The following is a 144,179-nucleotide window of genomic DNA, read 5'->3' as shown; positions in this document are numbered from 1 at the left end:
AGCTGCTGTGCCATGGGTGGGGACAGATTCAAAGCATCAAGATGGCCAACGTACTCCATTGTTACTGCCTACTCTTGCTACTCTCTGGACTGGGTTGGTACACTTGCCCAAAAAGTTAAAGGATAGTGCTGGTGGAGGCAAAGGCCAGTTTCAACAAGAGCTGCTTGGACTTTAGAGCAGCAAAAGGATTGAGGAGGGAGAAAGAGATTTTCAGAAATTAGGTGTCTTGGTGGAATGGTTCCTGTGCTGGGAGTCCTAGATTAGCAACAGTGGGTTGAGTATAGGGCTGGGGAGTGCCAGGGAAAACAGGGTAACAGCAGGTGTGTTTTTAGGATCTCAGGCATCACTGCAGAGTTTCTTATGGAACAAGGACTCCACACAGTCTTCACAGATGCCTAGCTTCTTACAGGATAGCCTCTAGCTTTTCCAATGTGCATGGAAGAAACACTAGTTTGAATTTGTGATAAATGTATACATGTTATATTATGAATAATTTATACACACACACACACACACACACACACACACACACACACACACACACATTACTTATCTAGCTTTGACAATCTGCAAAAGGACCATATGTTCTCTCTGAGCTTTCAAAGGTGATATGTTGTTAACTATAACTTGAAGACTAGAGGTAGAGATGGAGAGATTGATAAACATAAATACCATATTAAACACGGAATTTAATAAATCATTCTAAGAAAAATAAATCTGAGAGAAGTAAGACTGTTGGGAGAATGGTGTGTATCCCCACTAAAAAGGCCATCGTGTGACTATAGAATGGTGCTATAGAGAAACCTAACCAACTTGCTTCAGGTCATGGTCAACATCCACAGTCATAAATCATATTCATCTGTCAACAGACCCATAATGAAAAGCTGTCATTGTACCTCTGTGGTCCTCCTCCCCCAAATCCATTACATCTGCTCTAGTATGAAAGAAAAAAAAGAGAGAGAGAGACAAATCCAGCAGGGGAACCCTCTTACCCCTAACAGAGTCAGTTACCAGGGCTCCTTAAATCTGTCAAGATCACGGAAAATGGGAAGCCTCTGAACTGTTTAGAGCCAGTACAGCGGCCAAAAAGAGACAACAAATACATTTAACGTGGGACTTTATGGGAAGCACAGGTGGAGAAAGCATGTGGCTCACAACCTGCTTTTCCAGCATTTAGTGAACAGATTCAGGAGGATTGCCAAGAGTTCGAAGCCAACCTGGGCAACAAAGTGAGTTCCAGGCTAGCTTAATCTACAGAATGAGACCCCATCTCAAACCAACCAACCAGTTCTCCCACCACCAAATAAAAAAGCAAGCAAACCATAAGGAAATCTGAATAAACTATTGTCTGCCTTTAGTTAGTATATCAATATTAATTTTTAAATTATAACAAATATACATGACTAATGTACCTTAGGGACATTAGGAACAAGGGATATTAGGTAGACAGTTTATAAAAGCTCTTTGTACTATTTTAGTTTTCTTTAAATATCATATTGTCACTTTAAAAAATATTTTTCTAAATTTTGTAAGATCATATGGCCTATTAGCAGTGAAACATTTCATACAAGTTCCCAATCCCAGGCTGAGAAATATTTACTAGAAAAGGAGTTTTTTCACACACATAAGTTCCCAGAATTGTACTGTTCTCTGTAACAAGAAGAGGGACCGTGCCTTGTGTCTGAATCATAAATGCATTCTGTGTTCCCATAGGTAGGCCACCTGCCAGGGCCGTGGCCATCTTCGAGGTGGACTCTGCATGGCATAAGCTAAGAACTTTCCCCGTATACAGTGACCTATTTTTAAACTCGCACTGAGACCGGGGTTCTTTCTGTAACATCTATAAGGTGTGTGAAAAGATTGGATGATTAACCTCTCTGAAACTCTATTTTCTCTTTTATTTAAAAAAGAAAAAAGAAAAGAAAGGCAACTACCAAACTTTGAAGGGTTGTATAAGAAACGAATATAAATTCAATGTCTGGTACCTAAAAGTTCTCCGCAAACGATGTTTGATAATAAACACAGTTATCTTTCCCAATCAGGAGAAGATAATCCCCTTTGGTCCACAGGAAACATGGCTCACCGCTTTTTTCTGGGCATGTTTCCTAATTTAACTACACGAAGCATCTAGAAGGCATTCTGCCAGCAGCAGCCTCTGGTTTGTATCTAAGCAAGTCTTGGTCATTAAGTAAAAGTCAGGGCATCACCGGCCAAGCAGAGAAAGGCCACGCCACAGGGTACATCTGTGTCCGCCAATGCTCTCTGTTCTTGAAACAAACAAACAAAAACATGAAACAATTAATTAATAAATAATAATACAATAATAACAATAACCCAGGACAGCTGACAGTTAGTGTCAGATCCCAGCCCCAGACTGGGGGAACGGGTGGGAGGGCTCCTTTCTCTTCTTGTTCCTCAGCACCTGTCACGGAGACGGGATGCAGGCTCTGCAGCCGCTTCCTCCTGCCCCCGCCCGGCCCGGCGGACCCTCGGCTCCCGGCAACGCGCCCGCGGCCCACGCGGACTAGAAAGCGCCCATTGAGCGCCTGCAGCTGCCGGTGCCCCCAAACTAAATAAAACCCAGCCTGCAGTTCCAGAGAAGAAGACACTACTGTGTTCTTCCCAGCCCAGTCACGGCTATAAAGCATTAAATGCAAACTGCTGATTGTAAACGCAGCATTTGTTTACACCCCGAATCTTGAATCACAATAGGGTGGCTCTCAGGTTGCCAGGGCCGGCCAGGGCCGGCTTTATCCTGAATGCTGCAGCCTGTTCCCTGACTAGCCACGCAGAAGAGTAAATTGCCTTTGGCTTGCCGTTTTCTTTTTTTTTTCTTTTTCTTTTTTTTTGGGGGGGGGGGGTGGCGGGGGGAGATGTCTGCTCCTGGAGACCTCAGTGGGATTTTGCCCCTGCTAGGGTTGAAGGGGATGCATTGGAGAAGCCTCACTGTTCCTGGATGTGGAAAACGGTCGGGGATTTGTAAGATCTCCCAAAGGAGAAATCCTACATTGGGTGAAATAACGTTGAGCGAATGAATGAAAGGATGCTGGGATCCTCTCAAAGGGCTGCGGGGAAGGGAGAAGGGTGGACGGGAAGTGTGGCCCACTGGCTAAGCTCGCTGATGGACAGCTGCAACATTTATCCATCCTTAGCACCAATCACGGCCATACATCTTTAAAAATCCAGCAGCCAGTCCATCGTGAATTTAAACGATTTTCACTTGGACATATTATCATGAAAAACAAGGCCCTTTACCATCTGCCTTTCCAGGCTACAATGTGTAACACAGCTTTTCTTTTTAGTGTTAAAGGTTTTCAGGTTTGTCATCATGTTAATGCTATTGTTTTCTGGTCAAAAACCGTGTTAGTGAAGTAAATGGGAAAATGTAAACACAAAGCATAATAAAGTTCATGCGGTTAAATTAGGATGTACTTATACTTTTATGCAATTATTTTTCATCTTTATACACAGAAAAGGTTAAAAAGTTAATTTTCCTAAGTGAAACTTCTTTGACTCATGCCCTTCTGGTTTCTGGTGACCAATCCCTGTCCCTTAAAACAGTAATCCATAACGAGTAGAGTTAGGCTTCACACTAGGAACTTCAGAATAGCGTTTGCTTACATCAGATTGGATTTAAAACCTAGAATGAGCTACTCATAGCAACTTCAGGAAATATATCTGCTCTGAAAACACCACTGTCTTCAGAATTACTGCAGAATCATCGCTGGCCTCAGCACAGCGTTGGGAAAGTACTGCTGCGGCAGGGAAATGACCCTCTCACCGGCAGATGTAATCCGAAGGGAAAGGAGACGGAGAACTGGGCACTGTGCAGACGTGAGACAAAGCTGGAAACCAGAGCGCTGGAGATGACTCAGTGCACACTGGCACATGCGCACTGCTGGCACTTTGCACCCGCAGACTTAGTCTTTATTCCATAGTGGAGAGCCTTCGAGTCAAAATGCAGAAGGATGCAGTAAATGAGAATCACAACGGGGCAGATTTCAGAAGGAACATTAACAAAGCTTCAGCAGGAGGACCACGGGCAGTGCATTTGGTGGTGATAGAGCCCCTGTTCCACCTACAGCTGGTACTGGCTGTGAAGGGAGGGAAATGGGAATTTGCCATTTGGGGGGACTCCCTGGGTAAGGGGACTCACTGTCTAATGGGAAGATGGGATGTATACAAGTCATATGAGCACATCACTGGGGCTGCATGAATGGAGGGAATTGAAAGCCTAATGAATGGGAGATCAGCAGACAAGACACACAATTCACAGGAAGAAGATCGGAAGGTCTCTGACCAGAAAGAACATTGAGCTAACGGGGAAGACTGAGCCTTTGCCAACAGAGAGAGAGAGAGAGAGTTTCTACAGCTGGCTTAGAAACACAACTGTAGCTTAAAGGGTCCTTTCTTCATAGCCGAGCTGGGACCAGCACTAACACTGTTAGACGCAGACATGCCTTCCTTTTCTGTCATGGAGAAATTTCCAAAAGATTTGCCGAGGACAAATTTAAGACATTTTCAACGTGGTCCAAATAAGAGTAGATCCACCATATAAAAGAACATGAGTTTGTTACTGAAATGACATCTCTCTCGTTCTCACATGAAGCTTACGTCCACCTTTATTTCAGGCAATCAGGAAATAAGTGTTCCACCGCTCCTCCCAGGAACTGGTTTCAAATCCACAAGGTTTGTGCTTACCTGCCCGCATATACACACATCCCTAGACATTTGCTCACTCACAGGGTGAATACTCCATTCAGACAGCAAAATGCAGACAACACAGGCAAACGTGGCCAGGGTGGAGGCAGATTATTAACTCAATTTTTTGAAAAGCAAACTTAATTTTAATTAAATTTGAAAGCTTACATATTTGCAAAGGTGGTTTGGTATTTAACTCTCAGACTCTTCATCCTAAAGTCATTTGCTTCCTTTTCAAACCTACCCAGTGACTCCTAAGGTCAGGCAGAAATGTAATTCCAGGTCTTCAAACAAAGAAGTCAAAATGAAGAGGCAAACCTAATTATGTTCCCAAGGTAGGACCTTAAACGATCTGAGGTGACTGGAGCCTCGGTCAGCAGACGACAGTCTGTCCAGTCAGCAGCTGTCATTCTTTGTTGTTGCTGTAGTTTAGAGACAGCGTTTCTCTGTGTAGCCCTATCCTGGAAATCAACCAGGCTGGCCTCGAACTCAAAGATCTGCCTATTTCTGCCCCACCATCACTCTAAAAATATTTAAGAATAGTATTGTTAGTCTCAGAAGAGAGGTTAGGGTTCACATCCACTTGAGTTAGAGCCCTTGAATCTTGATGACATTAAATATCTGTGTTAAGATCTAAAAACAAAAGACAAAATGTGTGTATGATGGAAGGGTCACATGCCGCATGATGGAGCACCAGGGTAGGAGGCAGACTGCTCTCGTCTTCAGCAGTTTTCCTCTGATCAGCAGACCAGAATGTGTCTCAGTGTGGTTAGAGAAAAAAAGGACTCAGCATGACTTTTCTTTTTCAAACAGAAACAAATGTCCAGTCATTCAAAAGCACCCAGCAATGTGAAATAGAAAAGTAACTGTGATTTAAGAGCTTTTTTTCGCTCTCTGCTCCTTCCTGTTCTACAGACAGCCGCATCTTCTCATGCAGTGCCAGCCTCATCCCTTAGACAAGATGGTGAAGGTCAGCGTGAACAGATTTGGCCGCATTGGTGCCTGGTTACCAGGGCTGCCTTCTGCTCAGGATCTAGCAAGGTGGAGATTGTCGCCATCAACGACCCCTTCATTGACATCAACTACATGGTCTACATGTTCCAGTATGACTCTACCCATGGCAAATTCAATGGCACAGTCAAGGCTGAGAATGGGAAGCTTGTCATCAATGGGAAGCCCATCACCATCTTCCAGGAGCGGGATCCCGCTAACATCAAATGGGCTGATGCTGGTGCTGAGTATGTTGTGGAATCTACTGGTGTCTTCACCACCATGGAGAAGGCCGGGACCCACTTGAAGGGTGGGGACAAAAGGGTCATCATCTCTGCCCCTTCGGCCGATGCCCCCATGTTTGCGATGAGTGTGAACCATGAGAAATATGACAACTCCCTCAAGATTGTCAGCAATGCATCCTGCACCACCAACTGCTTAGCCCCCCTGGCTAAGGTCATCCATGACAACTTTGGCATCGTGGAAGGGCTCATGACCACAGTTCATGCCATCACTGCCACTCAGAAGACTGTGGATGGCCCCTCTGGAAAGCTGTGGCGTGATGGCCGTGGGGCAGCCCAGAACATTATCCCTGCATCCACCGGTGCTGCCAAAGCTGTGGGCAAGGTCATCCCAGAGCTGAATGGGAAACTCACTGGCATGGCTTTCTGTGTTCCTACCCCTAATGTATCTGTTGTGGATCTGACATGCCGCCTGGAGAAGCCTGCCAAGTATGATGACATCAAGAAGGTGGTGAAGCAGGCAGCTGAGGGCCCACTAAAGGGCATTCTGGGCTACACTGAGGACCAGGTTGTCCCCTGTGACTTCAACAGCAACTCCCACTCTTCCACTTTTGATGCTGGAGCTGGCATTGCTCTCAATGACAACTTTGTGAAGCTCATTTCCTGGTATGACAATGAATACGGCTACAGCAACAGGGTGGTGGACCTCATGGCCTACATGGCCTCTAAGGAGTAAGAAACCCTGGACCACCCACCCCCCAGCAAGGACACTGAGAGCAAGAGAGAGGCCCTCAGTTGCTGAGGAGTCCCCATCCCAACTCGGCCCCCAACACTGAGCATCTCCCTCACGATTTCCATCCCAGACCCCCATAATAATAGGGGCCTAGGGAGCCCTCCCTACTCTCTTGAATACCATCAATAAAGTTCTGCTGCACTCCCCAAAAAAGAGCTTTTTTTTCATTAATAAATTGAATTATTTTCCCTAATACTCATATCTCATACATGCACTTTTCATTTGAAGAAATTTAAACCATGTTTCAAAGTTACATTTTTTAAAGTACAGGAAGTTTTAGAATGTAGCATAATTCTATGTTTGGAAATTTCAGGACAGCTGAATGATTTTTCTATCTATCTGTTTATTGTTTCTGAAGTGGGCTATACTCATTAAAAATCTTGTGATAATGTGGTACCATTGCATCTTTAATTCTTGGTTCTTTTAAGAGTGATATTGACGAAGGCATTGCTATAGGCACTGTTAATACGTAATTAATGCCCCCAAACCAGCAGCTTAGGCCTGTCCTTTCATTTTGCTCCCAGCTTTATGATTGAGAATCCAAGAAGGGCTCCATCAGCAGATCTCTCCCAGGACCTTTCCTACAGGTGCAGTCAGTGGTACCTGGGGCTCCTGCCCCAGATGAGGCATGTACTGGGAGCTCAGAGTCCCTGCTGCTGGCCCATTTGTTGTTGACTCTTACACTAGCATAGTGTTGAAGACCAGTCAGGCTTCCTGTGTGGCAGATGACCCTATCTGGAATATGCAGGGGAGCAAGGCAGGACTTTGACTCTCAGTGGACCCTCTGACGTGGGTACCTCACAGTGGGAGGAGTAAGAGGGTCTTTGAAGGCATGTTTTGAAGCTGTGGTGGGTTTCCCTTTGTTGTGTCTTTTAAGGAGAAAAATTTGGTGCTTAGTTTCTTAAACTACACTACATATCTTCTTCAAGACCCAACCTGTTGGGAGTTCATTTTATGCTCCTAGAACTTAGCACAGGGCTGTTGTGTACCAAGTGCTACAAAACAGAATTAAAGGAATTAAAGGCCTACAGCCAAAAAAAAAAAAAAAAAAAAAAAAAAAAATCCCAGCTATCAAAGCAACCAGTCAGGTTTACTGGGCTGACTATTTTGGTTATCTCTCTAGGATACTAGAGAGATAACCAAAATCCTTTAGGTTGTTTGAGTCTGAGCAATCTGCTAATCCACCTCTCACCCTTTTTTTCCAGTGGCGTGGTTGAGTTTAAGCTGTACAGCCAAGTAGCAAAAACAGGATCATTAGTGCCCAAGGTCTAGTCATTGCTTCTGGTCCATCCCAAAGCATTTTATCAGTTTGAGGGTTTGGCTTTATCGAAACTTAGAGGGACTCCAGTGGTTTAGATCATTCTTATACACAAACACGGGGCAAGACTTCAGCCAATCTGCTGAGTGCATCGGGAGCCTTTCCCTCTCTGACCTTTCTGTCTGTTCTAGGAAGATAAAAGTCCCAGAGGTCTCACCAGGAGGCCTTAGGACTCTACAGTGAACTCTTCACATGCAAGTCTTTAAAAGAAAAACTAACTTTCTGGCCTTTTCCCCCTCACATTTCTCGGTAAAATCTTGTAGTCTATTTGTCTGAGACAAAGCAGAGTCTGAAAGCCTTCCCATGACTTCTCTACAGTCTGTGAGGAAGTAGAGATGTCACAGAGCATTCCAGGAACTTGATTTTAGGGTTGTACTGTGTTTTGGGCAGTGCCAGTCACACCTGTGCATCGCAGAGACAGGCAGACAGACAGACAGACACGCATGCAGGGATGCAAAGAAGCACAACATTGTTATAGAGACTTCCCAGTGGCTAACAGAGGGTCAGAATATTGCTTTCTGGCTTAAGGTTTGTCTAGTTTTCCTGAACAGAAGGCATGTACTTTGTATGTAATTAAGTGATTCATGTTTACAATGCTTAATATTTATCTAAAATACTCTAAGTCCTCATTAGAAGGAAAAAAAGTTATTAACATTTGGCTTCCTAAACTCACCTATGTGCTACAACCCTAAGCTCTTTTCCTCACTAGGGTTCTAGAGAGAAACAGAATTGTGTGTGTGTGTGTGTGTGTGTGTGTGTGTGTGTGTGTGTGTGTGTGTGTGTTCGAGCGAGCATATGCATGCGTGTCGGTTTGTCTGTCTGCTTGTCTCTTTGTCTGTTTGTGTATGTGCACGCACACACAGATGGAAAGAGATTTGTAGTAAGAAATTGGCTAGTTATCATTATGAGAGGCTGACACGGCTTAAAGGAGTGTCTGAGCAGCACACTAGTGCCTCAGGAAAGTGAGGGTCACCAGGCTGGGTCAGAAGCCAGCTGGAGTAGCCCTAAGCAAATGCCAGTAAGACCGCAGATCCAGAGCAACTGGTACTGAAATCAGAGCCTGAAGATAAGAAACAAGGCAAGGCAATGCTTCAGCTCCAGGCAACCCAAGGGCAGGAACCTTCCTTCTCGTCGTACCCAGCCTCCTTGTTCTAGGCTTCTGCAATCTGGTTGAGTCTCACTCATGTCAGAGAGAATGATGTATTACCAAGTCTACTAATTCAAGTATAATTTCATCCACAAATACCCTAAAACTCTAAGTAATGTTTGACTAGGGAAATCTCCTGCAGTTATTTTTGATACAATTAGCCACCACACTTATTGTGATGGGCTCATATACAGTAAAGGACTAATCATATAGAAATCTCAGATAAATCTTCATGATTGTAACAGGAATGTCTCTCTGCTTACTCTTATCTAATATACATGTATAATATATATAATGTTCTTCCTGTTTGCTGGATGCTCACAGCATTTTGACTTAGAACCTGTAGCTAAATGGGTCAGCTCATGTATGTTTGATCTTTACTATCATCTTGAACGCATTTAGAATCATTAGGAGACATATTTGTGGTGTGTCTGTGAGGACGTTCTAAGATATTTAACTGAGGAGGGACGACCCACTCTAATTGTGGAGTGGGCTGAGGTCCCAGACAACACAGCACTCACTCTCTGACTCTGATGCTAGGGCTGGCATTGCCCCATCATGATGACCAACCACGTTGTCAAGCTCAGTTCCTGTGTGATAGGAAATTTGGCTAAAGAAAGAGGACAGAGAGCCTCCTGGTCCACAGAGTCTCTGGGAAGTAAGAAAGCCAGAATCATTCACCCCAAAAAGAATAGAAGAGAGAGGCTCTTCCCTGCCAAGGAGTCTCTCCCTCTCCCTACCCAACTGCCAATGTTCTCTGCTCACAATTTTCATCCTAGATTTTTAGAAGAAGGAGAGGGGCCTATGGAACCCAACTTTGTTGAATAGCATTAATAAATTTCACAACACCCTCCCTTAAAAAGGAAAGTAGATAAAACTTTTCATCTGCGTACTTCATGACTGCAGATAGATACCTTTCTCCCATTCCTCCATTATTGATTTCCTGATCCCAGTGGATTAATGTACCCTTTAACTATGAGCCAGAATAAACCCATCCTTCTGTAGGTTGCCTTTGTCAGGCATTTTGTCACAATACTGAAAAAGAAACTAACACACCTTTATCCCTGTTCAGTGACGATGGGGGTCTGGGGGAGATGTTCTCTGTATTGTGGGCACTCTGTGGCCATCTCAGGAAGAACATTTCTGCAAGCTCTTATCTGTACAACAGACGATGCTAGGTTTGCAGGGAGTAGGGGGATCATAGAGTAAAGATTAAAACAAAGTTTTACAGACTGAAGCATTTTGTTGTCTGTAGTTGGAAAATAAATCATGTGTCCAGTTATGATCTTTCTAAACTTCAGAAATCAGATACAGTCTTTGCCAATTATTGTAATAATTATAGCACATTATAATTTTATATAGCTATATATACAATCTGTTATATATACATATATGCTATGATATATAATTTAATATATACATGTCCTCACATGTGTTAGTAGTGTTAGTATAATCCATATAATCAAATGCATATATTGTGAGGTGGGGACTGTTATGATCTAGAGAATCTAATGTGTACATGGTGAAGTGGGTACTGTTACTGTAATTTATATAATCGAATGCACACCCTGTGATGTGGGGGTTGGTCTATATAATCTGATGTATACACAGTGAGGTAGGAACAGTTATCAACTGCATGATTCAGTTCCAAAGTTGGAGTAGAAGGAACACAGGTAAACTGTTTTGAAGCCACTAAGCAGCACTGCCTACAGACGCGGGAAACTAGGAAGTCTGAGTCCCAGGCTAGCCCCCAAATTAGCTACAGCACCCCTAGAGGGTAAGTTTTCCTTCTGTTATCAAAACAATTCCCTGAATGCTCTGCTACACCCTCGGGGCTGCTGCCTTTGCTGTGCCGTTCAATGGGGTTTCTGGACAAATGTTCCCTTTCTTCTCTTGGCCCTTTAGTAACAGGCCAAGAACCACAGAGGGCAAAGTGGAAGATTAAATCTGATCAATAAGGTTTCTTCCAGCCCACTTGTCATTCCATGCTGGAACCCACAAGTAGCCCACCCTCCTTGTATCTTTACCCTGATATTTGACTGGAATCTTCCTTTCCTGTGGACATCGCTGTTACGTTGGAAACCGACTCTATTTGGGCTTTACCCTGTCCTGCTGAAAACCTGGTTTCCTCTCGGCCATCCTTGTTGAAATGGTGACAAGACTCTTATAGAATCTGAATTCCATACCCAGTGGGACAATCCTTCCCTCGTTTGGTCACTTAAGACTAAGTGAAGTCTCCTGCCCTTCTGACTGGGAGATACAGTGGTAAGGAATGCAGAGTCTCTACCCTAAGAGAGAATAGTCTGAAGGAGAAGAGAAACAGTATTCAAAGAATAATATGTAAATGTAGAGCTCCATGAAAACAAGAACCATCAAGAAAGGGTGTGGCTTGGGACCAGTCCACAAGCTGGAAGTGGAGCTAATCAGAAAAGGCAGGAAGGCAAGCTTGTCTCTAGGGGTTCTACAAGCTTCTCCACACGGGTGGGAAACAGCTGGGCACCCTGGAAGGACAGAGGGATGGTGGGAAAGAGAGGCAGCAGAAACAGTCATGCTTGGTCCTTGGGCCTATTTACCTAGAGCTGTTTGTTCCTCACTCAGGCAGTGTAGATTAGCCTATGAGCAACAGGGTCCCACTCTGTAGCTACTCAATGCAAAGCTCTGCAGGTAAGAGGAAGAGACATACCTTGCAGTTATTTTGAATTTTCGGGGTAAAGCAACAGGTGAGGCTCTTTGGCTTCCTGAAAAACACTCTACAGATACAGGGGACTGTCGAAAGATACGGCGGACAAATTCCAAGATGCCCAGGGTCACACAGAGAAATGCTATCCCTGCAAGGGTCAGGGGTAGGATTGGGGACAGGATCAAAAGCAGCTCAAGAAAGAGTTTGTTAGGCCTTATAGTTCCGGAGGGCTGGAGTCCATTATGGCAGGGGTGGCATGGTATGGTGGCAGGAGCTATGAGCTGATCCCATTCCGTCCAAACACAGGAAGCAGAGAGTGAACAGGAAGTAGGGCGGGGCTATAAACCTGTAAAGCCCGCCCCTAATGCTATGCATCCTTCAGCAAGACTTCAACTTCTAAAGGAACCCTAACCTCCTTCAAGTGCACCCAGGGACCAAGTGTTCAAATATATGAACCTATGGGGGACACTTCTCACACTAGCAATGATGGGAGGACTGGAATAATGACTCTGAGGGAAAGACACCGATGTCTGCTGACGTCATTGCATCATTCTTTGAGATACGAACAAAGATCACAACCAGAGAGAGTTAATTTAGATGGACTTCAATTTTAACAACTGCATTACACTATTTGTTTTATTTTGTGATTATTTCATTTATTTTACTTTATTTTATTTTTGAGACCAGATCTCATACAGGCAGGGATTTCATCTTTGTTCCAGTATACTTCTTTCCTTTTTCTCTTTAGGTTATCAATACATCATTTACAAATCATTGGCACTTATTCACTGAAGCTCAATAGCATCAGGAGAAACAACGGCCACTGATCTCCCAAAGCCTTATCTATGTGTCAGTCCCAGTGGAACAGGAAGGAGAAATCGACACATACTTTTCCCACACATGACCCATTTATTTTCCTAGCATAATTATTTATCTCCATCTTGACATTTAAAGTGACTTATGTCATCTTGTGCCAAATATTAGAAGTCGCACCCTAATGAGCTAAAACCAAGACATCATTCTACTTTAAGGGTATAAAATATTTTACATTGTAAGAGTTAATGTATAGGTGGGGCTGAGCAAAGTCAGTACCTTGAACTGATAGTGTTATAGTTATTTCTCTCCTCACAAATCAGCTTCCAGCACATCTCTCTCTCTCTCTCTCTCTCTCTCTCTCTCTCTCTCTCATATATATATATATATATATATATATATATATATATATATATATATATATATATGTAAAATGTAGCAAGTGACAGAAGCCCAGGGTTCACTAGACTTAAGACATTTAATTTTTTGGGGTACACAAGCCACACCCTTCTCTGGACCAATCAGCTGCACCAGGAACTGTGACCGAGGAAAAATTTATGATAGTTCCATTTGATTCATATACTGTGATAAGTTGTGGCCAAAATCAGTGTTTCCAAGATAGCTCAAGATGCCTGTACTAGGGTTGGAAGAGTAAGATATGAAAAAGAAGCAGTGAAAAGTGGCCAATGCATCCTGCTCTAGTTGGGTTCTTCAGTGTTTTCTAAAAATTCACAAGTAAATGTTTGCTTCTCAGGGCATATGACAGAGGCCTATGACAGTCAAGACCCTTTAGGACATTTTTAGCTCAGGGCCAATGACAGTCAAGGCCTTGTGGGACATCTCCAGGTCACTGGGGGCAGAGACCTTACAGAAGGACCAAGCTCCTCACTCCTCTCTTTTGCTTCCCAAAAAGGGGTGGTTAGTGTTACTGTCATATATGCTCCAGCTGTGATGGATTACTGTAGTTCCATGATGTCATGAATTAAAATTGCCCAAATATGTGTAATTGATTGACTACCTGACAGAAAGTTCACCAATAAAATCCCAACTGAATAAACTAATATGTATGCACAACATGATTTAAATGAAGATACCTCCAGGAATGCTTGTACTTTTACAAAATATATTTTCAGCTTTTAAAAATTATTATTATGGCATCTAATGCTTCCAAAATGTCATATGAATTCCAATAGGGTGGTGTTTACATGACTTGGACTATGGGGTTAGAGCTGAGTCTTTCAACAAAGAAAAATACTCATTCTGAAATTATGCTAATTTATAGCATCATTTGCATTTCTATAGACAGAAAATTATATAACGAACTCTAGCTCTTTCGGTTCTAATTTGATGGAGATGAAGACTCTCTGAAGTCCAGGAAGAAACAGCAGACACTGGGTTCCAGTGCATTTGGGGAAATACAGATGTGTGAGATAAGTCTAGGGATAAGTCTGATAAGTCTGGTGTGGGTCCTGCATTCTTTATGCTCTGAGATAAAATGAGGCCTGTATGTATTATGTGTGATGAGAATAGTCAAAAATAAAAATCTTCTATGGGTTGTTCTATGGACAGCATTAAAAAAAGAACAGCAGGAAATAGTTATGCCAGCGTTTCATCCAGGCTTCCAGGATGTAACTCTAGAAAGGACAGGTGTTATTGACACACACACTACCCAGGGAATTCACAGCTATTAGGAAGGAAAGACCTTGGGTTTCAGGTTTGGGACAAGCAGTCTATTTAACACATCAACCTATTTAACATATCAAAGCAGACCTGGCCTCCAGGTTCTCTCAGAATCAGTCCTTACTTGTTACAGGTATGCTGGCTTATCCTACCCTCTACGCTAAACTTTCCTGCCCAGGCTGGGCTTCCCCTCTCCTAGATGCTCTTTCCCAATATAGCCCAGACATTTTGGTCTCAGGATCTCTCTCTGTGTCACTCTGTCTTCTCTGAATTTCTCCCTGCTTGGGTATGCTTTCCCGGTTCCCAATTCCCTAGTGCTTGGTGATTTCTGTGGCCCTACTCTTTGGGAGATGTGAACCTGTCCAAGAGCTGACCCCAAATAAACCTGACCTTGTTACCTTTCAAATTCTCTCAAAATGTCGTATTTTGTTGGCAGAGAAATTTTATTATCTTGGTGCCAAGTACTCAGATGGTGTTGATCACTCAGCCTGGTGGGCAAAGCCAAGCTAGCCATGTGGAGCCACTTCTCTCTCATAAGACTTCCTCTGCCTGATAGGACTGACTTTTGACTTGGTAAGCCCCTCAACTTGCCCAGCCATTGCCTAAGAAGTACCAATCCCTCTTCTGGGTCCAGGACTCCAGGATCCTCTGCCAAGACACAAGTTCCTGAACAAAGGCAGTCTTTGTTCTGGGGAGCCTTTGAGTTTGAAGATGTTCTTTCTGAGGCTATCACACCCCCATTGTCCTACCCCAGGCTATCTAGCAGGATGCCACTCCGTACTTCTCTAGTCCCTGCTCTATAGCCAATATTCTATGGTTCAAAGTCCTACTAGTAGGGATGGTCATTATCAGCTTCTATGGTTCAAAGTCCTACTAGCAGGGATGGTCATATCAGAAGGCCTCATTGCCTCCAAGGACTTGGATCTCAAACCTTTTATCTGGTGCACTCTGAACACATGCCTGCTCCTGCCCAAGCTGCTGATCTGATGCTCCTACGCTGCTGAGGTATGTACTAATCATCTGTCTGTAAATTTGGTTCTAAATTCCAGAGTCTAGTTCTTAAGTCTGTTTTGCTTCTTCCATGTGGTGCTGGTGCTTGCAGCCTGTCCACGTGGACCATGCCATTGACTTTCTGCAGCCAGCCCGTGCTAAGCTAAGCATGTTCACTCTTCCTTCATGGACACAGATTTTATTACAACAGTTTGGCTTCTTTCAGTGGCCAGAAATTAGCACACCTGATTTCCAAATTCACACTGCCACTGACAAATGACTCACAAATATGTCTTGCTCTGCTTTATGCTCCCAAAACCTTCCAAACCCTTAAAAAAATTTTATCTCTGATTTCTTTTTACACTGCTCTCTCTAAAAGAAAAACAAAACAACAAAAATATACTTTAGGATTTTGCTGTAAACTCTTATCTAAAAGTTTATTTGCTCATTGGGTATGGTTTAAAATCTATATAATTTGCAACAAAATATGGCTTTAAACTTTTAACAAAAGGCTTATAAATAAATTATCTATACATGGTTATCCATATAAGTGATTCAACTCTTGTTTAGTGTATGTGTGCATGTAACTTGGATCCTGCTCTTAATTTAAAAATATAAATAAATTTGCTAGGAAAAGAAACGTTTTTAAATAGCAACTATGTTATCCACATGGCTTACAACCTGCCATGTAATGAATCCTGTCTATTATTGTCTCTCCTTTTGGATTAAGAAAGCAACAAATTCCAAATATATTAAATTGGTATGGATTTTTCTGTGGTTATAATAGAAAATTAAGGTTATATTTGCCACAACATACTGTAGATGAGATTCAACTCTAATTTCAAATATTCTGTATATGATGATGAAGTTATAAGGTTATAAAGGTCTATTTAGATTAACAAAAGCTAATTTAACACATCTGTCTAATTACTTATATTTTTGCTAATTGTCCAGTGCCAAGCTGCTTAAAAAACTGAGATAAGTAGCAACATATGTTTAATGAATAAGGTATATTTAATAATCAAGACCTATCAAGTCTTAGGGTCTGATGAGGTTCACAGTGATGTTTGTCTAGCTTCTTTGTCTTTTAAGCCTTAGCTGTTTGAATAAGCTAAACTATACCAAAACATTTCTATAATATTCATATTCTGTAATGGTGTGTCTGGTCTCCCAAGAAAGTCCTTTTCCCAAGATCAGGTATTTAGACAAAGACCCCCATTTCTTCAGGGGTTTGAAGAAATTTCCTGTTTGCTAAAATGAGAGTCATTCTCCTTATTTCTGGCAGGGAGAACTTTTAGCCTTTCTGTTAACACATAACTTTGGTATCTATTAACCTATCAAGGTCAGTGCTGGTCACAAGGCTCCCTCAGTCCCCTGTTCACAAGCTTTACCCCAGCTCACAGACCCTCTTTCTTCTGGATAGCTTTGGAAATTAGAAATAATTTTTATCTTTCCTTCTTTACCCACAGAAAAAGCTATTTTTGTTTCTTTACTGTGCCCATTTTCAGGATCAGCAAAGTTGTTAGACTTTATGATTAAGTTTTATTGTAAGTCAGGTATGGTGACACATGCCTTTAGTCCCAGCAATCCAGAGGCAGAGGCAGGATAATCTCTGAGTTCAAGACCAGGCTTATCCCACCTACAGAGCACGTTTCCAGAATGTTATCACAGAGAAAACCTATCTTGGAAGAATTAAAATAAATAAGTTTTATTTTGGTACTAAAAGATCTTCAATTCAAAATCATGATATTTAAGGATCAAACCTAACAGGTCTGTAAACTGTTAGTGATAATTAAGAAATACAAGTTAATAGTCACCTTATAAATGATCAAATTCTTTATTATTTTCAGAACTATGTTTGTAGTCATACTAAACTCTAATGTAATTAATTACAGGAATAAACCTAATTTACCCTCCCGTATATGTTTTCACGTGTAAGCCTAGGATGAAAAACTAGAATCAAGCAAAATTTGTCCATTCAAAGAAGCTGTAGATAGATAGATGGTGCTCAAACACATAGAGGTCTATAGAATATGATATGTAAAATGTTTAATAAAAAAATCTTTTTGTGTTAGACATGCTAGCTCCTGTCAGTACCCTCATCTCCTCAAAAGAAGATGGGCATCTGAAACTTGCTTTACATGAGGCAAAACTGGCTACTGGGATGTAAACTTGCCCCAACCACTGACAGCAGACTGTCCAACCGTGGACAAGCAGGACACTGGGAAGTTGATTGTCCCCCACTTTACCTAGATAAAGGTAGGACAGCTCCCCTCCAACAAATTCCTGCTTTACAGAAAAGTCTGCCAGATCTGGGCCTGGTGGCTGAAGATGGATGTCTCACCCACCACAGAGAAACCTTTTGTGACAGACTGCCCAGGTAGTGGTAAGTCTGTTATTTTTATATATGCAGAAGCAGGTTGGTCTGCTCTTCCTGCTTACTCAGGTAACATTTATTCTTCTAAGACCTATGATGTATGTGAAAACTAAACTAGCAAATGATGGATTAGTTTAACTGCAGAAATCCAAAGTTCCAGTTGCTTTGTCTCCATATGTAAAAATCAGGCAACAGGCCTCATTCTCCTATAGCTGGTATTACTAGGTCTAGACACAGTTTACCTCATTACCAGACTCAGAAAACAGGTTCCAAAGTAACATTTTAATATCTTAAGGAACTCTCTTTACAGGAATCAACCACCTGTGTTGTATAAATAAGTGGATAGGAAAAGTGTAAAGTTTATGTAAGGTCTGAGGATATGAAAGCTTCTGGCATGAAGATTTAAGAGAGTGTTTTAGGTCTAAGAAAGTTCTTTAAGGTTGGTAAATGAAAGTTATGTAGTTTTGAGGATGTGGAAGCTTAAATGCTGATACTTGGTTTTACATATATAAAATAAATGAAAAAAATGCTTCAGATTTCTCTTCCTCAGTATGCTACTGTTTGTTTTACTAAGATTTCAAGGTTCAGAGCTTTAACATTAATCAGTGGACTTCTGATAAATGATTAGTCTAATCCTGTTAAAGTAGTCCCATAGTGGTTCCATTATCATAGTCAGAAACTCAATATTTTAAATTTCCTTTGATTGTCATCTAACCCTAGACTTAAAAATGCTTCTTATGGTGAAAAGTCCATATATATCCAGCCTTCTGGATAGAGAAAAGAAGCTCCTCTTTCATGGTTTGTCGTCATACTAAAAATCAGGATAAAATGAGTTTTTGCTCCTCCTACTTCATGGAAGGCTTCTATCTTCCCTGAGCTCACCTTAAAAGAGTGTTCATGCTTTTAACACAAAACCATTTCCCAAGCTTCTGCTATGACACAAGTTGTGACTCTGTGGGTTTCAGTGCAGATTATAAACAATGGAAATGTTAACATGTCTAAAACTTATCTTTTTTTTTTTTTTTAATTTATAAAGGTCCTTGTAAGCTTCTGGAAATAGACTTAGATCTACCTCTCAAGGTCAAATGAACTCCAGATAAATCCTGTATATCAAAGCTTGTTTCCTCACCAGCCTATTCCAGAGGGTGGGATCCCTTTCTCTGGCCTTAAGACCCTCTTTTCTCCAAATACTAAGACCATGAATCTAAAAGTTTCAAATATATATCTAAGAAAAAAATTTCTCGCCAAACTCCTTAACTTTATCTCCTGGTCTTAACATACATTTGTTACAGCAGATTTTTTCCAACCTGTTAAATACTGCAAACCGCTCTAACTTTTTCCTTCAAATCTCTAGCCCCAGATGTTCCTGCAGAGCCTGAATATCAAGTGAAGCAGCCTGCTCTTTTCAGACTTAGCCAACATTCCAGCTTTTCAGGCACCAATACTGATTCCCCAGTGTCAGCAGGAAGTAATCATACATAATTCTGTTACCCTGTATTCATTTTTAATAAAGTAACAGTTAGGAGGTTGGGCTTCAGACCCTAAACAAGTAGCTGAGGTACCTATGTAACATAAAAAACAGACCTGGCCTCCAGGTTCTCCCAGCATTCTTCAGTCCCTACCTGTTACAGGTATGACTTACATATCTTGTCTTCTACCCTGAACTCTCCAGCCCAGGGTCTGGGCTTTCCCTCTCCCAGAGGCTCTTCCCTATATAATTCAGACATTGTGCTCTCTGTCTCTCTGTCTCTGTCTTCCCCCTCCCCGTCTCCAACATTTCTCTCTCCTTGCATGGACTTGCTTTCTCTATCCCTTCCTACCCTCTGTCTCTCTTTCTGCATGTTCCTGCTTTTGGGGACCAGTGAATTCACCCAAGAGCTGCCCACAAACAAACCTGGCCCTTTTAACTTTCTATTAAGCTTGAACTGGCTTAATTTATTGGTGGAGAAAACCTATCAGACACATATATAACCAAAATATATATAATAATCTATCACTATGTGGTCAGTAGGCAACCCACGTTAGCACAGAGAGACAATGAGAGTCCATATAGATTATATAGTCCTGCTAAGGACCTGCTTGGACAAAGCTGTACCTGTTGCCAGCAGAGACTGGCTAGTGTGTCTTCCTTTCGCCTTCCTATATTTATTTTTAACTTCACCCTTCTCCTGCTGGGTGACACTAACATTCCAGGCAGTCTGACTTTCTGAATTGAAAGGGGATGAATTTCTCCTCAAAGGTGTCATGGACAATAACAGATCTGCCCAGATCCTTTCCCACAAGATAACTTAAGAGCAGTTTATTCTCCCTTTTTTATATTAATCTGAATGGTGAGAAATTAGATGATAAATGGTTCTCTGTTATTAACCTGTTGATCTCTATAACAGGAAGCCAGCGGGATGGGTAAGCAGATAAAGCCATTTGCTTTCAGTCCTGATAACCTAAATTTGATCCCTAGACAGAAAGTCACCTCTCACCAATTGTCAATTGACCTCCACATCTGTACAGTGACATATACCCCTTTTCCCCACCCCTACCTACCAACCAACCAATCAATAACTTAAAAATAGAGGAAAAATACTGCCCTCATATACCCCTCTGTCATGCCTAATAAATAAATATATATATAGATAGATAGATAAATAAATAAATAAATAAATAAATACTCATAAGAAATAGGGGAAAAATTGTCCTCATATGTACTTGTACCTTTGCAAGTTGAAAGGGACAGTCTCTATTATTCCATAGCACAGTTTACCACAAGAGTCAATGCCCTTCCTGAAAACAGCCAAATAGCATTAATCTTGTGCTTTGTGAGCCATATGGGTGTGTTTCAGTGGTGTCCACCGAAACAGTTGTGCCACTGTGCTCACTTTTCTGAGGCATCATGAAAGCAGCCGTTAAATTAAGTCAGATGTGGAAGTATAGCTAGGCTAAAGAGCACTTGCTTTGCTTGGGAGTCTGAGCTTGATACCCAGAACTGCAAATAATAAAAAGTAGGTATGGACCAGAGTCCCTCTATGTGTATAGTATGCAGACTCTTGTCTGCAACAAACTGGCTTGAGATCAATGCTTCACTTCTAAATTTTTCTGTAAAATGAAAAGATGTCACTGAAACTCTCTTATAGGACATTTGTAGAAATGAAATGAATTAATATATGCAAATCATTCCCCAGTTCAGGAACATTCTACTTGAGAGTTCAGATACAATCAAAGAACATACTTCAAACTTAACATTAACAATCATGTCACAATCCTCCTTTGACTCTATGACACAGGGCCTTAATAGCCTTTGGCAAAGTACCCTCATAGAAAGTCAAGATGCTTCTGGATTCCTTCCAAGAAAGAATGAGGGAGGAAAAAAAAAAAAAAAAAAAAAAAAAAAACAACTCAGTGAAGTTCTCTCTGCTACTGACTACAAGTTAGGAAGAACACTTATACTTTTACTGTTAGTAACACCAGTTTTCGGCATGATACAAAGCTTGTATCATGAGTGAGGAGGATGTGGGCACGCAGTTTCAATGGGGTCTAATCTGGGTTGTGTGATAGAATTGGGAAAAGTATGTCTACAAACATCCAAAGTCACATGCACGTTTCGGAAGAATGGCTTTGTATTCTCTTTTCCTTTCAAACTCAGTAACTAAAGAAAAGGCAAGGAACCTGCAGTTTCTTTGCCCAAAATTCTGTGGTGCAGGATTTTGTAGCATTCCAGGTCTGGGTCTGGGTAAGTTTTACCTTAGATTATATCGTCATTGCTCCTCGTTTTCTTGTGGTTATAAATCTTGAATTTTGTACACAATTATTAATCCTTTACAGGGGCATTGTTGACTTTTCTTGTGATCATTTATTTGAGTCATAAAGCTCTTCTTCAGTAAGTTGCTGGTGCCTGCGATATTCACTAAGTATTGTCAGGCTCCAAGCTGATCCAGAATGGTACCATAAGGCAAGAGTCCATACATCCAGCCTTGGGGCTAGAATGTACTTCAACTCTTACTGTGGTGCTGGCATGAACCAGCCCTATGACTCAGAGCAGCAAATACCTTTGCAGCAGAGAAACACTTGTCAAAATTTTTTAGGGCCCAGCTTCCTCATCTGAAACACCAAAGTCAAGCTAGCAGCATATTATACAAAGATGGGGGGAAAACTATCTGAAGGCCTCTTAGAACTCTCCCAAAGTTCTTCCCTGATGTGTGCAGATAATAGATTAGTTATTTACAGTCTTAGATGAAAGTGCCCAGATATGGCAGATTAGAATGCAGAATTGAAAGCAAACTGGGTGACACGTGGTGTTGTCCTCAAGTGGGAGGCAAAAGTTCTGTTCTTTCTTGTGCATCCCTGTGTTCGGGGCCTAAAGATGTGACCTCCCTGAGACTGTTATATCATTTTCAACATGAAATTTGTTATGCATTTTTTGCCTATTATCTAAGGCCAGTGAATCAAATCAAATTACTTTTATAAAAGCTTCTTAAGGAACTAAACATTCAAATCTGACATGAAAGCCATCCTAATAGAGATCCCTGCAGACAGAAAGACAAAGTACTGCTTCCAACACTGCAGTAAAGTGATCAGCATCTTAAACATGCTACATGACTGCCAGTCACACCTTCACAACACACTTCATTTACGACTGCTGGGAGAAAATGCTCCTTAGCATCATGTGTTCACCCAATGATGACTTTGAACAAAAAGATCCCAGTGCTGCTGAAGAACTCATGCTGGCAAACCAGTCTCACCTGGCCAGAAGCATTTTCTTAACAAGGCACATCATAGTGGGACCAGAGAAAAGGCTATGGGATTGGCTGGGGGTCATGTGCTTCCTGCATCCTGCATGAGCACTCCGTGGGTACTCCGGACTAGGCTGTGTCAGCACTCCCAACAATTCTGGGGCCCGTCCAATGGAGGGAACAAAGACTGGGGTTTCTTTTAGCAAATTCTCTGAGCTGCGACATTGTCCAACACAGTTTCTTTGATAAAGGGCTCTTTATCTATCTGTGTGACTTTGCTCTTGGTTTTTATGCTGGCAGTGCCAACGAGGACATATTTAAGCAAATCCTTTTACCCTGACAGTTGTAGCAGCACCCTGACAATGTGTGCCAGCACTCCAGGCTTGGGTGTGGAATACAATCAACTCTGGGCTAAATTTCCAATTAGCTGAATCACCAAGGAATGTAATTTATTAGCTCACTTTTAGGTCATGTTCACCCTCCCTGTTTCCTCCTAATGCAAGCTCATTTTCAGATTAAAAAGAGGAGAGAATGCCTTAGAGTTGCTTCTGGAATTCAGCTGGTATGCTTCCTGTGATCTCAGACTGTTGCTTGGGTCAAAATAAGGCCACTCTAGAACACTGGGGAAAAATGACCTCAAAGAAAAGAAATCAATATAGCAATTGATACATAAATAAATAATTCTGGGAGACTGTCTGAATGGTAGTGGGGAAAATCTTGTATCATTAAGTTTGCAATAAGTAATTAAGTTCTAGTCTCTATGAGGTAGAAATAAAATCTAATGCTATGTCAAGCGCAAAATTGTAGGAAAATTGTGCTTTTTGTGGTCTTAATTAAAGGGTTAATTAAAAGGTTTGAATTAAAAGTGTGGTAACTGTGTGCTGTCTAAAAAAAAAAAAAAAGGAAGAGAGGGAACAGGAACATGTTCCTTTTCATCAGACAATCCACAGAATATTGATCCACATTCCACCAGGCATTTGGGAGAATTATTATAATCAGGAGGAAATAGTCTACAAGAGTCTCTACCACCATTTATCCATCAACAGCAACCTTTCAATCCAGCCTGTCGGGGCATACATTTAGTTCAATTTTTTGGGAGTCTGGGGCAAGAGGACTATCGGTTTCGGGCTAGCCTGGGCTACATAGTGAGGCTGTTTTCGAAACAGCAGCAGAAACAGCAATCTTTCTCTGAATTATTCTGTTTCTCAGTTGCCTTAGAATCAGGAAGGGAATAAGGTGAGTAAGGAGGTTTTCAGGCTCCTATGCAGGCTCTGTACTAGATCATATCAAAGAGCACATCACTAATGGTATGAACTTTGTAGACTTGAATATTTATTACAGCAACTTTTTGGAAGACGTTAGAAAACTCCTATTATTTTAAACAAAATCAATTAATCATTGAAACTTCTGGCTGAATGTAGAATGCTTTGAGGAAAGATAGCCCTTTCTTTTTTCTTATATCTTTACCATAGTATACTTGGCATAGCAGACTAAACATATTTGAAAGATAAATTTAATGAATTTTGACAAATACCTGAGGCCAAGAACTCATGATCATAAACCAAATGAACATAATCATCATGCCTCCAAATTTCTGCATGCCTTTGCTTAGCCTTTGGTATCTCTCTATACCTATATCTTCCAAATCAGTAGCCAGTCATTAATCTCAGCTTAGCTTGTTTTAAGTACATTTAACCATTTTATTTTGGATCATTTTTTTCTTTGCAGTATCATACTTTGAAATAGATCAGTTTGTATGTATCAACAGTTTATTTTTTTCTTCTTTCTTCTTTCTCTTCCTCTTTTTGTTCTTCCTCCATTTCCTCCATCTTCTCTTTTTCCTCCTCCTTCTTCTCCTGACAAGTACTATTCCACTATGAGAGGATGGCAACGTTTGTTTACTTGCTCACCTGTTTGTTGCTCCTAGAACTGCAAATAAAACCTGTATGAGCATTTGCAGTTTTTCTTGCGCGCCTGTGCTTTCATTGCTCTGGAACAAACACTTAGGAAGGTACAGTGAGTAGTACTGGCTGCAATGCTTTGAGCTTCCAGTGAGCTGCAGGCATGCAACTGCCCAGGAGCTACCTCGGATCCACAAATGAAAGAGATATTAGCTTGTTTTTAACCTGTCTTGTTGGCTCTGTGGCTGGGCTCTTCTAGGCCTCCCGAGGTTAGCATGCTTTTACCTTTACTCCTAGCTCAACACCTCTAAATCTGTCCTCAGTTTAATTGCATGGTTCTGTTCTGTGTAGATCATTGGTCTTGGTGCACAAGACCCTTTCTGTCTGCCATTCTACGGGCCACTTTCCTTTTCTGCCTACATTTTGGAAGATGCCCCTTATACCTCTGAGTCTGTTCCGTCTATCTCCACCAAGTATCTCCATCTCTCCTTCTCTCTCCCAGCCTGTGGAAACCTCGAAGTCCATCATCTTTCTTTCTGTCCAGCCACTGGCTGCAGGCATGTTTATTGATTGATTAAGAACCAATTGGGGAGAAGGACCTTCAATGTCAATACTCACAGATTCCCAATTAAATCCAAACATCAGAACCAACCACTCCTCTACAGGAGGGGACCAGCTTGATACTACTGTAGATGCACATTTAATTTAAATAACTACTTAACTGTTTCCTTGACTGTCCCATTCCACATCATCTCTGACAATGTAATGGGATGACATTTGTCCCGAATTCTTGCCAATACTTCATATAGTCATGAAGTGATCTTATTTAATCTACTCTAAACTCCCTGATGGGTATGCACACTCTTTACTATCTGCCTAGGTGTTAGAAAGACACACACACATGCACGCGCGTGCGCGCGCACACGCACGCACGCGCACACACACACACACACACACACACACACACACACACACATACACACACACATTCCTCTATTTTAATATTCCTTAACCCTCACAATGGCTGAGAACTTCCAAACCTCTGCACAGCTAACACACCCTGCACTCTGATATTCCTGAATTATTACTTACTAAAACCCATTTTCCATCCTGGCTGCCATGGATCCAGGCTTTCAACCTACATGGACAATGACCCAACTCATACATCTTGGCAGTGACTCTTATCTCTCTGTCCTACGTGACTCAGGCCTCAACCTTCTCCTTGGCAATGGTGTTCTCCTCTTCCCTTGCATTCCTTGCCAGGGAACCACCTCAAAATCAAGCCTCTGTCTCTCTGCCCAGTCATTGGCTGCCACCAACTTTACAATTTCCATCATTCTATTAGGTACATAGATATTATCTTGTCATATATTCCTTTTTCAATCCAACAATCATTTATTGAGAACTTAGAAAATGTAAAATAACATTTCTTTAAAAATTTAGTTCTTAATTTAAAAAAGTTATTGTGTTAAAATGGATACGATAAGATTAAACATCTTTTCTATTGTAAGGGTGTAGTGCAGTAGCATTTGTTATACTTACAGCATTATATAACCATGACCACTGTTTGCTTCAAATGAAAAAATTTGCACCCACCAAACCCTTCCTGCCCCCCTACTCTGAAAACTCTTTCTCTCTACAAATTTTCCTAGTATAGATATCTCATATCAGTGGAACAATGTATTTATTTATTTTTCTTTCACTGGGTGTGATTTTTTAAAAAGTTTATCTATGTTCAGCAAGTTCACTGTAAAGTATTCCTACACACACACACACACACACACACACACACACACACACATACACACACATAGATGTTCTCGCCGTGTAACATGGTAGTATTTAAACATTTGGACAGCTTCCAACTTTGAGTTGTTGTTGGATGCAGCTCATGTGAACATGATGTATACTGTCTGATGAATATTTATGGTCTTAACTTTCACTTCCTTATGGATTTTTATATGTGAGTTGGTTTTTCATTCACATATTCTCTTCGTTAAAGTTTTCTTCAGAAACCCTTTGACCATTTGTGAAAACTATGATCTTTATTATTCAATTTAAAATATTTCCAAAGTATTCTTACCAAGTTTTGTTTTTTATGTTCATATCATTTGAAAAATATTATTTGAATTTTGATGAAGTCCAACATATTTTTTCCTTTCATTCAGTGCAAGTTTGTGTGTGTGTGTGTGTGTGTGTGTGTGTGTGTGTGTCCCTTAATATTTTAGAAAACTTTTCCAAGCCTTTCCAAAACTTCGAGAAGTTCTATTGCTTTAGCTATTAAATGTAAGTTGATCCACTTCAAGTTAATTTTTATGTGGTGAGAGGGAAGATCATGGAAGATTTTTCTCGTACATACCTTCTCACATGTCTCATGCCCAGTGATGGTTCACACCATGTACATACTATTGGTGTGTTCTCCCCTTTGATCTGCCCTCAGATCTGCCTCTGTTTTCTCAGCCTCCCAGCTGTGCTGCCTGAACAGCACTTACAGTGTACTATTCTAACAGTTACAGATATAGTAACCCAGAAGGGCTTCCCAGCTTAGGCTTCTCTCCCTTACTGAGTGGATACAAAAGTACCAAATACTCTACCATTTGATAAAGCTACAAAATTGAGAAAACTTACCTTGTTTTCAAGAAAATGCATAAAATGTGCTAGTTTCACATTGTATTTACTTAGTCAATCTTATAGCTTCAAAGCCTACCTTCTTACTGAAGAGGGTTTTAAGAGAAGATATTGGACAAACTTTAATTGAAATGCTCACTGAATACTTGCTTCTCTCTCATGCCTATGGAGGCAGTCACAAAGCATGACAGCACGGGTCTATGAAGCCCTGTATTCAATTACCACTATTTTATGTGTACCCATGCATGTTCATACCTACACGAACTCTCAAAAGCCAAGGGCTCTAGGGGGAGTGCTATCATCAGAGATCTATGAGCATGCAGTTATGCCCTAATTCACTCTCTAGAATACACTGGGGAGGCTCACTCTTTCAGAATCCGCATGCAATAGTTTGTATAAGCTCATTACAACTAGATGAGACTCATAGGAATACTTAAGCGTCTTGGTCAATAATTTTTCCTCGGTATCCTGTCTAATATGTATTTATCCTAGATACTCAAAATAGTTGTAGATATTGAGGTAAGTGACACACATCTTGGATTTACCCCAAGTACTACTCAACTATTAGGCAAAAAATGGGGGGAAAGAAAAGGATTGGAAAAAAGACTACATGATCCTCAACAGTCCCCAACTCTGAGGCGTCAAGTGCCTACAATGTTCATGAAGAACAGAAGATGTCAGATACTCACGTCTTTGTATTAGCACGAGGATAACCCGAACACCCTCAGCCTAACTTAGTTATTTTAAACCCACAGAGATGACCATAATACTCTTGGCCTGACCTACATTAAAAACAAACAAACAAAAACAAAATAAAAACTCTCTGACTTAGGAAATTTCCTAGAAGCATAGATTTCCAGTTTCTTTTTAAAAGCCAGAAGGTATGGAAAACCTGGGCTTACAGTCTAGGTGGCAACCATCAGTTAACCTCCAGTATCAGCTGTTCTTCATGAAATCAGATGTTTCGACTACTGCTGACATTGCTAAAGACATCTTTCCTACTTGAATTCTCCAAGGTAGTCGGTAAAAGCTGGATTCACCTTGGTATTATGTGAAGAAGCTTAGAAATGACTGGTGTTCTTGGCTCACCTCTAGACATTTTAGAGAATCTACCTTGGGGATATAGAGCAGACCTGGATTTTGGTAAACTCCAGGCAACATTGTTTTATGACTGAGGGCCACTTAGATACGTCATTTACTCTGTATATGCATCACCTGTCAATCTTGCTCAACTGCAGCTTGTGATCCAGGCAGTCTAGGATAGGACCTGGTATTCTGCATTTGTGATGTGATGTCACCTCTGGTGAGGTGATCCTGGATTGTGCAAAAAAGAAAGCTGAGGATTTTATGCAGAATACAAGTGATTCCTCCACAACCTCTTCAGTTCTGGCTTCGACTTTCCTTCATGATAGACTGTAGAAGTAAAAGGAAGGAAGCCCTTCCCTTGCCTCCTAAAGTTGCTTTTGGTGATGGTCTTTCTCCCATCAATAGAAAACAAACTGGAACACTGTGTCTACATGACACATGAGCATTTTATTGGGTGGGTTCCCCAATGTCTAGGAAGGCCGAGGACAATCATCCTTCCCAACCCCCAGCATACAACAAACGGCTCTGAGTGTTCCTAAAACAGCTGTTTTTCCCTTTACACTCTAGTCTGACATCTTTGTTTTAGGAAAGACAGACAAATTTATATTTCCAGTAAATTCCAATAAGATGCTCACAGTACTAATTATCTGAAGGTTTTGTGGAAATGAAAGGTGGGTCCCTTTGCATTATCAAATCATCTTGCTTTATAACAGTTACATTTTTTTGGTTCCAGATAAGATTTTGCTGAAAAAAAAAAAAAGAAGTTATTAAAAAAACACAAGTTTAAGGCTAAGAACTTGTCTGCAAGGGTAAGTACCTGAGTTCAGATCCCTAGCTTTCAAGTGAATGCCATATGAGCATAGGGGCTTGATTGTAAATCTCAGTGCACAACGTGCAGGGGCAGAAAATCTTTGGTGCAAACTGGCTAATTGTACTATGGGATGGGGTGCTTCAGGCTCAGTTGAGAGACCCTGCCTCAATACATAAGGTGGAGAGAGGGAGACTTCATTGTTAAGTACACCATGCACTAACACATGCATACACATGTAAATATGTATACATAGACACACGGGCACCTCCTCCAAGTATGAATATTCATATTGTTCTGCTATTGCTTTTAATTCATAAAATCTATGGAAATACTATAGCAGTGATGTGTGGGAAAGTATGAATTCAATACAAATGAAACAGATTATTTGGTGCCTTTGTATGGAAAAATTATTTTCTTTTCATGTGACCCTCTTTGGACATAGCTGTGTGTTGTGTTCAGTTATAATGAAAAAAAGAAAGTCAAAGAATGTGTAAGTGCATAATCAATTGCTGAAGACCTTTCTACACGAGGAAGTGCAATTGGGAATTTTATGGCTGAATAGAATTCTATGTTGGAGCCCCTTTCCAAGACTCCAGTGAGCACAGAGGGAGGAGAGAGCTAGCCATGTTTGTATTTTCAGCTTCTTCAGAGGAGAGGAAAACATTTGTGAATGTTTTATCACTTTAATTGTCTCAGTTTGGATTGGATTCAAGGACTTCTACCACAGGAAACACATAGTATTGTCATCCTCCAGGGGGTTCTTCATCACAGACTACAAAGAATGTGCCCTGTTATCTTGGTTTCTAATGGCCATGATTAAATACTCTGACTGCAGCAACTTATAGGAGAAAGCGTTTAATAGTTCAGAGCAGTCAAAGCCATAGAAACTTGAACTAGCTGGTCACCTTATACCCTCAATCAGAAAAGAGCAACAAAAAATATATGCATGCATCACACATTTTGCTTTCTCCTTTCCTAAAGAATAGAATTTCCTGCCCAGGGAGTGATTCTACTCATAATTAAGATGGATCTCCCTATACAAATTAACATAATCAATATTTAGAGTGATCCTATAAAGACTAGGCTGGTTTGAACTTGGGACTATGGTCCCAGGTTCAAAGTGTTGGGATTACAGGTGTTTGTCACCACATCCTGAATGGTGGATAAAATTTTTTAAAAGGATGAACTTATTTATTTATTATATATAAGTACATTATAGCTGTCTTCAGACACACCAGAAAAAGGCATTGGGTCCTGTTACAGACGGTTGTGAGCCACCATGTGGTTTCTGGGAATTGAACCCAGGACCTCTGGAAGAGCAGTCAGTGCTCTTAACCACTGAGCTATCTCTCCAGCCCCAGGTTAAATCTTAAATATGATGTGGGTAGCACACTACTTTTGTCTTTAACAGATACCAAGAGTAACAGAAGCTTTAGTACCTGAATAGTATACTGAGAGATCTTTGTTCTGTTCGAATGGGAGTCACCTTTAAACGTGATTGCATTTGCTAAACATAAACTGTGAATTTCATTTTTCCCCTCTACTTCAAAAACTCACAGAATATACTACCACATTTAGAATTTGATAATAGATTAAGTACTTGGTTAAGAAAAAGTAGTATTATTGACAACACTGGGGAATAGCTGAAAAAGGAACTTTTGGGCAAGAAGGGTTGGTTCCTGAACAACAAAATAAATCATATCTTGGGAGCAAAATTTAAAAAGTCCATGAGTTCTTGAACGTTTTTATGAGGAAAAAACATGGGCTGACATTTTATTATGGGAAGGTTGGGCCTATATCACTTTTTTCTTGAGCAGCTTCCGTAGTGGTTTATACTCCAAGGATCTACATTTTTACATTTAAGAAACCATAGACTTCATTTGAGCTTCTCCAGCCTATCGGAAGCATTAGAAGGCGTGGACTGGCTGAATGACCTACATAGGCTCTGGCTTGCAAGGACTGCCAGAGACCATTTGGTGTGCGTCCTCCTTACTGAACTCTCCTTTTCCTCTAGTCCCGCCTTGGTTCCTGGAGGCAGCCGTGCCAGGCATTTGCAGGCGGCTGCAGGCTGCGAGCACTCTTTGCTCCAGCTCACCCTTTCACCCCTCCTTCACCCCGTGAGTGCCACGCCGGGTGGCGCGGTTTTTCTGACCACTAGGGAAGCTGGGCAGGCGAGGCCAAGAATTACAGGGCCTCCCCGCTTTAGCGAGCCATTGCATTAGCATCCTCCTGAACCCAGCCACAGTGCTGACACTCTAGTGGATTCGAAAGAGGCAGGGTCTCGCAGACAGCAAGCAGGGTTCCAGGGAGGCCTGAACTTTCCCACCTTTCCTGATCCCCTTTTGAACTCCTTGCTTCGGGCCGGGAGACGCCCCGCAGCCGAGGCAGCCTTAAGCGCGCGGAGCTAGAGCGCTCCATAGCGGAGGGCGTGCGCTGTCCAGTCGCTCAGGGCACCCCGTGCCGGGGGCGGAGGCGAGGGCAGCGCGGGTGGGGTGGGGGCGGGGTAGGGTCGGCTGCACGGAGCGCAACGCCTGGACCCTGGTAGCCCGCCCAGAGACTGGCAGAGGCGGAGGGCGCGGCTCCGGCGATGGGGGCGGGGCCTCGGACGCTGATTGGTGTGTATCTGGGGGCGGGACGCAGGGGCGGGCTCGGGGTGGGGCTGGCGCCAGACGCTGGAGCTGCGGGCTCCAGGCGAGGAGTTGCAGCAGCTGGAGCCGAGTTGGAGGAAACAGCAGTAACGGCGGTGGTGGCGGCGGCGGCGGCGGCGGCGAGGACGGCTGTGCAGCCAAGGAACCGGGACAGCGAAGCGCCGGCGGGTCGCAGCTGGATCGCAGAAGCCTGTGAGCTTGAGAGGCCGCTGAAGCCCAGGCCAGGCAGAGGAAGGAAGCGAGCCGACCCGGAGGTAGGCGGCGGCGGCGGGTCCCGGTGTGCCCGGGAGGGGGAAGCGGTGCGAACGCGCACGGCCGCTGCTCTTCCTGTCACCGGCAGCCACTTCTGTTGCCGAGCCACTCAAGGGGAAGCAAGCCGGCTGCCAGCCTCTAGTCGCCAGCATCTCTCGGCCACTGGGAAGCCTTCTGGGGCAGTGACCAGTTTGTGTGGTCGCGGCCACCTCCTGCTTTCATTTCCTCCGTGCTACCCCGGGCCGGCTCTGCTTGTCGCCGGGCGCGTTCGGTCCTGGAGTTGCCAGCGGTCACCGGCTTCCCTCCTCCTCCGTCACCTCACCTCACGCTTCCGAGGGTCCCCGATCGCCTTGCAGGTTTCTGAGGCCGGGAGCACGCGAGGAGAGCGCCTGGATAGCTGCCTTTGCGTTAGCACGGTGTACCCTCCAGGCCCGGCAGCCGCAGCCGGGGTCTCCGGCCCGGCTGGGCCTCGGTGGTCCTGGGTGCTCGCCCCCAGCCCCCGCCCTCCGAAGTTTGCCTCCCTCCCCTTCCGGGGTGGGGGAAGTGCGCCTTGGGGCGGCCGGTGGTTAGGGCTCTAGCTCGGCGTCTGGCGCCCGCCGGGCTTGGGCAGGTTGCTGGAGGCATAATGAGTGGGATCCTGGCACCGCCCGGAAATCCAGCTTTTCCTAACGCGGGGCGACCCTGGAGGGACTTGCCCAGCAATAAGCTGCGGGCTGGGGAGGACCGGCCCGCGTGCAAGCCGGAGCTAAAATATCTTGGGGGAATTGTCTGCAAGCCACTTCCTTCCCAAAGGCAGAAACTGCCCGGCAGATCACGAGACAAAGAGAATAGAAACGCTCTGGCCAGGCACGCATGTACAGAAATGCATTTTGGTAACCAGCTTTCGCGCACAATAACGCAAGGGTGTGAGCTGAGTGGCTGTGACATGTTGAACGCTGTGTGCCGGCACTGGATTCAGGGGAATTCTGCTCCCGGCGCTAGTAATACCGGAAAGGTCTCACTTCCACCGTTAATTCTTGAAGGGGCTGCAGGCTCTATTGCTGTACTGGTGTGAATTTATGCTTTATTTAGGGTTTCATGATTTTAGGGCTTAATTTTCCTCCCTTTCTTTTCCTGTCTTTTTCCTCTTTGTCAGACAGTGTAAAATAGGAAAGGATGAAGCAGTTCCGGGTTTTGAGTGTAGCACGAGATTGACATTTCAGTGAGATCAGAGTTTCAAGTTTTAGGTGATAGGATTACTCACAAAGCTGATTGACCGAGCCCATCTTAATATCTCATTAGCTTGTCCATGTTGAGCACTTGCAAGATGGTAGATTATGAGCTAAGGGAGCTTGTAGTAGGCAGATGGGTTTATTTCTGTCACAGAGTAGGTTAGTAGATTTCTGAAGTAAATGTCATTAGGACTTCAGGGGCTTCTGCACAGGTGAGACGCCCATGCATTGATTGTTACTGAGCAGGGAACCAGCACCCCAAGGGCCATTCTCTCTCTCTCTCTCTCTCTCTCTCTTCTCTCTCTCTCTCTCTCTCTCTTTCTTTTTTGACAGTTGCACTCAAGCAGATCATTTTCTTAAGCACAGAAGTTGCTTAAACTTTGGACAACATGTGGTTTTGCTTATTACAAAGAAAATGATCCTGGTTTTTCTTGCACCTCTTTTGGTTCAAAGGCAGGTTTAAATGGAGGAAAGTCCTTGCCATGCAGAGAGGTTCTGTGCAACACCACCGCTGGCTGCCTTCCTCTAAGTGCTAAGGCCCACACTACTTTTCTACAGCAATCTGTCAGTTTTTATGATTTGAAGAAAGTTGGATGGAGCTGATACTGGCTCTCAAACTGTTGTGGGCGTTTGCTTTTGACTTTCATCTTGCACTGGGACCTGTTCCTCGTTGCATAACAGAACTTAGCCACGTGCATATTGTTATCTGCTGTTTTATTTGCATTTTAATGATAGCATTTTGCTTTTTCACATCTGGGATGCACTGTAGTTATGTTTTTAAAAAAGTATTTCACTGCCCACACACTCTATTTATTGTTTTCTTTAGCTCTCTGTGTGTGTGTCTGTCTGTCTTTGGTACATTTCTAGTATAAAGTTAGTTTGGGAAAACTGAGCAATTAAACACATTATAGAAACATGTACTTTGGCTTGCTGACGGTGGGTGGTGTGCATGTATCTTTTGGAAATGTTAATTGCACCTAACCTGAGTGGTGCACCCCTTGTCCTTATTTTCTTTTATTAAATTTATAAATTGTATACAACAGTGGGTTTGGGGACATTTTAATACATGTAGTACCATATTTTGTTCATATTCATTCCCCTGTTAACCTTTTCTTCTCTCTTCCCCTCTCAGGCTAATGTCTTAAAGGCTTTGAATCTTAAGCTCAAGTTTATTCCGCTTACACAGACTTTGTACCCTTAAAAGTATTGGCTATTCCTTCAAACTTTTCCTGAGAACACCATGGAACTTTTAAGTTTGCTATGCTGACTGAAATTTCTTTTCTGCTCCTCTTTCTCCTAAGTAGTTCAAATGAAGTGTTCTTAACGGCATTCACTTTGAGAAGATCATCTACATATTGTTAAAATAGGAACAGTTCTGGTTCAGCTTTTATTGTGTTTGCATTTTTGACTTGCAAAATGTGTTCTATTGGATAAAGAGATAGTAAATGAGTCAACTGGGGAAAATGGTTTTATGGTCAAGTAGTGTATACAAGCTGAGCTAATGTTTGCATGTGAGCTTTTACTTTTAATCTCTCACGAATAAGGTGTACACATGAAGAAGGAATTAGCTCCTGTTAGTCTGTTAGGCATATTAGGTCAAACACAGCACCCCTTGCATGATGTAGGGCTTTGCCAGCTAAGGCAGGAAATGAAGCATCCTGATGAAGCTTTGGAAACCAGAAAGTCACCCGAGAGTTGAAGGGATTATTAGCTGTATGTGGGGGAATGTACTTAGTTTGGAGGCAGTGTCTCATGTAGTTTACACTTGAACTCTTGATGTAGCAGAACTTTGCATTCTTGAGCCCTTCATGTCGATCTATTCTGTCACCAAACTCAACTGTCAGTTTTGTTTTTTTAAGACAGTTGTGACTAACTTTTAAAACACTCATTGCAATTTTTAAAGCCTCCTTTCTAATGAAATCCTTTTTTTGTTTTTTTGTTTTTTTGGTTTTTTTTTGGTTATGGTTTTGCCAATACTCTTATTGAAACCACTTGCCTAAATTACTGGAAATTAAGGCTATTTCTTATACACCAAGCCAAATGAACTGAAGATAGAGTGTTTAAAAACTTATAGCTTGTCTGTTTGACTCATGCTAGTCCCCAATCCCCCAACCCCCTGGTTTTTGGAGAAATGTGCAATAAGTGTAGTACCAGCTTACTTGTTCTGCCTCCTTTGCAAACCGTAAAGTAAATCAAATATATACCCGTAAGCACCTGTAAGTCAAAATAGTTCTCTGGTTAATGATCACCTGGGAGAGAATTGAAGTCATAGGAGCAGGCCTGGCCCAAGGGTCAGGAGGCTCCGCCAGTGGGTGTTGAGTAGTTACAGGCGAGGTGTCTGGCCAGTGGTTCAGCCTTTGCCCCTTGCTTTCCTCCTGGAATGAGTCAGTGGTCCTGACAACTGGGCTTGTCCCAGGAAGATCCAGCTGCCTTCATTTTCTGGGGGCATTGCATGACTGTTCAGTTTTTCCTCTTTGAGGGCAGCATGAAACCCAAGTACACAGCTTCCTGACTCCCACCTTGTGCCCTGCCACCAGGCACATTTCTCTACCCCTCCCACACATCCCCTGAACCACCTTCCACCTTGGGTCTGGAGAGAGAGATACTTGGGCTAACTTCATAGGCAGGCTCTATCTGACTCTATTTACAGCAGAGTTTTATTTTAGGTAGCTTCAGGCTTCTTTTAGAACTGCTTGCAGCATTGAAAAGCAGCAAGAGAAAATTCCTGGCAGGCACCTGTCTCTGTTTTAAATCTGCATTGTGCAAATGGCAGTGATATTTGTGCTGACAGAGCCAGCGGTCCATTGTTACCAGGTGGTATATGAATGCTGTAACTGCAGTTCACTGTCTTAGCGTTGCTTGTTTTCTCATCTGCAAAATGGGGCAGAGAATTACTCTAGAGCACTTGTAAGGGTTCACAGCAAACTCCAAGAACTGTGCCTGGCACACAGAGCACTGAGTCAGGGTTAATTGTACAAAGTTTGTACTGAGAAGCTTGGTGCTGTGGAGCTCTGTGCTTTTGTTAGTGTAATTGCCTTTAATCCTCATAATGACCTAGTAAGGGTTAGATCTGCTTCCATTGACCTCACATGGTGATAGAGGGAGGAAGTTCCAGCAACTCAACTTGCCCATGGTTACATATCTTGGCATGGGCCAAGGCAGTTGCTGTTAGCTGCAGCTCACAATTCGTCCTTCCTGCCATGAATTTAAAAGACTACCATTGCTTTCTCATAAAGAAGAAGCACTTTAGGGCATCTCCCTCAGTTCACACCGTTTCCCATGGCCCCCTTTCAATCCCTCTGCACTATTGTCTTGCAGGAGGACAGGCACACCTCTTCTGGGTGGTGGGGATCTCTTCCTTAGCTAATAAACTATGGTTTAATTCCTCGCACTCTCCTTCATGACCATCTCAGTCTAGTATGATTGCTGGGGGTGAGCTGCAGTAGCTCTCTTCACTCCTCTTCTTGGTGTGCTCAGGGACACCCAGTGTTGTAACTGCTTCGGAGTCCTGTCTCTTTACTGTGTCACCTGGGTGTGTACTAACTACACCTATAGGGCTTGCAGGCAAGAATTACAGCCTCCACACCCTACTTACCCACACTGGCTACCCAGCCTGAAGTGTGGCAGCAGGCAGCACACTCAGCCTGACGTTTAGAAATGAATTGAGAGTAGATGCCTGTAACATTGGGCCCATGCTTACTAGGATCAGTTTCATAGTCCATGACCTCCGGGATTTTGAAAGGTAGACAGATTTTTTTCTTCAAGTAACAGTTCTTGTTTGCAGAAGACTATAAGTTGAGTAGGATGTTTGTGCAGGACTCTGAGCTTGCACATTGGACGGGGAAGGATTGCATGTGGTGGTGTAGGGTACCCACCCAGAGTCCTTTTTGTCTTAACTATAGACACTTGCTAATGCTGCCCACTGTCACACTAATCTCTCTCATCATGGAGTGGCAATGCAAAGTAGAGAAATATCATCTTGATTTTTTTTTTAAATGGGATTTGAAGATAATCATTATTTCTGCTTCCCAATCAGGCCTCCCACACCCTGTCCTTTGTAAAAGTGAATAGAGTAAGTCAGCAAAACCGGAGCGCCTTTCAGAGAGTTTGTTTGGTTCTTTCTCACCATGCCTGCAGGTTTGAAGGTTAAGAAGAACCTATTTCTGAGCCATTGCACGTTAAGCAGCCATGTGTTTCTATTTGTCAAGCATCAGAAACAATTTTCTTTGAGTAAATGAGAATTTCTCAGTATGTTAACCAGGGAAAGAAAATTTACTTTCAGTGAGTGAGCCTGTAGTCAGCTATGAAAAAGGTTTGAAAACTGGAGCAAAATAATTTCTCCTAAGGAAATTATGGACAGTTGCGTATAACCTTATATAAAAATAAGTTTATAAATTCTTGACAGAATTCCATTATGTTTTGGGGAGCAGCATACCATATTCTATTAGCTTAGAGGTTATATCATAAAATTGCCTGGGTTATCTGAAAGTAATAGTATGTCGGTGATGACATGTCTAATAACTTTTACTCTGTGAATCTGGGTGGAAATAGTTCACCAGGCAGGCAGGTGTTTGTATCTGAAGAGATTGGAAGGTGTAATTTAATGAAAGGGCAAACATCTGTTCTGTCAAAACTCCAAATTGACTTCAGGAGGGTCACACGGGCACTTCCACATTCTTCAGGCTGCTGGGTGTTCTGTAGTCCTGGGGACATTTTGGGGAAGAGCTTGCCAGTCCTCTAGATGTGTCAGTCCTTGTGACTCTGGATAGATGCTTCACTTATCTTTCCAGGGAGGAGCTAAGTTGTTAGGAATTGTGCAATCTGAGGCCCAGGAGAGTGACATGGGCAGAGAGACCAAGAGGGATACAGGTGGCAGAGCTAAGTTTGTAGGACACAGAAGGGCAGGATTTCAGAAGCTCAGGATCCTTTTATTGGACTTTATGGACTTCTTGGGCAAGGTTGCATTTTAAGGAACTGCTCTGGAGAAGCACTTTTGCATGGTTTAGGTGCTGGGTCGTGCTCTTGGCAGGTGCACTCCCCAGTTAACCTGCCCAGGTGTGTGGGAACCAGACCCACTCATCTGTGTGGCTGCTGTGAAGGCAGGTCCACAACATTCTCATGGGGGACCAGCCAGAGTAGGCAGGACACTGCATTGTTGATACTGCTGCTGTGGGTAAGCTGCCCCCTGGACATGTAAGCCCAAGAAGTCCAGAAGAAAGTTATGGTGGTGTTAAAAGTGACTGGAACTGAATTTAGATTCTACCTCAGGTGCTCAGTGTAGTCATGCTGGAGATACTTGGCTTTGTTCTCTTGTCAAGTGAGAATATCTGTAGTTCCCTGGTTATCTTGGGTTGATGGAGACACAGCTCCCAGTCACGTGATAGCTGTGATAACAGTCTCATTTAAATGGGCATGACAGGCAAGAGAAAGTGTGCAGGGTGCAGTAAGAGAGGAGGGCTTGCCTCCTCTGTCCAGCCAAGGTCTCCCTAAGCCTTGTCACCACATGATCAAGTTCTTACCCAAATAAATGACTTGTCTGCGCTCTCTCAATTTCAACTGCTTGTCACCAACACTGAGTCATTGTTCCCTCACCTTCACTGCTAACCTTAACCGTCTGCATTGATCTTCCTGGCCATGTCTGGGGCATCTGAGAAGACAGGCATGCTCTCTTTGCAATCCCTGAGAGATCTGGGCTTTCTTTATGAGACCCAGAGTCTCATAGAGGTCTTAAGACTTCTGATAGTGGCAGTGGCAGAAGCAGAGCATTTGCAGAAGCCTCTTGATTCTCTAGGGTGGGGATCATTTTCTCCAGGATCTAGACTCCTACAGTTATCAGACTCCTCCCAAGTTTCACCCCCTGTGCTTACTTAGCCCCAGGCCATTCAATAGGATCTCAGGTTTAGAAAGCCCTTAAAAGGCACGGAGCAGGTTCTGTGTAGCCCGTGTGGAACATGCCTGGCTCTATTGTTTTGCTGTGTGCTGGGGTTTGTTACTTGGTTGCTGGGGGCTGGACGCATTGCATTTCCTGTTCTACTGAGAATCCCACCAAACTAGTCCTCTGGGTGGTTGAGATTGAGGAAGTGCTAGGCACCAGCTGGCAGAAAGATATCTTCTACCCAGGCTACTGATTTAGGACTTTCCCCTCCCCAAAAGACACCATTGCCAGGAAAAGCTAACAAAAATCTCAGGGCAGATTTGAAGGAATTAAATTATTCTTAGGCATATTGCCTGGTTTCCAAGCATTTAGGGATATGTAAATTTTCATGTTCTTTGGAGTTCTGTGTCTCTTTTGTACAGAGCACATTAGTACAAAAAAATGAGATTTGCTAGTTCTACATTTTGCGTGAATTTATGCAATGAGTATTTAATTTGATTCTGGATCTTTCAAAGTAGAGGCCTTCTTCAAACGTAATATAGCTTATTTTTCTCATCTGCTCCACTGGCTGCATTAATTTTTTTCTCTGATGCCTGAAATGCAAAGTAGAGTACTATCCCAGATTAATATTTCTGCTACACAAATATCTCCAGTGTTTGTTTTTACTTCCTTTGAATATCAGCCCTCTTTAGAGTGTTATTGTATAATGGTAAGAGGCTTTAGCCATGTGAAGCTGAAATCTTTACACTTCTGAATGCCAACATAACAATTAATCTGTGATTAGATTTTGCTTCTTAAGATGCCTACCCTGAAGAGTGCCTGAAATACTCAGCCTCTGAAGTGTTTCACTCCGTAGACTTAGAAAAGCCCCCTTGACTCGGCACCTTGAGATTGTGTGGCTGCTTCTTTGATTTGTTTACTGTACGGTTGATGAACTGAAACCTTCAGCTTGAATTTAGTCTCTACAGTAAAGGTAACATTGAGAGATAAAGTGGAGGGCAGTTGGATCTCTACTTCATGCTGTCCTGTTAGCCATCCATGATGACTCCCAAGTTTTTAACTTTGGCTCATCAATTGCTCTGCCCTCAGTTTGCTTTGGCAATAAAAAAGAAAACAGTTTTCATTACCCTGGACTCCACCAAACCTGTTTTACATAGTACTTCCGTAGCAGTAAGCATGGCTACTTCCTTTCGTTTCTTAACTCAAGAAATGAAGTCTAGTTACCATCCTCGTTTACTGGCCTGCAAGTCTGGGATCTCAGAAGGACATTGAAGGCTCCTGGATGAGCAGAGGCCTGAAGGATCAGGCCTTAGTTCGTTCTCCCATGGGTCCCCTGTGCTTACCTGATCTTGCTTAGTCCTCTTTCTAGGGTTTACTTTGTATCTAAGCCTTGACTTTACTTCTCAGATTAACTGAACCACAGTGTGTTTGTATGTGTGGATCTCTACCTTCCCCACTCACTGTCTCTCTCTTTCTGTGTGTGTTGAGTACACACTCGTGTGTTTTTCTTATCTCACTGTAATCAGTCCAACTTTATTACCAAACCTCAGGTTTACTCCTGACTTCACCCAGAGGTTTTGGTCCATCACTAGCAGCCCTGCAGTGGATGCTTGCCTCTCCAGAGCCCATCAGGCCTTTTGGCTTTCCTTTGCCTAATATTGGTATGGAATTCTCAGCAACACAGGATCAAGCACTTCCTCCGGAAAGCATTTTTCACCTTTCACACCTTCTCCCTTCCTACTGCACTATTTAAGTATGTGCCTTTATGGTCCTGCCCCTGCCTCTCTAGTCTCTGTCCTCACCTTTCTCAGGAGCTCTTACCCCCATTCTCTCCCTGTGCCCATTTCTTCTGGGCACTGAGTTCAGACTGGGATCCCTTGAGTGCAGCTTCTCCACAGTGCTCGTGCTCACACTTGGGGGCTTCCATTTCCTGTTGGTGTGCATTTCAGGTGGCCTTCTTGTCTTCCCACCCCAGGTTCACTGGTCCCTCTTTGTTTTATGCTTCTTTGTATAATATGGCATTTGCTTGGTACTGTCTGTACCCAGGATCATACGACACATTGCATTCTGTCTGCAGATTCCTGCAGGTTGATGTCTCTTTCTCACTTGGCATTTTGTGCCAGTTTATGTTACAGCGTCTACCTAATGTTTTGGTTCCTCCTGTACTAGTCTTATCTCCAGAACATTGCCACATGCTAGCACTTTGACCCCTATCCCGCCTAGCATTCTTAGAAGTCAGGGATGGTCTTCCTAATTATGGTTTTGTATACCGTGTCAAGCACACCGGCCTGTGTGTCATCTGCCAAGTTGATTAAGTACTTGTTAAGTGGGGGTAGAAATTCAAATCCACACAGATGGCTAAGTGTGACGTTCATTCATAAGCCCTGTTTTTGCTTTCCTAGGTGAAGCCGAGAGTGGAGTGTGGAGTGTGGCAGTAAAATCGGATGACAGATGGACAATGTGACAAGAACGTCAGAGAGGATTGAGCCTCGCTGTGAGAGTCGGCCCGGAGTCATGGTGTTGACAAGTTGCTGAGAAGGACACGTGGGAGGACAGTGTCTTCAGTCACACCATTGATGGAGGACAGATGGACAGCCGGATGGCCAGTCACCTCTCTTAAACCTTTGGATAGTGGTCCCTTTTGCTCTGCTGGACACCTGTTAGGGATTTTAGCCTATTCTCTGAATTCACTTTCCCTGAAAACGTAAACGCAGACTGCAGTGTGCAAGCCGGACCCTCTGTGGCAGGGCAGCAGAGCTGCAGACATGACCGCAGAGGGCTACCAGTACAGAGCTCTGTATGACTACAAGAAGGAGAGAGAGGAAGACATCGACCTACACTTGGGGGACATTCTGACTGTGAACAAAGGCTCCTTAGTGGCACTTGGATTCAGTGATGGCCAGGAAGCCCGGCCTGAAGATATTGGCTGGTTAAGTGGCTACAATGAAACCACCGGGGAGAGGGGAGACTTTCCAGGAACTTACGTTGAATACATTGGAAGGAAAAGAATTTCACCTCCCACTCCCAAGCCACGGCCCCCTCGCCCTCTTCCTGTAGCACCAGGTTCTTCAAAAACTGAAGCAGACACTGAGCAACAAGGTCAGTGTGAGGAGTAGTTGGTTACTTCATGACCTTTTGATTTCATATTATACTTTTTAATTGGTGAGATCGTAGTCATCTTTGAGCTAGGATGCTTAAGCTTGGGCTGAAGTCATCTCGGCAAGTTGACCTGAACTAGTATATAGCGTATAAAAATTTGGTCAGTCATTTCATGGCTAGACGTTTGCTTATGTGTGGTTGGGCGTTTGTATAAATTGGGAGATGCTGTCTGAGACCCTGTTTTGTGAGTATCATTAAGCACTCTTACTGCAGGGGCCACTGAATTAACACATATGGACAATTCTTATAACTGTTCTTACTTTGGGAAAGCAAAGAGTAGGGCTAATATAAGCATATGTAATGTCAATGTGGTTTGTATGGAAAAATATAGAGTCTTAAAGTGACCACAGAACTCAGCAGAGAAGAAACCATTGTTTTTCTAACCCAGAATCAGCCTCTTGGTTTCCTCTCTAGGCTTGGAGTTAGCATAAAAGGAAAGGGGTTTTTGTTCCCACCAGGGCAGCACGGTACCATTGTGGCAGCAATGCCTGTAGTCTGCCTGGTCTTTGAGCAGAAACTCGGAATCACTGGGCACTTCTCTTAAATAGAAATCACCTCTATCCAAAATCCTCATGATAGCCCACGCTTGGGCTGGAGCACAGCTGTTTCTTGGTAGATTTCTTCTACTGAGTTTCTTACTGTGGACAGTTTTATGTTCAGCTTTCCTGTCTTCTGTTCTGTAGGACACTGTTTCTCACTAGTAAATCTTGGGCTGTACAGGGGTTTCTGGAAGAAATCCTGATAACACAGGGTCAGGCTTTCACAGATGGAGGAGCGGCAAGAAATAAAGAGGCGGATTTCAAGGGTGAGAGCTGCCTTTTAGCACTAGGAGGACTGCGAATGTAGTGTCTGAGTTAAAACAGACCTGAGATACCCCAGAAGGGATACTTGGAGAACTTTATATTATATTTAATCATAACAAATAATGTAGTTCTTAAAACTATACTAAGATAAAAAGCACTTTTTTGCATACAAATCAAAAAGCTTTGAATGTGTGCTTGTGTTGTGGGAATGAACACTAAGTACTGTGTTTCTCTCGTATTACGTTTTACCGGACTGAAGACAAACAATTCATTCTTTTCGTTATCAAATATCAGGTTTTCTGACCTGACTTCTCTCTTTTTGTTGTTGTCGTTGTTTTGAAAGATTTACTGATTTTTATTTTATGTTTGCGTGTGTGCCTGGCTGTGTATATATGCACCTATGCCTGCAGGTGCCTGTAGATGTCAGTAGGGAGCATCAGGTCCCCGGAACCGGAATTATGTGAAGTGAGTTACCATGTGGGTGTTGGGTACTGCAGACTGGTCTTCTGGAAAAGCATCAAGAACTGTTCATTGTGGAATCTTTCTCTCTCTCTGGTCTCCAGCAGTTTCTGCTGCTGCTTCTCTTCCTCCTCGTCCTTCTTCTTCGTTAAACTTAGAAACAGTTAAATAGGTTCACTTAAGAAGAAAAATTACTTCATTGCACCCAAAATATAAAGGCTTGCAGAACCATAAAAAAATAGCTCAGTTGAATTAGAGATGATTTATAAGGTGGGTTTGAGGGTGCCAGGTAATAATTACTGACAAAAAGGCTTTGTGAAGTAGTTTCTAAACAGAATTGCTTGTGATAGCTGCCGTCAGATGTAAGTTTACTCAGCTGTCATTCCCAGGCGAGGGGTGTGACTAAGGGGCACAGGACTGTCTTTTTGGTAAGGTGCTGCATGTACTTCATTTCTTTCTCTTTTCAGCAGTGAGGTTTTTAACAGCCTTCTCATTCTTCTTTTTGATTCATGGGGAAAAATGAAAAGATTCAGTAGGATTTAAGAAGAGACCCATGATAATGTGGAAATATTGGAAAGAAAAGGGCCTGAATATAAATGAGAGATTTGAAATAACTGAAAGGTTGGGGAAATGGTGGAGGGAGGGGGTTACCTGGAGGACATTGTACTTGACATTCATTAGATACTTCAGAAGCATTAGCCTCATATTCTCATTTAAATATGATTCATGTGACTTGTGAGGTCAGCAGTCCCATGTAGGCACAGAGGCAGCTTTCTTTTTCCCAAGTAAATACTCATTTCCAAAGCCCTTACAGTGGAAAGCTGTGTGGTGGCAAGATTTTCCTCTCTTCTCCACCTAGGTGATAATTTCTTCACTCCTGTCTTATTTCTCTGGACTCCCTCTATTGAACATGTATTTTTTTTCAGTTCTTTGGTTTTCTTCTTTTTATCCATAAAGCTACTCTTCAAACCCTAAGAGCTGTGTATTCTCTCTTCTGGGTACCTGGACACTAGACACCCTGTTGATGGGCAGTGATGTAGGCAGAGGAGCCTTGGACCAGTGTGCATGCTAGCCTATTTTCCTTTTTCCGGTTGATTCTCCTTAACCCCAAGCATTACTGTTTTCTTTCTCATGTTTGACAGGAAGTTTTAAACTCCTGGGCTCAAGTCCCCCTCCCTCTTCTTCGTCCCTGGTTCCTGTGAACTACAGTTCCCAGAGGCCACTCTGTTTCAAAGGAAAGTGTTATTCAATTCTGGTCCAAAGTAACTTTTCTGAGCAGTTCCTCCTTATGCAATGGAATCTACCTTTTTCTTTCTAAGTACTGCGTATGTTTTGAAGACTATGATGTATAGTTATGAGGTTGAAGAAACTAGCATTTGAATGGGGACAAAACCGACTCTGTTGTGTAGCTAGGCCAGTGAGTGCCAAGTACATAGTAAATGTCAAACAACAAAAAGCCACAGTGCAACCTATGTGAACCTCTGGTTAAGCAACTCCTCTCAGGAATTGTTCTACCAATACATTTGGCATGCAGTTGTCTAGTGCACTCTGGCCTGTGCACTGAAGAGGTTTATTTCATGAGCTCTGTATGTCACATGTGGGTGCACAGGCTGAATGGTTTGGCCTGCTTCTGGCCACCATGCCTTATTTGCTCTTTGCTTCATTCAGCTGTGAGGCACCTTTGAGGCACCTGTGGCTTTGTCATTTAACGTTGCTTGCTGGGCCTCCAGAAGGTTTTCTTCTGCCGCAGCCCTTGGCACAGACAGATGGTCTGCTGCTGGGCAAGTGGGTGGGGCTGATAGGGAGTAGAAGGTGTGTCCTATCATCAGGTGCCTGGGGCACAGATTTTATATAATGTGCCTGCTTACCTCTTTACTCCTCTTTATGGCTTTCTCTTTACATGAGGGCAACAGTGTTCAAAATGAGGCTTCCTGTTTTATTTCATGTTTTTGTAACCTGGTGTCCAATTTGAGCATCTTTGGAGACAGCTTTTTCTTTGTTTTGTTAGACTGTGCAAGGTATACCTTCCACACTGAGGTGTGCATTGGTGATTTAGACCCTCTGCCTTAGCTGTTGGGTATAGACATTCTGACCTACACACAACCTTCCTTTGCTGGGCATGTCCTATTTCCTCCCCTATACAAGGAAATTAACCACTGTAAGTGAGGATTTGGGGATGAAGATGTCTGTGGGGCTGCTTTTAGCACATACTTTTAACACATACTTTTCAATCCTCCCGTTGAAGTTCAGCTTTAGCTGTCTATTTAATCTCGTGAGCTTCTGACCAAGAGAGTTTGTAAAGCAGTAAAATCTGCCAACTTGAGGGGCCACTTGGGCCCCCAACTTTACACAAACCTCAGGCATGCCTCATTCACCTATGACCCCAAGGACTCCTGACAGCTGGTTCCAGCTGGTTTTATGTGTAAAATAAAACACAGACATTGGCTCGAACTGTTTTACATTTTGATCACAATCCCTTCTAAGCATAAAAAGAAAAGAGCCTGCATTTTGTGTTTGTTTTCATGGTCTCCCCAGACATATTATCTTTACATTTTTCACTCTAGCTTTTGAGTGTCCCTTGGTGCTTGTTAATCCTTGTCTAGAAAGTGAGGCTGCACTAAATCACATAATCGGCTGCACCACACAGAGGTCACAGAAGCTAGAGAGACCTGATCCCAAATTACAAACCTTGGTGGGGTGCCCTGGTCTCAGTGCACGACTCTCTGCAGGAGACAGTAGACCTAGAGGCATTCGTGTTTGTGGGAATTGTGTCCGAGAATATGCCTTTTCTTACGACTCTCCACCTCCTCCGCCTCCTCTCCTCCTTTCAAGCGAAGCATTGCCAGGAAGCTGGAGGACGGCTGCAGGCATCTGACTTTGGGTTGTGTGGCATTCACCTGTTCTGCATTCTGTAACTATGGTGGTCTATGGAGAAAGTAGCACAAGGTGCAGGACCCTTGATGGGAAGGTTCTTGAGCCTCTGTTCTCTGCTTCTACGTAGCCAGAAAAAGCTTGAATGTTTGCCTTTCTGTGTTTTCCTAGGAAACAAAATATATTTCTGAAAGATGATTAGTGTAATTGATTAATCACAGTTGTTGTTATTTTAGTGGTCATAGTGACAGTACTATATTGAGACTCAAACCCAGTACCTTTGCATGTGAGGCAAATACTAGGCACCCAGCCCACATATGTAGTTTTTTTGTTGTTGTTGTTTGGTGTTTGAGTTACAATTTCACCATGCAACTGGCTGGCCTGGAACTCACTAAATAGACCAGGCTGGCCTTGAAGTTACAGGGATCTGCCTTTCTCTGCCATTGGAGTGCCAAGGTTTGAAAAAGCATCACCATGCCTGTGTATAAATGTGATTTGTAATTTTGATAAAAGGAGATGACCCTAACCACTTCTTTTGCTATCATAGAATGTATTACTTTTAAATTATTAGACATTGCAATATACCCTCCCTTCCACATATAGACAATATTCTCATCACTAAATTCTCGATTTGTTAAGTTATTTTTCTTGTTAGTTTAAAATGTAATCATGTTCCTTCCAGAAACGTTTGCAAGGAAAAGCATCCTGGAGAACAATTTGTATATCCTTATCATTTGTAAGAGAAAATCCAGAAGAAGAAAAAGGAGTTTTGCTTCTCTTCTGAAGGAACTAGTTAGGAACTGACTGGCAGAACCCTCTGGAGTCAAGGCTGCCCTGGGCATTCTCAGCCTGGGGAAGAGACACACCTTCTTCTCACAGGGAAAGACCAGAGCTTCTTTACAGAGTCAGTGGCTGAGGCAGGCCGTTTAGATTCCTTGTTTTCCTTTCTTTCTGAATTTATTTCTATCTTTTTATTATAGATACAGTTCTGTGGGTAAGTGCCACAAATTTCCCTGTAGGTGGAGTTACAGATGGCTGGGAACTGCCTGATGTGGGTCCTGGGAACTGAACTCTGGTCCTGAAAGAGCAGTACATGTGCTTAATCATTGAGTCGTTTCTCTAGCTCCACATTTTATTTTTCCCTTAGGTAAAGTGCAGTAACCCTGGCTGGTGCTTGGCTACCTGAGGTCAGTGGAGATCTGAAAATATTTCTATACAACTAGACAATTGAGTAAGAGGCAGTGACTGTATTTCCGTGTTTTTCTTTCTTTTTTTTACTACAGTATATTGTGATTAATTCTAGTTGTGTATTTTATACACTATGCTCCTATGGCAGATGTGTATGTATAGGAAGAACATGGTATATATAGAGAATGGTACTATTTGTGTATGTAGGTGCCTACTAAGGTTCTCAGAACTACAATATTCCTTCATATTCTGTGTTAAAATTTTGGGCATAGTATTTGAGAGGGGTGTTGGGGTGTGTGTGTGTGTGTGTGTGTGTGTGTGTGTGTGTGAAGCCGGTCCACTTCCCTTCAAATGAGTTATTTAAGCCAAACTCTCATGTTTTCTTCAGTAATGATTGAATTGATGTTATTTTCCTAAGTTTTCTTTGTCATAAAGATAAAACTCCATGGACTATAACTTCAGTTTAGTTGTCACTATAGTCTTTGATAAGCTTGATGTCCAGTCTGGTTTCTAGGTGGATGTATGTATCTTTGTCCAAAAGGGATTAGTAAACATGTGTTTAGTACATTTGAGAAAATAAACATTAGAAAATTCGAAAGTCAATAATAACACATGGCACCTTACATCTGCTAAGTTGTATCCCAAAAGGAGAAAATTTCGTACCTGTGGCAAATTTGCATGCTAAGTATGTCATATCATTTGCATATGAAAGTAAATGTTAGCTGTGCAGCTGGCTATTGTTTATAGGCATACGTGTATTTTTTTGTTGCTGACAGATTGCTATAGGAAAAGATGTAAAATGGACAGATGCCCAATATGGAGGTGAGGTGAGGTCACTTGGTGTGATAGCTGGACATAGGGACAACAATGCTTCATAGGCTGTACTGAATGTACTCATGTCTTTGTTTAATTTATAGCATTTAATATTAAAGCAATCTGCAGGATTTTAATAAAACAAATCTAAATAGAGACCAACAAAATGAAGAAAAAAAATGCTTTTATTCCAGTAACTAGGATCCAATTGCCCTCTATTTAACAAAATAGTATCAGAATACTTTATAAAGGTTTTTTGTTGTTGTTTTTCTGTTTAGCCCTGGCTGTCCTGGAACTCACTTTGTCAACTTGGAACTCACTTTGTTGACTAGGCTAGCCTTGAACTCAGAAATCTTTCTGCCTCTGCCTCCAGAGTGCTGGGATTAAAGGAATGAGCTACCACTTATGAAGTATTTCTGTTTATCATTATTTACCTATAAAGTATCTTTACTTACCTTCTTCTACCACAGTGGCAGTATAAACATTGCTTAGGAACAATCTTGTAACTAAAAGTCAAATACCCCGTACATTGTTAAAACGCAACTTTGTATTGGAAAGAGAAACAAGTGGCAGATCATTTTTTGGAATACTTTCTCTTTACTCTTTCTGGATTAGAGATAGCTGTTGGCAGTGTCCTTGTATTCATCCATTTTACCTGTTCTCAGCTCCTGGCATGCATTACGTAAAGCTTAGGTCATTCTGTCCTGTCACAGTTTGATGAATATTGAAGTTAGTGTAGAAGGTTATCTGTAATCTGTTGATCAACTTTGATATCCAGGAAGGAGTATCAGCTTGCTTGAAATATCAATTCTTTCTGATATGCTATTTTGGTCAGAAACTGCGTTACCTCCCCACATATTCCGTACCCACATTAATACTGGCTCACACTAATTGTAAAATGGACAGTTCAATATTGGCTCTTCTGAGAGGAGGCTCTGTTTTTGTTTCAACCTCTGAATTTCTACTGCTAGGAACAGTTGGAAAATTTAACTCTCCTACCCTCCAAGGATGAGTTTTTCCACTAATATCCTATAGCACTACCCTGATTTCCTGGATGTGGAGTTTATGTGGAGGACTGACTGACTAGGATAACTGGGAAGAGATGCTCACAGACACTCATCAGAATATCTATTAGGAAGTTTTTTTTTTGCGATTTTAAGAACCATTGCTAATGAAGGGTCCAATTGGTACCTTTTTTCCAATCTGTATGATAACGGATCTTAAGACATAGTTCACGGTATAACAATTGGGCACTTGGCAGTTGCTGACCTCTGCGTTGCCTCATGACTCTTAAGTTTTATGTGATGGTGCCCGTGGAATGCCATCTCATCCTGCGCAGCCTCTGCATTCTTCCTTGTCCTTAGGGATTTCATGGATATTCGAATTACAGTCTCCAGGACCAATAAAGGATGATAGTCATAATGTGTTCGTTTGAATTTTGAAGTTTTGCTTATTCAGGACTTCACATCTGTAGAAGAGATAGCACATGTTCATATTAGGCAGGGCAGTTCTTAAGTCACTTCCTGTCTTTTATGGTCATTATCTTGGTTGAGCTTTCTGCTCAACAGAAAAACACCTAATACTGGTCCCAGCAAAAAGAAGCTGTCTTACTTGTTTTGATAAAATACAATTTTTAAAATTATGTAAAGGTGTCAAGAAGGTACTGTTTTGTGATGTTACCTATTATCATGAGGTGTGAACCTTTAAACTGTTGTGACTGCATTTCATGCTGCTGCCCTTAATTTTGCCACAGTTTTTAAACATGAGTTTTTCTTCTGTGTTTTGGTGCTGGGATTTGAGCTGAGAGTCTTGTGGACACTAGGCAGACACTCCGCACTGTGCTCCACCCCAGCCTTCATGTGTGTTTGAATTAAACTTGAGAAAACTGCTTCACTAAACAAGCCATTTGAACTTTCTCTCTCGCTCATTTCTATCCTGAATATAGCCATATAGTTGGGTATTTGTGTCGCTTAAATTTGGTATTTATGACTGCTTATAATTGTTAAATATAACATTTAAAAACTTTGTGTTTGTATATTATGTACAATTTTAAAGTATTCTCAATCAATAACAAACTTTACTAGGTTATTTTTAAGGTAGCTCAAAAAGGAATATTTTTGAGAGAAATGTATTTAAAGTGCCCAGAACACTAATTTTACATAATTTCAAGAAACGAGGTGGGACAAATATGTCTAGAATAAATGATTATGGTTCCATACTTTCTCATACATGGATTCACTGAACATCTTTAGTTTTAAGTTAAACCTTGAAATTCTGTAGACATAAGTAACTACCAGCCTCCTGCTGGGCATCTTACAACCATTTCCCATCAGCTGCTCACTCATCCTTTCAAAGATAGGTTCTTAGAACCATTTTGAGATACAGCATAAGCTGGTATCTGGAAAGAAGGAGGACTCCATCTTAAGGAGCTTTGGCTGAGTCATGTTGAGCATGGTGGCAGCTACAGCATGGATCGTGACTTGCTATCCGCAGCTGAAGTCTTCACATTAGTCATTCCATTCACCCAGTTGCAATCAATGATATATGATTCCTCTCTGACCAGTACATCAAAGGGCTGACTTACAAAGAGAAGGATGGGGCTTCAAAAGGAAGACCATGTTTTGGGTATATGCCTATGTATTCTCCCCCTCCCCCCATCCCAGGACATTTGTACCCTGGTCCGATAGTCCAAAGCTATACAGTTTTATAAACATACCCCACACCCCCCCTCTGATATTTTGATATGCTGCTTCACAAACCTCTGAGTTTCAGGTTTTCATATTTCAGACTCATAGCCTTTTCATTAGAATGATGTACACATGGAGAGACCATGGCTCCAGCCACATATGTAGCAGAGGATGGCATTGTCTGGCATTAATAGGAGAAGCCCTTGGTCCTGTGAAGGCTCATTTCCCCAGTGTAAGGGAATGCCAGGGTGGTGAGGTGGGGGTAGGTGGGTGGGAGGGGGAACATCCTCATAGAAGCAGGGAGAGGGGTGGGGGAACCAGGTGGGGGAACCAGGAAAGAGGATAACATTTGAAAAGTAAATACATAAAATATCCAATAAGAAATAAAGAATCAAACACAGGCTGGGCCTGCCCTGCTTCAAAGCCAAAATTCTGAGGATATCCAGTCTAAGAGCTGTGTGTTTTGGCATGTGAGGACCAGCTGCTTGGAGTCTGGACCTACAAGAACTCTCATGTTGACTCAAATGAATCCGGAGCCTTGTTCCCTGGATTATGTCAAGGTTAGCAGTAAATGCTGCTTTAGAGAACTGAGTAAATCTCTGTGAATGTCAAACTCCATTTCTCAGTAGAGTTGGCCACTGCCAAGTTTGTAATGTATACTTTGTGTTCTTTTCCCTTACCTCCAAGAACAGGAGGGTGGATGGAGGGCTTGCATTGGGCACAGGTGGATTTCATTTCTAGGGACGTACCATGACAATGTGACACTACTGGTGAAATCTCTGGGGCACTGGGAAGACTTCTTGAATACTTTAATTTTTACTTCTTTTCTCCTTCAATTGAAAAAAAAAAAAGTAAAACGTTCCCTGAGTTCATAAGGTGTCCTAAGCAGTGGCTCTCCCTTGCTTTTTGAGAGCCTCCAAGAGGACCTACCTCTCTGCCTACCACAGTTATAAGAGGCAAGAACAAAAACACATTCTTGATGATTCTAGGAAATCATTAATTGGAAAGCCTGCCTGTGATCTCAGTGGACACAGTTTTAAAAACATAACAGGTTTGACCTCTTTAAAGTAGCCAGGTAGCTCCATGACCTTTTCTCCAACCCTTTCTTCAGTGGGAGGTAATAATTCAGAATATAGCCAAGAGCCATGTGTGGGGGTTCAAACCTGTTATCCCAGTGCTCCGGAGAAAAGGTTAATGTATCCAAGTTCAAGGCTAACCTAGGTGACCTGATGAGATCCTGTCTGAGAAACAAAGAAGCAAACAAAAGTTTTCTATCTTGAGCTGGGAGGGGCACACAGTGGGTGGAGTCTGTACAGGAGCAGAGTGTGAGAGGTGCCTCTGAAAGATACTAACTAGCCAAGTGGTGTTTCGTGCATTCTAGGCTATTAGTCATTGAGGGCTTTAGACAGCCAGACTAATATCAGGAAAGGATTTTTTTTCCCGCTTTCGGGTTGACAAAATGAAGAAAGGAGAACCAGTTTGGGCATTGCCTGGGGACTTTTAGTTTCACTCTGTCATCTGACTTTAGCTGGCTTGGACAGAGAGCAGCTGGGTGACTACAGGCTGAAGAGATGGGGATGGAGTGGGATGAATGGGGAGTTCTTAAAGAAACTGAATGTGCGAGTGGTAGCTAGCAAAAAGGAAAACTGTTGTGTTAAAAGTGAGATCTGTACTGAGTGGGATACAAGCAAAAAGAACTTGTAGAATTCAGAGAAAAAGACTAAGTGAAAATGGGCAGGGGAAATATTCAGGGATGTGGTGAGAACTTCAAGTGTCTGTGAACAGGAGCTCATTTCAAGTAACATAGTGACGCGGCTGGAAAGGCTTCAGGACTGTGCGCAGATCTGAACCTGCTCTCCACCATTCCCACCTGATGTCACTGTAAAGCCACCTCTAGATATGTTTTAGAAAAAAAATTAGATTATAAGAATAATATTAAAGCTCTTTGCCAAAATACATAGCAAGGTATTTACCAAGCAACAAAACCACCCACCGTCTCCAGCAGTCAGCGTTGAAAGCTGTTAAGTTTCACCCCAGTTTTGAGAAGAAATGATGGGGACCAGGGTGATGGGCTACCTCCTTATGCTTTATGTTGGCTGCATTTACTCAGGAACAGTAGAGAACCTGTCATGCCACTTGGGGGTGGGGCTCAGAAGTTCCATTTTCAGCCTTAAGTTTACAACTAGAGCATATGTTAAAAGTAATTTTGATTAAGGGTTAATCTTTAGACACATACATCTAGGAATTTGCATCTTCCAAATTTCTAGAACTACAGTGATATAATAAAAGTATATCTGTATATGGAAAATGCTGACTCTGCATAAAAAAATTAAAGATATATATCTTTGCATGTTGCATACATTTCAGGTTCTCTGTTAACACCTATTTATGTGTTAGCTGCTTACTTTTGATGGTAACTCTTATGACGGTGAATTTATCCATATACCTATTGTAAAGCCAAAGTGTAGCTAAATCCCTGAGTTTCACAGCTAGTAGGAAGGTTGCGATTTGACCTCACAGTGCTTTCCAGCAGATATAGCAGACTAACAAGAGCCAGTAGATAATCATGTTATACTGTGTGACCCATCCTCTCCTGTTCAGCCAGGGTGTATCCTGGAGCCAAAGACAGTTACACCCCTCCCCACACACTTTCCAGTGACCTATGGTCTGCCAAGACAAAAGGAGCTAAACAAAAATGGATGTTTCCTGTATCAGGAAATAGACTCAAGAAAAACTAATGTATGAAGCAGACATGAGTGTCATTTTTCCTTACATCAAAAGAATGCCAGGTCAGCGCGCTAGGAAGAGGTGGTTGATTTTAAAGTTGATTCTCTCTGCATGTTGGAGCCTACTGTTGTTTGGTGTGTGTGTGTGTGTGTGTGTGTGTGTGTGTGTGTGTGAGAGAGAGAGAGAGAGAAAGAGAGAGAGAGAGAGAGAGAGAGAGAGAGAGAGAGAGAGAGAGAGAGAGAGAGATTTGGAGGCCAGAGGACAAGGTCAGGTGACATTCTAGGAAGGCCATCTATCTCCACTGAGGTCTCTCAGTGGCCTGGAAGTATAACATTTAGGCTAGGCTGGCTAGTCAGTAAGTCCCAGGGACCTTCCTATCTCTGCCTCCCCAGGACTGGGATTACAGGTGTGAGCCACCTTGACCAACATTTTTATGTGAATTCTGGGGATCAAACTCATGTCTTTATCTTTAAAAGGACAGCACTGTAGTGACTGAGTCCTTTCCCCTTAGTTAAACCTGTGCATCTTATAAGACTGATGAATATATTAACTGTTAAATTAATCTCTACTTGACTTATGGTTCTCAGTGTTCTATATCACACATATAAACAAACTTGTGTTTCTATACAAATTATTATGTAATTATACATTATGTATATAAAACTATATTTACATAACTAGATCTGATAGTACAGCATATAAGGTCATAGGAAAAACTTTGTTGGGTTAACTATTCAATTATGCCTTTCTATATGGAACTGCCTGCTGTTTCAAGCAGGCTGAGACTTGCTACTTCACTAGTCTTCTTGTTGGGAGTTTTATGGACAGTTATGCTGTAACTGTCACTTGTGGTCTAATCTTCCCAGTAAGGGAAACTTGAGCAATGTTGTCAGCTTTTCTGAGTAGAGGAAGGTTAAACATACTGGTGCAGAGACTTCAGAATTGTTTAGCTTAAACTGCCATTCTTTTCAGACCACATCTTTCCAGGCCCTCTGTGGCTGGAGTCAGCTAGCTTTGGCTCTCTTGAAGGAAAAGTTTCACCGATTGCAACAAATGTTTACTCTTCTTTTCTTTGCCAGATCTGGGGTCTGCACACCAGATATGAGACCTGGTTGCTGAGCAGTTTGGTCAAATAGTTGACCTGTCATCAGTCTGTATAATTATATAATTGCTTTTGGCTGATTCCAAGTTAATTCTAAAACCTAGATAATACATTTGGGTTATTTTGTTGTTGTTGTTTTGAGACAGGGTTTCTCTATGTAGTCTTGGCTGTCCTGGAACTCACTCTGTAGACCAAGGCTAGTTTCAGTCTCTTAGAGATCATCCTGCCCTAGCCCCTGCCCGACTCTGACTCTAGAATGCTAGAATTAAAGGTGTGCACCACCACTGCCTAACTATCGTGTATGTATATATTATACACACTTCTTTTAAACTGGGAAAACAATCTTTCCGCTCTCCCTTTCTGTCCCCCTTTCCACACTTCTCATCTGGCTCCTTCCTTCCCTCCCTTTCTTCTGCCTGTCCTGTGCTTGGAGAGTCCACTGGGAGACATTGGTGCCTTTCACATGTCTCATAAGGGGATAGGTGAGTTTCACAACCATCTTTCAAAGGTGCTATTAGTTCATTATTAGTTTTGGAACTTGGATTTGAAATCCTTAATAGCCACCACAGTCTAAAAGAACATTTGTGCTTTATCTGATCAGTTAGGGGAAAATTCAGTTTTATAAAAAAAGAACAGTTCTGAGCTTTTGGGTCAGGGTGTGAATATTTTCCATGTGACTTTAAGTTGGGTCTTGCTCAGACTTGGGTTCACATCTTGGGCATAATTTGCAAAGGCGGAATTTGTAGGTGTCGGATGATTTTCTGAAGGCATGCAGATGGATGGATGCATGTTCCATCCTTTTGAAGGATTCAGGCGTCAGGCTCACTGTCACACTTCTGAGGTAGGAAGTGCACCGAGCCCAGGCTTGCCTACAAAGCCAACAGAGAGCTGAGCATTTCCCACTGTGGAAAGTCCTTCCCGAGTTTGTCACCATTGGACTCGGCCCTTATGTCTATCCAGGGGAAGCCTGTGGTTTGGCAGAGAAAACTGGATTTAAGTGGGAATAAAATTTGCTGACCCCTGACTCAGAGGGTCACATCTTTTCATTTATATTTCACATGACTCATCATAAATTACAGTGCTTATAGATAGAGGAAGAATCCTTCCTCCTTCCTCCCTCTCCAGACACCACATACTGGAAAATGTAAGTTTTTTTACAGAAAGGTTTCGGCTACTTCATAACCATTCCCCTCCCCCCTTTTTCCTCCTCCTCCTCTTTTTTTTTTTTTTTCCTTTTGGTAAACTAAACAAAATGTCAGTCTCTGATGTGACTTGCTTCCTGCCAGAATTCCCACTGGTGTACTGTCACAGTTTCCACAAAAGACCCAAGATGAAGGAGGGAGACCCATTTTGAACCCTGTGCTTCTGTGTTATGGGAAAACTGCATTTCTGCCTCAGGATGTGGAGAACTGTTAAGTTCTAAACCTCAGTAACCTACTGGGCTCTAACTGCTGAAAGAGAATGTTAAGGGAAGATTTGTTCTGCTGCTGTAATCGGACATATAAAACTTTGCAAGGTTTTATTGTTCATTTCCTGTTTAAGAAACAGAAATTCACCCTGTCCTATGAACTCCCAGAAGATGAGAAGATTTTCCTCAGAGAAAATGCAGCTCTGGAAAGAGCCCTCCATAAAGGTCATAACCTACAAAATTCTTAAAGGGAAGTTTCAGTGAGAAGAGGGCAGGCAGGGTTAGGAAGCCCTGAGTGCTGCAGACTGTGACTGGTGTGTAAGCCCTTGCTCTCTGGAGCTACAGCCTTCATGGGACCTGTAACACACATCTGCAGAAATCTCAGGGGCAAATTAAAAAAAAAAGCAACATGAAGTTGGAGGACATATAGTAGAGACCAGGAAAGGGAAGGGATAGTGGAGTGGACTTGATCAATGTGTATGCATGCATAATAATTAAATTATTAAAACTAGATTTCAGTTTCCAGCATAGGGCAGCAACAGCCCAGCCCAGTAGGAGTTGATACCAGTATCTTTTCCAAATGACTGCTGGAGAAAAGTGTAAGCCATTGTCAAAAGGTTGTGGAAGACAGTTCAGCACGCTGTCTACCAAAAATTCCTCTCATAGCAGGCCTAGCCCCAGCCTGTCACATAAAGCAGGTACTGAATTGACCTGGGATCAGATCCAGGTCATCTTTGGCACTCAGGGTGGACAGTCTGCCAATTGCTGCACAATCATGTGGACCCAAGTGACAAAGAACTACTTAATTGAAAGTATATAAAATGGCACCTTAGCTGGGTAGTGGTGGGGCACACCCTTAATAATGCCAGCACTCTGGAGGCAGAAGCAGGTGAATCTCTGAGTTTGAGGCCAGCCTGTTCTATAGAGTGAGTTCCAGGACATCCAGAACCACACAGAGAAACCCTGTCTCAACCCCACCCCCCACCCCTGCCTTCAAATAAATGGCTTCCTAGGCTTCATGGACAATTGAGTAACTCTAACTTCCTTTCTGTAGCCATGATCACTTGTGGCTTCTCTAGAGTCAAACAGTAAGAATTTTGGTCTCTTACATTGAAAAGATTAAACAACTGTAGTTTAAATTAAACCATTAATTTGGAGTTTTCTGTGACTACATTCATTATATTCCCTGTTGGTATTAAGTTCCTATGGCTTTGACAGATACACAAAAGTGACAATATGTGTTTATCAAGGGAAAATAAAAATTCTGCTAGGCTAAATAATGTGTAGTGGTCTTAGTTTTCTGTTTATGTTAAAACCTTTTAAAATTGAAATGATTTAACTTGGTTTTCTTTTTCTGGTTACCTAAAAGAAGAAAAAACAGAAGCATGAAGCAATTGAGTGTATTTACATGGAGACAGGACTGAGTGATGGAAAATTTTTTTTCTTTCAGTAGGATTTAGCAGAAAGCATGTGTCAAAAGTCTCTTACCTAAATGGGTCATAATTAAAGACGTTGGGGCTTATTTATTTTAATTAAAAATATTAAGCTCAACTCAGTGGGCTCCATGGAAATTTTTTTTTCTAATTGCACATTTTATTTTATGTCAAGTAATAAATTAAATTTTTGTGGGTACAAAAAAGACTTTTAGCTTCAACCACAATCATAACTCATGCTAAATATATTAATGTTGTGCTGATTAGGTAACTGACTGCTCTCGGATAGCTAAACTGGTGAGACCTATTGTTGGTGGTGGGCTTTTTTTTGGTTTTGTTTTTTTTTTGTTTTGTTTTGTTTTTTTTTTTTTTTTAGTTTTCCAGTAATAGTGACAAAGCAATCTGTGTGTTCTGGGGAGTTGTACTTGTTTGAATTGTTCAGATCAATCCAAATGACTAGAACTAGAGGTAAAGAGCCATGTGTATACTGTGTTTTCTTTAAAATTCTGCCAGATGCTATTGCATTGTCTCTCCCATGGGTTTTATAGAGTTTCTGAGAAATCCAAAGTGGCAACTTTCTTATCCTCTTACACAAAGGGGCAGAGTGGCAGAGGGAACTTACTCACGGTTCATGTTAGGATTAAACCAGGCCACCAAGTTGCTCGCTTCTGGTTGACTCTCAGACTTAGCTGTTGTCTGTAGTATGAAGGACCACACCTCAGCATCCTCTGTGTATAACATGGAACAAACCTTGTTACCCATCTCGTTTTCTAGCCAAGATGAATCTGTAGAACAAAGCAATGTAGGGTTCTCGAGAACATTGGCCAGTCCCCATTAACTTTTACAGTTCTTTATTATAGTAAAAGCGAACACATCCAGCAGTAGTAATAGTTTTCTGGGACATTTGGGAATTTGTACAAATATATTTTAGTTAAAAAAAGACAGGCTGGTTGGGTTTTGCATTACTTATTAGTGTGGGTCCTTGAGGTTGGGTGGAAAGCACATAGGATGAATTTGTAGGGCTGTCAGTGTGGCCATTGCACTTTGGTCCCATGTCCCCCCTCCTGTTGGTCTCGCTTACATGGTGAACTTGTGAATAAGCCAGGCATTAACTTTCAGGGGCATCCTTGGCCAAGAGTCCGTCTTAGTCACTAAAGATGGTAATGTACATAACCTTGGCTTTCTCATGTGAAATAGGATCGATGACCAGGGATGAGCCATGAGGGAGCTCTCGCTGTCACACCTCCAGTCCCAGAGGACCCGAGGATTTAAAGTCCATTGCTTTATGATAATGCTCAAAACAGAAGGGCACACTGAACACAAACACACACAAAATGTGACTCACACTTTAGTGATATGTTTGAACCCTACAAAAATGGAAGGGATTGCAATTGCCTGGCCACAGGAAATAAAGGCCAGGGGCCAATTTAAACAGCCGAAAAGTGCACAAAGCAGTTGTTCCTGGAAGATAGTGAGTGGTTCGTTCCTCTCTTTGTGGGTGTTCGAGGAAGAAATGAAGTTAAATGACAGCAGAATAACCATGGTGGTTAGACCAGCTGCCTCTTCGAGAACATTCCCTGACCTGAGTCTCCCCTTGTCTGTGCAAAATGTGTTTTCTCCACAGCTATGTGCATGCTTTCCCAGACACAGGCACCATGAAATTGGTTTCGGTTAACATAAAGTTTTCATTTAACATGAGCATAAAGTCTTTTTCTATAGTCCTAGGTGACTAGACTAATACTTCACACACACACACACACACCAAGCTTGACCTTTAAACTCATGACCATCCTCCTGCCTCAGCTTCTCTAGTTGTAGCACTATAGGTATATGCAGTCAGGCCCAGCCAGCTATTTGTGCCAGTTAAGTGTGAAGCATTCCCGGGGCCACGGATCTGTTAGGCAGAGTTTTGTAGGCTTCATATTAATCCTTCAGAGGGCACAGGACTGGCCAAGCTATGTCCAGAAATGCAGTTCTCTTCTGCTTTCTCTGTTTAGTGTATTTCTTTTTTGAGGAAAACCTTCATTTTTTAGAACTCCATTTTTCTTTACAAAGTCAAAATTGTAATAGCAAAATAACAAAACTATTTTGTTTTCTTGTTCATTAATTCATTATGAAATAGCTCATTAGTTTTAAAAAAGTGCAGGGCTTTGGTAAGAGGGAGGAAATGCCTGCCTGCTCTAAATCTGACTCTCTTCCCTGATAGAGGTTGCCATCTATTGGTCTAGTGAGGAATAAATGTAAAGTTTGGCCCATACGCCAGGTGGTGTGACATCACAGCAAGGTCCTTTTCTCCTTTCCGCAAAGCTCTGGTAACATCTATGAAAGTGCATGATTCATTGGGAGCCTAAAGCTTAGGGCTTTGACTGATCATAGCTGGTCTCTGTAAGTCATGATAGGTATTTAAGGAGAAGTGGCTACATAGCTTTTTAAATGCATATTTCTTGAGACCACCAGAATTCCATTTTAATGGAATATTAAATGGAGTTTTAATTAGACAAATTGATTGCTGATTTTGTAACTCTGTGGTTGGTTTAGGCTTTCTTTCATTGCAGCCTCTGGAATCTGGTATTTCCTACCCAGCTGACATGAGACAGGCTCTGTTGAATGGGCAACTAGTGACTCTTGATGCTGGAATCTGGTTCATTGGCCATGTGTACTACTTAGAGGTTTAAGTAGTGGCATCTCTCCAGAGTTATATAATGTCATAAAGTGCATTTGACAAAAAAGGGGAGGGGGCTTTGTTGGAAAATTGTCAAGTGATCAAAAACAGGGAAGAGTTTCTTTGCTATTGGTTGAAGATACATACATACATACACACATGCATACACACATACACACACATGCATACACACATACACACACACACACACATGCAATGACTAGGACAGCTTGAACTTAGAAAGTACCCATATAACAGTTTTATTATTAATAATACCCCACTTTAAATCAGCTTCTCATTCCTAGTATCTAAAAATACCTTAAAATTTGAAAGCTAAATTATATACACATGAGTGCTTTACTTGTATGTCCTGCCCCCTGTGGGGTGTGTGTGTGTGTGTGTGTGTGTGTGTGTGTGTGTGTGTGTGTGTGTGTGTTGGGTAGTATCCTAACTATGAATAAGGCTCATATTTTACCTTGTGGCTTTATTTCTTCCTAACATGCCTGCTCATATTTGGAATATGAAGCTTTTTAAATGCCATATACTACCCAAATAATCATTTGATGCCCTGGATTTGGGTATTTGACATTCAGTTAATTAATTCATGTGCCTTCCACTGTGAAGTTGACAGCTAAAGAAGGAGGCGGTACAAGAGAAACCAGGAAACCCATATGTTATTTGCTCCCATTTTTACATAGTACACCTATATATGTGTGAAGCAAATATATAAACTGTTACAAAGCAACATGTTGATGAGCCGAGATGAGCAGAGCTCAGTGGAAGCCAGAAGCCTGCAGAGGAATAATAGTTGGAGGAGACATGGAGAAAGCAAGAGGTTTTGCAGGAAGTGGAGCGTGTTTATAGTGTCTGCTGCAGGTCAATGTTGGGCTCACCCTGAGTGGCTTAGTGTGTTATGAAAAGAGGCGAGAAGAAAAAGGGGAGCATCTTGGAATTTGCCAAGAAATTCAAGGCACGGGCCTCTCCTGTAGGTAAGCTGAAATGCATTGTTGAGGTCAGGCTGTGTAATTTCCTTCTGCCCATTTACCAGTAATGATACCTTTTTTTTTTTTCTTCTATTTGTGTCCCTTCCTTTAGGAAAAGGAATTTATGCTTACTTGTTATTTAAAATTCAAAGTCATTTTCCTGTGCCAATTGCTTTTGTTCCTAGCATTTAAGAATTGAGTTAGGTCCATGTGAAGTTTTCAGTCCCTCTTTCAAGTCTCCATTTTCCTATTATCTGATATGTCTTCCTTTTTAAAATGTTATCTCCTCTCATCCATCAGATCTGTATTATGGTACCCCTTCTTGGTCTTTCTCTTTTGGATTCATAAATGCAGATAAAGTGGGCTTTAAAATCCTACCTGGATAGATTATCTGCTCTAGCACAAAGTGGCCCTGCCGTAAAATCCAGAATTGAATCATACTCTACGGATCGCTTTAAGTTCAGTTTCACTTTCAAATATACTGGACAATATGAATTGTTGGACATCGTCATAACTAAACTGTTTCTCTAGACAACATATGTTAATCTAGCGAGCCTTTCCAGGAATCCCGTTGCAACTGGTACACTGCACTAATGGGCTGCCATTATAAATTATTTACCCTCCTATAAAGCTGCATTTTAATAGGTGTTTATAGGGCATCACTTACCAAGTATTTCAAGGGCTCTTTGAATGAAAACTGCCAGGGAAGGATGGGCAATACTAGCATTTTTCTCACAGTTATAAACATTTCCATATAAAAGAGAATTGATGGACTATTGGTGAGGGAACAAATACTTAAAATGACAATGCTCCATCTCCTGCTGTTAATTTTCCCTTGTTCCCAAGATAACTGAGTAGAATTCCCTGGGCACTTCTCTTCACAGTCTTGTGTGTTATGTGCTCATTCTGGTCCCGGCCTGGACACCTTGATCAAAGCTCATAACTTAATGGAGGGAAGCAGACTGCATGCCATCCCACCAGGCACGTGGTGTCCCTTTGAATTGGAGCTGGGTTGGAGGCATCTGTGTTTGAAGTTGGTATGTCTTCCTTAGTCTACCACTTATTCCTACCAGTGGCTCACTTTTCTTTCTAAGCCTAGACTACTGGTGTTTGATTCTTCCAGTTAGCTGGGACAAAAAGCATCTAGACCTCAGTCATAGGCTCCATGGGACACAGTGGAGACCCATGCATTGCTGTCTTGTCATTGCTGCTGCCTCTTTTCTGCCTCTTGTGTTTGGCCAGCTTTGTCAGCTGCTTGCCTGTGATGAAGGTGGCAGGGGAGAAGACTTGACTATTTCTGTTGGTAACATACTAATATGTAAAATGGAAACTTCCCTAAGTGTGTAGATTTCTATATTCATTTGCTAGAATTTATGTTACCCACAATGTCATTGGTGTGCCCATTGGCAGTCATTAGTACAGTTATTGAAAGAGACTTTGGTGTCCTAGTCTGGAACCCTAACCTTCAGATATATGACATGTCTAGGGGAAACATATGTTTTGGATCTTAAACACACAATGAGCTTACAAATGAGCTTAGGAAATAGTATCCACATGTAGACTGGAGACTTCCCGTGGTGACAATCAGCCTGAGGAGAGAGCTTGCTTCGGGAACATGACTGTGTTCCTCTCTCCGAGTCCCATTCCTAAGAATAGCATCCAGGAGGGTGAATGAGCAACCCTGGAATCTTAGGATTTTTTATGAGATTTCAAAGTTGGGTTTATGAACATGATTCTCTTGAAAGAAGCTGACTTTGTGTCCTCCCAAGACTGTGCACAAACTACATTAATCTGTGCTTCATTCATACTAACAAGAGAAAAGGGAAGGTCAGCATTAAAGACTCCCCTCTGAAACCATCTGCCTCTGCTGGGTCACTGCTCTCCTGTTGTAGGAGTTCTTTAGTTTGTATTTGTTTGTATCTTAAGATTTTGATTACATAGTTTTTCTCTTCCCCTCTATACCCTCCTGTGTTCTTTCAAATGTCTTCTTTTCCTTTCATTGCTGGTGTGTGTGTGTGTGTGTGTGTGTGTGTGTGTGTGTGTGTGTGTGTGTAAGTGTGTGTATAAATATATAAATACGACCTGTTTAGTCTGTATAATATTACTTATAGGGCTGATCATTTGGTATTGGATAACCACTTTGTGTTCTTCCCTGGGGAAGCCAGTTTCTTGTAAACTCAGCATTTCTTGGTTTCCTGTGGTTTTGTTTTGTTTTTGTTTTTGTTTTGTTGTTGTTGTTCTTTATAATTGAGGTCTTAGGAGCTTTCCCCCTTCTGTATGAGACAGTATCTCCTAAATATGTCAGTAACGACAGCCATGAAGTCTCACCAACATGATTCCCTAAATAGAATCTGAACAAGGATGTACCAATAGGCACTGTTGGGTTTTGTTTTGACAGGATTTTGCTGCGTACCCCAGGCTGGCCTTGGATTTGAGATTGTCCAGTTGGTGCCTCCTGAGTGCTGGGATTATAGACTCTGTCACCAAGCCCACTTGTTATCTCTGCACCAACTATATTTGTGAGATACAGAGACTATGCTGACAATTGTTGCCTTTGTTAGTATGGAAGTAAAAATACTGGGGTGGAACTCCCAGCACTTAGAAGACAGAAGCAGGAGGATTTTGAGGCCCACCTACTCTACACAATGAGTTAGGGCTAACCTGAACTATAAAAGAGTTTCTAAAGTTGGGTATCATAGTGTGAATTTGTAGGCTTAGCACTCATGAAGACATAGCAAGGAAGATAGTCAAGACTTCAAGGGCCAACTGGGATACAAATGGAGACCTAACTTCAAAAAACAAAAAAAGGAAAGAGAGAAGAAAAAGAAACTAGAATAGATTTTGAAATAGCAGTGTTATAGTATATGAGTGACATTGTACTTTGGATAAAAATTTACAGAATGCTTCTGACACTCGTCTGCTGTGCCCAAGGCCACTTGGGTTCTCTGCTCAGTTGGTATTAGCACCGTTCTGAAAACCCATTGATTTTCCACAGTATCTGGTTGTATTTAGGCAACCATTTTTTTCTACTGAGTATGTCTCTTATGGCCCATGGTCCTTTAAGTTATCACTTACTAGGCAGTACTGAGGACTCTGAGTCAGTCTTGGTGCACTGGAATCCCTACTGTTTGGGGGATTGAGACCAGAGGATCACAAGTTTAATACCTGCTTGGGCTACTGAGCAAGTCTGAGACCCAGTCTGAAAATAAACAAAAAAATGAAGGAACAGTAACTGACATTAGCTTAGGGTTTCTATTGTTGTGCTAAAGACCACGACCAAAAGCAAGGGTGATGAAAGGATTTATTCTAGGGATGCTAGAGCAAGAACTCAAGGCAGCAACCTGGAGGCAGGAGCTGATTCTTAGGCAGTAGAATTGCTGCTTATTGGATTGCTATTCATGGCCTGCTCAACCCACTTTGTTATAAAACCCAGGACCACCAGCCCAAAGGAGTTACTGCCCACAGTGAGCTAGGTCTTCTCTTAGCAATCATCAGTCAAAAACTGTAGCACAGGCTTGCTCACAGGCCAATTTAGTGGGGGCATTTTCTTAACTGAGGTCTCTTCTTTCAAAACTAGCTAATTGCAATAAAACTGCCAGCACAGTGGTAGAGTGCTTGCCTAACAAGAAGGAAGCTCTGGGTTTAATCCTAGTACCACAGAAAACAAGAAAAAGTGGAGGTTCTGGGTACTGTAAGCCATTCTTGGGTCAAGTTGCTTGTGGGTGGGGGCAGCATTGAGTTCTTATGGATGAATCAGCCACTGAGTCCTGACACTGGACCCAGCTGCAGAGGGTAGGAAGCAGCTTTGTGCACTGTCACAACTTCTGCCCTTTCCTTCAGATTTCCCAGACTACTATTCGTTCTTTCTCATTTTAGACATTCCGTGGTTTAAAAGTCTTTCTAGATGCACAGAGAAAGGCACACAGTTGACTGTGTCTGGAGACAGGGAAAAAGGGAAACGTCTCTGGAGCTGTGACCCTGGTTTGGAGTTTGTGGGGCCTTGGTTGTGGTCGAGAGTGACTCACCTGCACATATTCCGCTGGCATCTTGTGGTCCGGGGTGGGTAGTATAACCTCAGTTTTATCAGCAGCACTGAGGACGATCTCGATCCAATCCTTTAGTGATATGCGAAGTATTGATCTAAGGTGTCCATCTGCCAAGTCTCTGCTGAAGGAGCAGTGTGGTTAGAAGCCCTGTGAAATGAGAAAGTTTGCCCCTTCTCTGCTGTTAAGTCAAGGGCTGTATTCTAGACCCTCTGGGTCACACGTCTCCTGACTGTGGATCAGCCGAATGATAGGCTCAACTTCAGGCCGAGTTGAGCTTGCATCTGATGACAAGGACCTCCATGTGTCTTTAATTATCCTGTTGCTCTGGGAGATGCTGTTTAAGTTGGCAAATGTCCTTACTGAAAGCAAAGCTTGTCACTCTTGAGATTACTAATCCCCCTTCCGCTACTCCCCAAAGGGTCTGATGCCAAGGAAAGGGGAGAAATGTGTAGCTTTGAAAAGTGTGGTGAAAAGATGGTGGTGCCCACAAGGGCCTGGAAGAACTGGTCATATCTGTCATTGGAGTGGTGTGGGGGCTTGTGCAGAGGTCTCTGTACCTTGCCTATGGCAAATGCATGCAGGCCTCCACCGCCCCAGGAGGCCGTCTGAGACCCTGGGGCCCTGAGGAGCTGCTTCCCTGAGGGTAGGAGGACCGCGTGGGAGGCTCCTAGGAAGAGCAGTGGGTACTGGTTCCTTGTACTCACAGACCTCTAGGGACCGCAGAGTTCCTGGTGTTCTGTGGCTCTTCCTACCTTGAACCTTGGGCAGGGCAGGGTTGTTTACCAGCATTTTGTGTATGAGAATCTGGATTTGATTAGGATGTAACAAGATGATTTAATACTGAAAAACAAAGTGTGATGAAGCTACCAAGTTTATCAGAAAAAGTAGGGTAAGGTGTGGTTTCAGTACAAATCGGGTACAGTATGACAATATCTCAATAGCAAACTTCAGAGGTGTGTGTGTGTGTGTGTGTGTGTGTGTGTGTGTGATGTTTGCATGTGTGTGGCATGTGCTGCCTAAATTTAAAACTCCCAGAAATTGTTTAGAAGCTCTAGTTTCTTTTGGTCTTTAGTTTCATACTTTGATAGTAAATTTCAAGAAACTTACTGAAAAAATCAGACTGAGATTTGTGATTTCTAGGTCAGAGGTGCCCAGTCTTTCTTTGCAGAGAGCAACCCCCCCCCCCCCATTTTTTTTTAAACCAAAACTTCCTCTGGGGCCTTGGGGCCTGGCCTGTTGGGAAAAAGACCAAGTAACTCTTTAACTCTGCTCACTGAGCAGCTTTAGTAATAAAACCTCACTGCCATCCAGTGGCGGTTGGCTACACAGCAGAGGATCTGACAACTTTACCCTCTCTTCCTCCCAAGGCCTTTCTGTTCACCTCTGCTGCTCAGTTTTCTATTTTTGTTTCATATGGTAGGTACATTATTTTCTGTCTCCCCAGTGGTAGGAATTGAACCCATGAACCTAATCCATCTTGACTAATACCCTGCCACTGAGATAATGTCTCAGCCCCTGCAAGTGGTATTTGACAAGAAAATCTGACTGGGGTTTAAGGGATCGAGAGTAACTGTAAGTCTGTTTACCTTGCCCATCTTCCTGTGAGTAGTGTTTGCTTTCTGACCACCTACCCACCTCTCCCAACTAGTTGTAAAGTGCTCATTTTCTCCTTGCATGTTTCTGTTGCTTTGGCTTAAAGATTACTGCTCAGTGGTGTGTCTGCTTGCCACACTTCCTTTAACACTAGCTTCCCATCTCCCTTTGAATTTGGACTTTGAGCTGTGGTTGACCAATATCCTAGCGTGGTTCATGACACTTTGCCTGCATTTCAGTAAAGGGTTATGTGTCCCATAGGATCCAAGTTGGGCTCAGAGAAGGAGCCAACTAGAAAATGGAATTATTTTGCCTTGTGAAAAGTTCCAGCCTTTTAAAACTGGGCTCCAAGAAATTAAAAAAAAAAAAAAAAAAGAAAGAAAGAAAGAAAGAAAAAATATTCTAGGGAAGAAATGGGGTTTGTGAGTACTTGGCTAAAAAGTTTAGGAAAGGAAAGACCATTTCCTCTGGCCTCAGGAGCACATTCAATGTGAAATATGACTGTTTTTAAAAGAGCCCAGTTTAAATTTATTTTGGGGATATTTATTTGCCTTGAAAAATAAATGGATCCAGTGCTTATAAAAAATGTTCAGAATACTATTTAAAATAAAGTGATATTTTGCTAAGTTAGGCAAGGTGCTCCCAGCATATGCTATTAATTAAAGCAGCTGGTCTTTTAGCTGTGTTTTGTAAGTACATACCGTGAGCAGAGCTGTTGGAATCTGGTACACATGCTTGGCTTGCTTTACTGGACTTCTTCATGGTAACTGGAACACATACATCTGGCCTACCTCAGTAGGTTCATAGTCATGAGTCTCTCTCTCAACACTTGATCGAGCAGGTGGGACATTTCCTCTGCAGAAAGAGTGGCTGAAACAGAAACTTCTAAGCCCGCCTGTGGCCACTCTAGGAAAGTGGCCTTCAGTAACTTCATGGATCATGACATTAGGTTTCACACTTTTATAAATTTCCTGTAGATTTTATTGTGTGTGGTGTATCTGTGTGTGTGTGTTTCATGCGTAAGCACATATTCATGTGTGTGTTGAGGCCAGAAGTCAGTGCCAAGTGTCTTTCTCAGTCACCTTCTGCACACACACACACACACACACACACACACACACACACACTAATCTTTATAATATTTATATGATATATAACAACATATAATATAGATAATAGTATATAATATAATATTAATATAAAACATTAATATATAGTGTTTAAGTGTTGCCCAAGTATATTTATATGTACTATATGCATTCCTGGTACCTGTGGAGGCCAGAAGAGGATATTTGACCCCCAAGAACTGGAGTTTACAGGTAGCTGTTAGTTGTCATGTGTGTGCTGGGAACTATACCTTCATTCTCTGGAAGACTACCCAGTGCTGTCAGCCATTGACCACTCTGCAGTCCCACTATCCAATTTTTTTTGAGACAGAAACTCTTTAGCTGGCGCTGATTGATATTGCTAGGCTAGCTGGCCAATTACCTCCAAGGATCTTTCTGCCTCTGCCTTAAAGGTACCAGGACTACAGACAGGTTCTTCCAGCCTTTTAAATGTGGGTGTTGGGGATGCAATCTTGGGTCTTGTTGCTTGTATAGCAAACATTTTATTGCTATAAGAAGCCATCTTCTCATTCATGTTTCCGGGATCTCAAGATAAGCTTAAATTTTGGCAATTTTGTCATCAGTATGGTCAGTAATCATGGATGTGTACTTTTGAAAGAGATAGAAATTAATGACGCACAATGCCAGAGTAAACTTCTGGGGACTTCTGTGAGAGGTCCCTAGTCACCTGGTACAGTTACCCGAATAAGCTTAGCTAGGAGAGATCACCAAGAAAGCAGTAATTCTTCCCCTGTGTAAGCTCTGTGTGGTTGCTTCCTCTTCTGCTGTCTTCTCCTATCAGTTAGAATAGAAAATTGAAGGTTTACTGAAAAGAATGTTGTCATGGATTTCAGATCGGAAATGGACTGTATGGGTTATCCTTCCCCACCTACACTTTCCTTCTAAAAGAAAATATAAAATCCCAGGAGGAGGATATGATGTAATACTGAGATGTTGAGTTCTTTCCCAAGTTTGGGGTATCATCAAGGTGTTTTCAGTTAAAGGCTATTTTATGTTTAATGAAAATTTCAATTAAAAAGTGATTCTGTCAAGATCCTAAGGCTAGGCCTATAGGAATATCCGTTAAACATGTAAATCATGCTTACTCTTGGATTGTAGGGACTAAGAAGTGCCTTCGTTTCCAGTTGTAACTTAGGTTTTACTGAAATTCAAAGATGACACCTTTGGAAACATTTAAGTGTTTTTTAGACCCATAATTGTGTGTTTTGTTTTCTTTTTTAAGTCTTAAATCTTATGGAATATAGAGGTGCAGCTTTCCTCAGTTGCCTCTTTTTCTTTCTTCTTCCATGAGGCAAACAAAACAGTATCTTAAATTAAATCAGTGTTTCCTGAGTTCTGGGCTCTTATTCTTAAATTTTCCACTGGGCAACCTCCAAGGCCCTCTTTGCCTGTGTCCCCAGTTGACACAAGTCAGGCCCTTCCTCCAGGGATGGATTCGATGTGGTTCTGAGGCAGCATTTCTGAGGAGAGAGTCTTTGAGGGGAATAAATCTAGAAGGGCCTGGAACACCTTTAGCCACTGGGCTGTTATACAGAACCTTTTGAAGCTTCTGAGATTTCTAAACAGATGAGGAAATTTAGCACTGTCTGATTTTCTAAAATTACCAGAAAAACATCAATCCCTAGTTTTCTCCATAGACTCTTTTAGTCTACAAGAATAGGCTGTCAAAGATCTTCTAGCGCCACACACATGTAAAACTCACTTGTAAAGAAAAGGGGAAGTTAATGTGTTCAGGAATAAATATTAAAGTCAGGGCTTTCCCAAAGACTTGGGTGGTATCTATTCTTGATCACCGGTATTAGAATAACCCGGTCGCCATCCAGCGCAACTCCATTGTCTGCTTCAGTAACAGAGCAAAACTATCACTTGTTAGCTCTTGCTTTGTGACTCTCATGGACCAAGAGTTAATGGAACTCTGCCCTGCAAAATAATCCTTGAGGAAAATGAGGCTGTGACTCCTGATGAGGTTGAGGAATGTGTGCTTGAACTGAGCTGTATTGTCCTCTTAGCCTCGCTGTGAGCACAGTGTTCTTTGGGCTTCCCAGGTTTACTCAGGCCTTCCTGTGCTTCATCTAAAGGGAGGAAGTCAGAATGACAGTGAAAGAGTCATCTAATAGCAAGGATTCACCACCCCCCGCAACACCTAATTCTGTGGTTGTTCATAGATATTGTAGGGGAGAGATTCCAACTCGTAACCCATATATTCCCAGAGATCCCTGGGTTTTGTAGAATGAGTAACTCATGGCCGTTAGGGGTACAGTTTTATTATTTCTCTGAAGCATCTGCTTTCAAGGAGTGAGACCCTGAATTTGAGAAGTAGTCTCACAGAAGTCTTTGGAGTCTCTAAATGCTGTATATAAAAATATTTTGTAACGTTTTACATGCTACACCAATTTATGGCTTGCTTATTGTATTTGATTCGGGTTGTTTATCTTGATCTCTCTATAAATCCATTGTGTGGAGCATGTTGATCATCTTAGACTTTCCCAAGATTCCTATCAGTGAGCAGTTGTTTTCAGGAATGACTGTTCTTCAAATCTATGCAATGAGAAGAATTTGGCTTGATGCTCCATGAAAATTGACCATGTCCTGGTGTCCTGGGTCATTTCCATATCGTGTTTCCTGTATTAGTATAATGAATTTTTCTTTCAGTGAGCTGAAGAGGTGGGCCTTTGTGTGAGCAATGTGCTTGAAGCCGTGCACTGGGTGGGGAGGATACTCAATAAGGGAGAGGTAGGGAGAAGAGAGAGAATGAGAGAGAATGAATGACTGACTATGGAGGAAGGGAAACATTAACAAGGTAAAAATGGGTCAGGAAAGGAAGGGCAGCTGTTCAACAAGCATAAGCTTCATTCATGTTCTTCAGTTTCCTACTCTGGCCTTAATGAATTGCCTTTGGATTGGTGCTTTGGTGGTTGCAGATTTCAAGGGAGCTGGTATGTTGGGACCTCTCTTGCAGGTATGGTCACTGTAGGGAGAGGTCAGAAGTTCTTCATCGAGGCTTCCTGGACATTGCTATGCTAAGTGGCCTAGAAAGCTGGCATGATGGGTGGTCTAGACCCAGGTGGGAGCAGGCACAGATCACTACCTAACCTCACTTTAGCATCTTGAGTTAAAGGAGCAAGTAACAGAATCGGTAACTTAGAGAAATACAAACAGGTGGACTCATGAAAGGTCTCTTAAACTTAACCGTTTCTGTCTAACAGAAAGATGGCTGACACCACAGAGTAGCCATGAACTTGACCCCTTGACTTAATGCAGTCATGGTGGCCAGTTGGAGCATTTCATGTACAGGGTGTAAAGTACTCTGAATGTATTATTTTTTTGCTGATGCTTTTAGATGTATGTTGCTTGCAAAATTATATTCTTTCTTTGTTAGATACTTTTTCCAGAGTTCAGTAACATTTCCAATCAATCTTTTATTGTATAGCGATTTTTCTAAAACCAGAACTGTCATTTCTGAGGGAGACTCCATGTTTAATATCTGGTCCCTGCTCTGTGTTAGCTGCTTATTCAGGTACTCACTGCATGTGTCATCTGCTACCCAGGAAGTGACATTTCCAAGGGAGATTCCCCTGTGGAAAACGTAACTTTCCTGTTCCCTTGCTGCTTTTCCCAAATAATCTTTTTTCATTTGGTGGGTTTTGGTAATTTATAATATGTCACTCAAGATGGAAACTGTCTGCAGATCTACTTTCTGCAACCTGCATCTCCACCCCCAACACCCTGCAATGAAAGAACAAAAGCTACTCACCTATTTAAAGAAAACTCTTTTCTGGACCCAAACTATTAATGGCTATTTGAATTATGAAACTGATTTTTTTTTTTAATTTGTCAGTATCAGGTTGAAGCTTCACAGGCCATGGACTTAGAAGAGTCTGGTGTTAGGAGTGAGCACCAGGCATCACAGCCACCTCATAAAGTTAGACAGTATTGCAACGAAAGGAGTTCTTCAGGGCTCAGCCATTCTCTGTCACCATTCTCAACAAAAGTGTGTAGCTCAGACTTAATACTCTAACCACCACCCTTGAAAAATAGTTCCATGTCTTTGTAAGAATGAGGTCATTAACCCCAATGCTCTATAAAGACTGAATTGGTGGTGACTCTACTATAAAAATGTATACCATTAGACCATCTTATCAAGAAGAAACCCAGCTCTGTAAGGAGCCTGCCTCTGCCTCTAATATTGCTAGATATTTCTACCTCCACCCCTTTTATATTGTGATCTGTTCATTTGTCTTTCAGCCAATATGGGACATGTTAATGACCCCTAATTTTATAAATGAAATTATTGCTGCTCATATTGTGCAGATGTGAACCTAAGCAGACCATGGGCTTTCTGACTTAATGGCTAAGCGATGCCAGCCTTTCCCTGGTAATTGAACCTTCTGTCATCTGCTGTCCACAGTCAAACTTCCTGTTCATTTCAGGAGAAGCTTCAGATGCAAGAGCTGTATTAATCACACCATTCCAGTAGAGCTCTGCTCATGTCTTGACCTCATGCTGGACACTGTCACAAACTCTGGAACAAGTTTTTTTAGCTTGTGTCAAATGCTGTGGGTGTTCCCAGATCCACTCAGCTCAGCCCAAATGCCTTCCCAGGAGTTCATTTGTTCATCTTAATAGTTTTTATTTTAAAATGAATACATCCCCCAGATGACCAAAGCCATACAGAGGAAAATTGGAAGACTATTTGAAAGACCACTGCTGTCCAGCCTCAAGTCCACCAGCCTTGTGTCACAGCCACATTGAGCTGCCGGCAGCTTCTTGCTGTGTACTCACATTGATCCAAGTGTGACTAGGAGTGACTAGTGTGGCAGGAATGACTGCAGAATTTTTGGTTCATTTTCTGTTATATGTTGAGGTGGTCATTTTACATTTATAAGAGTAAGTAAAGGATCAGTGTCAGAAAACTTGATTCCATACCCGCTGCCGGGCCCTGTGGCTCCCTCCGTCCCGGTCTGAAGTCTACATGGTGGCAGTGTCATGGATTCTGTGTGATTTCATCTAAGGTCTGGCTTTTTCCCTTCCAAAGTGAATGGTCAGTTGGGAAAGGATGGAACTGTGCCCAAACTGTTCTCACAAATACTCTTGTGATTTTTAAGAATGAGGTGTGTGTATCACCATTATGGGCCCTGTCCCACCTCCTCATAAAGATGGATGACGATAGAGCCCTCCTCGTGGTATATTTGCAGCTGTATTTGGAAATTTCAGTACAACCACTCAAGTCCAAAACGTAGCACATATTAAATACATCATGATGTTGGCCATGACTGTGATCTCTGTACCAACAGTTCAGATGCTCTGAGCTTTGTGCATTGCTTCTGATCTTGTGTGGCTCGGGATTATTTTTCATGACCACATTTTTAAAGAACATACCGTTTTCTGAAAAATTAAATGACTGAGTGGTAAGTCCCCCCAGGGGAATGAATAAACATAGAAAGCCCTGGGGCCTGGGGAGCAGAGCAGGCTCCCTAGAGTAAGACTCCTTTCCTTGAACTGTCTCTCTCAGAGCCCTATAGTGCTTGCTGTTCACGCATTGCCCAGAGGTCCAGCGCCTTCACAGGAGGTCACGTGGACAAAGACTCAGCAGTGCCAGTGAGTAGAATGGCAGCTGAGAAGACACTTTTAAGTCCACCTGAAATGTGTTCATCTCATACTTTTCTATTAAACCAACTTGAAACGTGTACATTTAATACTTCTATATTTAGCTATGGTTCTTCCCCCCACTCTAGTTTGAGAACTAGAAACCATTTAATATGGCTGGTCTTATTAATCATATTAATCTTTGATCATTTCTCTCAGCTGCACAACAGGATCCAGACATAATGGATACTTAGTCCAAAGTTACCTGACTCATTGCCCATAGAGAAACCAGGAACACATCAAGCACATTCTTCACTTCATTCATTTTGGATTTTTCTTTTCTAGATATAGTGATAGTTGTGCCTAGAAGAGGCTCTAATCATGCTTAACATAAAACTCACAAAAGGCAACAGCTGTCTTTTAACCCCTTTCTGGTTTCCATTGCAAAAGCGACCAATAGGCGGAGCCCTAATGCAGTCTTTTGACTGCTTCCCTTTAACAAAATTGCCCAAGCGCTATTGGAGCCAATTGAAAACATCTGTTGTTTTATTTATAGCTACAATTTCTAAGAAACATATTCTATAGCGGTTGAAAAAGGAGTTGACAGCTCATAATTCATAAAGTTACTGGGGCTAATCTGATCGAACAAAATGTACAAAACTCCTTCCCAGGGTGCAGGCGCTGTCACTTCCTGTTCAGACCTACAAAGAAGCGGTGGCTAAGAGGGGTGAGAGGGGGAGGGGAGCAGAGAAAGGGTCCTCTCTGAGATGCTAATGACAGAAGAGAGCACCCCACAGAGAAGGCATTGCCTTACCCTCCCACAGACTGAGTCACTAGTTTTCCTTAACCACACCCCAGGTATTTCCATTTATAGAAAATCAGCATTTTCCCACCATTCCTACTTTGCAGCCAGGAAGTTTCAGCTGCGTCCTGTCTGCAGGACGCCTGGCTTCCACTCCGAGCTGAGGTGTTGATTTAAAAGCCTGACTGGTAGCCTCCCAGATGGGGGGCGGGCTTCTTTAACTCCTTTTCTGCCAGCACTTTGCTTCTTTATGTTTAGTTGCATACTTGACCCCCACAGACCTTTAAGCGATTACTACAGCATGTGCACCCCTCAAATGTCATCTCCCTGTTTGTTAGCTTATTCTGAGAATCTTTGGTAGAACAAGGTTAGATGCAATCAATATATACTTAATATTTTGCTACAGTTCTGGCTGCAGCAATTCCTGGTATTGAAGTTAAGGGAAACAAAAAAAAAAAAAAAAAAAAAAAAAAAAAAAACATAAATGACTCGCCATAGTTTAGTGCTGTTCCCAGCTGGAGGTGTTTTTAAGAGACTGTACTGCAGTCTGTTGCTTCAGTGGGCACATTTAACATTCTTACAGCCAAGGACACTACTTTAAAGAAGAGTAAGTTCATATTCATTTATTTGATAAACATGGCGTCTTTTGATGGAGGGAAATGTGTTAGCCCACCAGAATTAATTGCCCAGAACAGAAGCAGTAAAGACATATTGCTTGATTTATTTCAAACCATGATCCTTCATGCCATTAAGACTGGTTTTCCTTTTATCTCAGGATCACTTGCCTTTATTCTGTGGAGATAGCATAGTTCTCTCTCTCTCTCTCTCTCTCTCTCTCTCTCTCTCTCTCTCTCTCTCTCTCTCTCTCTCTCTCTCTGTGTGTGTGTGTGTTTAAGGGTTTTGTTGATGAAGAACTTCGACTGTTATAAACTTAGTTTCTCATGTATTTCTCCCACTTTATTGAGAATGTTCCGTTGAGTATTTTTGAGTCGCTTATCCTTCTTGCCCATTCCATATGCAGTTCATCTTTCCCCTGTTCTTCCGTCTCTGATGTTCTAGTCACTGTACTCTGTGTTTATTATTTACTTTTATATGTATCGGTGTTTTGTCTGGGTGTCACACGCATGTTCTACCTTCAGTAGCCAGATGAAGTCACTGGATCTGCTGGAACTGAAGTCGTAGCCATTGTGAAGTGCATTGTGGGTACTGACAATCAAACCTGAGTTCTTTGGAAGAGCAGCTGATGCTTGTCACCACTGTGCCACCTCTCCAGTCCCCAGTTCCATATTCTTTACACCTTTCTTCTACCTGATGACTCACGAAGACTCCTTCATATTTTGCCAAATATGATAAGTTGGCCAGTTATTTTTAGCTGAATAAACCCTGTGACATTCCTGAGGAAGAATGTGCTTAGTTTAGCCTTATGAGAAAAATATTTAATAAATGTTGTCCCAAAAATATTTAGCCTGACTGAGCGGGCTGGCAGGGCCTCAGGCCTGATAAAGGAGAAGCTGGCTCACCACTCCAGGCCCGATTTGAATAAACATGCTTCTTGTCACCAAGGCCTGTAAATATTGCCAGGATCATTTATATCAGTCTTATGCAAAGCTTTTTGCAGCCTCTGCTCTTGGCTGGGTAACCTCCAGAATGCACCAAGAGGGCCTCCCAAGAAAGCAAGCTGAATTCATTCAGATCACTTTGCCAATTAACTGACAGACTGACTTTGGGCTACTCACTTCGTTGTTATTTTAAATCTCCCTTTCCTCATCTGTAAAATGGGGACAATTATACAGCTTCCCACCAAGGCTCTTTGGATTCTGAGAGTGATGGCAAGTTACCTGTAGTCATGGTAACTGGCTTCTCCAATGCCCCATTGGCACAGTCTCCAAACCACACATCAAAACTAAGAAATCTTGCCCTTTGGGAGAACTTATCTCAGGACCTCAATCAAGTTGTGACTCGCCATCCTCATGTGGTGGTACAGAGATGCATCAAACAAGCTTCTGCCCCTAATATCTGTTGACATTAGGTAGGAAGGACATCAGACCTAATCACTGAGACAGGGAGACTTTCTACTTAGCGCCATCTGCCCAGCACAAGCTGAGGTGCTTTGCTGAGTTGCGTTATAAAGCCATCCTGTGAAACCAAGTACTTGTAGATAGCAGTTGTAGGACTCTTTTTCTTCTCTGCAGCTGGAACACTCATCCTCAGTTCTTGCTCCTTGAAAGTAGGGGGTCTGAGATCTTGCAGCACGGGTATCTCTTGTTCAATTGAGATTATTGATATGTGTGTGAAGGCTTATAAACCAGCCTCCTACATCACTGTCAGAAACATTCTTATGCACAGAGGTGTTTTCTAAATACTTAGAGTTTGCTACTAACTTTCCTTAGACAAAGGAGGTTTTCTTCACTTTAGGTGTGGTTGTTGATATGAGCTCAGGTTACCATAGAACCTTAGTAAATTCTGGTAACTTAATAAGGACCTGGTAAGGAAATCTTCTTGGCTTGTATATATGGATAGCCTCCTCTGGAATGGGTAAGAACACTGATATAATCATGAAGGGATCCCCTCACACACCTCACTTAAATTCAATAATCTTCCAGAGGCTGTCTCCTAAGCATCATCACTTTGGGGGCTGGGGACATGGTACCTCAAAGGACTTTAACATATGAATTGTGGGGAACACAATACAGTCCATGGCACTAATCCACACCCCTAACCTTAAAATGTACCAAAAAAAAAAATAATTACAGATAACATTTATGGCAAAATATTAATTGTAGGGTATAGGTGGAGTGTCGCCCAGCATTCAGGCTTTCAGTATATTTAAATGTCAGAAAAGCCCTGGCTCCCTGGGCTGAGTAAGATGGGGTTTGGTAGCTCTCTGTTGTCTCTGATTTCTATCTAGCCTTTCTTAAAACTCTCAGCATTGTTCAGCTGAACCAGTTTGCTGCTTTGGCAGTTTCTCCTTCTCAAGCTCTGTCCTCCCTTGGCCAGCATTTGCTTCTGCCTGTTCAGTAGGTTGCCAGCCTAGATCAGACATCTTTTTGGCCTCTGGTATGTCACTGTGATAACTTTCCAGTCCTTTCCATTTTCTCTAATTGCATTTGGAGCTTCTTAAATTCCACCTTACGATCTGGCTTCATTTAGCATCTGCAACATGCTTTGTAAGTCCGATGGTGAGGTTTAGTATCAAATGTATAGGGAGAGACTTGAACATTGCTGCTAGCCCTCTGTCACCTGCAAGGTGTCCCTACTTCTGTCGGATGAACAGGGGTGCTTATTGCTCTTCCTCACTGTGGGTACTGTTGATTGTTTGATGACACCAAAATCGTGTGAGAATGGAGGAACGATCTACTGTCTAACTTGGGGAAGGATATACAGGAGCGGATGCTGCTGCTGAGGTGGCTTTTCTTGAACCCACCAGTAAATATTGTGGCCATTGCCTGATGGGATTGAGGATCACATGTCTTCTGTGTTATGTGGACACTCCTAACGCAGTTACCACTAAAATTTGGGAACCTTGAAATTTTGGGAACTGTTGTGGGTTTCTATTGTAAGCCAAGGACTGGTGAGCAAACTGGCCCATGCTAAGCACATGCACACAACTTAGGTGCTTATGACATGGACCCGATGACGTAATCTCTCAATATCTGTTTCCTTGTCTCTAAATCAAGAATAATAATGACTAGATATCTTTGAGCTGGTATGAAAAAGAGCACACATGTTAAATGGTATGGGGACATGGCTCCTAGCTGGTGTCATTAACCATTCTTCTTTCACACATTCAACAAAGGGCCAAGTGCCCATCGCCGCCATGTGTGTGGAATGTGGTTTTTTTTCTCTCTTTCTCCTCATCCCCACCTCTCCATTCTTTCTTTTATGGATCATCTGAGTCATGCTTCAAATGAAGTCTCTCTAAGCCTACAGACCAAAAGACCAACTTCCTTATAAATCATTGGCCTTTGAAATTCCTTGGACTCAACTATAAATCATTTGCTTGGTAGGAAATGGGGAGGAGGAGCTCACTTTCTTTCCTATTTACCTCCTGCTCAGCATTTCAATTTGCTATGCACTGTAAGTTGTCATCTTTACATCAGATTTCAATTTAGGCGATAAAGATCACAATTAATTAACCTGCCTGTCAAAGATTAAGTGTAACCTTGCACTTCCGTATGCTGAAGTCACTTTAAGGCTTTAATAGACTGTCCGAGGGAAAGCTGTGCACCTGCTTCCTAAGACTTGCTGTTTGTTTTTGAGATCAACCTAGAAGCTAGGCTAGAAATAAGACCAAGTGGGCAAAATCTCCTGTTCCTTGAGTTCAAGTTGTAGAGCAAAAATGATGAGGCAGGGCACGAACTTGGAGATGTGCAGAACTAAGGAGTGCAGGACATCTACAAGGACTTGCAGGCTTCAGCTCAAATCTGCTAGTTGTTTGAAAATGTCAGTGTTACTAGTTGCCTCTGAAAACAGTGTGGTTTCACCTGAAGATTCTCTTTCACATCGACTCCCACTCTTCATTGCCCGTTCGTCTATCTTCATTCTCCAAAGCAAAACCCATTCCAACTTACTTTCCTCTTCAGATTCAGAGAATTGAATTCAAGTAGCTTAAACATATCAGTGTTATGGTTCTTATTGGGAAAAAATATGCTAAGTTCAAATAGTGTAATATTTGAGTTGACTTCTGAAAGGATTCTATTATTTATAGAACAAGAGGCAAAATGTTAATGCCTACTTTGTCAGATATGATTCAAGCCCCCCTCCTTTAAGAAGTATTAAGAAAACTGACCGAATATTATATAGATCGTCTGCTCTTAAATTTTTTCATCTTGAATGAATATTCAAAAATCTTTCAGTGGGGCCGATGCTCTTCAATACTAAGCAATCTCCCAGCCCCATGGCGGCTACAATAAGTAGCGGTTTTAAGCTACCTGGCACACATGTGGTCCATGTACAGATATACAGACAGATGTGTAAAAATGAAACCATTTACGCCTAGTAACCATTCTGATAAAAATGATTGTCTTTCTGCACCCTGGGTACTTTGTCCACTAAGGAGCTATTGCTCACTAATCCTTACTAACTCATATAATTACTCCCATTTTACAGACGAAAAAACTCAGGTGTAAGTTAATTAACTTGTCGAAGATTACTGTCATTAAGTGGTACCTGAGGATGGAAAGCCACTTTGTGCTTTTAATCATGTCAGCACTACTGATGAAACTAGTGTGTACCAAAATTAACAAACCCAGGGTTGTTTTTTTTTTTTTTTTACTTTGTTTTTGATTTTCAGTCTTACAGTCTAGCCTAAAGAGCATACCAGCTTTTGATGTGGCTTGCAGCCCTCAGAGCCTAAGAAGTTTGAAGTCCAGGGAATTAGCTGTTATAGGTAGATAGTATGAACGTGCTTACAGCGTTTACGAAAAGAATTGGGCTTGCTTTGATTTGTGTCCATTTTTTTTTTTCCTTTTGAAGTCACTAGAGAAGATTGGTTCAGACAGAAAGTAAGCCTGGATTCAGCAAGTCAGAAGACAGTTTAACATCTTGAATTAATATTGATCCCAATTTGCATATATCCTTTCTTTCCTGTGTATTTCATGTTACATTTTGAGTGGGAATGAGCAGATTTTCACACAATTCCAAGTTGCTTCCATTCGGAATGAAACACTTGGCTTGGGCAGCCTCTGCGTTTTGATGTTTCTCCTTAAACTTTCCACTCGCTCCGGCCAGGCACTAACTTTATTTAAAATGTCTTTTTCTTTGCTTTTCAACTTTTTTTTTTTTTAATGGAGAACACCTCCAAAAGCCTCAGCTGTGTGGTTTCATCTTGCACTTGGTAGGGTTGGCACCACTTAGAGCACAGAATGCTCCTATCTCCTACACACCGCTGGTGCCCTCAACAGGCTTGCTGGCTTTAGTAGTTTGGGAAGGACTTCAGTTTGGAGAGTTTTTCTTCTGTTCTGTGATTGGTTGGAGCTCTTGTGAGTGTGGAAGGCCAGCCTAGTCAGCCTCTCCTTCGAAGTTATGCTTTGGACTGTTCTTTGTCTTCATTTTCCTTGCACAACTTTGACTTTTCTTGATGAATAAAGAATAAAGATTTGGCTGAGTGAGAAACTGGGCTTGGGTATGTCAGAAGACCTACAGATACTTCCAGATGCTCAAGAATGATTGTGGCTCTGCAGACCTTAGACAACAATGTATAGCAAGCTTCTAAACTGAAGTTCATTCTGACTCAGATCCAGGAGATCTGTAAATATGGAAAATGTAAGTGTTAATTCTCTATATTCTATAGGGTTTTTGTGGGTTTTTTTTTTTTTTTTTTTTTTTTTGTACAATTTTGTTTTATTAGACTTTGATGCTTCATTGTGGACTAATCAGGGTAAAGCTAACCTGTTAGTCATTCCTAGCCATTTCCTGCTGGAATTTCTTACGATGAAATCTACTGACAGAAATATAGGTCTTAGATATGTATTTAATGGGATTAGATAATAGTTGGGTTTAGAGTTGTTATAGAGAGTAACACACTGTTTAGAATTCCAGTGATTACCCATTATCTAAAGTGAGTAATAGGAACTTCCTCAGGACTGCCATATTATCCAAGCCTAAATATTCAGAGAGGAAGCGTGCTGAGTGAGAGACCTTATACCAAGGAATAGGATATCCCAGAATTGTTGTTGTCTTCATTGTTTTACCTTGTAAAGTTTTGCCCTTTCAAGTTCCTATTGCAAAATCTTGATTGCCTGTCAATGAGTCATGCTTTTGCGAAATCAAGCTTCTTAGGTATTAAAAAATTCAGCTGGACATACTCTAATCCAGCACAAAAAGGAAAACTCTGTTTCACTGTGTGCACAGTGCTTTGAAAAGGCCATTGTTCTCACACATACCTGCTGGTCACCACAGTGGTTTTCAGAGACTTCATCGAAGAGCAGTAGAGGTGTTAGATGAAGATGCTCTGTAGCTTAGGACATTGTCTTTTGTTATTGGTTTCCTTCCTTCCTTCCTTTCTTCCTTCCTTTCTTCCTTCCTTCCTTCCTTCCTTCCTTCCTTCCTTCCTTCCTTCCTTCCTTCCTCTCTTTTTTAAGCTGAGGTAGAGGGAGATGGAAACTCCTGTATTTGCAGTACTTGGCCAACCAGCAACTGTTGGGTGCATATTTCAATAATAGTTACATGAAATTTTTAATTATCACCTAATTTAGTTCTCATATTTGCCTTCGGAAATGATTGTGTTGATAAGATTTTGGAAAGAGATAAACTTTATTAAGCAATTTCGATCTCTGTGACAGTGGGTTTTTTTCCCCCCATTGAAATTATGTTACATGTGAAGGGAATATGAGAGGATTTGAGGTTTAATTATATGAGTTCAGTCCGGGGATGTGTCTTTACTACTAACCTTGGGTTTTGGAATTGGGACGGTGCTGAGGCTTTTAGCAGGAAGACAAATACTGAATCCTGATGGCTAGCTCATCTCATTTTTCTCAGTTTCTCTTTAGTAAGTTTGTACACAAACAGGATGACCTTCATTTTGTTCCATGTAGAAGTGAAGGTATTTGTGGGAGAGGAGACTGTTGTGAGCTAAAACTCTAAAGCCAAGGGAAGTGGTTTATATTTTATCAGAGGAAATAATGGTTTGCCCTGTGCTGCTGATTCTGCTGGTGGCATGTGTGTCTGTGTGGTTGTGCATGGGAGTGAGTGTGTGTGTGTGTTTCGTGTTTGCTTTCTTTTAGCCAGGATCTTCCGTTTGGAGGATAAACCAGAATATCTATTACCTTGTAGCCTTCCAAGTGCTGGATTGTAGTTCTGTACTCCCACATCAGTGCTGATCCTTGGTACTGACAATGGATTTAGTTAGACATTTTTCTTAGCATTGTATACATCTTATAATGATTGTAACACTGAAGCCTCCCTGAAGCCTAATTATGGCCACTTAGTGTTTCTGGGGTATATGAGTTGTCTGTTCTAGATAATTATAAACATCCGAACTTAAGCATTAATGACAGAAAAGTTACTCTTGCAGATGTGGTCAATAAGATTCACAAACTATATTTTGGAGTTTGAGAAATTTAAGGTGAAATGTTTAGTTCCCTCTTCTAGCATAGTTTTGAAAATTACTTTTACTTCACCCACCCCCACCACCATTTTGAATAAGAACATGGTCATCACTGTAATGTGATGGAGTCATTTGAGATTGTCATCCTATTAGATAGTTTTGTGTTGTTACCACTATAAAATGTACACACATAACAATGAAGACACAGTCTCACAATTCTTGATTAAGAGCACCTGTTGCTCTTACAGAGGATTCGGGATTAGTTCCCTGAACTTACATAGTGACTCACAAACATTTGTAACTCCAGTTCCAGGGAATCTAATACATTTTCTTTCCTCAAGTACCAGGGACTCAAGTAGTACATATACATACACATACAATACTCATACACATGATATGAAATGAATCTTAAAAAACATTTTAAAGTATCTCATTTCCTACCCGTGTGTGTGTATGTGTGTGTGTGTGTGTGTGTGTGTGTGTGTGCGCGCGCGCGCGCGTGCGCACGCGTGCGCAAGCAAAGGTTTTTAACAACAGTTAAACAGGGGCTTAATTTATTGTTGGGTGGCCAATGGTCATTTGTGTTGATTTGCAGTGATTCCTGGGCATTGATAGAACTCAGTGCAAGGATACAAAAGATTACTAAGCTACTTGGAATTCAGATATATCAGTTATGTACCATGGTAACAGACCATCTCTTGATTTTATCTAGTCTCGCCTACCTGAGCAACAGTTATTTCATAATAACCTAGGAGCCAGACTTGGTTTCAGATTTTCTGGACTCCACTGGTTGTGTTCAGGATATGGGGCTGAAGCATCTCTTTTTATTCTCCCTGAACATGCAAGCTCTAGTTTAGCATGGAGCCCCTCCACATAGACCCTGCCTGTACTCTGAGGTGCCCTAACAAAGGGCAGTCTGTTCTAGGAAAGATGCCCTAGAGGGGAGAATATCAGAAGCCCATTGTTGGGTGATTCTGGGATTCTTGGTGGTCATGCAGAGAGCTCTCTCTAGAAGGAAGCAACAGCTATGTCTCTGGGGCCCCAGCAGTATGCAGCATGGTTGGGAGTAATTGAATTACGTGTATAGAAATGGTCTTGATTGCCTCACATGAAATCTAATGCTGGAACTGTCTCTTCTAGTGTTGACCCTTCCTGATCTGGCCGAGCAGTTTGCCCCTCCTGATGTTGCCCCACCTCTTCTTATAAAGCTCCTGGAAGCCATTGAGAAGAAAGGTAACTGCTAGAGGAAGTCAGTTCTTATGCGTTTTATTTCATGATTGTTATAATCTGTAAGTCTCTCTGGGCCACTCATTATTTGACTATCTTACTAACTTCTGGGGACAGAGGCTATGTTACCCACACTAATTATGTGGTGACTCTGTAGTAGGAAGAGATCCTGGCTGATAATTTCTGACTCTAGGTCAGTGAGTGGTTCTCACCCTTCCTAATGCTGAGACCCTTAAATGCAGTCCTCATGTGGTAGTGACCCCACCATAAAATTATTTTTGTTGCCTCTTCATGACTGTAGTTTGGTGGTATTGTGAATCATATTGTATATTATCTGTATTGTAAATATCTGTGTTTTCCTAGGGTTTTAGGCAACACCCATCAAAAGGGTCATGATCTAAAGGTTGCCAGCCGCTGATTAGAAACCAATACGTGGTTACTCAGTGGGAGTTATTCAATTCTTCCTAATTTAATAACGATGATTAACCTGCTTTTTAATAGTGTACTGGATTTGCCAAAATTATTGACATACCAGATAAAACTAATTATTGAGGTTGGCTTCCAAGAATATTTAGCACACATCTAGAATAGACGCTGGATGGAAATTGGACCCCTCTGGTGGCAGGCTCACGGCTTCTCCTGAGAGCTGTGTTTTGCATGCATGGTCTGTTTTGTGTCCTAGGACTGGAATGTTCAACTTTATACAGAACACAGAGCTCCAGCAACCCTGCAGAATTACGACAGCTTCTTGATTGTGGTGAGTGTCATAGGACTATTATAAATGAGGATAAAGATTCTGGTTTTGATGATGTACCCCACCCCCACTCATACAACACTGTAAATCTCAGCGGCATTCTCAAATCGCGTGCAGGAGTTCTTTCTACCCTACTACATTAGCAGTGCATGCCTTTGCCATGGGGCTCCTGAGTTGGGGTTGGAGCATAAGCTCTCAATCCTTTCATAGACACAGGCCCCTGGGTTCAGCAGGAATTGCAGAAACCATCTTTTTGGTATTTATTTTTCTTTGTGTCTCTGTCATTTTTCCAAAGCCAACATCTCATTCATGTGGGTCAGTCAAAAGGATTCTATGCTATTTAACAAATGTCTCCCAGTTTCCTCTTACCTTTCCCTTGTCTCTCTTTCCATCCCACCTGGCTTGCGGGTTGTCTCGCTCACCTGCTTACTTTTTCATATCTTATACACATTGAGTCACATGGCATCAGGTGCTTTATTTGGTAGTGTAACGATAACCCTGCTCTCTGCAGAAAGTAAGTACCAGGTTAGTGTATTAGCCCCTTCTGTGATGTAAACATTCCCATTTCATGCTGACTAACATAATGTCATTCAACATGGAGTTGGGAAAAATTGAGAACATTTGGTCTCCTGAACCAGCACCAGCTAAACCAGCTCCAGCACCATTACTTAATAGACACTAATTTATTCTGCCAAATGGTGGCTTCATGCGGCTTCCTCTTTACTTTTCCATAAAGGGTAAAGTAGGACAACTTACCTCAGTAGGCTCTCGTCTCATGTCAACTATTCTCTCTCAAGTACTTTATCCCTTCACAGTATTCTGTCCCTTGTAGCTTTCTACCTCATAATTTACCCAGGTTTCTGTATTTAAAGGAAAAGCATTTGCTGCTGCTCTTCTTGTTCCTTTAAAGCTGTGCTGTCATGGGAATGCCCATGTGACCCTCACAAGGCAACCCTTTGAAGAGAAAAGCATCTTCAGGATTAGGCAATTCAGGGCATTTCTACAAAAGGTGTTTCTTAGAGGAAAGAGCAAGACTAGCTGTTTATCAGTGTGTGCTTTCACTTGAAGCAAACCCAACTTAGTGTCTGAACTCTGGTTCCTCGTGTGTCTTGAACTTGGCGGAGCACACACGGTGCAACATAGCCTCTGTGCTTCTGTGTGCCTCCTGCTTTTACCAGCCAAGCCATTGGAAGCTGACAGGCAGCAGTCAAAAGTGAGAGGCTTTTCTGTTTTCTCTACTTCTCACAGCCTTACCAGGTGTCAAGGAAACACTGAGTTTGTTCTCTGCCAATTGAAATAGAGTTACATGTTTTGGTTACGGGGGGTGGGGTGAAATTGAACACATGCTAAAAGTCACAGGAAACGTAAAGACCCCAGAAACTAATGAAACTGTGCAAAGTTGTGGTCAAGATTTTAATGTTTCCAATACAAAACGATCCAGGTTAGCTTTGGAAAAAGATTTTTTCTTCACACCACTCATAAAATGGTGTAAACCACCAAGATTCACTCACGTCAGTGATGTATTTTGACAAGCAGCTTTCCTTCCCTTGACATCAAAACCCACATGTAGAAAACTTTCCTAGCCAAAGAAGAGCAAGCATTATCCAAACTTGGGAGCACATCTCCAAAAGTGCTGTGGGGTTTTCAGTCCATCAGTTTGTTACAGTCCATGGGAAGCCTCAGCTTCACCTGACAAATGCTGGCTTTCAAATACCCCTGTAAATTTGCAATGCCAGACAGACAGAGGTGGGCAGCAACCTGCTTTTTGGCCTCCTCTAGGAGCATCTCCTATTAAACTTAATGCTGTTAAGTAAATAATGTTTAGTGACTCTCAATCTCTAGAAGTGAAAGGTCAGATTAAGCAAATTCCTTTAACAGGATTTGGTGGTCAGGTGCCAAAACTGGGATTTATATCCAGATTATTTCAATTGTCCCTGCTTTCTTCCACCTTCCTCATTTTACCCGTAGAACATTCTTTGTTGTTGTTGCTGTTGTCATCTTACCTCAAATCTGAATGGTCTAAGTTTTCTCCTGGCACTCTTGCTGTGTCCCACTGATGAAGCATGAAAGAAGGCCACACTCACCTGCAGGTTCAGCCACACCCTAGCTTCTGTCCATCAGGGGCCAGTAGCATCCACCCCAGTCTTAAGCATGGTCTCCAGACGCTTCCTACTCTACCCCCATGGGAACCACTAAACCAGATAGAGATCAACCGGTGGCTGGCTGGGGGTGGGGCTACCCTGGGGAAGTAGAGTAGTGAAGCTTTGAAGGAACTGATTACCCATCAGGAGTTTGGTGAAAAGTGGAGTGAGGAACCTCTTTGGTGCGGGTAGCTGAGAGGTGTATTAATACAGAAGAGGAATCATGTATTGCACAAGTTAGAAACTCTAGTGCACATGAGAAGTCACTTCACACACACACACACACACACACACACACAAATAATTAATAATAATAATTAAAACCAAGTGTACTCTATCATCAACTCTCATGGATTTTTACACATGGTGAATTTATCTCCAGACTCATGTGGTATAATTTTATTCAAACACTGTGAATACTCCGGGGACAGAACTTGATAGGTTTTTAAGAAGGTCTCAGGAGTGAGCACCTGCCCAAGGGCTCCTGACCTTAACTGCCACGGTCCTTCTGTTGGCCACTAAGCAATGCTGGAAGGGCAGGGGAGAAGCACACTCTGTCCTTGAGGCTCCCTAAGTGTGATGTCAGATACAGAAAACATACAGACTACTTGCCAGGTGTCCTAGTGAAGGCATTGCTCACCAGCCCTACAGGAAGGAGCACTAGGGGGATGATGTCTGAGAGGAGACTTGTGCGTGGGTCACCTTGAAGTCTACACATGTCTCCAATGGTGCTGCATACACTTTTCAGGATGAACAAATTCAGAGATACTTGTTATCCAGGTTGAGAGACATAACATGAGGCATACAGGGGCAGCATCTACAAGAGACAGAAACAGATATTCTTTAGAGTTCTATACAGATGCCCAAATAATCTTAATTGGTATTTTGAATTTCACAAACAATTGCTCGGTCTCAGGGTAGAGCCTTTATAAACAGGCCCAGTATGGCCTGTGCACACTTATTCAAATGTGTTGTGGTGTCTGGTTAGCTCTCTGGGATATTTCAGGGTCATGGCCCTTTACGCTCTTATGTCTTAACTCTTACGGTTTCTCTCGACTTGGCCTCTACATATTTGTATAGGCTGCGGTGTCATGATCACTTATATTTGGCTACTTAGTAGAACAGGTTTGCTTAGTGGAACAATGTGCAGTCTCAGCCCATGTTCTCGTAGCTTCTCAGTTTGTGGGTCATTTCCCACAAAGGGACGGGTGACCTCAGGTGGTGATCATAAAGGAGCTGGCAACAATACTAAGTCCAAACCAAACATGTAACGTCCTAAGATGGTCTTTGTCCACACTCACCCACATGCAGTACTTTACCTTCACGATTAGTTCTGAACATACAACATGCCTTTCACTGTGTGTACAGTCCGTGTTGTCAGGCCACACGCCTCAACTCAGACCAGCACTGTTGTATAGTACGGGTTACACGCACACAGATGACGCAGTGTGATTGAACTTTGGAAAAGATTGATGTGAATTTTCCTACCATTATCAACATGTGTATCTTTAGGATGTTTACATACATTTACAGACACACACATACACATATGTGTACATACACATATTAGTATATCTTTGGATTGAATTATATAAAATGTTTGATTGTAAAAACTTTCTTGAGTTTCATTTTTTAAAAAGTTAAATAAATTTTGGGTTGGAATGATTAGGAGTTTCCAGAAATATTTGGAATGACCCTTTACATATAATTCCATCATTTTGTATCATGCGTCTATACAAAGCAACATCTCAGCATTAACAGTTTTTAAGTAAACACTGATTACCTCCAAAAGCACTGAAAATGCTTAGTATTTTGAAGCATCAAATACTCAGCTAAAATTTACTTCAGTATAAGAATAAAGAAATCGATCATTTGTATGCAAATTAGCTTTCACCTTTAATCAGTGGTAAAACTTATATATGTTCTTAGCAATTCTTGTAAAATAAACTGCTTTATAATTTCTTTATTTGCTTTGTGTACCTGTTTTATGAACCCAACTATCTTGGGTCATATCAAAAATTCTTGGGTACAAAGAGATCATGAATGGGCAAAGGGTTTTGGTTTTTTATTTTTTTGTTTGTTTGGCTTTTTTACCTGTTTGTTTTGAATTGGGTGGGGAAGGTTTAAGGAGCCTGTTTTACACTGTCCTCTTTAGTTCAGGGATAGCCCAAATACTGTCTTCTCCTTATGGAGAGACTTCTCAAGGTGACTGTCATCTACCATCACTGCCTGAACAGCTACACACTGGCTTATACAATACCTTTATATTATCCTGCTCCTTAGATCTCATTGGCAGCAGAACCCCAGTGCTACAGGTGAAGTCAAGAGAATGTGTAATGTCAGGTCTTCCTGAGCACAGTGTTCTCCAGATAACCCTGCCCGTGTTGCTTCAAATTGCCAGACTTTTGGTTACTGTTACCCTTTGTTGAATGGCTTGACCTCCTTACTAGGGGATGGATTTATCAGAGAAATTTGCTCCTTTTCTTTTTCTTCCCAGTGAGTTTGATGCTCACAGGTTACATAGTAACAGCATTAGGGGAGGCATTCTGAATCTATTCATGTTGTTCTAGAGGTGATCTGGAAATTATTTGCTCATTGCTGGTGGTATCTAGATGTTCAGTAGATTGATCACTCTGTTGGGGTTAAATTTTGTGCGGCATTGATCAGTTAAGATTGGGAAGACCTGGGACTTCTCATCTTCCTGTTGTGGTTTGAGTAGACATTGGTGAGCCATTTCCAGGCCAGAGCTTTCTCAGACAGGGCAGAGCCACTCCAGAAAATGGTATAAACTGTATTTCTCACACAGCCTTACACACTGGAAGTTCAAGATGGTGAAGGTATAGGCCCATTTGCTTGCTTTGAAACCCCCTTTCTTGGCTCTCAGTATGTCTTTCCTTGACCTTTCCTCTGTTCATGTACTCTCCATGTCTGTAAGTCTTTTCTTATAATGATGCCAGTTAGTGAACTTAGGGTCTACTATAACAGCCTTGTTTAACCTAATTACCCCTTACAGGATCTCTCCTCAAACAGTGTTCTTAGTGAACACTGGGGCTTTGACTTTTAACACAGGGAGAGGGAGGATACTACCTTATCTGTGGAGAGTATTACCTTATTATTAGTGACAGTGGTATATGTTGTTGTTGTTGTTGCCCTAAGAAGTATGGTACTAGTATGACAGGTACTGGCTGGCTATGAAACAGAAGTCCACGAAGAAAAGCTGTAGAATTCAGGAATGACCCTTTGAGAAAGTCGTCAGTGTGCCATGGCTTCTGTTTTCCCTTCTGTGTTGCTTCCTTCCCTAGTTTAAGTCCCACACTTAGAAAATTGTTCCAACAGAAGTCTGAGTGCCTCAAATATTTCTTCAATGGTTTCTTTCCTAGATGCCGCCTCAGTGGACTTGGAAATGTTCGATGTCCATGTTTTAGCAGATGCTTTCAAACGCTATCTCATGGACTTACCAAATCCTGTCATTCCAGTAGCCGTTTACCATGAGATGATGTCTTTAGCCCAAGGTTGGTTCTCTCTTCAGACCTCTTAGAATGGATACAGGGATAAAGGCAAGCTTGGCACTCCGGGAGGTACCACAGTGGATAAGCACTGAGAAAATGCTAAACTGCCCCTCCTTGCTTCATACCACCCCAGATCTCCTCCTTTACCACACAGCATCTGATAGAAGAGACCCAGATTTGTGTTTGTTCAGGTGCCTGCCCGTGTGTTAATCTGGGAAAAGACCGCTGTGCCTATGCAGGTCAGAGCCATCCAAGTGCTAGCAACAGATTCAGCCATCCAGAACTAGAATGCATGAGGCAGAAGAAATACTTTTGCCCTCTTCCCTGAACACCCAGAACAAAATGTATTGAGGGTGGAGCATTCAGCATCAGGAGCTGAGGCTCTGTTCAGTACTTTGGGGACAGGAAATTGTGGTCCGTGACCTTCAAAGTTTAACCTGTGATACTTATCTGATCTGAGAAAGTAGCCAATCATGCTTGGTGCAGTCTGATGGAGGCCAAGCTTCTGAGAGCACGCCCAGAACAGTTTGTGGTTTTTTTACAAGAAGAGTTTCTTATATTTCATTTGACCTGAGATCTTTACTTTCTCACAATGCATTTCTTAATAAGAAGGACAAATACTCTAGGTACCTTTCTTGAAGATTTCCGTATGGGCCTCCTCTTGTAGCTAAGGGAGAGAGATGAAATGGTTAAAGCACTGGCTCCTTGGCACCTACACCTAGCCTTACTCTGTTTCCTGTTTTGTTTTGTTTTTAACTTGCAGAAGTACAAAGCTCTGAAGACTACATCCAGCTGTTGAAGAAGCTTATTAGGTCGCCTAATATACCTCACCAGTATTGGCTTACGCTTCAGTACTTGCTCAAACATTTCTTCAAGCTCTCCCAAGCCTCCAGCAAAAATCTTTTGAATACTAGAGCCCTCTCTGAAATCTTCAGCCCAGTGCTCTTCAGATTCCCAGCAGCCAGGTAAATGAAGGGTGAAAAGGTTTGGGGGAAACGAGTGGGGATAATGCGTGGCCCTAAATTGAAGGCTCACAGATGAACTTTTATGCCGACTTACTTCACACACATCCATAGGTCGGGGAAGAACAAGAAGGTGTTTGAGAAGTGATGGTTCTCACAAATGCTCTTTGTTGCAGCTCCGATAATACTGAGCACCTCATAAAAGCGATAGAGACTTTAATCTCAACGGAATGGAATGAGAGACAGCCAGCACCAGGTAATACTTTACATTTGACATTCACTTCCAGCTCAGCTTTTGTTGGGCCTTGAAATCGGTGGCTTTCCAGCTTCTTGGAATTAACATAGGTCTCTGGTATAACTTCAGTCCATAGTAATATGCTAATTTATGGTTCATGGAAAAATAACAGTGGAGGTATTTTTGAAATGTCAGATGCCGGGTTTTGCAGATTTTAAGCTGGTTTTGCTTTACTCTTTTTAAATTTAATTTACTAGCTTGATAGAAGGGCTCACCATGTAGTGCAGGTTGACCTTGAACTCACTTTGTAGCAGAAGTTGGTTGGCCTTGATCTCTAGATTCCTTCCTGCCTCCACTCTTTTGTCTTAGATGAGATTAGAGAGAGCTCTCTGGACCTTATACCTCCTAGGCTGCTGAATAAAATTATGGAGTTCGTTTTAGCTGTTGATATTTTGTTCTTGTTTTTCTGAATCTTAGTAAGTGGGGGGATTTATAATTACTATATAATTTAAAGTATTTTGGAGTGTGTGCTTTGGAAGTGACTATGCCAAGAAATGTCTGTCAAAATAAACATTTTCAGTAAGGCAGGGGCTGTTTAGATCAGGCCAGATGCCATTCTGAGAGCAGGTGGGCCTTCAGCTGGCCATTTAACAGGGTAGGGAGTGTAGACTCGCCTGGAACAGCAGCTTCTCTTTAGAGAGTTCTAACAACCTGTGGTCTAGGAGCCTTTAGTTTACCTGGGCTGGTCTTTTAGATTACTAGTCAGCCCTTAGCAGGGGAGCATAGTTGAGGGCCCAGAGGTAAGCACTCTCCCCTGGTGCCCAGGCTTTTAAATGAAGCACCCTGCTTGTACTATTTGTGATGGGTAGTTTATGCAGAGCATCCTGCTGTGCTTTTCTGTCTGCCTTAGCTAGGCCAGCTGTGGTTCTTTGCATCTGGATGAGACAGCTTGTGAGAGAGCACAAAACATAAGGATGAGTACCAGGAGACCTGGGCAGAGGTTCTGTGGCCAGGGCCAAAACAGAGTGCCTAGGGAGACAGATCATGGATGCATGGTACATTCCAAAGGTTCCAAACCACAGCACACAGAGCCCAGAGCTGTAAGACATGCAGGGACCTCAGCCTAGCCTGGGATTTGAAGCCAAGGGTACCTATCTGATACTGAATTTATTGGATAATGGATTCAGGAGCACTAGATTATGCTCAGGGGCTGCTTTTGACTTAATGGGGCAGAATGATCATGAAGGCCTAGATGTGGGTCTGAGCCTTAGAAATTGCCTGCCCTGAGGCACCAAGAATAGTCAGGCCCTGAGCCGAAGGGCTGAGCTGCAACTGTTCACTCCCTCCTGCTTGCATTCAGTTGCTTGTTGGAGAGGAGGCATCTGAGCTTTGTTTGCACTGAAGGGCTTGGGATGGTGAGGGATGAGGGGGCTTCTGAGGAGTCAGTCACCATGGTCTTAGTGACACTCTAGCCTCATTGGGAATATACACGGGAGCCCAAAGCCAGACCGGACTTTTACAAATGAATTGATTACTAAGGGTGTGCTTGCCTAGGGGTGGGGGTTACCTCTGTAGTTTAATATAAATGGATTAAATGTCTTGTGTGAGGCATGTATCGGCAGCCATTTTCATAATACGGCCCGATACACAGCCGAGTACTGCGGTGCCTCTGCACAGAAGTTGGTGTACAGATTTCAAAGGAGAATGGTTCCATAGCTCTGCTGAGGAGCGACAGAGATTTTGGATGTACGGGAGTGCCCTAGTCCTTGTGTAGTCTCTTCAAAAAAAAAAAAAGAAGAGAAAAAGAATTAAACCCAAATGATTCTTAAGCCCTGTGTGAGGCATTTTCACTTCACGAGGTGTTTCTCAGTCCTGATGAGCACTGTGTAGTCCCGGTGGGACCACACACACGCTTCAGTGTCTTCCTGTGAAAGCACTTCACTCTCCCGACAAGAGGGGAAAAGAAGGTGCCTTCATCCTGAATCACCTTTGGGCTCTAGGATAGCTCCAGTGCAGTGATTGGTGAGGCATCTCCAGGCAGGGGTTGGGGTGGGTGTAACCCCAGTAGGAATATGATGCCTTCCCAGAGGCCCTCATTGCCAGCCCAACATTCAAGAGTCCCTGAAGATGTTGGAAGCTCCCCTCCAGAACATCTCAAATAAATGCTCATAAACCAGTTTACTTATAGAAACTGCTGCTCTGATCGGGGTCATTGGAGGATTCTTAAGTGTGGGCTACCGGAAAGTGCCTGTGGCTGGGCACATGGGCTGTTACTAGGCCGGTCGTACTTGGAATGATAAGGCTGTGTGCGGCATACTATCTCCTTAATAAGGCCTGTTAAGACATAGTGTCTAAAGACTAGCTGGGAGTGTACTTCTTCCCAGAGAAGCAGAGCTTTTGAGGTGCTGTTGGTGCAAGTCAAGACGTTCATGGAAGAGCACATCCTGAAAAGGCTTGGAAAACAGGTCCAGTGGTAACTGGAGAAAAGGAAAATAGCATTTGGATTTGTTGGCGGGCAGCAAGTCAAGGTATTGCAGGCTGTGCTCCGTAGGGTGTGTATACTTTGTAGGGCATTCGCACATCACTGTGTCCTAATGGGCTTCTCCAAGCTGGCACTGGCACAGACACATTTTAAGTGACAGTGTATAAGGCATCACTGCGGCTTTGAAGAAACAGCTGAGAGGCTCGCTCTATGCTGCCCGACCAATGTGAACCATATCAGGATCTGCCCGGAAGCTACCTTTGAGTCCAGCCTGTCCCGTCTGCAGTTCATCTACGCCTGAATTGTTGAAACCGTTATGAATCCTGGGCCTGTTTTCAGTGTGTAGTGAAAAGGCCCTCGGAAGTTCTCGGGATGTAGTGCGCTAACATTGAGAGAGCATCCTATGGGCCGGCCATATGCAGCAGAGGGTCCCAGTGCTATGTGGGCGGTTTGGGGGAAAAGCTCCATGAGCTGTGCAGTGGAAGGAAAGTTAAGCCTCTCTCCCTTGATAGTTAGGATTGAACAAGCTGTGAGTCTCCTCGCCAGTGTGCCTGTGCACAGTGCACAGAATGTATAAATGCACACAGCGTTCCCAGTTCCACCCACTTTATCTGTGTCCCAGTCGGTCCTGGTGCACTTTCTGTGCAGGTTAACATGGCCCATTCGCTGTGTGTGTTCTTCAGCTCCTGTTCCCTTCTCATTAACTGCCCTGTGGGGTTTTGATGTTTGTTTGTTTGCTTTTTTACTGTTAGTGTAATTGGTTCAACTACGTTTCTAAGAAGACAAAGGCTATGCCTCATTTTGATTCATTCCACTTGGAGATTTGGCACAGCCTTCTAATTCTCCAAATATACACAGACACTGATAAACTGTTGGGTTTTCAAAGAAATTTTAGAAGCCAACTGATTTTCTGCATCGATCTGAGATGTGGACAGGTGATGGGGACAGTATATTTTCAGAGCTCTGTTAGCTTGCCATTCATCCCACAGGTATCTGAAGCTGAGTAGCAGGTTTTCTGGAATTCCTCAAACTCCTCAGATGTGGGGAGCTAAGCTGATGTCTACAGGGCAACCACAGTAGGAACAGGTCTAGTGAACACAGGGTACCTCTGACTACCACCGGTGTTTTGGATTTCATGGATGAATTCAGAAATATTAATGTAGCATAATTGGAGTCTAGTATTGCACCCTCAAGCCCGAAGGGGAAAGAACTCCTTCGACCCCTGTTCTCCTACACCTGGCAAGGTTAATTTTTAACCACTGATGCATTGCAAAACGTCCCAAAGAGCTGAATTCATGCATCTTGTTTTAAATGCCTCGTGCTGGGTTCTTAGCTGTAGATGTGAGCAAACACCAAGACAGAGAAACTTTTCACTTCTCTGATTTGTTTTTTCTCCCATTGAGTTTAAAATAGGGTCTGGCATGACAGTGTTGCCTCAAAGGTAAGGATTGAATCTTTGAAAGAAGAGTGAACAGAGGAGAGCCTGAGATTACCTCATGGAAACTACAAAGTTTTACTCCAGATCCCCGAGTGCACTGTGAGCGCCGCCCTGGGCACGTGCTAGGCAGTGTTTTTACTTTTGTTTTCAGGATAGGTTTTCTCTGTCTCTGAAGGGATGGTCATCACAGGATCAGAGGTGGGGGCAAGAGGGGCAGTCCCTCTGTCTGCTAGACAGTGGGTGTGGGTGTGCCTTTGCAGAAAGCCTGTACCCTGTGTCTGGATTTTTTTTTATGTAAACCCAGGTTTGTCTATTAACTAGAAAGGGTGTTGTCCATTGAGCTCACTGGATATGGAGTCAGACATTAGCTGCTGAAGGGCCCACTTTCTAAGATGCCTTATGTTGGAATTATGAAGGAACTTACCCCCTTTACCCTGGGTGACTTTAGATAACTCATTTTTCCCACCTGCCTATTTTCCCTGTTTTTTGTTCATTGACAGTGGTGCACACAAGCCTCTGAGAAGAAAGCTTTCTAGATCTCGGGTGATGGCTTGAAGAGATCTTGTTCAAAACAGAAAGCATGTCACAGAACTTGGAAACACGTGTTAATGATCATGAGAGTATACTGGTTAGCTGAAATCTACTGAAAAGTAGCATTCTGGTCTGTCTTTGCCTCCGAAGTGAGTTGTAGAAAACCCTGGGGAAAGGGATGCTCGCTGGCTTGAAGCATCCGGAGGGTGAAGTGAGCCTTACTTAGGTTATGTGTGTGATATGTGATGGGTCTCCGCAGCCCCAGATGAAGAGGATGCCAAGAAAGCACAAGTTTTCTTAAAAGGGCTTATTAGCCAAATAGAAATTAATTCTAGGTATTGTGACTCTGTACCTTTGGTTTAGTAGTGATTTATGTGTATTTATAAGCTATTCATAATTATGTTGTATTAATTTGTGGGGCTTTTTGGGTACAGAGAAGGTGAACTGAAAGTTGATGGTTTTCTTAAGCATTCCTGGTTTACTCAGTTCTGCCAGCAGAGGGCGCCCTCCTTAAACTAATAATGTATCAGTGGGAAAAGAGTCTTAGTGTTCATAATACAGCCTCTGTGGTAGGTGATTGTACACATCAAGAGGAATTTGTTTAAAACAACGTAACCGTGGTATTTGGAGTCTTTTCTGGTTTATACTGCTTTATGGTAGATACTTTTTTTCTGAGACAAAATAGACTGTCAGATTTACATTTTAATCTTCTAGAAGGTTCTTAGGTCTAGACAGGTATTCCTAAGAAGCCAATGCGTCTGATGTTTCTTCCAGATAAACTCTTTTGAAAGCAGGGCAATGCGTGCAAATAAGGCAGCTTTATTTTTCTTAAGCCAAACGAAGAAAACAAGAAAGCCAGAGTTTTGTTATAGGTGGTAAGGGTGCCCCCCCTTTTCTTTTCAGTGTGGCCTTTAAAAAAGTAAATTCCGTTTGTTAGTTTTTATTTTCCATGGCCAAGAAAAGCAAAGAATCGGGTCAGAGGGCTGAAAATGGAGTGTAGGACCGAAAGTCTGAAGGTTGAAGCCCCTCCCCCCAATAGTAAGACAAAATTGCCAAATATGAGCTCTAAATTACCAATTACGGTCTTGTTGAGGTTTGGAGTTTTTGTGATTTTTTTTTTTGTTTGTTTGTTTGTTTTGTTAATGGTTCAAAAGATTGAAGTTGGGGCTTCTGGGCAGATGCCATGGCAACGTATCCTAGGAAAAGACTTGATTTCGTTTCTGTCCAGCCAGTGATCCTAAACCCAGTTAGCTGCAACTTTCTCAAAAGACTAGAATTCCCCAGGTAGGGAAGCCATGTCCTTCTCTGTCCCTTCGCCGCGCCCAGCCAGCAGTTAACCCAGTGCAGGCACACGTCTTAGTCCGATTAGAAAATCCTAGGGCCATTTGAAGGTTGAGGTTGAGCTGAAGCTGACCCCTTGCATGGAGGATGCCCTCCTGGGGCTGCCAGCCTGCGTGCCCTGCGCTCTGTGAAGGGACTTCCTGTTACACCTGCGGGGCAGACTGTGCCAATTCGTGGGGGGAAGGAGGACACTAGCGAGAGGCACCCTGTCCTGAGATGTTCAGAGAGGTTCGGGCCTTCACAAATGGGGCTTTGATTCTATTTTTGCTGAACTAGGTGGATTACTTTCTATGCTTCTTTACTGAGGACCACTTGAGCCCCTGGAGCGGGGGCTGCTGGCACGTTAGAGGCACCATGGCCACCAGGGAAGACTATTTTCAACACCCCCTTACAATGCCCTTCTCATTTCCCGGGCGAAAATGAGCAAGTTAGTCTTGTCTAGGTCACTTGTCAGCCCGATGACAACTTTGACTTTGACTTGGGTGCCCCTCCCCCTCCCCAAATCCCTAGCTCAGCAAATATTTGAACCTGCCGGAGTTAATCATGAAGCCGCGATCTTTATCTGAGCGAGACGTGCAAGCGCCCGCCGGGGCTCCTTTCTTCCCCCGAGCAGTAGCGCGACCCAGGGGGGCTCTGCTCTGGAAGCCTGGGACTTGCTGCCGGGGCGGGGCGCGGGGCGGAGGGACCCGCTGCAGCCTGGCCCCGGGGAGCCGGCTGCGGAGCAGAGCCGCGCGCCCCCGCCTTGTGCTCTCTCCTCTAGCTCGGTTCCTTACAGCCAGTACCAGGAGGGCGGGGGAGCCTCGGGGGCTGGGGCCACTTGGTAGAAGAACAGCTTCTTTGGATTTTTTTTCCTCGGTGGGATACTGGCAGTTCAAAGCGAAACCGTTGAAATGCATAACCTGCAAAGTAAGTCGTTTTTCGTTTATACACTTCTTTGCACCAGGCTCTTTATCTGCAAGCCGTCCTCTCTAGTTTGGCTGGGCGGGCGGGTGTGTGCAAGCGCTGGGAGTGTGTGAGCCTGGGTGAGTGCTGCCTGGGGAGAGCAGATGGGCGATTGGGGAGACACTCCCTTCTGTCCTCCAGGGGTGGGGGGAACTCTGTGGAGAAGAGATGGGGTTTAGGTTTGGAGTTTAGAAACTACTGGGCAGGAAGTTGGGGCCAAGCCAGGGCTTGCTGACACTGGAAAATATCACCTGTCTCTCTGACCTGTGTTTTGGGTCCCCTTGCTACATGGCAGCGGCTAGGCTGACTTTACTGAATGCTGCACACACACACACACACACACACACACACACACACACACTTCCTCGTGGGCTAACCCTTGGACCGTACTGCCCAGAGGATTTGTCTCTATTTATTCAACTTGTTTTAAAAAAAAAATCTTATCTAAGGGCATACTTCCCTACCATTTTTATTTGACTTTGAGTTTAAGCTTCCTTAAACTATGGGTTTATAGTTTATGGGCAGATTGAGAAGTGTAAGCTGGAAGGGACAGGTTGAGCCTCCAATAGTAAAGCAGTGCCCTAGAGAGGGGACTCAGTGTACAACAAGCAGCCAGAGTATGGAATGCCTTCTAATGCTATGTGATTCCAAATGGTACAGAAACCTAAAGTTCTCCTCCCATCCGCCGCCACCGTTTGTAAACCACCCCACAGGTGCACAGCATTCACAGCCACAAAGCCTCATTTACACTAGAACATCACCCCCACCCCCAGTAATTCTGTAAATGTCAAGAGGGTCTGGATCCTGGGGCCAGTGTCCGTCAAGCCCCAGCTGTGGTGACAGAATTGCATACAGAGTGATTTAAAGAACCAAAATGCATTGTTACATTTGTAGGGAAATTGATTTCTTTATATTGAATACTAAGAAGGAACATTTCCCCCTCCCCCTCTCCAGTAAGACTGTGAGCTAAAGAGAGAAGGGGGAGGGCGGAGAGCAAGATTACATCACCTTCCTTAAAGCAGCTAGAAGTGAGATGGGTCCCTGAGACACTTGGCCAAGATCACCTGTACCGTGCATTCTGATGATATATGGCCTCTCTATTTTTATTTTTTATTTTTTGCAGAAGCACCCTGTTGCCCAGTATCGTTAGGCAGTAACATTGAAACTCACTAATATTGACCATTTTGCTTATTTCTACGAAATTATACACATCTTTATTCCTGTGCAGACTTTCCATGATTACTCAATAAAGGATTGTTTTGACCTTGGGATATCTGGTAGAGGTGTGCTGTCTAAGCACTGTCTCTGAGCTTCTTTCTTTTCAATGTGTTGTGTCTATGGTGGTGTTTAAAATACAAGCTCTCAGTGACCGGTGGGAGACTCCGATTAAATATCCAGAATGCTCAGGTCCTTTTTGCTTTTAATATACGGGTGATATCTAAGAACAGGAATAGGATATTATTTTGATGCCTTTGTAAGATTTTTATACCAAGGAATAGCCAGGCTATCTCTAAGCCCAGATGCACGAAGGGGACAGGGCTGGAAGCTGCAGTTTATCAGCTTCTGTCCGTCTGCTGGCAGCGGAATGTACCACGCTGCAGAGAAATGAAAGGGAACTAGAGAGCACACTGCTGGAAGAGGGCAGGCAGTAAACACCTTTGGAAGCGATGAGGGTGTCGAGCGTGTGGGTACTGCAGCTGTGTGACATGTAGGTTCTCAGAAGCTGGGGCTGTGTGAAGCTGGCGTCCGGGAGAACTGACGAAGCAGGAGTGGTCTGGTGACATTTTTCTGACTTGATTGGCTGGGGTGTGTGACGTAATAGGTTACAGTGCAGCCCGTATAGGTTTTAAAATGAATCCCAAGACACCATTACAAAGAAAGCCGGACTCTTTTCTTATAACTGAGCACAGACAAGGAAACTGTCACACAAATGTACACCACAGTTTGGACTATGGAAGACCTGGACTTAGAGTATGCCAAGACAGATATAAACTGTGGCACAGACTTGATGTTTTATATAGAAATGGATCCACCAGGTAATACTGCAGTATTAACGGAGAGAGCTACTTCATTTTGTGACTTTCATTTTTGGTTTTTTTTGGGTTTTTTTTTTTTGTTTTTTTTTTTTTTGAAAGCTGCTGTAACAGATCCTTTTGAGGTTGCTATTTTTACTGATTTGTTTCATGGTTTAACATTAAGCAGATTCTTTGCCTGCCTGTAGCAGCAAGCAGCTCAGGCTGTGTCTGATAAATGCTGGTTCTTGCTGAATGGATGGGAACTGGTTTCTACCTTTTCTACTGCTGCTGTCTTTTGTTAATTGTGATCCTTGGCAAGTTGGGCTATATTGTTGTATATTGTTCCTTTCGTTAGGAGGTTGGCCTTCGTGCTGCTTTTCTTTGCTGGCTCTAGACTCTGGTACTTTGATGACATGGGGTGCTTTAGAAAGCATGGGAGATGTAGCAGTGATTCAAACTGGTTTCTCATGACTGGAGACTCTGGAAAATCAGACGTGAGACTTTGTTGCTCTCTTTCTCATGCTGAGATACTACAATGGGAAAAGAAGTTGTCTTTCTTCACTTTTGTAAAATAGTCTCAATAGACACAGGAAGTCTTCCGGGGCATAAATTACAGCAGTTACAGCGCTTTCAAAATTAATTGTTTTGGATTTAGCTGAAAATCTTAAGCTCATTGGTTGTTCCCTCTGGGGTTGGCCCTTCCTACCGTGAGGAAACTCAGAAATGCTGAGGGGCTTCAGTCATGTTGCCCTGGGCATACTGACCTGACATTCAAGAAGGGGAAGGGTTTTTAACGGGACCTAACATGTAGAGCACAGTGTCCCCAGCAGAATAGTAACATGAAGACTGAGGAGATTTAGGTCACAGATGAGTTTCTTAAAGTGGCTTTGACAAATCGGTGCCTGAAGTATCAACATAGAAAAACCCAGTTCTTAAAACATAATTGCTGTAAATGAGGGTCCTTTTCAAATTTGACTACTGTGCTCATGCAGGACACAGCAACCAAATGTGTCTGTCATAATTAAGAAAGAGGAGGGAGGAAAGCCCAACTCCTGTTATTTCTGCTTCTTAGATGTTCCTGGTTTCTTTAGACGGAGCTGCCAGGGTGCACAACTTTAGTACAGCTAAAATCTAGAGGTAGAGAATGTCGAGTCTGGATTTCCTATGAGATTTTCTCTCATAGCCAGCCCCATTTATCTTCTGACATCCAAGTCGGTCTGGTCTGTGTCTGTCTGTGCCACCTCCCCACCCCCACCCCGTCACCAACTACTACTTTTTTTCTTTTTAAGTTTTCATTTTAAATCATATTTTGAGATTTCTTTCAAAGACAACTATCTTCCATGGTATGGGAGATTATGAGTATCCTTTCCCCTTCCCCCCCATACCTCCATTGTAAATTTCTTTTAGTATTTCAATTGCCTTTTTAACTGAAAATAGAATTAAATTTTATAAATTTTAATTAAAATAGAATTATACCCCACCCCCTTACTTTCTTAGTTTTTGTTGTTGTTGTTGTTGCTGTTTTTGTAATGAAAAGATGCAAGTCTAATTTTAAGTGTACACTTGGAGTTTAGATAGCCAACAATCTTTTTTTCTTCTCTCCCCTCCCAACCCCCTGCAGCACTGCCCCCTAAACCACCTAAGCCCACTACTGTAGCCAACAACAGCATGAACAACAATATGTCCTTGCAGGATGCTGAATGGTACTGGGGAGACATCTCAAGGTAAGGCCACAGCGCTCCTCATTTCACCAGCTGCAGGGTTCCCAGTAAGAACAGAAAGGCGTCAGCTTACTCAGTTCCAATTTTAGGGTGTCGTCCAACATAAGCTTGAAGCATAGTTGGGTCTCTTCCAAAGACAACAAGGAAAGGCACGGAGCATTGGAGCACTGTGGGGCTGGGTGACAGAGGACACGGAATACTCAGGAAGCCCCCCTACTGCCAGAGGTGCCCGGTGCCTTGCTTTCTCTCTAATGGGCAGGGCTTCAGGAATAAAGGCATTTGCTCTTTTAGCTCTTAGAGTGCTCAGAGGGAGCTGCTACAACCTTTCTTGTAGATCCTTATTTTCTGTGCTGATTTGTCAGAAACTGGCTTTAAGAAAAAAACAAACCAAAAAAAACCTTTTGTATTATAGTCACCAATAGTGTACATACAAGTGTATGTATAGTGTACTTATTTTCAGTGGGATGACTTTGTAGCACTTTTGTATAAGCAAAGAAGGAACTATTGGTGACCTCTGAAAATGTATAGTACCGACATGTAAATCTACAAAGGAGGACAGATGTGGAGGAACCACTGAACCTAAGGAATGGTGCCTGATAAGGCTAAGGATGTATCTAGTAGTAAGACAGTCCCCAGCACAGGACGGGGAGGTAAGTACGTATGCTTATTCAAAGGTGAAAAGTAACTTTGCTCTCACCCTGTGCTAATTTTAGGGAAGAAGTGAATGAAAAACTCCGAGATACTGCTGATGGGACCTTTTTGGTACGAGACGCATCCACTAAAATGCACGGCGACTATACCCTGACACTAAGGTGAGCCAGGAAGGTGGCTGTGGTTGGGATGTTGGTGCTGTTCTGAAAACATTTCATTAGATTGCCCTTCTCCTCCTTAAATTAGCATATAACGTAATAGGTTTCATTAGAGCATTTTTTAAACATACTTGATTCATCCCTCTCCCCCACTGCTTTCTCCTCCCCCTCCCCTGAGAGTCCTCCTTCTGCACCAGAAAACATTAATAATTATTATTTTTGTATTTACAGGAAAGGAGGAAATAACAAATTAATCAAAATCTTTCACCGAGATGGAAAATATGGCTTCTCTGATCCATTAACCTTCAACTCTGTGGTTGAATTAATAAACCACTACCGGAATGAGTCTTTAGCTCAGTACAATCCCAAGCTGGATGTGAAGTTACTCTACCCAGTGTCCAAATATCAGCAGGTAATTCACACAGGACTCCTCACACTGTAGTAACAATGGGGGACCAAGAGAGTCTCCAACATAGAAAATGGTTTAAAATTGGGTTTTGACAAACTTTATACCCTGGCCAGAATTTTTTAATGGCTAAGTCAGATACCACATTGACTGTGTTATTAAGGATTGTTATTTGAGTAAATACCATATCAACTGAATTTTTTTCTCCCTGCTTGTATATTCTTCCAGGATCAAGTTGTCAAAGAAGATAATATTGAAGCTGTAGGGAAAAAATTACATGAATATAATACTCAATTTCAAGAAAAAAGTCGGGAATATGATAGATTATATGAGGAATACACCCGTACTTCCCAGGTGAGTTTAAGAGATTTTGGACATGTTATATTCAGATTTAAAAGAAGAATCAAGTGTCTCTAACCCATTTCAGCATAGCCCATGCTTAGAAAGTCCTACATTAAGCTCGCTTTTAACTGGCAGAGTTATTGTGAGCCTTCAGTTGATGCCTGGAAACTAATTCCTGACTGGATACTTCTGCTTAGGCTGGACACTGGTAGTAACTGCTAATGTCAGTTTGTCCGAGCTCTGGAATGGAAAGTTCAGATCCATCCCTCCTGCTGTGAGGAGTGGCCATGCTGATTATCAGAGAAAGCAGCCTCGATGGCATAAAGTAAGAAGGCTTTTTAAAGGACTGACCAGCTTGTACTTACATACTTAGGAACACATGCGCAAGGAGGGAAATATGGAAGGGTTAAAAGTAAAGGAAGAAATAATGTAATTATATTATAACATCAAAAAATAAAAAATAAAACAATTTTTAAAAGGGAAACTAGTCAGAAAATTTCCCCCAGGAACATCTGTTTATCATTTGACAAGAGTCTGTGAATTCATGGCCAACCCTGCTAACAGTGTTCTCTGGCCTTCCCTATCTCTTGCTCCTGTATCCTGAGGATGCACAGGATGGATTTCTCCCCACTTCCTAGTGACTGTAGTGTATGCCGTACCACACAGCTGTTTATGTAGCATTGATATTGTATCAGGCTCAAGCAATTTAGAGGTGACTTGAAGTTGATGAGAAAATTGCTCCAGCTCTGTGTGGCCATTACATTGTTTCAATAAGGGACTTAAGCATCTGGCTGTTAGTGGCCTAAAGGGCTCGTGGTCCCCATGGGTGATGGCGCTCAGCAGCAGCTCATTTGGGTTGCAGCACTAAGCTAGCTTGTCACTGACAGTGAAGAAGTTGTACTCTGAAAGCAATGACGTTACCTTGTGAAACTTGTGTTGCAGGAAATTCAGATGAAAAGAACAGCTATTGAAGCATTTAACGAAACCATAAAAATATTTGAAGAACAATGCCAAACCCAGGAACGGTACAGCAAAGAGTACATAGAGAAGTTTAAACGTGAAGGCAATGAGAAAGAGATTCAAAGGTGGGATACCCGTGAGTGGTCCCATGATCCTTGTGACAAAAAGTAACAAAAATTGTTTAGGACTGGTCACATCGAAGATCTCACTTTCTGTACTTTGAGCAATTTTTAAATGAAATAAACAAAGCTCCCTTTACTCTGGGGACCTTGTGTGCTGTATGCAGGTGCTTACCGACCTGTTTCTCCTGCCTGCAGGATCATGCATAATTATGACAAGCTGAAGTCTCGCATCAGTGAGATCATTGACAGTAGAAGGCGATTGGAGGAAGACTTGAAGAAGCAGGCAGCTGAGTACCGAGAGATCGACAAACGCATGAACAGTATTAAGCCAGACCTCATTCAGCTGAGAAAGACAAGAGACCAGTACTTGATGTAAGTATTGGAATTAGAGCCTGAAGACCTGACAGTGGCTAAGTTCGAGAAGAAATTCTCGGGGTACTTAATTTGCAAACCCTCTTTCAGGTGGCTGACGCAGAAAGGTGTCCGGCAGAAGAAGCTGAACGAGTGGCTGGGGAATGAGAACTTGGAAGAGTGAGTAGCTGCTGAGGGTGGGAGGTCTTAATGGTTCTCACCGGCTCTGGGACACATCCCACACAGAACAGTAAACTGACTGGCAGGATCCAGAGCTTTACAAAGGGAGCGTTGAGCCCAGGAAGATTGGGTTTTTGCCTTTGTTTTTGTTTTTAACCCACGGTTGTGTAAGTTGACCCTGTGTATCCATAATGATGCCTCTGAAATCCCCAAATATTTTTGGAACAATGAGAGAAAACCAACAATTACATTTAGTATATTTTGAAGGTTAAGTAAGTATATGTTTGGTTTGAATTATTTTTGAACTGGCAGTCTTCTTAATACTGTCCATGCCCAGGTATTAAGGGTGACTGGGGACTTGCCAGTGGAGATAGTAATCACTTTCTGCTAACCATTCACCATGGGAGGGTTAGTGAGAAGGCCAAACAGAAAAAGAATGGAGGGAAAGAGGTGGAGCCATCTGATTTGACTTGCTGGGAAGGAGACCTTGGGGCAGGCTGGGTTCCAACAGTCTTCACAAACCTTCCCTTCCGTCTGTGTAGCCAATACTCACTGGTAGATGATGATGAGGATTTGCCCCACCATGATGAGAAGACATGGAATGTTGGCAGCAGCAACCGAAACAAAGCCGAGAACCTGTTGCGCGGCAAGCGAGACGGCACCTTCCTGGTCCGGGAGAGCAGTAAGCAGGGCTGCTATGCCTGCTCTGTAGTGTAAGTAGCTCAAGACCGCTTCTTTGTTAATGCTTCAGCTATTTATTTACCGGTAATTAGAATGTGAAAGCATTCTAACCTTGAAGAGGTGCGGTTAGTCTAGCCAGATGAATCTGCTGCCATTTAGTGGGACAATTGGGACATGTGAATTAATTCCTAGCTCTCTTTAGGTCCTTTTTTTTTTTTTTTTTTTTTTTTTTTTTGTCTTAATTATAAACAGAAATGGCTGTACTAGCCCAGTATAGTTATAGTACACAGTCATGATTGTGAGAACATCACCTGAAATACATAAAGTACTCCTTCAGGGATGACCTAAACAAGAGCAGGGACTCCACTGTGACAATTCACAGCCACACCTGGATGTGGGCACATTTCTATCTTGTAGTCTAGCTTCTTTTTACTTCTTAATACTGTGGAGGAGGACTTTGAAAAGTAAGATCAGAAGGTGGAGCATGGCACCTGCAATCCCACTGCTCAGAGGCTTAGGCAAGAGGCTGGGGAGTGACTGGTTGAGGTTGGCATAGGCTGTCTGAGTCAACTGAGAACAATGAAAGGAAGGTTTGGAGTCACTAGCATCATAGGGACAGAAAAATAACTGTCCTCCTGTGTGGAAACACACAAAAAGAACCTTTTACGACTCAGCACTGCTTCCTTTAAGAATTATCCCTGTAAGAAAACAGAGGGAGAGCTTTTGAGTTAGGATGAGAGCATAGGAGAATCAGAATAAATGCCAAGATGGAGAAGAGCCTAAAGGAGACCTGTTGATTATAACTAGAGGGACACGTCCAGCCACACCTCTAGCAAGCACTCAGTCTCATAGGAACTCTGTTCCATACATCCATGTTACACCTCTCCTCATGTGAAACCATTCAGCAGGCCAGTGAAGCAGGCAAATGCTCAGTCCTTGTGTATGCTGCTCACCCAGCATAAAGAACACTATAGTTTACTGGGGCTTTGGGGCTTTGGTTCCCCAGAGTGAAACAGATCCATTCTTTATGCCCCTCCATGAGCAGCCTTGATCGTCTGAGATCAGCTCACAAGACTTTTGTTGTTCTCTTCCCCTTTCCAGGGTAGACGGGGAAGTCAAGCATTGCGTCATCAACAAGACTGCCACTGGCTATGGCTTTGCCGAGCCCTACAACCTATACAGCTCCCTGAAGGAGCTGGTGCTACATTATCAACACACCTCCCTCGTGCAGCACAATGACTCCCTCAATGTCACACTAGCATACCCAGTATATGCACAGCAGAGGCGATGAAGCACTGCTCTCCCTCGGATCCAGTTCCTCACCTTCAAGCCACCCAAGGCCTCTGAGAAGCAAAAGGCTCCACTCCAGCCCGACCTGTGAACTGAGCAGAAACGAAGCCGGCTGTCTGCACATGGGACTAGAGCTTTCTTGGATAAAAAGAAGTCGGGGAAGACGTGCAGCCTAGGGCTGTTGGATGACCAGACGTTTCTAACCTTACCCTCTTACTTTTTTTAATTTAAAGCCACAACACACAACCAACAGAGTGAAAAAGAAATGAAAAGTCTCTCCGTGCAGGGACAAAGAGGCCTTTAACCATGGTGCTTGTTTAACGCTTTCTGTAGCTTTACCAGCTACGAGTTGGGACTTTGGAGACAGAAGGTAGACAGGGCTGAAGAGCCTGCGCCTGGGGCCACTTGGTCCAGCTTGGTTTAGCCTGGGTGTCGCTGGGTGTGGTGAACCCAGACACATCACACTGTGGATTACTTCCTTCTTAAATGAACGGATGCTAAGTAGCAGAGAGCCATGTCTGCTCACACAGGACACTTTTGAGAGAACATCAATGCAGTATGTTTGGAGGAAAAACAAAAACAAGAAAATGTTTTGTTTAAACTTGTCAAGCCAATAACCCATCAACAGAAAAAGGAGTGTGGACAAGGGGACTTAATGACATTCAGTATATAAAATATGTACATAATATTGAGTGACTAACTATCAAATAGATGGATTTGTATCAATACCAAATAGCTTCTGTTTTGTTTTGCTGAAGGCTAAACGTACAGTGCTATGCAATTCCTAACTTTTATTATGTTGTTACCAGTTTCAAATACACCTTCAGAATAAGCTTCCCTCACCCCAGTTCTTGTTGCTTAAAAATATTGTCCTTGATTTTTGTTCATATTTGTTTTTGTTATTCTTACTTTAAAAAAAAAAAATGTACAGGATGCCAGAAAGGAAAATGGCTTAAGAATGAAAACTATGAAATATTTTACAGTTTTTCTTGTACAGAGTGCTTGGCTGTTAGCCCAAGGTTAAAAAGTTCATAACAGAATTTTTTTTTTTTTTTTTTTGACTAAATGTTGGGCAGGGCCCTGATAAGCTTCAAAGCTGCTTTATTCAATAAAAGAGAAAATGATATATGATATGACAAAGTATTGCTGAGTCCAACAGTGTTAAGACTCTTGAAATATGGTACCTGGTAATGTTTGTTTCCTAATGAATTGTGAACTTCTTGAATCTGGAGGGAGGGGAGGCAGTCGTGGGTTATAACAGGTAAGGGGAGGGGGTAAAGTGGTATGCACTTTCTCAGGATCCCAGAGAAGGGAAGAATTGAGGCTGTCTGTCTCCCGTCTTTCCCATCTGAGTTTGGTAGTTATTACCAGTCAACAGCAACTCCAGACCTACTGTATGTAACTCCAACCCGGCATCTCTGTTCTCCTGAAGGAAGTGCTGAGTTTGTTCTGCGGTTCTTGGGACGTGCCCTTTTTCGTTGTTGTAACACACTGGTCTCAAGGTTGAATCCCTGCATTTAGAAAAAATGTGTTCTTTTCTCTTTGTAGCATTGAACTAGTCACAGCAGCCAGCCACCATCCATTTCAGCAAAAGCATGGTCTGAAAACAGTATTTCTGCTTGGATGTTTGATATGTTCTTAGCTCTCTGTTCAGTTCAGTGTAGGATGGAGACAAGTAGACCCTGTGGGCAGTCACTGTGCTTTGTTGAAATTGTCAAATGCACAACAGTTCTGACAGTTCATCTCCTGAGCATAAATGTGCATGTTGTATACATCATAGTGCCAAATGGGAGTTTGTGACATCTTCAATTTAGGACAAAAGTTTGAGTTTCCTCACCCTGTGCAAAAGCAGGTGTGTTCATGGGGACTTGTCCTGCACTGTGATGAGTAGAGGTTGATGGTTGGCAGTAGTCACGGTCACAGCCCAGGTGGATCAGAGTCATCTTCAGTTTCTTTTCCTCAGTATCAGAGGCGCCCACAGCGTTTGTATCCCTTCCCTTCATAGACTAAGGTGATGCTATTTGCAGGTCTTGTGCTGTTTTTGTTTTTATCGTGCAGTTTGCAGGTTATGGGCTGTAGAATGTATTCTTTTTCTTCCTATGAAGCCACTGCTCATCCTCAAGAGCAAGTCAGCCAGACTGTCAGCCCACGAATGACCAGACCGCCTTCTGACTGCCAGGCAATTGATTCCCTGGCTTTACTCCTGGCTTTGCAACCTTCCATGGTAGCATTCCGCCACACCACATGCGGCTGAAGACTTAATACTTGTTTATAAACTAGTTTTGTGGTTGGTCTGCTTTTTTCTTTCCTTCTCTTTCTTTTCTCATTTTTCTTTTTGTAGCACATCATGTATGCTGTCAAATATAAATAACTTTAATTTTTAAAATGGATCTGAGATTGCTTGGTTACAAATCCTGCTAAGTGGTTTTGCCTTCAACAATCTTTATAAGCAACTTCAGCAGTTGCCTCAATTTCTCATTGCACCGGCGAGAGTTCAGTAGAGCTTTCATTTGTCAGAAGGCGTTGGGTTATATCACACTTGTCCTGCTGAATGCCTGCCTCTTTGATGACAGGTTAGTATGCTCACCACCTTTGTCCTTAGAGAATGTGACCATTAAGGTTCTGTAGATTCCATCCAGGCCATCTTCCAGCAGGACCAAGTGGCTTATTCGTGCAGATAGACAGGGCATGGCTGAGGTGTGAGCATTCCCACACCGGTTTTCCTCACCAGCTGTCACGTCCCAGAGACAGCCAGACGCTAAGCTGCTGAGAGGCTGAGCTAGACTTTAAAAGTGGGAGGGTTGGGAGCACACCAGAGCGGTCATAACCGCGTGCTGAGGCAGCCAGCGTATTGCAACACTTGGCAACTTCGCGGCCTTGAATATATGTATATATGTGTAATGTGCATGGACTATTTCCAGTATACCTTTCAGCCACGCAGATCCACAGTCGAGTTCAAGTATATAACAAGCAGATGTCCAGTTCAGGTCCTGTGTGTGTGTGTGTGTGTGTGTGTGTTTGTGTGTTTCTTTGCTGTTACTTTGTTTTGTCTTAAAAAGTTAATAATCATCGGCAAGTGAAGTAAGAAGCCTGTCATTTGACATTTTCGTGTTTTTAGAAGCTACTCCCTTTCAGGGAGCACGTCTGGATGACTTGCTTACCTGGTTAATCCCTGTTGTCAAGTCAGAGTGTGTTTCTGTGAGCTGTCATTGTGGGGAACCAATTGCTTTGTCATACATCTGGCTATGAACTATGACTTGTTGGGAAGTCCTACTGCTGTTTATTGGGAGGAAGTTCTTTCTGGTTTCCCAAGTGTGCTTTCACAATGCATGGTGTCCAAGTCAGTCGGAAAGTGGGCTTTGTTGTCTGTTTGGATTTAGGGTCATTAAGAAAGGGGCAGTTAAAAAGCACAAGGCCTCACATGGGACAAAGTTCCAAAATGCCAAATTCTATTTTTTACAACAATCTATAGTTATATAAAATCACTAGTCCTGGAGGTAGGAAGGGGGTGGAATTGGCTCAATTGGAAAGACTCTCCTACTTCACACTGAGCTTGTCACCATGAGATAGCATTGGGTGCCCAGGATGCTGCTGTTTAAGGAAGAAAAACAAAACAAACAACAAAAGAAAAACCCTCATTTATATGTGTGTATTTTTTAAAGCTACACCCTGTTCGGTGTTTTTACAAATCTGTTTATATGACATTAATAAACTAAAGTTGGTCATTTGGCTAGAGGGAGGAGGTCGGTTATAATTTTGCCTTTACAAGGTAACTGGGGTGGGGGAGGGAGTGTGCCTCCTGGACATTTTGTTCAGTTATAGATTCAGTGAAGCTGTGTATTGTTCTAAGTTGCTTAATGTCTTGTATTAGGTCCTCAAGCAGAATAAAGGTTGTTTTGAAACTTAAGTTTCCATTTGAAATTTTAGTTTTCACTGGAGATGTTTCTAAACTCCCACCAACTTGTTTATTTCATTATTCCAACTCTTTTATAAACTGAAGGTACAAAGCAGTCACTTGAATGTGCTCAGTGTTATTTATATAGCAGCTTATGTATTGCTGGTTCAAAAATAAATACCTCTAGGTGATACCACTTTAAGGCATGTTCTTGCTATTCAAAAAGTCTTATTTCCCTCTATCTTTCCTGTCCTACACCCAACCGTGACAATTATTTACTAGTACTTTTGGGGTTTTGATGGCCTCTGGGTTTTGTTTTTGGTTTTTTTTTTTTTTTTTTTTTCTCTCTCTCTGTCTTGTATCATGGGTTATTTAAACTCGTGGTACAAGAACAGGAAGCAATGATGTGACCTAAGGCTAGAAATGGCCCAAATACCAGTGTGCGTTGCATCACCTGGTCAAGAAGCAGCTCTTACTTAAGGAAGTGAAATAACTTCCTTAAACGACATTTCCTGCTGGTTGAACCAGTGACCACACTACTGTGTGTGTATGAAAGCACAGTGAGCTTGCACGGTAAAACACTGCGGGCGGGATTGTAGTGGCTCAGACCTTTCATCCCAGCACTCTGGAGGCAGATCTCAAAACCAGCTTGGTCTACAGAAGGAGGTCCAGTATAGCCAGGGCCACAGAGAGAAACTCTGTCTCAAAAACAAAAAAAAAAAACAATGACTACTCCCCCCCACACCGAAAAAAAAAAAAAGAGAGAAGACATGGGTTAGGTGTAAGAGTGAGGAGGCCCACACCTCTATGGCAACATTATCTGGTGTTTGGTAAGCAGGGCAGTAGCTCCCAGATATCACAAAACTTATTCCCAGGATCTTACACCTTTCAGTTTCCCTGAGTGAGTCCCCACCATGGCTGCAGCCTCTGTATGTAGATTTTTCCTTCAGATGTGAGTGATATCCTGTGCATTTAGTCTTCTGAATGTCTACAGCCTCACGCTGCTTCTGTTTTCTGAATACGTCCTCTTTTGGGTTTCTAACCTTTTCATTGGCTGAGTAATTCTCCTTCCTTAACTCTGCCTGTAGCACTGTGCTGCTCCCAGGGCCCAGATACATTAATCAACATGAGAGTAGACCAAGCACAGAGCAAATGGTGCAATCCAGACATAACAAGCCATCTGCAGCTGCTGCTGGTGTAGCATAGCAAACTTTCCCAGGGGAACAGTCTATAATTGGGAGTGTATCTAAGATACATCAACTCCATTTGCCATTGAGAAGTGTTGTCAGGCTTCAGGTACCCATGCTACTTTTTATTCCAGCTCACACTGTAGGTTTGTTTGCATTGGCCTTTGCACAATTGTGATAAGTTGTGCTGATGTCACAAACCATGTGTGACCCACACTATTCTTAGGGGAGCCCCACATCAGCTGAAATGTCACTTTTCTCATAACTAGTCTCTGACACATCAAGTGATTATTATCTATTAAATTCCTATGTTTTATCCATACATTCCCCCAACAATTACATATGAGTTAGAAGATATTATCCCCATTTTACAGATAGGAAAAAACGAATACCTAGGTGTGACATGGCTTATTCAAGGTCTTGCAACATGTTAGAACAGAGTGAAAAGACCATCTCACTAAAAGCCAAGCCCCACCCCCCCCAGGTTAGAATCTAAAGACTTCTCATAAAAAAATGTACAGTCCAGTTCAAAAAGGGGTCACCGGTAGTCCCTTCTGCTAAGGGCTGAACAATATGACACAACATGGTACCCAATGATGGGTGTCCTGAAATAGTTTGATCTTGTGCAGAAGAACACATAAGCATCAGTTGGGACCTTGTTGATATTCCAACCTCCAGACCTTATTTCTCACTGGATGACTCGGTGTAGAGCTGTTTCTCTGCTCCCACAAATTCTTCCAGCCTTTCTCATGGTTGCAAAAGGTTGAAAATGGCTGATTATGTCACCTTTTCTAGTACTTCTAGTATTTAAAAGAGTGTATTTCTATTAATGAGTGCTAGAAGTGTTGCTTCATGACACAATGTGTGTTCATGGCACAGACTTCAGATGCGGAAATTTGATTTACAGTGGGACGGACTGTGTTCCTGGTGGCTCTAACCAACTTCAGGAACCTGGCTAACTCAGCCACCCAGGACTCCTGCCTCTCCTCTGTGAAGACAAAGTGTAGATCTGGAGGCTCTTAAGCTCTTTGTAGGATATAGAGTGGGAGTTGGGTGAACTGAGAGAGGCATCTGTGTCTCCCAACACTCCATTTACAATCTGGTTACAATTACAGCCCACAAGTATGACTGCTGACTACAGTGCTGAGGGAAATCTGAATATCTGTCAGTTTCTTGTATTGTCCGCAAGGTGGCTGAGGGACAGCACTGCAGAAATTGGGAGTCTACTAGTCTTGCAGACATCTTAAGAATTATCCTTCTAGTAAACCCAAACTGGTAACTGTGTTTACATGAAAATATATTTTCTTTTAAAACATATTTATTTATTATATATAAGTACACTATAGCTATTGTCAGACACACCAGAGAGGGCATCAGATCTCACTATAGATGGTTGTGAGCCACCATGTGGTTGCTAAAATTTGAACTCAGGACCTCTGGAAGAGCAGTCAGTGCTCTTAACCACTGAACCATCTCTTCAGCTTAGAAATATATTTTCAAAATGACCTTTATCTATCTCCTGACAAAAGGAGGGATAGGGAAGAAGTGGCCAAGGAAATCCTAAAGGGCAGTGGTTCTCGCCTGTCCTAATTCTGTGACCCTTTAATACAGTTCCTCACATAATGGTTACCTCTAATCATAAAATAATTACCACATAATTATTTTTATTGCTACAACATAAGTGTAATTTTGCTATGGGTATAAATTTAAATATCTGCATGCAGGAAAGTCTTAGGTGACCCTTGTCAAAGAATTATTAAACCCCCAAAGGGGTTGCCACCCACAGATTGAAAATGACTGCTCTTAGGCAGCATAGGCAATGAGAAGTATCACCTGTTAAGACATGATACCTGAGCCCATTTTTTTTTCAAATAAAAAGTGGTTTTCTTGACATGTTTCTGAAACCATCTCTAGAAGTGATAATCTTGCGAAACATTTAGAGTATATATAATAGATTGTTTCCTATCCAAAGTTTAGATCTTCTCAAAAAAAAAAAAAAAAACAAAAAAAAAAAAAGAAAGAAAAAGAAAGAAAGAAAGAAAGAGAAAGAAAGAGAAAGTCTACTTTGTACCCTCTAGCTGGGAATCACTGCCATAAATCAGCTCAACAGAAAACACTGAGATGCTTTCAAAAGAGCACTGGATGGGGGGTATGGGGGAGGATAAATGAGTAGCCACCAACACATGCTTGCTTATCTGCATTTGGCTCTCCAGAAGGAAATGAAGAAATTCCTTTCTCTCTACAGCATTCAATCATGGCAGTCTGAACATAACCTCAGGCTTAACTTGTTAAATAAATAATAAATAATACTTCAAGCAATACCTGCCTGGACACAGATAAAGATCTGGCCTGTGATATAAAGACAGGCCACTGAACCTCCAGGACTAGTGCTCACCACATTAAGGACAGAGTGCCACAAGAGTTTCATCCATCACCAGGATGGTTCATTAAAATTATGGCTATGACTGAAAAATACACCGTCCGTCGTATGACTAGCCCACTGGAACCAATTTATTTATGGAGCTTTCATTCAGGGCTCACTGATTTACTGTCCAGGCCCTTGCAAACCAAAAACTATGGAGAACTTTATCACACTGGAGAAGATGTACTGGTCACTTCATCTCATGTTTCCTGTCATCTAGAGAGAGGCTGTGCCAAGTGGCTCATAGCTTTAAAGAGTTGCTAAAGGTTGTGATGTGAATTCAGAAGGCTGACATCACACAGCTCAGCTGTAGGCTGGCCACTGTCCTACCCAGGGACATTGGCTAGGCCTCCCTTGGCTCTTTTACCTTGGCATATTACAAAGGATCTCCCCTACTCACTCTGGGCTCATGACGTTATGAGTTTAATGGCACTTGTTATCGAGTCAACAGAATTTCATGGAGAGGGCTGCATCCAGTGATAATGAAAGAAAATGGTTGCCTTTGAAGAGGTTAGTCTTCTGCTAGAAGCAAACTAAAATGGATCCCCTCTGTTGTTTGAAGATTTATAGTAGAAATAAACATTTACTTTCAAGATGGCCCAAAGAAAAGCAAAGCTTTACGGAGCAGAGGACACTTCAAATGTCACCCACTGAAGGGGAATGGGCCTACAGACTCCTGTGGTGGCTTCACTTGGTCTGTACTGGTGAGACATCTCTGTATATCTATTACCCAAGGCTACCTACCTGAATTGTTGGATGGCTGATTGGCCTTCTGTCCTGTAGCTCTCATGTCCCATCCTTCTACCCCAAGACATGCCAATCCCCCTTCTCCCTTCTAATTTCTAGCCAACACAAATCCAAAATTCCTACCTTAGTCTATCTGCCAGCCATTGGCAATTGGCTCTTTATTGATTGATCAAAGACCAATAGGGGAAAAGAACCTTCAGTGTTTGGACACACAGATTCCTGATTTGTGGGGCCAGCTTAATTTAAAGCATTCTAATCAATCCCCAACAGGGAAGAGATACCATGTTCAAGGCAACTCTTATAAAAGAAAACATTTAGTTGCCTATAGTCTCAGAGGTCTAGCCCATTACCATTCACAGGACTATGGCAGCATGCAGGCAGACATGGTATGGTGCTGGGGAAGTAGCTGAGAGCTACCACCTGATCCACAGGCTAAGAGAAAGAACATTGGCTTTTGCAACTTCACTGAGGGTAGCCTCAGTGACAAATTTTCTTCACCTATTTCAACAAGTCACACCTCCTAATCCTTCTCAAGTAGTGCTATGTCCTAATGGCTAAACATTCAAATATATGAGACTCTTGGGGCCATTCCTATTCAAACTACCATATTTATCTCCCAATAATAGATTTCAATAAAACATTTTAGTTACATCCAAGAACTCTGGAAGTCAAGATTTTTTGAAGAAAGGGAATTTTATCAGCCCATAAATTTTTGAGAAATGACTACAAATATTGTGAGCAGAGGACAGGATATGAGGAAGGCATTTGAAGAAATTTCTGGGAATTAAGATATCTAAATGCTTACCAGAGTTTCATAGTATCTCTCCATTTCCTTCCACCACTCCGCCAGCATAAAGAGATGGAGGTATGAAGGAATAGTTGCCTAGCAGAGAAATGCTAGAAAATATTGAAGCATCAGGCTTACCAGAGCCAAAACTGAATGTAGGTAACCACAGAGCTGCTACTACTCCTGTTCTCTGTATTATGTTCAGGTATCTGTAACGAATGAGGCAGGGCAAAAAGAAATACCACAGGACCTGTTATAGCCATGCTTGGTTGTCAACTTGGCAACCTTTAGAACTAAATAAAACCTAAAAGACATGGCATACCGTGAGAGACTTTTTCTAAATTAAATCATTTGAGCTGGAAAGATACACTTCTAATCTGGATTCTTTGAGGTGGAAGAACAAACCTTTAACCCACATCTTTTAAGTAGGAAGATTACCCTTTAGTCTGGACTATGTCTTCTGTTGGTAGCCTATATAAGAGGACGTGGAAGAAAGAAGCTCCCTCTTTTTGCCTTCTTGGTCTCACACTTGTTAGTAAGTCCATTTCTTCACTGGCATTAGAGCCTACTTCTTAGGCATTCTAGTGTATACTAAAAGCCAGTCAAGACATCCAGTTTTGTGGATTGAACAGCTACTGGATTCTTGAACCTTCTATGCATAGGCAGCAATTCTTTCATTCTTTGATTGATTGGACCACAGCCTGAAAATCATTTGTAACACACACACACACACACACACACACACACACACATATATATATATATATATATATATATATATATATATATATTAAAAATTATATTTTTGTTACCTGCCTCAGTGGTAGTTCGCAGCCAATATCTGGACCTTTGCCAGAACTAGACAAAATTGTACTAGTTTCTCCAAGTCATGTGTGTTTATGGCTTAGTAACAGCCAGAAGCCTATATAGATATAGATAGATAGATTTATTCTATAAGTTCTACTACCCTGACTAATACAGTGGCCATTGATGCTCCACCCACAGAACTATTTTGAGGAGCCTGGATCAACCCTGTTTCTGGCTGTTCCAGTTTTCACAAGTTGTCTGACCAAGGTGAGTTTATGCTCTGAGGCTTGACAAAATCAACTTAAGGAGAAAGGTTTTATTTGGCTCATAATTTCAGGTTAAAGTCCATGATAGCATGACTATTGGTAGGAACTTGAGAATCAAGAGTTATACTACAGGCACAATAATGAACAGACAGAAATGAAGTAACACATTCATACTAGACCTTGCCTTACTTTCTCTACTCCTATACAATCTGGGAGCCCCTACTCAAGAGTTGTTACCTCACCCCCACAGTAGATGGACTTTTCTACTAATCAAGACATAGACATGACCACGTGGCAATCAAATTTAGACAACCTCTCATAGAAATATCCTTTGTAAGTGATTCTAGACTGCATTGATTTGACAATTAAATCTAATCATCACAGGATATGAGAACCACATTGTGGATGCTGCATTTCCTATCTTACTTGTCCCCATGTTGCCTTTTATACTTCTGTAACTGATTGGTCAGGAGGCAAGTGTTTCAGTCCCACTCATCACTGCGGACTCTGCTAGTTCCAGGGGTCCTTGCTAGTACCATGCTAGCTAGTATCAACAGTCATAACCACATGACTGGCTAGCATTGACTGTCATCATCTTATAATTGGAGAGGTACAATTTTCTTTGTAGGGGTAGCCAAACAGCAAATGGTTCAAATCAACTATTGTCTCCACAACCCTTTCAGGGACTACAGAGGGAATGAGTTTGATGTTTCCATAATATATACTTTGCCAAAATCATTCATGACAGCCAAAGAAGCACAGGCAAACTACACTGCTGTGTCTTGCTAGAAACAAAGACAAAATCGTATAATAAATCAATACCTTAGATACATTATCTGGAGAAAACAACCTCTAAGGCCATCCCATAAAAGTGGTGGAGAGACCTGATATATCAAATATGCAAGTCTGAATGTCAAAGCAAAAGATTATGAAAAAGATTATATAAATCCACTAAAGGATCACAGTAGCTCTTTAGTGGTGGGCCCCAAATAAAGTAATATGAGGAATATGTATGATACAAAATTTAAAGGAATGATTATGGGAAAGCTCAGTAAGATCTGAGAGTATACATATAAACAGTTCAATGAAATTAAGATAATGCAAAATAAAAATGACCTAACAGAAAGTAGACATTTGAAAACAATTCAGTAAATCAAATAAAAAATACAGTCAAAATCTTCAACAATGGACTAGAAACAGAAAAAAAAAATTGGAAGTCGAATCTAGGCATTTTGTAATGTTCCAGTTAAACAGAATGAACAAAGAAACAAATGAAATTAAGAAAGAAAGAAAATAAGATGAGGAAAAAGATGAAAGCATTCAAGGCTTTTCAGGTTTCACTAAAGGAACAGATGTCTCCATCTAAATATTCAAAGATGACCATTAAGAAGATTAATAGCAGAGCACTCTGTACCCAGACCCTGCTGGGAGAGAGCTGGTCCCCCAGAAGTGCTGACACACCTGAGAGCACAGGTAAGACCAGCACTGCTGCTCTGAGGGACCTGCCCAGAGCCTTCAGGACACAGGAATTAATAAACTGGTTCAGACAGGAGCCTTCCGGTTTTTGTCTGCACCCTGTGCTGACTCTGTGCTACAGCTCTCTCTACCCAGATCCTGCTGGGAGAGAGCTGGTTCCCCATTAGTGCTGACACACAAGCTTATAGGAAAGTCAAGACACTGTGAGAATCAGCAAGCCTAGTTAACACAAGACATAAGCATCTGGCTAGAGGCAAGTCCAAGAACCTAAGCAATAAAAACTAAGGTCAAGTGGTATCATCAGAACCCAGTTCCCCCATCACAGCAAATCCTGTATATTCCAACACACTGGAAAAGCAAAATTCTGATTTAAAAAACACAACTCACGATTTTAAATTCAAAAATCATGAGGACTTTAAGAAGGTCATAAATGGAGCAGCGCCTTTGAGGTCCCATGGGTTTGTGTCTTTCTTCAACAGTGTTTGAACGGAACAGACCTAGGGGCTTAGTCTGTCCAGTTGCAGCCTCCACTTCCGGCTTCTAAGACCAGCTGGCACCGTCTTCACGGTTTTCCCTGTACTCTGGACCAGCCATGACTTCTCAGATTTGTCAGAATTATTCCACAGAAGTGGAAGCTGCTGTGAACTGCCTGGTCAACTTGCACCTCCAGGCCTCCTACACCTAGCTCTCTCTGGGCTCTGGAGGGCCCACTTCTTCTGCAAATTGGCAGAGGGGAAGCATGAGGAGGCCGAGCTTCTCCTCAAGTTGCAGAATGATCGTGGGGGCCGTACACTCTTCCAGGATGTGCAGAAGCCATCTCAAGATGAGTGGGGTAAAACTCAGGAGGCCATGGAAGCTGCCATGGCCCAGGAGAAGAACCTGAACCAGGCCCTCTTGAATCTGCATGCCCTGGATTCTGCCCTCACAGATCCCCATCTCTGTGACTTCCTGGAAAGCCACTTCCTGGATAAGGGTGAAGCTCATCCAGAAGATGGGCAGCCACCTGACCAACCTGTAGGCTGGCAGGGCCACAGTGTATGCAGACTGCATGCTTCAGGGATCTTTGGGCAAGTATCTCTTTGAGCACTTCACTCTGAAACACAACTAGGAGGCCTCTGTGCCTTTCAAGGGGCTTCCTCCTTTGCTAATCCAGCTACCTCTGTACCTCCACTGGAATGAATTTCTAAAGCCACTAGGCCTCTTTGTAGTTGCCCTGGAGCCTCCCCCAAGTCTTGGACCAAGAAAAAATAAAGCTTCTAAAACAGGGGGGAAAAAGTTATAAATAACTCCCTTAAAGAAATACAGGATAGTACAGGTAAACATGTAGAAGTCCTTAAAGAAAAAAACATAAAAATCAACCAAACAGGTAAAGGAATTGAACAAAAATCATCCAAGATCTAAATATTGAAATAGAAGCAATAAAGAAATCACTAAGGGAGACAATCCTGGAGATAGAAAACCTAGGAAAGAGATCAGGAGCATAGACAGAAGCATCACCAACAAAATACAAGAGATGGAAGAGAGAATCTCAGGGGCAGATGATACCATAGAAAACATTGACACAACAGTAAAGAAAATGCAAAATGCAAAGAGCTCCTAACCCAAAACACCCAGGAAATTGAGGACACAATGAGAAGATCAAACCTGAGGATAACATAGAAAAGATCAAAGATTTCCAACCTAAAGGACCAGGAAATATCTTCAACAAAATTATAGAAGAAAACCTCTCTAACCGATGCCCATAAACATATAAGAAGTGCAAAAAACCTACAGAACTCCAATTAGATTAGACCAGAAAAAAAATTCCTCCTGTCTCATAATATTCAAAACACCAAATGTGCAAAACAAAGAAAGAATATTAAAAGCAGTAAGGGAAAATGGTCAAGTAGCCTATAAAGGCAGACCTATCAGAATCACACTAGACTTCTTAATAGAGACTATGAAAGCTATAAGATTGTACATAGATGTCATACAGATCCTAAGAGAACACAAATGCCAGCCTACGCTACTATATCCAGCAAAACCCTCCATTACCATAGAGGGAGAAACCAAGATATTCTATGACAAAACCAAATTTTACATTATCTTTCCACAAATCCAGCCCTACAAAGGATAATAGATGGAAAACTCCAGCACAAGGAAGGAAACTACACCCTAGAAAAAGCAAGAAAGTAATCTTCTTTCAACTAACCCAAAAGAAGACAGTCAAACAAACATAATTCCACCTTTAACAACAAAAATACCAGGAAACAATAATCATTGGTTCTTAACATCTCTCAACATCAATGGACTCCACTCCCCAAATAAAAAGACCTACACTAATAGACTGGATATGTAAAGAGTAGCCAACATTTTGCTGCATACAGCAAACACACCACAGTGACAAAAACAGATACTACCTCTGAATAAAAGTCTAGAAAACAATTTTCCAAGCAACTTGTCCCAAGAAACAAGCTGGAGTAACCACTTTACTATTGAATAAAATTGACTTTCAACCAAAAGTTGTCAAAAGAGATAAGGAAGGACACTTCAGACTCATCAAAGTATGAATGCAAAGGCACCTACATTTATAAAAGAAACCTTACTAAAGCTCAAAGCACACCTTGTACCTCACACAATAATAGTAGGAGACTTTAACACCCCACTCTCATCAATGGACAGATCACAGAAACAGAAACTGAACAAAGACACAGTGAAACTAACAGAATTTATGAACAAAATGGATCTAACAGACATCTATAAAACATTTCATCCTAAAACAAAAGAAAAGAATATACCTTCTTATCACAACCTCACGGTACCTTCTCCAAATTGACCGTATAATTGGTTGCAAAACAGGCTTCAAAAGATACAAGAAGATTGAAATAATCCTATGTATTCTATCAGATCACCATGGACTAAGACTGGCCTTTAATAACAACAAAAACAACAGGAAGCCTCCCCCCACCCCACACACAAGGAAGCTGAACACTGCTCTACTCAATGATAACCTGGTCAAGGAAAAAATAAAGAAAGATGTTAAAGACGTTTTAGGATTTAATGAAAATGAAGACACAACATACCCACACTTATGGGACACAATAAAAGCAGTGCTAAGAGGAAAACTCATATCTCTGAGTGTATCCAAAAAGAAACTGGAGAGATCCTACACTAGCAGCTTGACAGCACACCTGAAAGTTCTAAATCAAAAAGAAGCAAATGCACCCAAGAGAAATAGATGGCAGAAAATAATCCAACTCTAGGCTGAAATCAACCAAGAAGAAACAAAAAGAACTATACAAAGAGTCAACAAAAGCAGGAGCTTGTTCTTTGAGAAAATCAACAAGATAGATAAACCCTTAGCAAAACTAAACAGAGGAAACAAAGACAGTATTCAAATGAACACAATTAGAAATGAAAAGGGAGACAACTACAGAAACTAAAGAAATTAATAAAAAAAATCAGATCCTACTACAAAAGGCTATACTCAACAAAAATGGAAAATCTAAAGGAAATGAACTATTTTCTAGACAGATAACAGGTAGAAAAGTTAAATCAGAATCAGATAAACTATCTAAACAGTCCCATAATTCCTAAATAAATAGAAGCAGTCATCAATAGTTTCCCAACCAAAAGAAGCCCAGGACCAGATTGGTTTAGGGCAGAATTCTATCAGACCTTCATAGAAGACCTAATACCAATACTTTCCAAACTATTCCACAAAATAAATACAGAAGTACCACTACCCATTCCTTCTATCAAGCCACAATTACACTTATACCTAAACCACACAAAGAAAGAAAACATTAGACCAATTTCTTTTATAAACATTGATTCCAAAATACTCAATAAAATTCTTGCAAACTGAATCCAAGAACACACAAAAGAATCATCCATCATGATCAAGTAGGTTTCATCCCAGGGATGCAGGGATGGTTCAACGAACAGAAATCCATCAACGTGATCCACCATATATTATATAAACAAACTCAAAGAAAAAAACACATGATCATCTCACTAGATACTGAGAAAGAACGCATTGACAAAATTCAATACCCTTTCATGTTAAAAGTTTGGAAAGATCAGGAATTGAAGGCCCATACCTAAGCATAGTTAAATCAATATACAGTAAACTAGTAGCCAACATTAAACTAAATGGAGAGAAATTTGAAGTAATCCCACTAAAATCAGGGACTAGACAAGGATGCCTACTCTCTCCTTATCTATTCAACATAGTACTTGAAGTTCTAGATAAAGCAATTAAACAAGAAATGGAGAACAAAAGGATACAATTCGGAAAGGAAGAAGTCAAAATATCACTATTTGCAGACGATATGATAGTATACTTAAGTGACCACATAAATTTTACCAGAGAACTCCTACAGCTGATAAACAATTTCAGTAAAGTTGCTGGATATAAAATTAATTCAAACAAATCAGTAGCCTTCACTTGCTCAAAGGATAAATAGGCTGAGAAAGAAATTAGAGAAACTACACTCTTTACAATAGTCATAAATAATATAAAATAACTGGGTGTGACTCTAACTTAGCAAGTAAAAGATCTGTATAACAAGAACTTCAAGTCTCTGAAGAAAGAAATTAAAGAAGATCTTGGAAGATAGAAAGATCTCCCATGCTGGTTTAATATAGTAAAAATGTCCATCTTGCCAAAAGCAATCTTCAGATTCAATTCAAACCCCATCAAAATTCCAACTCAATTCTTCATAGAGTTATAAAGAGCAATTTGCAAATTCATTTAAAATAACAAAAATCCCAGGATGTCGAAAACTATTCTCAACAATAAAACAATGTCTGGGGGAACCACCATCTCTGATCTCAAGCTGTATTACAGTGAAATAGTCATAAAAACTAAATCGTACTGGTACAGAGACAGGAAGGTAGATCAATGGAATAGAATCTAAGACCCAGAAATGAACCCACACACCTATGGTCACTTGATCTTTGACAAAGAAGCTAAAACCATCCAGTGGAAAAAAGACAGCATTTTCAAAAATGGTGCTGGTCCAACAGGCAGTCAGCATGTAGAAGAATGCCAATTGATCCATTTTTATTGCCCTGTACAAAGCTCAAGTCCAAGTTGACCAAGAACCTTCACATAAAACCAGATATACTCAAACTATTAAAAGAGAAAGTGGGGAAGAGCCTTGAACACATGGGCACCGGGGAAAAATTCAATGACTACATGAAGTTCTTAGCCAAATGGATGTAACTAGAAAGTATCATTGTGAGTGATGTAACACAATCACAAAACAGAAACACATGGTATGTACTCCTGATAAGTGGATATTAGGCCAAAAGCTCAGTTTACCAAAGATACAATTTACAGACCAGACCACATGAAACTCAAGAAGAAGTAAGACCATAATGCAGATGCTTCAGTCCTTTTTAGATGGTAGAACAAACATATCTGCAGGAGGAAATACAAAGACAATGTTTGATGCAGAGACTGAAGCAAAGGCCATCCAGAGACTGCCCCATGTGTAGATCCAGCACATACACAGTCACCAAACCCTGACAATATTGCTGATGCCAAGAAATACATGCTGACAGGAGCCAGATATACCTGTCTCCTGAGAGGCTCTGGCATCTCATTACAAACACAGAGGCAGATGCTCACAGCCAACCATTAATCTGAGAATGAGATTTCCAATGAAGAAGTTAGAGAAATGATTGAAGGAGCTGAAGGGGTTTGCAACCCCATAAGAATAAAAATACTAACTAACCAGAGCTCCCAGGGACTAAACCACTATTCAAAGAGTACACATGAACAGACATATGGCTCCAGTTGCACATGTAGCAGAGGATGGCCTTGTTGGGCATCAATGGGAGTAGAAGCCCTTGGTCCTGCCAAGAATTGATGCCCCAGTGTAGGGTAATGTCAGGGTGGAGAGGTGGGAATGGGTGGGTGGGGTGCACTTCACAGAAGCAGGGGGAAAGGGAGGCATAGGGGGATATAGAGGGGAATCCAGAAAAGGGGTTAACATTTGAAATTTAAGTAAAATATATCCAATAAAAAAAGGCAAAAAAAAAGATGAATAGCATTAAAAACTTAGAAATAGTTGGAAACATCTTCAGGCTTAGGGAGTTTGTAATCATGTGTAGGAAGCATATAGAACAACAAATATACATGATCAGAAAAGATCTTCACTTCAACATAGTAGAGTCAAGCAGTTAAGGTAAAAAAAAAAAAAAAAAAAAAAAAAAAAAACACTCTAGAACCTTGAAATACTGAGACACCTTTTGAGGCTATCTCCATTATATTAATAGCAAGTTTCTTAGCAAAACTCCTAAAGGCCCAAAGGAAATGAAATTATTATTCTAAGTAATTGTCAACTAAGAATGCTATATCCAGCAAGAAAGGCTGCCCTTCAGAATGAAGGTGAAGAAAATCCTTCTGAGACAAACAAACAGAGAAGATGCTTAAAAGAGCTCAGCATCCAAAGGCTAAATAAAGGCCCCAGTCACCAGGAAAGCACATAAAAGTCTAAATCACTACTGGCAAGCAGGCACTTAAGAAGTAAGAAAGTAACCACTCTGGAAATCAGTCTGGCGATATCTCAGAAAATTGGACATAGTACTACCTGAAGACCCAGCTATTCCACTTCTGGGCATATACCCCAGAGACACTTTAATACACAACAAAGATATATGCACCACAATCTTCATTGCAGCTCTATTTATAATAGCCAGAAGCTGGAAAGAACCCAGATGTCCTTCAGTAGATGAATGGATACAAAAAGTGTGGTACATTTACACAATGGAATACTACTCAGCCACCAGAAACAATGACTTAACCAAATTCTTAAGAAAATGGCTGCCTCTAGAGAATATCATCCTGAGTGAGATAACCCAGTCACAAAAGAAAAGACATAATATGCAGTTACTGATAGTAGGATGCTAACCCCAGAGGCTTGCACTCCCCCAGAAACAACTCACAGACTGTATGAAGTCCAAGAAAAAAAAAAAAAAAAAAAAAAAAAAAAAAAGTCATGCTCAATCCTTACCCACCAAGAACACATTGACAAATTCCGGGTTGCACCCTGTATTACATGTACTGTTTGCTCATTGTAAAAAAAAAAAAAAAAAAAAAAAAAAAAAAAAATCTTTACATACCAAGAAAACTTTGACTATTTCCAGGTTGCATCTTGTTTTACATGAACTTTATGCTCATTGTAACTAGTGGGATCCTGATCACACTATCAAACCTTAAAAAAAAAAAAAAAAAAAAAAAAAAAAAACAAGTACTGACAAAAATGTATTGTATACTTTTATGCAAAAAATGCTTAAAATCTGTACATTTATCTTTGTTTCTTAAAATAAAGTTGTTAAAAAAAAAAGAAGTAAGAAAGTCTAACTTGGAACTAAGAAAATAAGCAAGGGGAGAGAGAGAAAGAGAGAGAGAGAGAGAGAGAGAGAGAGAGAGAGAGAGAGAGAGAGAGAGAGAGAGAGAGAGAGAATCACCTGAAACAGCCAAGTGAGAATAGGCAGAGCCATACCTTAAGACATGGTTAATGAACTTGACTATGAATGAACAAATCCTCCAATTCAAAGAGCCTGTGCTACTTCTCTGAGCCCAGTCACCTCACTTAATATATTTTCCAGTTTCATCCAGTTTCCTGCAAATTTCACATTTTTTCTTTTCGTTTTTTCTTTCTCTTTTCTTTTTTGTATCTTTTCTGATTTTAATGGAACAAAACAAGAGGTCATCAATGAAAAAAAATGTTAGAGCAATTATACAAATACAGAGATTTAGCAAGATGCTTTTATATAAATGGTAGGTCACGAAAACAATTAGAGATATTCAATTAAAATACCTTTTTTGTTTGTTAGTTTGTTTGTTTTAACGGTAATATGCTCCAACTTGGAATGGAGCACCAGCTGCACTGAGAAAGCTGAGTGTTTAGAGCAGTAAGTGCCCAGGTTAAAATAAATAAGCAGACTTCAAGTAAGCAATCTAACAATGCACATCAAGGGTTTTAAAAAGCAGAAACGGACCAATCCCAAAACTGGAAATAACAGCCAAAGCAAAAATAAGCAAAGTGGGGACTGATAGGTGTCTGGGTGGCTAATGGTGCTATGGAGTAAGCTTGGTGACCTGAATTCAACATCTGAAATAGATGTGAGGGTGGAAAGAGAGAACTCATTCCACAAGGCTGTCATCTAGCCTCCACACATACATGCTAGCATGCACGTGCTCTGCCAACACATATCACACATACAAAGATACATACATACACACAGTGCACAGTACAATAATTAACAAAAATGTTAAAATACATATGTGAAAAAACAGACACAAAAAAATCACAAAGCTTCAATTTGTTTTTAGTATAAATGTGAAAATCAACAATCTTTACTGAGACTAACCAAGCTGGGAAAACTCATCCCCCCAAATTAAATTGGAGATGGAAAAGGAAGTATAACCATAGGGTCCCTAAACATAAAAGATTATTAAAAGTTCTATGTTAACTGATTAAAAACCAATAGGAAAGTATTAATTTTTAGATACCTATGCTTTAGCAAAAACCAATCTCTGAGGGGATTTAAAACAACTGAATAGACTAAAAACCATTAACAGGTAACACGATAAAATCAGTAATAGAATATCTCAAAACAGAAAGCCTGGAACTAAAGGATGGATTCACTGCTAGCTTTGCCTTTTCCCAAAGAAATATTTCTAGTACCAGCATAACTGCATTACTAATCCAGACAACAGCAACAGAGTATCACAGATCAACATTCCTTATGCAGATAGATGCAAACCCTTTCAACAAATTACTAGCCAATAGAATTTAGTGCATCACTAAGATCACTTCCTATGATCAGGTTGAATCTATCTTAAGGATGACTTCATGTATTAAAATCAATAAAGATAATATACCATATCAGAAGTATGAAGGGTAAAATAATTATATGATCAGCTGGCAAGGGTCCCAGAACTAAACCTACACTTTTACAGACAATTGGTTTTCAACAAAGGCATCAAAAACATATGTTGCAGAAAGGGCAGCCTCTTTAATAAATGATGCTAAGAAAACTCAATATCTATATGCAGAAGACTGAAACCTGATTCCCCCATCTGTCACTTGGTAGGGGAATTAACTCAAAAGAGATCAAAGACCCAAATAGAATTGCTGAAACTGAAACTAGCTCAAGAAAAAGTACAATAATCTTCTAGGTAGCTGCCTGTGAACACAGGAACCAACAAACATCTCACAAGAAATATTTGCATCAAACTGAAGAATATTGATAGCAAGAGATACCCTACAAATTCTATAGAGAATATTTACTAGATATTCATCTTGTAGAGGGCGAATAGCCATAATATTTAAAAATCTCAAACTATTTAAAGGAACAACAATAGTTTTATATACAAACTTATTTGTATTTGAAAAACTGTTCAGCATCTTTAGTCACAAGGGAAATGCAAATTGAAACCATGATAAAACCCATTTTCCTGCAGCTAGAAGAGCTGTCATCCAATAAGAAGTGGCTGAGGGCATAGAGGAGTGGCACAGTATTTGTCTCATATATGAGATGCTCTGGTGCATGTGCACTTGTGTGCAAACACACAGACACAGACACATACACTGCTAGTAAGAATGCAGGGGGGGTCTATATTTTTGGTGGAAAGGTAAATTAACATAGCCCCTAAAAAGAACCATATGGGGGTTCCCCCAAAAATTGCCACTACCTACCAATAAAATACTCAGGAATAAACCTCACTAAAAAATGGGAAAAGACTTCTACAGTGAAAACTTTTAAAACACTGAAAAAATAAATTGTCCACATCAGGAGGTGAAAAGACACCCTATCACCTAGCTCCCACTCCCATGGATCAGAAGAACCAACACAGTAAAATGGCAATAGAATTGAAAACAATCTACAGATTGAATAAATCTCCATCAAAATTTCAATGACATTCTTCACAGAACTAGAATACAGAAGGTGTCAAATAGCTAAGTAATCTTGACTAGAAAGAGCAATGCTGGGGATAACCACAATACTGAATTTCAAATTATACTGCAGAGCTATAGTAATAAAACCAGCATGACAGTGGCATAAAAATAGACATGTAACCAGTGGATTTGAATAAAAGACACAAACAAAGCCACACGGATAGAGCCACTTGACGTTTGACTATGATGCCAGAAACATACAATGGAGATGCAATAGCTTCTTCAACAAGTGGAACTGGAAAAACATGGGAAGTGAGACAAGACTCCCTTCATCCTGTACAAAATCCAGTTAAAAATGGATCATGGTACCCTTGAAACTGATAGAGGAAAATGCTTCTAGACCAAGGACTTTTTGAAAAGGTCTCTGACAGCCCAGGAATTCATAGCAAGAATCAATAAGTAACATTAAATTAAAAGCCTTCTATACAGTAAAAGAAATAAGGATGGAGAGGGAGCCTACAGAACAAGATGAAATCTTTGCCATCTGTACATCTAATAAAGGCTATATATATATATATATATATATATATATATATATATATATAATTAAACACACTTAATTATTCAAACTATCTATGCAATAAATAAAAGCAAATGAATCAGATAGACTGATCTTAAACAAGGCATAAATGGCCTATTAATAAATGAAAAATGTTCAGCATCCTTAGCCATCAGGGAAATGTAAATCAGAGCAACGCTGAGATTTCAGCTCACCCCAGGAGAATGGTTATCAACACAATAGCAAATAACAGCAAATTCTTGCAAAGATATAGAAGAACTGAATTTTTACACAGTGCTAGTGGGAATGTAATGAGTGCCACCATCATGTTCACAATAAAGGAAGGAAGCAGGAAAAGCAGCTGTCAACGAGCCTTCCTGACACGCATCTCTCTTCTTTGGAAAAGGGAAACTTCTAAACCCAGCTCATTCAGAGATGATGTCATAGCATGCAGTGGCCAGGACTACATAACATTGACAGTGTAGCCAGGAAAGACAGTTCTTTCAGTTAGAAAACTTCAAAAAACCAGAAAGCTATAGTTAGAGGTAGTCGGGGAGGAAGTTACCTTCAAGAATGGTTGCTATTCCATCATTAGTCCATCTTGAAAACTCTTAGTCAAAGACTCTTTCCCCAAAGAGGCACTCAATAGGAAGAATAAAAGGCCACAGTGATTTCCCAATGTTATGGGTAACCTGTTGGCACCATAAAAAGCCCTGTAGTATCTCATGCATTAAATATAAAATTATTGCTGCAGACATACATGCAGGGCTCATTTATGGCACCATTTTGATTGATTGATTGGTTGGTTGGTTGGTTGGTTGGTTGGTTGGTTAATTGATATTGATACTGTCTTGACTGAAACACAGAACTACATTCAGTTTGGGTATATTGCATTTCTGTGAGACATTAAACTGCCCATTGGAGTGGGTTGGCTGAGCCTCACACATGAACAGCTTTTCCAACCATTTCTGTAAGGGATGTCTGACCCCAGCACAGAAACCCAACAGGAAGAGGCACAGGAAGGGAAGCATACATTTGATATTTTGCTAACAAGATGGACAGAAGATTGGTTAGGGTGGAATGCAAAACCACTGGCTTAAGTAGACTCTGCTACTTTCTTTCACAGTTAGAACAATAAGGACTGAGTATGGTACTGCTGGCTTAAGGTCTGGAAGCTCTCCTGAATCTTTCACCAATCCTTACTCAGGCTGTCTTAAAATATCCACAGCACTTCCTGGCCTGGTCTTGGCTGGCGGGGAAGAATCAGAGTTCTTCTAATCCTTGTCCACTTGAGCCACATCATAGCTTGCCCCTTTTCACTTACCTCCGTAACTCTTCTGCTTAGAACAGCAGCTGATGTATGCAAGGGTGAATGGACAAATGCATCTGTGGATAGCGACCACGTGTTCTTGCCAAGTAATTCGGGGCAGGTAAGTTAGCCATACACAAAATGAAGTTAATAAAACTGTCCCTACTGTTGTCCCGGAGAACTTTGTGGATTCATGAATTATTAAAATAAGTTGCCTGGAGATAACAGGTTAGGTAAATGAAAGCCATGTCACTCATTCAGGACTCTTTCAGGGAAGAGAAAGGGAGAAGGGTAAAGGAGAGAAGAAAGCCCCCTAGAGACTGTGATATGGGTGGACGCATCCTCACTCTCAACAGCACCAGAAAAGGGGCTTTGGCTTATGTTCCCAAGAAAGCTTTCCACAGAACGAGGGTCCCTGACAAACTCTAAATGGGGTGTTGAAATAGTGGTGCCTTGGGTCATTTAAAGACAATCCCCTTGTTTGGTTGCAAGTAATTATTTTAGGGTTGTTAGACTGTTACATGTATGTGACCCAGGCGACAGTTCAGGTCATTTGGGTGAAGAAACCAAGATAAAGGTATGACTTGCCCTGAGTGTCTCTGATGTTTCCTTAAAGTCCCCTCTGTTCCCTACTGTTCTAAACCAGTGGCTCTCCAAACACATTTCCCAGAGGGTGTGCAATGCAAACGCCTGGGCTCACCCAAAGACTCTGAAATCAGAAAGTCAGATAGGAGCTGGCAATCTGTTACTAAAGAGATTCAAATACTGTTCCATGCTCAGGGCTCAGGCTGGGCAAGCCTGAATGTGCACACAAAGCACCCAAGACCTTGCTGATGTTCACAGTTTGATTCAGGAAGGTCAGGAGGTCTGAGCTTGGTCTGATTCATAAGCTCGCACAACTTGCTCATACTCTGCCACTCCAAGTGGCAGCAACCCGTGTAGATTTCTTTGGAGAGATATTTCCTTAGCATTAGTCTCTCTCTCTCTCTCTCTCTCTCTCTCTCTCTCTCTCTCTCTCTCTCTCTCTCTCTCTCTCTCTCTCTTCTGTCTCTGTCTCTCTCCCTCCCTCTCTTTCTTTTATAAAAGGCACAGCCAGGTGCTTTGAACAATGGCTATCTTGAACTAAGTTCTGTTCGTTTGTTCGTTGTTGCTGTTGTTTTTCTATAAGCACCTAGAAAAATATACATTTTTGTGCCTGCTCCTAATGATCACAAGGCTGGCCATACAATGACTAGAATGAGTCCTTATAGAAAAGAGATCACAGTCACAAAAGCAGAAGCCTTAGTCATGCAAAGCAAAGATGCAAATTCTCTAGGAGAAAAAAAAAGAAAAACAGACCCCACCCCCAGCCTTCAGAAGGAGGGAGTGCAGCTCAACCAACAACCTGTTGTTAGCCAGTTGCACCCAAAGACAGATTTGTGAAGCTCCATTTGCTGCAGCAGAAGCTGGAAGCACAGACACAGCAGGCTGCTTCCTGTGCCCATAAAGTGAGTAAGCAGGATGTCCCCTTTGCTGTGTCTGTTCTTATCTCTGGCCCTCTAGGCTGAAACATTTTGAGCTTTGTTTGTTTGTTTGTTTGTTTGTTTGTTTTTGAGTGACAATTTTCAATTCTCACCTTCCCTCTGGCTTGGTTCCAGTGTCCAGGCTGAACCAGTGAGTGACACCTAATTTTTATTAACATTGGAGCACAGCATCCCCCACCTCTGTCTTTGTTTCTCTGCCTGGCTCGTTGTCTCTGACTCTGCCTCTGTCTCTCTCTATCTCTGAGCCTTCCTCTCTATCTCTCAGCCTCTCTATCTTTCTGTATCTGTCCCTTTACCTGTTTCTCTCTTTCTGCCTCTGTCCCTCTGTCCATCTCTCTTACTGCCTCTGTTTGTCTGTCTCTCTCACGGAAACAACATCAAAGCGATAGGATCTTCTTTCTGTTCTCTGAAGTGATCTACTACCTCACCTCACTCTCCTACGATGATGTCATTATCTCCTAAAAACAAAGAAACCCAAAGACCAAACACAGGTGACTCAAGGAACTCATGGAGGTCATCAGGTGTCTAGAGGAGCCTTAGTCATCCTTCTCAGGACTTGAGCTGCCCTGGTTGACATACTCTCCACAGACTCCATGCTGCAAAATGGGGTTTCATCTCTGAGCTTGACAAGTTGGTTCTCCTGTTCAAATTCAGATATTCCTCTAACCTTTCCAAACATTGGTTAAGTGTAAAAATTCCCGACCTTTTTCTCACTTACAGAAGACCTGTGGACTTGCTTGTGTTAGTCCATTTGAACAGCTGTAACCAAACACCACAGAATGAGCAATATGGAAAACAGCAAAGTTTTACTCACACTTCTGGAAGCTGCAAGGTCAAGATCAAAGGACAGGCAGGTCTGCTGTTTGAAAAATCATCTGTCCCTCCTACAGGATGCCTGCTATCAGTCTTCGTGGGCTAGAACTGGAAAATGAGCTTTCATAAGCTTCTTTTACAAATCCTAGCCCATTCACAAGTGTGGGCCCTGAGGACCTAACTGCCTCCTTATCAGTCCCTCCTCTCAATTCTGCCACAGTAGGGATTCACATTCAATGTGAGCTTAGGTGAGAGGTAAATAGACAAAAAATGGTGAACCAGGCTAAGTGACTACAGAGGGGTGGAATGGGAGAAAGACTCGAAGGTTCAAAGATGAAGGAGAGGACACAGCTACATCTCAGTGGTAAGTTTAGAATGTAGTTTTCTGAATGTGGTGAAATTTCAGAGACATCAGTAGATTTTTCCCAATAGGTAGTGATTCAGAGAAACTGGGCTCCAGCTAGTAGGGGTTCAGTGAGTCCTGGGAGGACCATGGGGTGCAGTCCTGGAAAATGTCCATGCTGAGTGAGTCAGCAGAGGTTATATGCTCCTAATAGGAACACTGTAGGCAGTCCTCTCCAGGAGAAACAAAATCAGGTTCCAGCTGTATCAACTAGGCTGATATTTAGCCAATTACACCTAGTATGAGCAGAAAATGGTACCAATTAGCTGTTTCATTTAACAGCAGTAAGGATAACACGAGTGGTCGCAGCCTGTCTTCTGTCTGCAATGGTCATTTTTCTCATCTAGATGAGGTGGGGGAGAGTTGCAGAAAATCCCACCATCCTCATCCTCCTGGCCCCTTGCCCAAAGACAGCAAGAGGCTCACCTTAAGGCCTGCGCTGTGAGGAGAAAATCCCTCTGTCCCTCTTCCTCCACACATAGAGCTTGAAAGAGAATTCATTGTATGTCAGAGACCTACTGGCATGATTGCTTCTAAAAAAATACTAGTGCAACAAATCTGGCTTTTAATAAGGACATTAATCGGACATTTCAGTCCTCCCTCCCTTAAATGCATGCACACAACATTCTTCATTTCCTCTTGGCAGCCTCACAAGCATCACAATTCACTCGGTGCCCTTTGGTGATCACAGTAAGACAGGATGCAACATCTCATGCCAGGACACCTCTCTACCATACCCTAGTTATGAAGCTGTGTGTACTCCCTGCTTTCTTTTATTTTTTTTCTTACTAAATTAACACACAGACATAATTATAAGAGAGAAATACTAGTGTAAGATTCCATGGATGGTCCCTATATGCTAGGCTTATAACTAAGACTTTACAAGGATAATCTCACTTAACTGGGCAGACTCGCAAGCTAAGTCCTGTCCTTGTCACTCTCCTGTGCTGACATTATGCAGACCAGAAGAAACTCCGAGAGCTCCCAGGGCATCTTCACCATGGCCTTCAAGTTTGAACTCTTGTTTAGATTTTATTTAGAATCAACTCACTTAACATCATGGCATTCTGCTTCAAGAAAGTTTATAATAAAACATTAGAGTTTAGATTCTGGAAAAATAAAACTAACAATTTTCTTTTTTTTTTAAACAACTTTATTTTACAAAACAAAGATAAATGTACAGATTTTAAACATTTTTTGCTTAAAATTATACATTTTTTGTCAGTACTTTTTTTCAGATTTTAACATAATTTTTATATAAAACTATATGAATATATTTTTTAGTCAGTACTTGATTTTTTTCAAGGTTTGATTGTATGCCTTGAAAACTTAATAGTTACAATGAGCTAAAGTACATGTAAAACAAAATGTAACATGGAAATAGTTAAAGTTTTCTTGTTCTGTAAATATTTTTTTTGTTTTGTTTTGTTTTCTTTATTTCTTGGACTTCATACAGTCTGTGAGTTGTTTCTGGGGGAGTGCAAGCCTCTGGGGTTAGCATCCCACTATCACTGACTGCATATTATGTCTGTTCTTTTGTGACTGGGTTATCTCACTCAGGATGATATTCTCTAGATGCAGCCATTTTCTTAAGAATTTGGTTAAGTCATTGTTTCTGGTGGCTGAGTAGTATTCCATTGGGAATATGTACCACAATTTTTGTATCCATTCATCTTCTGAAGGACATCTGGGTTCCTTCCAGCTTCTGGCTATTATAAATAGAGCCGCTATGAAGATTGTGGTGCATATATCTTTGTTGTGTATTAAAGTGTCTCTGGGGTATATGCCCAGAAGTGGAATAGCTGGGTCTTCAGGTAGTACTATATCCAATTTTCTGAGGTATCACCAGACAGATTTCCAGAAAAACTAACAATTTTCAAGCCTGTATGTATATACATGTGTGTGTGCGCGCATGCACACACACACACACACTGTCCCAGTGTTGAGAGGCATTCACTTTCAGTTCTTGAATATGTGTCTTTGTGTATTTACTCCATAGTTCTAAAGAATTTTCCAATATTTATATCTCTTGGTTTGTAGTTTTGGTATAATCTAGTATTTATTATGGTAAAGAAACATTTTAACACTTACATTATTTCAATATTTTAATCCTAATTTGAAAACATATTTAGTGTGTCCCAATGACAATTGATATGCTGTTTACATTTGGTATTTTGCTAAGTTAACTTTTTGTTTTTCATGGAGTTAATCATTATTAATGTTTCATTTAATCAAGCTAGAAATCTATATAATGCCTTTGAATGGCCATGTATAATCACTGTTAACCCTTTCTCACCTTCAAACATTCAGTACATTTTTTCTGGAAGCCCGTGTATCTCTGCACCCCGGGCCATTTGTTCTTCACGCTTGCTGAACAGCTGTTCTTTGGGGGAGTTCCCTGCGTCATCATCCTGGGATTTCCCTTCACCTTCTTCCTGTGTGATATCCTGTTTTCAAAAAAAAAAAAAAAAAAAGCTATCTTTTCCACAGTTTGTCTTCTATTTTGGTCAGTACATCCTCCAGTAGTTTCCTGAAAGGAGATGGGAAGGTATAATCTCCTGACCAGTGATCTAAGGACACTCAGTAAGTTTCATGTAGCTGTCAATCATACCCTATTTCATCCTTCCCAGACTCTTAAAGTCTTAGTCTCTTCTTATTGCGTTTCTGCATGTGTGGTATGTCAGGGTTTTGTTTGGCTTTTAGTTTCAAGGAAGACATGGTTGATGTTTTTAATGACTGTTGTTATTAAAGGAGGGAGTTTTGAGTTGTACCATTCCTCTGCCGTCACTAAGCCCCTTGCATTTTGTTACTGGGCCTCCACAACTTTGGAATCAGACTCATTTGGATTTCAAGAAGATAAATACTTTTTACTCAATGTTAGCATTCTGTAAAGCTAGTTCATCATTACTTCTCCGGTTAATTGGTACCTGAAAGGCCTGATATTGAGGTAATTTTCTGGGCTCAGTGCTTGTGCTGGCTATTGTCTGGTTGCCATCCCACTTGGATCCCAGTGGGATGCTTTTCCTCAGCCTGTGGGCAGAAGGAAGTTGAGCATTCAAGTACCCAGCTATTATCTGGGGAACTTTCATTTAAACAGAAGAGCTGGGAAAGAAGTTGAAAGAGAAGGAGGAAGAAGAAGAAAAGGTGAAAAAAAGGAGAGGAAGATCTGCAAGAGGTGGGGACAAAAAGGACTTCCAGGGTTTCTGGATTCATAGTATCACAGAATTTGGAGCTTTAAAAGTATTCAGGCAAGTGTTCCTCAGACAGAGCTGATCAGCACGCTGGACAACTTTACATAACGCAGACCAAGGCTGCAGGCCTCTCCTTAGCGTCCTGCCTTTGTCCTCTCTGCTCTGCTTTCTAATTGAGGAAGAAGCTCAGTGCCCTTGTGGTGTATTTGTGAAATGCTCTGTGTCAGTCTTGTTCTATAATCATATTATGACTTCTTCTTAGATATCATTATTTATTATCTCCTAAGTTGAGATTTGACATTAATTCCTAAGATCCCCATGAAGGCTTGAGGATTTCTGAAAACCATGATGAATAAACACTGAGTGCATAAGGTGGATGCCATGACAACTGTGGTGATGTGTGATAGGGGACTCATGGAGGAACCTGAAAGGCTACTCAGATCTAGTACCTGCTCTGGCAATGATTCAACGATGGAGGGCTGACAACCTCTTTAACAGTTACCAAGGGTATGAAGCAGGCACAGGCCCAAATAGACTTAAAATTTCCAGTTAATTTTGACTGCTTGGCTTCCTAACCACTATGGAGAGGCTACTGAATGAGGTAGTAGCCCAGTAACTTGAACCAATGCTGTGGGTGCTAGTGTGTACCCAAGCAGCACACAGGCTTAAAACTGGGACAGTTATGGCTCAATACTCCCGATACAAATGCGTCTGAGTTCTATCTCAACTTCAGCTAAAGGAGACTAAGGAGTAAAGCCTCCAGAGTAGAAGGTTGTTGGTCCCTACACAGTAGTGAAAACTGTCATCATCACCATCATCATTCGTATCACTACTACCACCACCAACACCATCACAATTATTTTTACCACCACCATCATCATAGCAGGTCAGAACCCAATTACAGAATCATGACATTGCTTACAAGAAGACTAATCCTCTGAGGGAGTAAAATAATCTTTCTGTTCCTCTTCTTGCCCATCTGCAAATCAAAGATAGTAACAACATGTCAATTTACATAGGATGAAGAGGGCTGACATACAGTAGTACCACAGTTTCTGGGTGTTTGACAAATGTCAGTTGTCATTGTCTGTCCTCATTCACATCTGGGGCTCATGGAATTTTGCACACAAGTAAAAATACGAATAACAGTGTCAAATTCTATTTTTTGTTTCTTCTCCATTTTAACCAACCGCCTAGTGTTTTTCCTCTCCAAAAATAGAACTATCTTGATTGAAAATGAAACAAAGCATCAAGTCCTCCTTCTTTAATGTCATCACTGTGACCCAAGGCGTCCCTTCTGACCTTCAATAGCTTACTTTATCTACGTTACACACTTGATAGTTATTGAATAACAAACAAGAGGCTACATACTCAGAGTCTTCCCATTAAGTCTCCCTCTACCTCATGCCTAAATAGTGCTCATGTATGTTGCAAGAACCTAAAGTATATTGAAGAGATACTTTCAAAGATTTCTTCTAAACATCTTTAGCAAAGGTAGGTGTCAAATGCTGCTTTGTGAGGACTAGTAATGATCTCTGTGAGATTATTTTTTTTAATAATGTGTGTGAAGGGTATGCTTATGTGTATGTGTGCCTGTATATGTGTGTGCACAGGTGTGGGGTGCGTATATACATATATGTCTATGTATATAGAACTATAAATACATACTATGAATAAAAAGGTTTCATCCATCCCCTATGGCTCTCCGCCTTATTTTTTATGATAGGTCTCTTGTTGCACCTGGAGCTTACCAGTTCCATTAGACTGGCCAGCCAGCAAGCCCTGGGATTCACCCTGTCTCATTCTCACCAGCATTAGGATTACAGTGCCACAGCCAACTTTTTACATGGGTTCTGGGCATCCACACACAGGCTTTTGTGCTTTCATAGCAAGCCCTCTCTCAGCTGAGCCTTTCCCCCAGTCCCAACATTGTTTTTATTAAGAACTTTCTAGCACCCTAGGCTATGCCTTGGGTTCTTTGTCTTACCAAGAGCACCAGAAAACTCCTTGGGATCAGTTAGCTTTGTTTAAATAGGCCTTTTAAGTTAGACTGACTTCACATTTCCTTTCAGCTCTATGTCCCCGAGCAGACTCCAGACATTGACCCCGGCTGAAAGGCAAAAACCTGGGTATTTACAGTACCTATCTTTCTTTCAACCATCATAGCTCCTGTTCAGTGAAGGTTCCAATGGCACCACTTATATAAAAATAAAAGTTTGTAAATAGGAATAAAAAAAGGGGAAGAAAGGAAGGAAGGAAGGAAGAAAGGAAGAAAGAAAGAAAGAAAGAAAGAAAGAAAAGAAAGAAAGAAGAAAGATATTTTTAGCTAAAGTCTAAGCTCTGCTAAGGTGGGTTTCTGCAACTACCTCCATTTCTCTGGTCATGCCCCACTTCTTCCTTGAGGACTCCTCCACTGGAAGCCTGAAATCTTTCCTTTCTTCATTTGCTATAGAAACCATTTCCTCTGGATCATGAAATGTTTATGCTGGCAATTATCCTTTTATCTAAAGACCTGGTTTGTAACAGTGGCATTTGAATGCCTATTCTGTGCCTCTCTCAGTGGGTTCATCATACTCTTGGGTGCCACAAATGAACATTCAGGCACTCACGGATTGAACCTATTTAAGAAAAGAAATGTATTTATACTGTGAGCATAAGCAGATACTTATTTCTGTAAATAACATGACAACTTCTGACTTATATCACATTGTATGAGTTTAGTGATTTGGGGAGGATTTAAAGGTACAGATAGAGTAAAATATTATGCACAATTATGATATTTTTATGAAGAACTTGAACATCTGTGGCTTGTATTATCAAGAGGCTTCTGGAACCAATTAACCCCCAAAGGATACTGAGGAAGTTGGCTATATAAAGTACTTTACATGGACAGTCCTCACAAGAAGCCTATGAAGTATGTCCTGTGATTAGGCCAGAATATTAGGGGAGTAGCACAAGGTTAGTCACCAGAGGCTAAGAAGTGCAGCATCTGTGTGCTTACCCACTGTGTGTCCTGCACACAGCAGTCAGGAAAGCCTTAATAGGTCATGCAGTGAGTACTTTTCATCCTTCTCTGGCCCAGTCCTTCCTAAACCTCTCTAAGAGAAGCCGACTCGAGAAAATGACCAAACGTCTTCATTACTTTGACCTCCTCTGGAGGAAAAATATTCTAAAAATAATTGGAACTATTATTTTAAGCCTGTATTCTATCATTATGCTTTGAGATTCCACTGGAGGTTCTTTGTGGCCAGAACCCCCAGATATACCGCCCATTGCAAAGTTGTTATTTTGATATCTGAAGGTTGGGGATGTTTCTGTTTGAAGCACTGTCTATTTACATTCTTTTGCCTAAAATAGTCTGAAGTGCCAGTATTATGTCTTCATGTTTCTCGTAGAATTTAATGATGTTACATCAATAGCCACAAGTCCCTTTGAAGTATTTTGGCCCTTTGCAGATTTGGGGAAAATATATTATGATAAGGATTAAGGTCACATTTATGAAGTAATATCATGATACTTTCCCTAGTAGGAGAAGGAAGATAGTTTATAGGATGAAGTTGTCAGTAATACACTGGGATGACCTGCCCTCTTAAAAGCAATAGTTCTCACATTCTGTTCTCAAAACACCCTCATTACAATATTGTAACTCAGCAAACAATTCTACCTTTATCCTGGCCACAGAAGAAAACTGTGCTGCTAATCAAGGCCATTCCTTTGGCTCTGCAGAGCCCAGGACATATTACACTATGTGCAATCATTTATTCCCCTCCCACACAAAGTGTTATTTTTGTAATAAAGCCTGGTCACATTAAGTAATACCAAGAACAATTTCCAGCAGGAGTAAGGAGAAACTCATCATGACAATGTAAATGAACTGCATCATTTCATCCCCAGACATTGTTATCCCCCATTGCAATGCCCATTGTCCTATGCTTATAAATTACCATGAAGCCAAGAAAAGTACTGAAAGTGAATCATTTGTTTGACCATTATTTATTTTTGTTACATTTAATGGTGTGTGTGTGTGTGTGTGTGTGTGTGTGTGTATGTGTGTGTGTGTGTGTGTGTGTGTGTGTGTGTGTTTGGTAGTCAAAGGATAACTCGTAGGAGTAGATTTTCTGCTTCTACCATATAGGTCCTGAAAATCAAATCTAGGTCCCCAAGCTTGGTAGCAAGTGGCTTAATGAGCCACCTTGCTGACCCACATTTGGACATTTGTAAGAGAAGAAAACTCATGAAAAGTTATACCATTCCACTGATGGGCTCTTACAAATAGGGATGTCAGAAAGATAGCACCCCTTCTGGTCATTGCTTGGGGATGATTTTATTTCCTGTTGGAAATGCCATTAGAACCAGATACTATAATTAAGGAACAGACTGAGGCATGGTGAGAAAGACCTCTGTTAGAAGACAGAGGCTGTCCCTGTACAGAGGATGAGGCACACCTTATATCTGATTTAGTATCTTCCTTAAGTTCTTAAACCCAAAGCAGGGTGGGACAACAGGATTAGTTTGCTATGTGACTATTTTACATTTTACCCAGTTCTTTCAGTAAACTGTTAAATTCACCTCTAAGCCAGAGAGCTTGCTCAATCAAATTTGTAAAAGGAATTTCCTTTATTCTGAGTATTGTATTTCCTATCCCAATTTTCTCTCAGAGATCAGCTGATGTTACTAAAGGATTTTCCACCTAAATCTATCTTAGCATATTTATGGAACCTGTAAAGAATATTATTTTAAACAACCCTCATTAACTGCAAACAATTAAATTGCTATAACTAGGCAAAACCCAATCACAGGCAACTATAGTAGGGGACCACGTTGTCCCAAGGATATACAGGCAAACCAACCTTATCATTTCTTGACCCTTAAATTATATTAAGATAAAAATTTCACTTTTTGTAGAATTTGACTTATTTGTTACTTTTGTTTTACTTCAAAGTGAAATTTTTATCAAAAAGATGGATATTTCTACCCTCTCACAATTGTCAAAGCACGAGCTTTGGGTTTTAAGGAAATTGCAAGAGTCAACTCTAAAGAGAGAAGTACCTAAATGAACATCTGTCATACATGACAGGACCTTAACTGCAGGGATATCTCCTCATCCCCAGCCACCCTCCCTTCATGAACAGAGGCAGCTCTTCTTTAGTACAAGACTTAGAAAGCATTCCTTTAAATTCCTTTTTGGCCTGTTGTGGAACCTCTTAGTGTCCATCTCAGTTATCAGGACATAAAACTTCCAGAGTATAACCATGGAAGGGAGTGAACCCAGAGCCTGACCAGAAAGGCAGTCATTGCTTCCATTCGCCTGTGGTAGGAGTGGAGCTGAGCTCTCTGGAATTCATCTCGTTAGTGGCTGTTCCAAAACTAAAGAACAGATCTGACTCCAAAAAGACCCTCAGAATCAGTGAAGGGACAGAGAGTTCTACTGCAGATGTACCGCCTGAAGAACTCACAGACATTGGCATGAAGAGAAAGGTATGTTTCAGCTGTTAGGTTGGGAAAATAATGGCTCCTCTGAGGATGCTGACATCCTAATTTCTATCTTGTAAGTTACCATGTAGTAAAGGAGAAATATATTTACTGTTGGAAGAAAGATGGCAGCATAGAAAACTAAACTGAGAATGCCCAGTGTAGTCATACAGGTTGCCAAGAATAAACAAAACAAGAGAGTTAGAGAGAAGGCAAACAATGGGAGCAGAGTCAACATGGTACCAAACTCTTGCCTTTAACATTGAGGTGGGAAACCAAGGGATGTTACCTGCCTGTGTCTGGTAGAAAAGACTAGAAAAAGGCTGAAGACTCTAAATAGACCCCAGCTCAACTTCTCCATGTTCAGTGAGTCATGTTAGTGTTGTCTTCAGCAATAACCCCTTGCTGTCTATTTGTGGAGAGCAACCTATAGCTTTAGCAACAGCCTTGGTTGTTTGGGGATTTTCATGGGACCCTTTTGACTAACAAGTCAATTAGATTTAACTAATCCTGATACTAGAAGGTTTTTTTAGTGACAAGAGATAGCTACTTGAGACTCTGTCTCCCTCGTTATTTGGTGATTTCATTTGGAATAACTTTATATATTAATATATCTTAGGGAGCTTCTACTGTATTAGGTTTCCATACTACCTCTCAAATGGGCCTTAATTTTAGCTGTCTCTGTCTTTCTCTTCCCTCATTTTCATCTCTCCTCCCCATCCCCACTTGATCCGCCCATTCCAGCCCATCGCCATTCATCCATAATAATTATTTATTTACATCCAAATTTTATGATCTCATTTTTTAAATGGCTGAATGATATTCCATTGTGTAAATGTACCACACTTTCTTTATTCATTCTTCTGTTGAGGAATATTTAGGTTGTTTCCAATTTCTGCCTATGATAAACAGAGCAGCAATGAGTGTGGTTGAACAAGTATCTCTGTGTGAAAAATCATCCTTTGTGTATATTCCTCTCATTGAATCTTCAGGCAGATCAATTCCCATCTTCCTTTGATACCACCACACTCATTTCCAGAGTGACTGTACAAGTTAGTACTTGGCAGTGGATTAGTGTTTCCTTTTACAACATTCAAGCATGAACTTTTATTAATCATAGCTATTCAGATGAGTATAAGACAAAGCACAAAGTAGTTTGGATTTTAATTTTTCTGATGACTAAGCAAACGAGCATTTCTTTAAGTGTTTTCTCAGTAATTTGAGTTCCCACTATTGAGAATTCTTTGTTTACACCTGTATCCCATTTTTTAAATTGGGATATTTGTTTTCTTGATACCTAGTTTCTTGAGTTCTTTGTGTGGTTTGTATGATGGTTCTTCCTTTATTAGATATGTAGTTGGTAACAATCTTTGTTATTCTGTAGGCTTTGTCCAAATGATGGTTTCCTATGCCATGAAGAAGCTTTTCAATTTCATGAAGTCTCACAGACTTACTGCCTGTTGTATTTAGAAAGTCTTTTCTTGTGCCAGTGAGTTCAAGGCTATTCCCCACTTTCTCTTCTATCAACTTTATTCTATCTGGTTTTAATTTGAAGCCATTGATCCATTTAGAGTTCAGTTTTGTGCAAGGTGATAATTATGGACTGATTTGAGTTCTTATACATAGCTACCCAGTTTGACCAGCACAATTTGTTAAAGATGCTGTTTCTTTTACAATGTGTATTTCTAGATTCTTTATGAAAAAATGTGTGTTTATGTGTATGTGGATTTATATCTGGGTCTTCAATTCAATTCTGTTGATCAGTGGTCTGTTCTGTGATAATACAATGCTGTTTTTATTACTATAGCTTTGTAGTAAACTTAAAATTAGGGATGATGATACCTCTAGCAGTTCTTTTATTATTCAAGATTAGTTTAACTATCCTGGAGTATATGTGTGTGTATGTGTTCATGAGTGTGTGCACGTGCATGTGTGTTACCATCTGAAGCTCAAAATTGTCTTTTCAAGATCTGTGAAGAATTATGTTGGGGATTTTGATGGGGGGTTACATTGAATCTATAGATTACTTTTGATAGGTTGGCCACTTTTACCATGTTAATCCTACCAGCCCATGAACATGGAATATATTTTCATCTTCTGATATCTTCTTCAGTTTCTTTCTTCAATATCTTAAAGTTTTTCTTATAGAAGTTTTTCACTTTCTTGGTTAGAGTTACCCCAAGATATATTATATTATATTATATTTATTATCTTATCTTATATTATATTATATTAATTATTTGTGGCTACTGTTAAAAGCCTTATTTTCCTGATATCTTTCTCAATCTGTTTGCCACTTGCCTATAGAAAAGTAATTTTTGTGAGTCAATTTTGTATCCAAAATTTGATCAATGGAATCAAATTAAAGACCCAGATATAAATCCATACACCTATAGATACCAAATTTTTCCATAAGGAATCCAGAAAAACACATTGGAAAAAAATCATCTACTTTGCTGAAAGTGCTCATAACTGAAGTTCCCCAGTGGAATTTTTATAGTCACTTATGTATTCTATCATATCATCTTCAAATAAAGATACTTTGACTTTCTTCTTTTCTAGTTTATATCCCCTTGATCTTCTTCAGTTGTCTTATTGCTCTAACCAAGACTTTAAGTACT

At 41.6% G+C, this 144,179-nt stretch overlaps 2 protein-coding genes and 1 pseudogene across 4 annotated transcripts; all 3 read left to right on the top strand.

Annotated features, from left to right (window-relative positions):
* Window positions 1-5,662: 5,662 nt before the first annotated feature.
* On the top strand, window positions 5,663-6,729 carry LOC308433560 (glyceraldehyde-3-phosphate dehydrogenase-like; annotated as a pseudogene). Its single transcript has one exon. The product of its transcript is annotated as a glyceraldehyde-3-phosphate dehydrogenase-like (transcript).
* Window positions 6,730-31,583: 24,854 nt separating this feature from the next.
* On the top strand, window positions 31,584-107,933 carry PIK3R1 (phosphoinositide-3-kinase regulatory subunit 1). 2 transcript variants are annotated; one of them, XM_080933774.1, is made up of 16 exons: window positions 31,584-31,783; window positions 41,270-41,966; window positions 83,504-83,596; window positions 84,273-84,347; window positions 89,866-89,997; window positions 90,758-90,959; window positions 91,133-91,212; window positions 101,562-101,664; window positions 102,375-102,473; window positions 102,702-102,882; window positions 103,105-103,230; window positions 104,161-104,303; window positions 104,496-104,672; window positions 104,763-104,831; window positions 105,374-105,544; window positions 106,614-107,933. In XM_080933774.1, exons 2-16 carry the CDS (start codon window positions 41,633-41,635, stop codon window positions 106,801-106,803), a joined length of 2,175 nt encoding a protein of 724 aa, XP_080789900.1. In that variant the 5' UTR covers window positions 31,584-31,783; window positions 41,270-41,632; the 3' UTR covers window positions 106,804-107,933. The 2 variants fall into 2 exon arrangements, with proteins under 2 accessions (XP_080789900.1, XP_080789901.1); XM_080933775.1 differs by lacking the exons at window positions 31,584-31,783; window positions 41,270-41,966; window positions 83,504-83,596; ... (2 more) ...; window positions 90,758-90,959; window positions 91,133-91,212 and adding an exon at window positions 99,851-99,961.
* An 11,048-nt stretch (window positions 107,934-118,981) lies between these two features.
* Window positions 118,982-138,200, top strand: LOC308433633 (ferritin light chain 1-like; the record flags this gene model as incomplete). Its single annotated transcript, XM_080933731.1, has 3 exons — window positions 118,982-119,071; window positions 119,191-119,403; window positions 138,159-138,200. 3 exons carry the CDS (start codon window positions 118,982-118,984, stop codon window positions 138,198-138,200), a joined length of 345 nt encoding a protein of 114 aa, XP_080789857.1.
* Between the last annotated feature and the right edge of the window lie 5,979 nt (window positions 138,201-144,179).

The sequence above is a fragment of the Micromys minutus genome (assembly GCF_963924665.1).
Source record: "Micromys minutus genome assembly, chromosome: 20".
Lineage (NCBI taxonomy): Eukaryota > Metazoa > Chordata > Mammalia > Rodentia > Muridae > Micromys > Micromys minutus.
Note: the sequence above shows the minus strand (reverse complement) of the source record. Positions and strands in the feature narration are given on the sequence as shown.

Excerpts from the sequence above, each read along its gene's own strand:
- PIK3R1 (XM_080933774.1), top strand. The coding sequence starts at position 41,633 with ATGACCGCAGAGGGCTACCAGTACAGAGCTCTGTATGACTACAAGAAG. Across the intron at positions 102,474-102,701 it reads GACTATACCCTGACACTAAG|GAAAGGAGGAAATAACAAAT; the intron begins GTGAGCCAGGAA and ends TTGTATTTACAG. Across the intron at positions 104,304-104,495 it reads AATGAGAAAGAGATTCAAAG|GATCATGCATAATTATGACA; the intron begins GTGGGATACCCG and ends TCCTGCCTGCAG.